This window comes from Henckelia pumila, unplaced genomic scaffold (assembly GCF_033568475.1).
Source record: "Henckelia pumila isolate YLH828 unplaced genomic scaffold, ASM3356847v2 CTG_525:::fragment_3, whole genome shotgun sequence".
Taxonomy (NCBI): domain Eukaryota; kingdom Viridiplantae; phylum Streptophyta; class Magnoliopsida; order Lamiales; family Gesneriaceae; genus Henckelia; species Henckelia pumila.
Window position 1 is genome coordinate 4,816,807 of NW_027331857.1, and position 113,321 is coordinate 4,930,127.

Below are 113,321 nucleotides of genomic sequence, written 5' to 3' on the forward strand. Positions count from 1 at the left end.
TATTGGAATTCAATCATATTTTATCACAAGTGTTTTTTCTTTTTTCTTTTTTTAAAAAAAAAGGTTTTGAATTTTTTATAATTTCATTTTCAGAATTTTTTTAATGCATTCATCAAATTGTAGTTTATTTGTTTTAAATAAATACATTACTGATATGTGTTTTTGAGTTTAGGGATGAGATTGTGGTAATTGCAGGGTCGGATCTAGCATGGCCACGGCCCAACCAAAAAATTAATTTTTTTTACTATATATAATTTGAATATGTTATAGGACAACTTGTAGATAACTCCTTAAATCAAACATAACTTTCAATTTACTCCCTATATTTGTCTTTCCAAAAATGTCCTTGTCGTTATTTTAATCATTATTATTTCTTGAATTATCAAATGTGAAATCGGATTCAAAATCTGATTCACTTGATTCATCAAGATAATAAATATTTTCATCATCGGATGAAAATTCAATTGTTTCTACGGGATAGAATCCAATAGTATATATTTCTTCAAGAAGTTTAATTTTATTTTTCTTTTCGTTTCGTTTTGGACATTCATTCGCATAATGTCCTTCTTCGTTGCACAACCAACATGTGCAATTCTTTTCTTTACCCTTTGGGCAAGGTGATTTTTTGTTATCAAAATTTTTATAAAATTTTATTTTATAAGGTTTTCTGAAGAAATTCTTTTTAAATTTTTTTTTTCTTATAGGGAATAAATTTCTTATTAAAAGATTTATAAGGTTTATTAAATTTATTCTGTTTCTGTCGTTTTAAATATTTGTGTGACATGTTTGTTTTGCAACCGTATTCTTTTACTGTGAATTCCATTTTGTCACAACAAAGTTTATTGTTTTGTTTGTAGGATTTAGAGATTCTTTTATTTAGTGTTACTTCATGACATTTCTTTGTTATTATGTCTTTGATGAATTTAATAGCTCCTCCTAAAGTTTTAGCATAAGGACTAGTTAAAAATTCATCTTGACTGTGTATAGATATATTAGGTATCTTATTAAAGATATTTAGTTTATAATGTTCCTTTTTATCAGCATCTATTAATTGATAATAGTTTGTTTCATAATCACAAATAAATTCTTCTAAGTAACATAAATTGCATAATTTAATATTATCTAATATAAAGATTGCTCTCTTTTGTTCTATATTCTTAGCTACCAAATTAGCATCATTATTAGAAACTCCTAAAAATTCTTGGTACAAGGCATCAACAAATAGTTCGAAATATCGATGTCCTGTCATTCCTTGTGGTAGATTAGTAATTACTAGGTTTTCAGCCCAAGTTCTTACTGCTCCTACCAGTGTCATTTTTATCATCCCATGAGTTAAAACTTGAATATTCTCACTTTTGTCTAATAATGGTGTTAATTGAATTTGTACTGATAGTTCATTTGCCCAATGATCTATCTTTGATTTTCTTTCTTTGGCTGTTGAACATCCTAAATCTAAGATATTTTGTTTCACAAATCCTGATGTTTTTGATTTTCTAAGAATATCTCTAACATCTTTATAAGATCCAGAGTATTGGTCTATGTTATATTTAAATTCTTCATCATCTCTTCCACCACTACCTTCTACATTCGTTCGTAGATTTAATCGTGATCTAGAATCATCTTCAGATTATGATTTTGAAATATCCATATCTCTGTATTGTTTTGAGTCATGATGTGAATGATATAATTCTTCTGTATTTACTCCTATTTGTTCAAAATCAGATGAGTCGGTTTCACTAAACATCTCCATACTTATGTTTGTCATAACTAAGGGGATTTCTATACCATGATTCAATTTTGAATGGTGGTTCTTCTTCCATTTTTCTTTTTTCTTTATCTATTGAAAGAACTTCCTTAAGATAGTTTAATATTTCATTACTATGTCTTTCTTGTTCAATTATTAATCTAGTCGTTGCTAAATCAATATATTCTTTGAAATTCTTCTCTAATTCTTGTAAAAATCTAGTTTTGTTCAATTTATTGATCTTTTTCTAATTTTATTAAGGACGTCATTGCGATGAGGTTGACTCATTAACAATAGCTTGTTTAATTTTAAGAATATTTTGATTCATGGTTCCAATCTTATCAAGAATATCTTCATCATTTCTAGCAAATGATAATGATCTTCTTGGTACAGACTGTTTTGTGATTTGGAGGTCATCTGAACTCCATCTTTTATAGGGATTTATTTCTTCAATAAATGCTTTTCAAGGATGTTCAATTCTTGTAATATTTTCAAACATTATTTCAACAGAAATAGTTGGTTTTGTTGAAATTATTCATGTTTGAGAATTATTACTTATTGCTAAATCGACAACATAGTTTATATTGATCGAATGGTTTTCTGTTAACATAAGATTATTTCTATAAAAGTAATAATCTAATGTTAAAACGTCATTTATGTTTTTATCAAAAAGAGATATATTGTATTGTGGATAAATATAAAATTTTATCTTTTTGTAACATAAATTTCCTTCAATTTTTCCAAGGATAGAATCCTCGAAATTACGTATTCTTTTGTCACGAACTGTTATTTCAATTGGTGTATCTATTCCTTCTCGGTAGTGAGCTGATATTATTATTTCAATTCCTTCGATATGAACATATTTCAGTTCAGATCGTTCATTTTCACTGGCTTTTGCCATGATGGTATTAATATCTTGAGTTGTTAATAACTTCAGAGTATTAGACCTTGATTCGTTATTTATTTTACAATATCATTTTTTTGTACGAATCGAATAATAAATTAAATTTTTCCTGGGATTAATAAAATTTGAAATCTTACTTAGTATTCCTGGTTGGTCTATTAGATTTGTTTTTGAATTAGAAAACTTTGTTTTCTGTATTTCAGCAAACTTGCTTTGATTGAATATAATATTCAAATTATACTCTTGATTTTCTTCAGATTCTTCAGATTCATCGACCAGGTTGTTTTGATTTGGAATTGTTACTTCTGTCATTTTAACAGATGATAGAACTTCTTAATTTTCTTAAGGCTATTAAAATCTTTTTTGTCGAATCTATCTGTTCTAATAAATTCTGAAAATCTTCGAAACTATCAATTGAAGATTGACAATTTTTAAGATGTTTCAAATTGTTTTTACAATTTTCTATATCAAAATTTATATTTTGAGAATATAAATTAAAGATATTCATTTTTGTATTTTCATACATTTTCCATTTAGTAAAAATTGTTACTTTTATTATTTTGTTTTTGTTGATCGGATTTCGATAACAAAGTTTGTTCTTATTCATAACATATTGTTATGTCTTCAATTTCATCGTTTTCAGAAATTTGAATTATCAATTTCCAGTTGCTTGAAAAATGTTTTTTTTTATGATTTTTGAAATAAAAGGTTTGGAGATCTTTTATTTTATTCCATAATTGATCTATTTGACGTAAATCTTTTAGTAATATTATTTTATCAAATAAATTTTTAATCTCAATATCTAAAGTTAATCCAGGCATTAATAATTTGCTTTATTTAAGCTCTGATATCAGGTTGCGGAATTCTTCAAATTCTTATGAATTTTCTTATTCATGAATTTACAGACCTGATTCATGGATTTTCAGATCTGATTCATTTATAACAGATAAATGTTTTCATATTAGTTTTGTTCCATTCATGGATTATTAATACAAATTTTAGTTGATAAATTGATTCAAATATGGTTAAATCAGAAGTATTTAAACGATATTCACGAAATGTATCATATTCATGATCATCTTCTATTTCGAACCAGTTTTTTATTATTAATCTTCCATTTCTTATAAAGGATGATGACATGATTAATGTATTTTGACTATTTCTTTGAATTAAGGGCTGCAGGAGGTTTAGGAAGGTTACCTTGTTTGAATGAATCTTGATTTTGAGCAGAGGCCAAATCCTTGCTTTCCCTTAACGATCACTTGATCAACTGGTACTTGCTCTATGGATCTCCAGGTTTACTCTTAACCATGAATATTCAATGATTGGTTTCCAACCTTATCCTCCTTACGCCCTGCTTGTTTAGTTATTAGCCACAAGGCTTATTTGTTTCTGATTTTATGTTTTTTAGTTTCTGATAGTTTTCATACGTCTTGTATGAACCAGATTGTAAGAAACTTTAAGAAGAGAGAGATACTCAAACTTCACTTACTTTTTTTTACAGCACAAAACATATCCTTTTATAGGCGTGGAGAAACGCATACATAATTAAAAAAAAAAAAAGAGGGGGACCACCCGACACTACATAATGGAAACAGCTCATTTTACATCTGAGTGGATGCCTTTAACATGTGGTGTGGTCCACGATTTCATTTGTTTTTACATTGTGTCACTCTCTGAATCACTAGTGCATTCGGACCATTTTTTTATTGGTTTGTCTTCTTTGACAGCTGGTTTGTCCTCTTTGACATCTGCTTCTTCTGTCTGAATGGGTTGGCAATGTCCACATTTGTGAGTGGATATCATTGTTCTTAGTCTTTGACATAACATTTGTTGGGTTTCTCGGGTCATGTCAACTCTTGCTTCATAGATTGGAGCTTCGAATTGAGCTAACATGGCTTGTTCTTTCTTTTGGATTGTCTCATTGTGTCCAGTGGTTAATAAAATTTTACTGGTTGCAAAATTTATTTTAACCTTTGAGTTTCCATCAATCTTTCCTGTCTTTGAGATCATATCAATCAATGTCTTTATTCTTATATCAGGAAGTGTTGAGATATTCATTACTGCTTTCTCTTCATTTGATCCTTCGAATAAGAACTTGTCTTTTTGTTTTCGACATTGAATATATACCATTGGTTGATAGAATTTGTTATCATCCCAATCTAGAAGGGTTGAGTGAATACTCAATGTTAATACTGGATCGTCCTTAAATATTGCTTTCTTGAACTGGATGATACTATTTCTCAACTGATATGGAAATAGTTCTATTTCTTGATTGTTGGGACTGACTTCCAATCCACTTAATAATCCATTTGAAAAGAATCTTGCGACTTCATGCGCTGGAGCACCTTGCAGTGTTCTTGCTCTTGATATGCTCTGTGTGTCACAAGTTTGTAGCCAAGATTCTGTAGATGGTTTGGCTATTCTCAAATAGTTTAGTGTTTCAAAGAATTCAGTCTTGAGTTTTTCTGAAAAATTTGTTTTCTCAAAAATTGGTTTTTGTGGTCGTAGATTGACCATCTTTCTTTCTTTCTTTCTTTTCAAGGGCACTTTTAAACGTCCTTTCTTCTTTTTTATTTTTTTCGGTGCTGACTGTGTCCACCGGTTCTTTTTTCTTTTCTTTTTCTTTGTCAGTGTTGGCTGTGACCACTGACTGTTTCTCTTTTATCTCCATTATTTTGTCAAATGGAGTTGCCATTTTGATTGGTGTTCTTGGTGAGGATGATGATGATGAAGTTATCATCTTTTCTTTTGTCCTTTGAATTTTTCTACTCAAATTCCTTTCTTTTAGTTGAAGAATTTGAATTTCTTCCTGTAATTCAATCAATTGTTCTTTTAATTGACTTAGTTGCTCCATCTTGATTATACTCTGCACAAGAAAACATATTTATATATATAATGGTTAGTAAAATAACTCTTTTCGTGAGTAATTCGGATAGTTTTATTATGCGTATCATTGCATTTATAAATTTTTTTGCAAGAATTGAATCAATCTTAAATTGATTATTTTACTCAAAGAGTAATTTATGTTTCTGAATATAAATCTCATTTCATCAATTTATATTCCTCATGCTTTCTTAGGCATGTTCGGATGACTCACAGTCATTTTCTGGATCACTTAGGATCTCCTTTATTATTCCGTTACTACGGATAGTATAGTTTGGGTGAAGTTCTCTGGTTAATGCGTCGGGTAATGAATTATCCGTTCCTTTGACATGTTGGATCTCGAACTGATAATAGTTCAATTTCAATTGCCATCTAATTAGACTTGTTGCATTTCTCTCTGCATTTCTTGATATTTTCCTTGTTTTGAAATATGTTAAATTCATATTATCTGTTCTTACTAAAAACGGTTTAGAAATAAGATAAATTTCATAAGTTCTAATTGTGAATATTAAAGCTAATAATTCTTTTTCATTCGAATGATAATTTAATTGTGCACCTTGAAAAGTTCCTGATGTATAGTTGCATAATTCTTCATTATTTCTAGTAGCTGTTTTAGTAAATTCTTCTAAATTTCTTTCTCCAGTATAAGCTTTTAAACATGCTCCCCAGTATTCATCTGAAGCGTCTGTTTCAATTATTATTATATCTTTATTTGAAGGAAAATATAATTCAGGAAGATTACTAATTATTTTCTTTTTAATAGTGTCTATGTAATTAGTATCTTCTTTCGACCATTTCCACTTATAGTCCTGTTTAAGTTTTACCTGAAGAGGTTTTCTGATTTCTGCAAGTTTCTTAATGTAATTTCCAGAATAAGTTAATAATCCTAAAAATCTTCTTAATTGATCTTTATCCTTGATTTCACTAGGAAAATCATGAATTTTCTTAAGTATATGCGGTTGTAAATAATGTTTTTCATCTTCTATTTGTAATCCTAAATAATTTATTTTTGTTTTGAATAATTGTGCTTTCTTTTCAGAAAGTATAATTCCATCTTTATGACAAATATCTAAAACTGTCATGAGATCTTTATAATGTTGATTTAGTGTTTTTGAATAAATTAATATGTCATCTATATAAACACAACAAAAATATATATATGATTTAAAAGATTCATCCATATATCTTTGAAAGATACCTGGTGCTTGTTTAAGTCCGAAAGGTAATACAGTCCATTGATACTGTCATTTTGGACAACTGAATGCTGTAAGTAATTGTGTTTGTGGTTCTAGTTGAATTTGCCAGAATCCTGATTTACAATCTAAACTGAAAAAATATTTCATTTCTCCTATATAAGATAGTAAATCATTCTTATTTGGGATATAATATCCATCCATAATTGTTGTTTTATTCATCTTTTGATAATCAATTACCATTCTTTTTTTATCAGTATCTTTCTTACTGACAAAAAAGGCTGGTGAAGAGTGTGAACTTTTACTAGGGATGATTATCTTAAGTTTTAATAATTCTTGAACTTTTTTTTTCAAATATTTTTGCATCATCCATGTTACATCTTCTTGGTGCTTCACGGATTGTGATATTAGAGTCTTTGAGTTTTATTGAAGCAATGAATTGTTTTCTTTTCTTAATTTTGTCCTGAGGATTTTCAGAACATATATCATGAAATTTCCTCATGATTTCTTTTTCAGGATTAATCGTTAAAATATTTTCTATTTTTAGTTCTATTGGATTTGTATTTCGTTTATGAAAATTCTTTGTAAATCCTTCATTTCCTATGCGAAATGCTGTTTGTATTTTGGGAATGTAAATCATTGATGATCCTTTGTTTAAAGTTTTGTGATCTTCAAATTGTGTAAAGGAAAGATATTCTCTTAAAAAGTTATTTCCTATTATAATGTCCATTCCTGATTCTATTTGATATATAATGGGTGTTACAAATTTTGTTTCTTCTATTTCTATTTTTAATTTTTTTGCTACTGTATTAAGCATGATTATTGATCCATCTCCTATTCGAACTTTTAATCCTTTATCATATTTCTTCCAATAATGATTTGGAAGTATATGCTTGCTTTCTAAACACATACTTGCTCCTGTATCAACATAAGCATGTATATGATATGGTTTATGTTCTTTGATTTTAATTTGAATTTTTATATATATACTATTTGGATTAGTTTTGTTTTTATTATCCATTCTCTCATTTTTTTTAAGAGATAAGGGTAAAATTGATATTTAGAAACAAAAGTTTCTCTCTCCAGGGAGTTGAAAGTAAGTTTTATTTATGTAGGGATTTATAAATAAGTTATAAAGTGTTTTAGGGAGTGATTGACAATTAACCCTATGTTATATATGGTATATATATAAGAAAAATGGCCCCTGTTAAATTTAATGAAACAATGATATATTTTAACTTGGTGGTAGGAGGAGCACTGACACATTAGATGGGAGTTGGGACTTGTGAGGGCATGTTTCAATGGAACTCATTAATTTTAATCAATCATGGAGTTACACGTATCCTGCGGGCGGCATGAACAAAACCATGGAAGTGGGCTTCTTCGCGAGAAAATCGTACGAGGAGTCTTCTTCGTGCGATAAAGTAGGTGGGGCTTGTGCGGAAAGACTCTGCGCGATGAGTTATTCTTTTTTTATTTTTTTACATTTTTTTAAATTTTTTTTAATGGCCAGATTAAATCTGGCCGTTTTAATATTTAAAAAATAATATAAAAAATAATGGTGGTGAATTATGAAGATGAACAATTAGTTTGTGTGTTTTGTAATTTTTATGTGTGTTATTTTTTATAATATGTTTTAAATTTTAATTATGACTAATTTTACTTTTTTTCAATCATATGCAATTTTATTTTTAAATATTCATTTATTTTATTAAATAAAAATTAATATTTTAATATAAAAAATTAATATTTCACCATCATCTCTTCAATATTATCTAACAACCATGAGATAAAGTTATCATCGCTGATTTCAGTATGCTGTGAATTTACCAACTTCATCTCACCAACGTAATCCTCACACCCTTAATTGAACATGCTATGAGGTCTAGGTTCGATTCCCGCAACTTCTTTCTCCCATCAATATTTTTCTTCTTCTTAAATTTTTTCCTGCTCCTTTTTTCCTAATACTACCAGATATCTAAATTATTATAATTTTTATTAATGATAAATTATTTATTTATTTACTCAAAATTTTAAAATTTATTGTCTTAAATTATATAAAACAAAATGACATTATAATAACAATAAAACAGAATATGATAATCAATTAATTGAAAAAGATGACTTCAAATATTTAAATTATTTATGTATTTACTAAGATCTTTGAAATTTATCCTCTAAAATTATACTCCTTCCATTTCATATATAGTAATCACATTTTCATTTTTATTTGTCCCAAATATATAAAATTGTATTATAATTAGTAATATTTTTCTATTTCTTTACTGATGCGCTCTTATTTAGTTAGACTTGATATTAAAAATATTAGTTACTTTCAATAATTTTTAACATCATATAAGTATTCATTAAATTGGGTAAACTTTTTCAATAATTCATTAACATCATATAATTTTTAACATCTATTATTAATTTTTGTAGAACAATTTGGTTGCGTTCCAAAGGAAAGAAAATGGCAGCACCGGACTTACTGTAAAGAGAGCACTGGTCCACACGTTTTTCTGACCATGAAAATGAAATGCATGCCCATGTGAGACGTACTTCATTGTTAGCTGTTGATGCCAAAATAATTTCTTCTAATTTTCAAATATTTCGTTGATTTTGAAGTTTTTAAAAATATATCTAAAATAAGTTTTTGCAAATACTATAATATTTTATTCACATATTTACGACTGTTCACAGTTGTATTTGCTTCAAAGAAAGTTGATGTTGTGCCATAAATCCGACTTAAAACCAAAAAAAAAAAAAAACATTGAAAACATAGGTTTGTTCATACCTAAAAGAATTTAATGCTAATTTCCCAAATCGAGGTGGCTGGAAACACAATAAATGGATGGTATTCATTATCATCCAAAACCACATTCTCAGTATTAATTTTAGTAAAAATTTGTTTGTTATTTGCGTGATATATGTATGTCTAGTGATTCTACTTTCTTCTTTACAAAAAATAAACCATTTGATATTTTACAACACGATTCCTACATAAAAAATATCCCAAATATATAATAATTATTTATTTATATCTATGCATTAACATACATAATTATCATTTATCAATTAACATGATATACAGAATATATATAAACAAAATATAAAATCAAAATGACCATAAATTTGTTATTATTTGTTAGCCAAAGTCAAGGGAAGAAAACAAGGCCAAGTCAAGGCACCGATTTTGCCCAAGTCAAACCTCTAGAAAGTAAGCTGCTGGTATTCGTAACTGAACACAGAGACCAAAATTTTGGAATCTATCTGGAATTTTGCAGTAATTATTGCCATTTCCTTTGTTAAATTCCAATAGTTTTGTCCAAAAAGACAACTCTAAACTTTTACTCCAAATACTAACAAATCTTTTGCCACTTCAGACTTGGCAAATTCCACCCGATTCACACATCCCCTGTTTCTTGAATCTGCAAAAAAAAAAAAAAAAAATTGTCCGTCCAGTAGTTTGCTTTGGATATTATCTACTAGGCTATTGGATTGTGATCTGCAGAAATATAAGTAATCTGGGGAGGATTTGATTGCAGTTGACTCCTCGGATTCTTTTGTTGATTTTTGTTTTCCCCGAGATTTTGGCAGAAAACAGAGGAGGTGGGCTTGAACGAGGAGCAGTTAATTCTGAAATCAGTGATCAATCATACTTGATTTTGAAATCCCAGTTCGATTTTTTTTTTGTTTTTTTGGGTTTGTTCGATCCGTTTCAGTGATATTAATCAGAAGTGGCCGAAGGTAGATTCAATGGAGTCTTCTGATTCATCGCCGCATTATATGAAGGCCACAAGCAGTTCTCACGCGAAGAAAGAAAACTCTCCGGTGAGTTTCCGACTATTGAATCATGAATGTCATTTTTCGACATTATAATTTATTTATTAAACTATATTTTCCCCATCTTTTTTTTTTCCTGGATTTATTGACTGGTACGGACTGAATGAAAGTAACTTATTAGATTCATATTTAGGGAAGCTGATGTTGTGTGATATAGGTATTGTTTGTTTTTCTGTTCTTCTCATATTGCTCCAGTGAATTGCAAATCCTGAGAAATTATATGGGTAGTTTTAACTTTTAAGGAGAAGCTCAAAGGTTTGGAACTTCCTGTCCTATTTATTGCAGGGAGAAAGTGAATTTGAGGATACCATTTCATTTAGTTCTTCTACTGTTGGATCAGCTATTAATGGACAATATGCTGCACGAAGTAAATCTGGAATCCCGTTCAGAACTAACAATAAGAAGACACTGAAAAATTTAGGCAATGTGAAGTCATTCCGGAGAAGGGCGAAATCAAGAATTCTTCAGCCTATTGAAATGCCTGACTATTGCCACGAATCTTTAGTTGATGTATCTGGAGATTCAGCTCATTATTTGAAATCAACAAGCTGTTCCCAAGGGAACAAAATGAACAATCAATCAAGTAGTGATGGAAGCGGTTCGACTTTTTCGGGAACAAAGTTGCCTTCTTCTCGTCGTAGATCGTTTAAAACTATGTCGAGAGCATCAAGCATGAAAAATGTGAGGATTTTGATAAAGAAAACTAGCTTTAAACCGAGGAGGCCTTTGCTCGACCACTCTCTTTCTGAGGATGCTGCGGTTGATAGAGCGACGTATTCTTCAACTGTTAAGGACTTGAAGTTTCCCCAGCCAGTTGAGATTTCTTTTGGAGAAACACAATCTGGAAAGAAATCGGGGATGAAAGGTTGCCGGTACCATCACTGTTCTCTCCATGGCCACTGTCGGGAGGATCATGACTCTGTCTCGCCTCCAAAACGATTCATACACAAAAAGAGGCAGCCATCTATAAAGCCAAAGAACGAGATAGTGAAATCTGATCAGTGTAGCTGTGAAACGAAAGATTATACTGACAAAATGAAGAATCACCAGAAACCCCAAATGGTTTCTATCGCGAAATCATCAGTTCAAGAGGGGGAAATTGGTAAGGGGATGGATATTTATCTGCCATTCAATGATGAACAGAATTCTGAGGCATATGTAGAGGGATATGTTGGGATTCAAGATTTCGATTTTCTTGAAATTGCTTTTGGTGAAACCTCATTTCCCGAGAGAAGTTATGAGGAGAATCTGATCATAATGAGGAAATATTCTCCTCAGTACCAACAAATCGGGTATTGTTTGAAGTGCTCTGGTAACAATACCGAACAAAGTTCATCAATTTCCAGAAGTTCTGATCATGCTACAAATTCAAGTCTTGACAAGGACAATGCTTATGAGACCCCTCTGAACGGAGACGCTAATGTTTTGGATACACACTCAGGCCACTTCGAGAATTCTGGAGTACTCAAAATTCACATTGAGGATCATGCAAGTTTCAGTACAGATGAATGCGAAAATGGAACATCCAGCAATGATTGCCCAGAAACTCCAGTTGTATTTGATGAAGTAACCAAAGACAGAAGTGTGTCCTCATCACTTTCAGATAGCCAAAATTTGAGTGATAACAATTCAGAGGTCGAAGGAGAGCTTACAACTATATCTTCTGTCACCGAAGATTCTGTTACCAGTGAAGTAGTGCAAATTCCAGAATCAGGGATTGATGCATCTGCAAGTGAAGGCAGCAAACTTCAATTCAGCAAGCCGAGGCACATGAGCATGTGGCACTTGATACACCAGCATATGGCCTCAGAGTTGGCTACAGATGCTGTAAACATGCCACTTCCATCTGCTGAAGATCAAGATTTTGCTGATAATAAAAGTTCGTTTCTTGCTAAGGAAAGTTTGGTTGCAAGCAGGGATTTTTCTGATCAGAATATAGGTGCGGAAAATGACTCAGAAACTCAGGATATTGAAATCCGAAAACTTTTTGCTATCAAGCTAGTTCGAGAGGCAATTGAGAAGATTCTTCTTCCAGAGGTTCAAGATGACCTGTCGGTTACAAGTGAAAACATCTCTCCAAAAGAACACGCTGAAAAGAAGCAAAATGAAGGTAAGTATATGAGCGTGTTTGTGTGTGCGCGTCTGTACATGTGTTAATGTGTATTTATGTGTATATTTTATACCATATCTTGTTTTCTACAGATTGCTCTGAAGAAAGTTATGGAGATCAAGATGCTGACAAGGGGAAAGACTGCGTGCCCCCGACCCCAGAAAAGACGGGCCCTACCATTGAAGATTCATTTAGTGTGAAGATGGTGAAAACTGGAGAATCGGCTATAAAAAAATCTGATAAGAAAGCACCCAAGCACTGGAGTAATCTCAAGAAGTGGATTCTACTTCAAAGATTCATCAGAGAATTGGAGAAAGTGAAAAAATTTAACCCCAGGAAGCTTCAGCAGCTGCCATTGAGTCCTGATCCGGAAGCAGAAAAGGTCAACCTGAGGCCTCTAGCATTAGATGAGAAGAAAAGAGGAGAAGAATGGATGCTCGATTATGCACTTCGTCAGGCAGTGAATGAGCTAGCCCCAACCCAAAAAAGAAAAGTCGCATTGCTTGTAAAAGCATTTGAAAATGTTGTTCCACCCCAGGAAGACAATCAATCTCCCCTCCGACGAGGCAAAAGTGGAGTGCCATTTGAAAGAAAAGGAACGCTACTTGGTATTTCAGGCCTAGTTTCTGCGAGACAAGAAAGAAGCCATCCACTGATCAAGACTTATAGTAATCCTTTAACTTCAAATCAAAATGACAGCAAATCAGAATGTGATGATCACGATCAATCTGTCGTCGCTAAAAGCTTGATTATCAATGATAGGGGAAAATCAATCGTAACCGAGGCTGAGCCAGATGTCAAAATTCCTCAAGAAGAGAAAACACCAGAACACGAAGACACAAATTGTGCAGTAGATGACCAAGTAGACAGGATAGATCATATAAAAATGTGGCATATGATATATCAGCATGTGGTGTCTGGTATTGCCGAAAAAATGGGAAGCCGAATTCTTGATGGATCAGATGATGAAGGTGATAAATCACCGGGCACAAGCAAAGAAAATCACGTATCTGACGATCCAGGAAGTGGGTTCACTAAATCAGATGCTCTCAAACTTGTAAAAGAGGCGGTCGATGAGATTCTTCTTCCTGATACTCAAGGCAATACCTTGGATTCTCTATCTGTTTCTACAGAGCAAGATATCTCTGAGGAAAATACCAGGGAAGATGGAGAAGAAGAAAAATCAAAACCTAAGAATTGGAAGAAGCTGAAAAAGCTATTACTCCTCAGGAAATCAATCAAGGCATTGGAGAAAGCTAGAAAACTCACACAAACTCCAGAACTCCTCACTCTGGAGCCAGAGCGAGTTGACTTAAAGCGTCAAATAATGGATGAGAAGCAAAAGGCTAAACAATGGATGCTGGATTATGCTGTTCAACACATTGTCACCAAGCTCAATCCAGCTAGGAAAAGAAGGGTGTACATGCTAGTCGAAGCCTTCGAAGCAGTGGTTCCATTTCCAGAAATTTGAATACTATGAAGATCCAAAGGCACAGAAGTCCTTCCAAATCATTAGTTTCTGTTAATGAAGGTAAAGTTCTTGTGATCTGATTATGAAGTTAGTTAGTCATTTAAAACTTGCTTACATTTGGAAAGAGAACTTTAAGCTATTATTTGACAATCCCAGATAAATAATTGCAGATGGTATTCGAAGGATGAGGTCTCGCCCCACGGTTAACACGCATGTTGATGCAGGTCATCCTTTCATGCGATTAAATATTTTTGTAGCAAATATATAGCATGTTTGTTTGAATCTTTCTGGTATATATGGAGTTCTTTGTGTTGTTCTTATTGAAGGAAGATTTTGAATCTCTATGCAATGAACACGTTTGTATATGTATGTGAAATATATATCATTATAGGTTTGATGTAATTGTGACAAGGGTATATCCATATTGTTTATTTGTTTTACTTCTTGCTCATTATTTTACTGAACAGAGTACTTAATATTGTTCCTTTTGGGACAAAAAAAAAAATTAGTTTTACGTTGTGAAGTCTACACATCTATTTATTTACATAGCTTTATTTGATAACCTAATTCTCCTTCCCTTTTGAGATCATTTTTAAACTAAAAAAAACAATTAGTATATTTGCTTATAACTTATATGTACATTAATTTTGGGTTATACACATTACACACACAAGAATTCTCATTTATTAGATTTTCTCTGCCAACACTCTCATACTGTTTTGTCACACGAGGTTTACATAGTGCAGTTTATGACTAATGTAGATTGCCAAAACATACCGTTGTACGAGAAAATAACATGGTAATTGATAAGTATCAGTTGAAAACTCAACGAGAACCATCTTATATAATTCAACAGTATATTCTTATAATATTCCTGACGATGAATATGCATTAATAAAAGAGACATCAAAGAAGAAAATATAGAAATACAATAACATTATTAATTAATGTGTTGTGATCGTGATATTTTATTAATTTAAAGAGATATTAATTAATCGATAAATTGATAAATTATTATTAAATTTGATCCAACGAAAATAGATTTGATTACATAAGAAAAATAATAATGTGTTTCTTTAATTAATGTCTATATCATATTTCTTTAATTAATATAATAGAATCTGATTCATCGTACATATATATTATAAAAACAAGTAAATGATGTAATTTTTTTAATACTTAAATTTTTTTTGTCTTATTGACTATTCGAATAAAAATTATTGATCAATTGAATTAATTTTATTGTATAATTTTCAATATATAAGAAAAGACAGAAAAGAAATTTAATTTTTTTTAACAAAAAACCAACAACAATATGATCATATTTTATTAATTAATAATATATTATAATTATTTTTTTAATTTTAGATAATTATTAATTTATGTATGGAGTGGACAATAAATTAATATAAGAGTCTCTAAAAAATTATAATCTTATTAATTTATCGAAATTATTAAATTAGCACATTGGTTCAAGTCTAGATTGAGAAAAATCATTATTTTATAGAAGTTATTAATTTATCGAATATTAATTTATAGATGCTTTGCTTTATTTTTATTTCATTCAATTATCACAATTAGTATATTGTCAAAATTCATAGTGTTAAAAATGTGTATATATATATATTTGGGATTTCGATTCTGTTTGTTTCCTTCCAGAACTAAAAACAAGTCACCAATTAACAAAGTCCTAGTCCAATTATACGTGCCTGCGTACATACTTGCATTTGAATTCTTGCACAACAAGGCGCGGATTCCTCTGTGAACCCAAAAATACATACTATCTCCTATATATATATATATATATTCATGCATAAATAAAAAATATATATTCACAAGAAAACATTGACAAATTATTAATCTTCTCCTCTTGAACTTCTTCAAATAATTAATTAAATCCCTTAACAAAATCTCTCCGGACATGGCCAACCTTCTTCAGTATTACTTCTTCCCGACAGATTTCTATTACCCTAGGCCGTCGAACAAGACGCAGACCAATGACGATCGACGGCAGGTGAATCTTCCGGCCAAGAATTCAAACACTGCCGAGGCCAATATCGAAAACGAACACGGTAATCATGAGATGAAGGATGCAGGGGTTAAAAACTCGAGGGTCGGTAAGGCGACGTCGTTCGGGGTTAGCTTTGCTCCTGAGGATAACAGACAGATATCGGGACTGCGTTGGAGGAGTCATGATCGCACGTTGCTGAGGATGAACGCCAAACTTTCAAGACAAATGCGGCCACATGAACAATATGGCCACAATATTATTCCATTTTCCAATAATGCTAGCTAGCTCTTTTAATTTCTTTAATTAGTAAATTGTAATACACTTTTTTTCATTCGTTTCTCTTAAGATCGTGAGCAAAACTATATATATGTTTTTTTTTTAAAATCAAATTACGATGTACGTAAAGATATTTGGAATATATATATGGTATCCATTTACACGTTTGTTGATATCTAGATTTTGCTACGTTAAGAAATATCAAATCTATTTTTGTACGTTTTCTTGAAAATTATTCGGGTGAATTGAGTTTTTTTTTTTTTTTTTGGACCTTTGAATCTCTTATGTTTTTTTAATCAAAGGTGTTTGCAGGGATGGATTTAGTTTTTGCGAGAGAATTTCAAATCAACGCAATATTTGAAATCATTGGATTTGGAAATATTAGGTTGAGAATGAATTTGAAATTGAAATATAAAAATGTATGTACTTAGTTAACATAAGATATTTCGTTCTTATTTTGAATCAACTGGATATAACAGATTTGAGTCGTGGATTTGAAATCAAATACACTCAAATCCTTTAATTCAAACGCGACCAAAGGGTGTTAATTAAATCAACAAATGCATAGCAAGAACCTTGAAAGTGTACGATAACTTAATGTATTCGGTAAATCGATTAGATATTTGAATATAATAATATAAAAGTTCGTGAAACATTAATAATTAATATTCGAGAGAATTTCTCCTATAAAGGGTCAAACCCGGCTCGAACGTGGACTAATTCGGAGAAATATAGTTTCAGCCTTTCAGGAACCGAAGGATTAAAAAAAATATAATATAAAAAATGTCTTCATTATGAGACATCTTTAGTTTTTCACACGAACTAACAAAATCATTAAAAAAATAAATTATATGAACGTATATCCTATTTTACGTTTGGATAAATAATAATTGTATAAAAAATAAGTATAAATACAATTTTGATCCAAATTATAACTATATAAAGTATATTTCCGCACTACAACTTGGTTGTATTTGAATTAAAAGATTTGAGTATATCTTGGGTGGTCAATTAATTTTTTAAAATATGATTTGTTATTTTTTATATTAACTTTAGCCTGATTTGTAAATAGTTATGTGATCTAATTTTAAAAATGATGTCTTAGTCCAATGATTAAAGTTGAGGCCTTAAGATCAGCTAGTTTTAGGTTGGATTCTCTCTTATTGTGGGAAGTTTTCTTAATTTATTATTATTTAGGTAGATTCAAAAATTTTTTTGTAATTTTTTTGCTCGAAATAAGCTTGTCTCAAGTTCATGCTTAAGTTTCGACAATAGATAATGAAAAATAGAAAATATGGGTTGAAAATGGTCTTACATTTTGAAACTACAATGAATATATATCTTACACATAATTTTAATTGTTATATATTATTCGTCTTTCATTAAAAAAATTTAGTTCGAATAGATATTTAACATCATGGCTACACCCGTACGATTCTAGGTTCAATTTTAACATGTTTTATTTTTTTTTAAAAAAAACACTAACTCGTTTATTTTTAAGTAATAACAACGAGTATTCAGTTTTTCGCGTGACTTGTGATTCATTAGTGCATCATTTGATTTAGTTTGAGAATTAAGATCTATATGGATTGATCTCAGAATTAGAAGTCTCTTTGAAAAAAAATATATATATATTAGAAGTCATGTGTTAAATGAGCCATGAAAAGACGTCATGATTCATGCTCCCAGAAATTCAATAAATAAGCTGACTAATTTTTGCTTAGGAATCACGCTGTTGTATATACTAAATTTTAAATACAGTCCAATGACCATTTTATTTATCGCCGCCTAACAAGTTGCATACAGGCCACAAAAACCGAATATTCTCTTGCACATAAAAATAGCAGCGACAAATTAAGAAAAAAACAAATAAAATAAAAAGAGGAGGAAGGAAAAATTAAAATTTGACCAATTGATTTTTGTTTGGTTGGTTCACACCTCGCCAAATTATAACCTAACATACTACCATTTCCTCTATAAATATGAGAAGCTAGTGCACTTATAATCACACCAAAGTATCTTTCAAAGTTGAATTCCAATGGCAGGGATGCAGTACAAATTCTTTCCCACCGACTTCTTGTTCCCTCTCCAACAATCCGCGGCGGCCACCGGCGGAGGAGATGTCTCGGCCCAGCCCGTTTTGCCTCCCAGATCAACACGAGTCGTGACAGAAGGGTCGAAGCAGTCGAATTCCATAGCCGTGACCAACGGCAAGATTGTGAAACCAATCCCATCATCGCCAACAACAACAAGAAGCCTGCGGTCTCCCGTCATTCACAAGGAAAATCAAACATACTGAGTTACATAGTTAGATATATTATTAATTACTTGAATCTTGTATATATATATATATTACATAGATCGATGCTCAATAAATCAACTCGAACCGATTGATGTTATATGGCCACAACGTCATAATCTCATAGACACAGATCGATTGAATTCTCATTTTTTGTTTTTTTTTTTTGGAAGTCTGAAAGTTACGTTTTATAGAGGCTTCGTAATAAACAAAGAGTTGTATATGTTTTATCATAATCAATTTTGGAATTTCATGGTCTCAAAATTAAATATACTATTAATTAATTAGAAAGGATTCCTTTTGCGTTAATTTGACAAGAAATTTATTTATTTATTTACTTATTAGGATAGGATATGTAGTTATCTTTGTTGTCTGTTGAATGTCTTGAGTTCCTTAAGCTGTCAATATTGACTTGTCCAAGGCCTTCTTCGAAATCGGCTTCCTTCTCTCCTCCGTGTAAATTTTTTTAAAAAAAATTAATTTCAATCATTTTAAAATAATGTTAATGATGAATCTGAATTGTTTTAATTAATCGCTATATTTATAGTAACAGTTCTTATATGATATATATATATATTTCATTGATGATCATTTGTACGTAGAATAAAAATAGTAATTCAAATAATTAAAATGACACATACATCATGATGTTATTGAATTGAAGTTTTTTTTTCATGATGTTATTGAATTGAAGTTTTTTTTTTAAAAAAAAAATTCTGTTATTAATTACTTAGTTGTTTTAGTTGGTAGTGTGTGAAAAGGAAATTATGTTATTGATTTAACAATTTCTCTATTCTATTTAATGCTTTATAATGCGTTAAACCAATATTACGCAATTAAATAAATTATTGAATTAATTAAATGTACAATTAATTTTAAAATATAATAATAAAATTATAAATATTACTCCTTTGGATTAAACAAAATAATGATAAATATGCGTCACAAAAATTTTTGTTAGACCCATCTCACATGGTTAATTATGTGAGACGAACTTTCTACTCAATCCGATTAATAAAAAAATATTTATTTTTATGCTAAAAATATTACTTCTCACTATATATATAGATCCGTCGACCCATCGTAGATATATAGATTCATATGATCGTCTTACAAGAAACATATATTGTATATTCAGCATTTTTAAAAAATTCAATTATTTATTTTTTTTAAAGGAGATTCTAGAAGCTGGGTTGAGCTGAGAAAATATTAAATACTCTACCACTTATCGATAATTATTTAGAACAAGGAGACTCTATATACCTTCGCCCAAAGCGAGATGGAAATTTGAGGACTGGAAACAATTTAAACTTATATTATTAATTATACTTTTAAATAATAATTTAAATCCGATATTTCCAATTTTTCGAGGGTAGATATATAGTAATCGTTCGTTCTAGTGGGTGATTTTATGTTAAATCAGGAGAAAAAATTCGGATGTAATTTTTGTACGAGATGTTCACTCTAATATTTTACTTCATGAAAACAAACATGTAAACGGTGAACTCATCACTATTTTTTTGTTTTCAAATGACATGTTCACATGAACATGTCGTATAAATATACATGAGAGTGTTTCTAGATCTCTTTGTATCATATGATCAACCGAAGAATCACTCTGGTGGTGATATAGGTAGTGTAATTGAGAGAGCTTCTAAGGAGAATTTCTCTATTTTTCGTTAACAAATTTTAAAATTTTATTAAGAAAAAACTGAGAAGTGTTTTTTAGAAATTTTCTCAAACACTGTCAAAATGCTGGACCTCAAGCGAGTTGACTTAAGGCGTGGAATAATGGATGAGAATTAAGAGCTTCAGGCAGGACGATTGACGCTGGAATATGTTGCATATGTTCAACACATTGTCAGGAAACTCAAACGGTGTCCATGCTAGTGGAAGCCTCTTCGAAGTAGTGGTTACATAATTTCCAGAAATTTGAATATTATCAACTATCAAGGTTCAAAGTTAGATAAATAAATCAGTCAAAATCATTAGATTCTGTTCATGAAAGTTAAGTTATTGCATGTGATTATGTAGTTAGTCATTAATTTGAGACTTGCTTTACATTTGGAAAGAAATTTAATTTAAGCTATGATTTGACACAATATATCCCAGGTAAATAATTGCAGATCATATTGGAAGGATGAGGTCTCGATCGTCCCACGGCGAACATGCATGTTGATGAAATATTTTTGTAGCAAATACATAGCATGCTTGTTTGAATCTTGCTGGTATGGAGTGCTTTGTGAAGTTCTTACTGAATGGAGATTTTGAATCTCTATATATGCATTAAGGAACATATTAATTTATATATGTTTGTTAAATAGGATATCATAAAGTCTGAGATTTGAGATTTGATGAGAGTCTTAATTAAGACGTTTAATTTGATGTAACTTGAAATGAGGATATATATATCGATATTCTATGTTCTTGACTTCTTGCTCTATTGATCATTAAGAAATTCCTTCAATTGGTTACTTCTGCCAACATTTTTTCGGACTATATACCCTGTTACACCGAAGTTTATATATAAAGTGCGATTTACATGACTTGTGTAGATTGCCAAAATATATATTATCGTACAAGAAATGACATGCTAATTAATTTGTATCAGCTGGTACTCTTAAAGGCATTGTTTGGTTTGATGTATTATTAATATATGTATAACTTATCCCAATTAATTTGGCCTTATTTTCGTCATATTATTTATCTATTTATTAATTAATATTTTTACATCAATTAAATCAAATGAATTATAATTTATTCATCAAATCAAATAATGTATTAACTATTTTTTCTTATTTATTTTTAATTTACATTATATTACTTATCTATGGATTACTTATCCTATCACTCAAACCAAACGGTAAGAGAAACATATTAATTATATACTTCAACAGTATATTAATTACTAGAACATTTGCGACAATGAACATGCATATTAATAAAACGAGCAATGCTACATGTACAACAAATTTTGTACAACAAATCTTACAACACAATGTAAAAATTATATATATTAAAATCTCACGATAAATTGAATACAAAATCTCACGATAAAATAGCAAATCTCACGATATAATTGCTGTAAATATCGTACAATTAATTTTAATCATTCTATTTTTAGGTGATAAACCATCGCTTTATTTTAAGGTGCACAGTTTACATTAATTTTATATAGGGAAAAATTGCGTTTTTGGTCATGTTTGTTTGTCACTTTGCGATTTCAATTCTTTATATTTTTAGATTTCAGTTTTAGTCTTTATTTTTTTGGAAATTTTAGTCATTTTTCCGACGTGGCGCTGACGTGGCACCAATGTGGAGCTGACGTGTACAGTGTCACGTAAGCATTTTCGAATAAAAAGGACCGGAATTGCCAAAAATAAGAACATGCAGGATAAAACTGAAATGTGAAAACATAGAGGACCAAAATCACAAAATGTCAAACATACATAAAGGACTAAATTTGCAATTTTCCAATTTTATATATATGTACAATCCATTTTCATGCACGTACAATTGTCTTTGTCATTAATTGGATATTTGGTCCATGATCAGTTTCTTGATAATAAAATGAACGATGCTCTTGTAATTTGTTCTCAATTTTGAATCAAATCAATATAAAATTTATATATCATGAAATTCTCCAAAAACATCTAAAAACCCTGCTTGAACCCCAATTTTTTTTATTTTTTATTAAAAAAAAAATCAGGTTTCCATATATCAGTGGATGCGATAATGATCAAATTACATATATATGAACAACTTTCACATGCATCGATCAAATCTTGAATCTGAGATTTAAGAATTATTATTATAGACAGAAATCTTGAATCAAGAACACCATATATATGGATGAATCTCAAGATGTTAACTTCATCGTCATAATATGTCATCTGATATACTAGCTAGCTAGCAACCCAAAAAAGAACATCGATCGTAAGAACAATTAAATTCATGCAATTCGTAATATTGTACGTTTCAGATTAATTCCAACAAAATTAAACATGTACACAAATATATGTACGCACTGAATCAATGCAACAAATTACTAAAGATTCTTGAAATTAATTACATGATCGATCATCAGAATTAATTAAAGTACTACATATATATATCAACATTAATATTCTAGTGGCGGCCGGGGATAACGTAGGCCACAACCACCGTAACATCATCGTATTTGCTTACCTCTATGTTCTTGACTTCTTGCTCCTGACCCAAGCTGGAGGCGATGGTCGATATATCCATATTGTTTATTTGCTTACCTCTATGTTCTTGACTTCTTGCTCTATTCATTAAGAAATTCCTTCAATTGGTTACTTCTGCCAACATTTTCTCGAGCTATATACCCTGTTACACCGGAGTTTATATATATAGTGCGATTTACATAACTTGTGTAGATTGCCAAAATATATATTATCGTACAAGAAATTAAATGACATGCTAATTAATTTGTATCAGCTGGTACTCTAAGAAAAACATATTAATTATATACTTCAACAGTATATTAATTACTAGAACATTTCCGGCAATGAACATGCATATTAATAAAACAAGCATCAAACAAGGACATATAAAAACACCCCAATTTTTTTTTATTTTTTATAAAAAAAAAAATCAGGTTTTCATATATCAGTGGATGCGATAATGATCAAATTACATATATATGAACAACTTTCACATGCATCGATCAAATCTTGAATCTGAGATTTAAGAATTATTATTATAGACAGAAATCTGCTGACAAATATATATGGATGAATCTCAAGATGTTAACTTCATCGTCATAATATGTCATCTGATATACTAGCTAGCTAGCAACCCAAGTAAGAACAATTAAATTCATGCAATTCGTAATATTGTACGTTTCAGATTAATTCCAACAAAATTAAACATGTACACAAATATACGTACGCACTGAATCAATGCAACAAATTACTAAAGATTCTTGAAATTAATTACATGATCGATCATCAGAATTAATTAATTAAAGTACTACATATATATATCAACATTAATATTCTAGTGGCGGCCGGCCGGGGATAACGTAGGCCACAACCACCGTAACATCATCGTATTTGCCCCCGAAGTGCTTCAATCCGGCCTCGTGGGCGGCGACCGTAAACGGCGTGCATTTGTTTCCATCAAAAGAGATCTGTCGGGCAATCTTAGCCAAACTCCAAGCCACAGACTCCGGCTCGTTCTGTTCCTCCGCCTCCACGCACACCCGCACCACTTCCTCTATTTCCCCCGGAAACATGTTGTCGAAAAGCCCGTCGGTCCCGGCGACTATGAGGTCGTCGCTCTCCACTTCCACCGCCATCTCCTCCGCCACGTCCGGCGTGTCGCACCGAGAAGCCTTCCCCAACTGATACGGATGGTTGAATTTGCGCTGCTGCGTGGCCGAGCGGTAGACTATCTTTCCTCCTCTTATGACGACGAATCCACTGTCTCCAACGTTCACCGCGCGGAGGGTTCTGCCTGAGAGTGTGAGGATGCAGGCGGTGGAGGAACCCTTCGCCTCCGTGTTCGAGAAAGCTTCCGTGAGAACGGACTTGAGGTCTTCGACGGGTCCCTTGCGGCGGCGGTTCTTGATGGCTGCCACCACGTTGCGCATGAGCTCTCTGGAGTAATCTCCGGCGTCGATTCCTCTCCTGGACCATCCGCCGACGCCGTCCGCCACTCCGATGGCGTTGGCCGACTCCAAGATGAAATGGGAATCTTCGCCGAGGGGTTTTGAATCGTCTTCTTTGGGTAAGCAGAAAGATCCGGCCACCATCGACATCACGGGATCGTGTTTGCAGACGAACCTCTTGATTTTGCGTTCTTTCATCATCTTCATGCTGTTTTGTTTTCTCTCCTGAAATTTGTAGGTTTATTTACGTATGATTTATTTATTGATTATAAGAGTTAATGTATATATGTGGATATATATTGTATTTTACATGCTTGCATATCAAGATTTCCCCGAAAATTTCCATATTTAGATTACAAGCAGTTATATCTAATATCTATACATATCATTATAGCAAGATTCCATATTTATTTATATCAGTATTAGTTTCAAAAACATTCTATCCTATTTCCTCTTTTAATTTTTGAATTTCCTTTTGGATTTTATCCGTTATCAATTTTTGTTAAAGTATACGTGAAAATGTTAGTTTTAATTAATTTTCACATATAGTTATAATTAGATGAAATAACATATGTTTCATGAAATAAAAAAATTTAATAATATCATTTTACTTATATAAATTACGATAATTATTTTTAATCACGCAATGTGTATGCTTATTATTTCACTTGTTTGTTTAATTGATGCGCCAACTCAATTAATTCAAAAAACTAAAATAACTTTTTTCAAATATTAGTGTTCAGCTAGGACAACAGATTTAATTTTATGGTTTTGATGTAGTCGATAAATTGGCCAACAAATTTAAATCATGATTTAAGTGTACTATACAAAAAAATAAATAAATGAACCGAATATTAGAATATATACGTAAGGTTCAAGCGCCGGTTTTTAAATATATTAATAATAAATATATATAAAATCTTAAAATCAATCGATCAGTCTACATGCATACTTAGTTCGTCAACTGAAAATTCGTCGAAATACGTGAATTAAAAAAAAACAGCCGAAAATCAATCAATATCAGTCTATATGTGATTTATTTAAAAATATTCAACAAAAACTTAAAAGATGCACACACAATAGCACAGAATGATTGTAAATATTTACGTTCTGCTTAATATTAAATGACTTGAAGAGTGGAGCTTATATACCCGATTTTTCCAAGATTTTACTAGTGTTTATTAAATTTTTGAAAACCAAAGATTTTTTTTATTATCTATATATATATAATGGAGCCGAGCACGGTAATTATTAAATTAACAAGTCATATTGCCGGGGACCATGATAAAACAAGTCTTTCTTGAGGTCAATTAATTATTAATCCGTGGCTAGGTTCGGTCAATTCCCAAGCCTAAGGTTCGGATCAATCATGTCCTTCGGCTCGGACGCCTACTCAACTACCGTCTACTGCTGCTTCTGCTCTGAATAAGATCCAACGCTCCATTGCTATAAACTGAGAATTCGATCCCATTGAACGGTATAGTGTCTGCAAGGTGATGTTTTTGGTCTCGAATCCACTCAATTTCCTGTTCAATTTCAGATCTGTGTCCCTCTAATTTTCGTTTTTCAGTATGTTCATTGCGATCCGAGTTTGTAAATTTACTTCTTCTTTTTTTTTTTTCTTTTTAGATTCAGAATCTGGATTTTGAAGTGCGATCCAAGGTCTTCGAGCTAAAGATTGCACTTCAATTTTCATTACCTCAACTCAACCCAAATTAATGTTTTCTTTTTATAATTGTATTCTGCTTGATTTAACCTGTTTGCCAAGCGGCTTGATTTTTTTTAGTGTTTTTAAATTGTGTTTGCTTGATTCAGGTGGTTTTAATTCGAACTGCTGAACAACATGGCTCTAGTGTCTGGAAGAGGTTCCGTGCTCAATCCGAATGCGCCACTGTTCGTACCGGCGGCGATGCGGGAGGTGGAGGACTTCTCTCCGGAGTGGTGGAACCTGGTGAACTCCTCCGCTTGGTTCCGAGATTATTGGCTCAGCCAGCAACAGGGGGATGATGTTCTTGGTGAAGTGATGGATGGATTCGATGGAAACGAGGTCGTTGAATTCTTGCCGGAGAACATTGATGTCGGTGTCGATGAAGATATCTTGACCATGGAAGCCCAGTTTGAGGAATTTCTCCAGTCATCTAAGACTCAGATTGAGAGCAAGGAAATGCCTGAAAATGGTATAATACGCCCTCAAAATCCCATTTTTGTTCTTCGAAAAGATCCACCCATTCATTAATTTGATCTTATAAATGCATTATATGAACCGATAAATATTGCATCATCTTCTTGCAGGATACACAAACAAAACTGTCAAAATTTTCTGGTTGTACATGAGTTGGAATTTTCATTTTCCTTCCTGTAGTTAAATTTTGGCACATGGATCATGTAATGTATATTTTATGAATGATATTATTTACCAGGTTTTAGCAAGAATGCTGGAGCACTCATCAAAAACACGAGCATGACAATACAGAGAAGCCTGAGGGAGCCTGTGAAGCAATGGGATAAGCCAGCCAAACATGTCGTTAGCCCCAAGTTCAGCCCCCGTTTCATTCAGCAGCCACGCTGAACTGAACGGTGTGTTTGTGTGGGTTTCAGTCCATATTTGGCTCAGCAGCGGTCTCTGTTTCTTGTAATCTTATGTATAGAACAAGGTTCCAAACCCTTGTACTTGGTCTTGTTCACAGTTTGATGTCCTTTACGTAGTGTTGTTCACAGTTTGACTTCCGTTTGTTTAGCTTTAAAAAGAAGGAATTCTCTACGTGGAGAAGATATTGTAGATATGAAAAGGAATAACTTAAAACGATTACAAGTCATTCTGTATTTCGAGTGTTTTTCTTATTATTATTTCAAATTACTCGAACAATTTGATTGGTTGTCGATGTCTGCATTTAAAGTCCTCATTTACGAAAGCAATCTTGGTATATAAGATTGATAAAATGGTATGTCATGGTCCATGTTCATAGACGGATTGAGAGGCGAAACCAGACACAAAATAGCTACTTCAACGAATAGATTTTAAGTTTACTATAAGAACAAAAGAAAACCAAGTGTGATATCGTGATTTGAAAATTATTACGCTAAATGTTCTCGACTGGTGTTAACTCTGGTTCAATATAAAGCAAGACTTCTGGACTGGTAAAGCCTTCTCAAAATAACGGATCAAACTTGACCGGTTTTCTTTTCAACTTGGAATATCTAAATGCAACTCTGCTCTCTCCTCTTCTTCAATTTTCCTTGATTTAGCTTCAAGTTTACTCTGATTGGCTATTGCATCAGATATCGCCTTTGGAAGCCAAAATCCAGGGCGTTCAAGAAATGGAGCTCGATCAAGTACCAAAGGTTCACGCAAAGTGATCTGGATGCCATCGTATGTCCACAAACTCAGGTTTGCTTCGCCTTTCAATCCCAAAGAGAACCAACCTAAGCCTGCTACTGCTATATCAATGCTGTTCACATCCCAGCTGGTTCCAGATGCATTGATGTCTCTACGTTCCCAAGCTCCCAATTCAGAAACTCGGTCTGTACCAATGGGTGGCTGAAACAAAAAACAAACCCGAAAAGGTCAAATTATTTGGTAGGCACAGTTCGATGTATCGAGTGGAAGTACCATTCATATTAAAGGTCAAAGTGAATAACACATTTAAATTTTAAACTAAGAACTTTTTATTATCATTCAATTTGATGAAAAGGAGCAAGGACAAAGACAGCAAGCAGCTGGATAAATAAATTTTAAGTACGACTGATGATTAATAAGGAAGGCGTAGCGTTAAAGGAGAATCAGTTCAGATTGCCAAGGGATTTCACAGGTCCTTTTGGTCTTGAAGAGCACGCTAGGCAAACCAATTGACTGAAAATACAAATCATTAGGACCACGGGAAGCTGAGCTGTAGAATTTGATAGAGAATTATGTTAATGAATTTGGATACATTTGAATATTGAGGATGAATAATTTTTATACAGAAAGAAAGAATAATTTGTCCAATCTTTGTTCAAGCATTAAGGTTTTGCATATTTCTGTTGGGCAGTTTCTTGTTTCGGTGTAAGTTTCATGGAGCTGATGCAGTAAAAGCTTCTATTTATGTGGGTCAGAGTCATTACCTGCAGCCTAATTCCAGCATGGTTGCTCTTGGTCTCTTCAGCATTTTCTGTCTTTCCCAGATGAAGAGAAATACTTGGCGACAAAAATACTGTCACGTAGATTGTATCCACAGAAGCTTTATCAAGATCGAGTCTAACTAAGCCTCCAACATGTATTGCTTGACCTGCCTGCATATGTTACAATGATTTATTATATCTAATCGTTGGGTTTACCCATCCATTTTTGAGAAGGGCGGATAATATTAAAAATGCTTTAAAAGAGTGAAGACGATATGATTGAAATGCTAGAAGAAATAAAACAAGGTCGTTAATAACTTGCCTTTATCCTAAATGTTCGAGGTTGAAGTTCTTTACGTATCTCAGCCATTTTCTGCTCATCCCTGTTCAACCTCACGGACATTAAATATGGATGTAAAAGACCAGGAGTATCGTACATCTTTGCTTTAGCTGATAGTATTCCTCCAATCCTCAGAATCCCGAGGGTTGTTCCTGGAACAGCAGCTTCTGTAAGTTTTGTAATCTTCACCCCTTCTTTCTTCGCAAAAGAATTTATCAATGTTGACTTTCCAGCATTCTGAGCCCCAATCACCCAAACATTACCTCTAGGCCCAGCTAAGTCCTTCACAAAAGCCAGCAAATTTCGCACGCCCAAATCCTTTCGTGAACTAACCAGATAAACTCCACTAAGTTTAGGTGCTCCATTAGCCTTAGCACGGTGTCGAACCCATCTATCCAACCGTGTAGGCGAAATTTGAGATGGGAGAAGATCAACCTTCGTTGCCACAAGAACAAGCTTAGGCAAATTTTTCCTTAGCTTAAAACCATCTTTCCCACCTTCAAATGCTTTGAACAAGGACCTAGCCGCACGTTTAGGAAATGACCCATCAAAATCAACACAATCAACAACCATAACCAATACGGTAGCATCTGCGGTCCCTGTAGGTTTCATCAACCTCTTACTAATCAACTGATCAAAGTCAAAATCAGGTATCAAATTTTCTGCCACTTGATTCTTCACCTGCCCATAGTTTCTAAGCGAATGGCACCTTGCACAAACCGTCACTTCCTCCTTCTCTTTTTGAGCATCCCTAGCCATTCTTTTCCTCTCGGCCTTCGAAACCCTTTTCCTTTTTCCCTTTTCTATTGTCTCCTCAGTAATGTTACCATAACCAACACCAGGTGGAGTAAAACCATCTAGTTCTTTCAAATAATCATCTTCCACATCTTCCAACTCCGATCCAAATTCTCCTGATTCCCAATCAACTTCTTCCTCTTCACTATCATCCAATTCCCCCACAATATCATCCTCAAAATCCTCATCATCTTCTTCAAACTCGTCAAAATTCTCAATCTCCTCCTCGTCATCAGCTAGCTCTGAAACTTCTACTCTTTTCTGATAATATCCAGGAAGATTTTGGTCTTTATCTTGCATGAACACTCCACAACCAGGGCATAAAGGCCCATAATTCTCATCTTCATCTCTCCCTTCACTCAAAATTAAGCCTTTATCGCCTTTCCTAAAAGTCCTCACATTCTTTTTCTCTGTTTTCTCAACAATTGCTTTACTGTCTTTTACTGCTAAAACAACAAGCAAATCTTTCTTCTTATATCTGTCTTTCTTTGTTACTATGTGCAGGTCTGAAAGAAAATGATTTTGGATGATGGATTCTATCAACTTAGCAAAATGCAATAAACAAAATAGATTCCAGGGAAAGTAGATTTACCATATAAAGCCTTAAATCTTGACAGACATCTTGATTCAAACTTGTTGATCAAAGGTTGGTTGATGTTGAGATTGGTGATACTTGAAGATAAAGAATTCATCGATAGCAAACATGCCATTTTTGTTGCTTTATCCCTTTGTTTCTCCTTAAATCATGTTCTATTTGGCATAACAGGGATCAACGAGAAGACACGGATAAACAGAGTTCTGAAGGAACAATCAAACAAATATATTAATGAAATGGGTAAAACCCGAAGTATTGGAGAAATCTAGTTTGGTGGAGCAGTTAAAAATTTTGAATCATTTTCTTCACGTCGTGTGGGAAGCTAAAAGTATCTACGTAGAAAGTTCAGACTTCAAACGGAGTCAAGCGCATAAATAATTCAACAAACAATGTTATTATATTCCATAAAAGCTATCCAGTTACGAGTCTACGACTGTATCATTGTTCACACAAAGGTAAACGGCATTGTAATTGGCAGAAGTAAAGAATTTCATGAAGTATGCGGTACTCGACTCAACGATAAGGAAGGAAAAACAAAAAATGTTTACATAAATATATTATACCAATTTACTTGATGATGTTCAAATAATCCACCCATTTTACAATTGAGATAAGAATAGTTAAAAGTTCACTTTCTATTAAGGCATATACATAAACATATACTATGCATACACAAGTGTCATGCGCGGCATCATACCAATAATAATTCCATCCTCCCATTTAAACTTGTCACACTTCTTCATTGAATTAAAAGTGTAGGAAACCCATTAATTCAACGATGCAAACAAGAAACCTCCTGAATTCACGCCACTCAAAGGACTAACCTTTTAAAGAACAGCAAAAATTGAAAGGGAGATTAGCTTGTTACTCCATTGAATGGAACTCTATTCCATCAAAGCCCCTGTCGCACAACCCTGGTTCACTGAAAGTTGAGAGCTTGGTCGATGAATGGTGCAGAAATGGGTGGATTATCAAATGTTTGAAGCATACAAACTCAAAGAAAAAAAGTGGTCTTGAAGGTGCAACTGACAGCAGGTGACCCGAATCTGAAGAAAAGGTTCTATCGGAGAAGAGGATACACACACACACATATATATATATAAATATATAGATTGGAGAACGTATACGTTGTGAAGAAGAGGAGAAGACTGGAGAGAAGACCGAAGAGTGTGCTTCCCTTCCCTTCCCTTCCCTTCTGTCGCGAAAAGATAATGAATTACCTGATTGATATTAATATAATAAATATAAAAATATATTAAAAGAATTAATAAAATTGAGGAAATTGAAAAAATTTATTTTTGTCGGATTGATTAAACCAATTTACTTGGTTGGGTTTTTGGATATTTTGTAAAATGAAAAAAATTATAAATCTATGTACAAAAAAAACTTTTATAAATTAATAATGTTGGGTTCATGAAATTTTATTATTATAGAGGTATTGATTAATTTAAATTAATAATATAATTTTTTAAATACTATATTTTTATATTTAACTAATATATAGTAATTAAATTGATGTATGACTAGAATTTTTCGTATTGTTTAGTAACAAAATATTTTCCATGTTATCCATGTGAAAATAAATATGTTCACAATAGCAAAGTTTAGAAGAAATTATAGTTAATGCAACTGAAAATATTAGTGATGATCAAGTTAAAGATGATACATTTTTTTTAGAATTAGTTAAGTAAAAGGAAATATTAGAGAAAACAATCATTCATAATTTGTTGTCATAGTTCCAGAATGTAAATTTTGGATGCAATGAGAAAATATCAGTGTTCTAAAAAGCGCGAAAAAACGTCGATTAAGTGCGATTAAACGTGAAGCGTGAGCAAAAAGCTTCGCTTTGGACAATAGCGTGAAAAAAGCAGTCAACCTCTTGGTTGACCATATTAAGCGAAAAAAAACGTGAAAAAGCTCGAAAAAAACGTGAAAAAACTCGAAAAAAGCGTTAAAAGCTATAATTTTTAAAAAATAATATTTAATTAAACTTTTAATTTTAATTTAATATTTTTAAATTTGAATTTTATTTTAAATGATAAATATTTAATAATATATATATTTTTAAAAAAACATTTAAATACATCAAAATTAAATTTGTATCGTATATTTCCAATTTCTTTGCGACTAAAAGATGAAATATGATCTGACATAGACATTTTACTCTAGATAATATTTTGAGACTTACGTTTTTTTATAACTTCAAAATTTGTGTATTTATTCTTAAAATCTTTAAATTTATATGTTATTTATTCTATTAATTAATTTAATATAATTAAAGTTATAAAAAAATGAAAAACGTTTTTTCACGCTTAAACTTGTTCTAAATTCGCTTAAGCTTTTAAAGCATGAAGCTTGATCATGACGTTTCGTCACGCTTCACGTTTTTTAGAACCTTGAAAAATATAGAGATAGAATTATATTTCAATCAGATTTGATTTAAAAAAACAAATAAATAGTTTTAGTTATATACGATATTGATGAGACCTTATATTTGTAAAACAAAGATCTTTAGGAAATTTCTTCTATTATCAATATTTAATCGATTTAATAAACTTACGCGAGTTGGAACTGGAAAAAAAATATTATTTTAAATAAATTATTAATGCGGAGAGGTTTTACTGTAAACCTAAACTTCAACTTTTTCGATTAATTTGGATACAAAGTAAAAAATAATCGATTTTTATTGTCTAAAATAAATTTACAAGTTGTAATGTCAAAAAAAAATTTATAACTATAATTTTTATCAATATATTTAATATGATTTAGTATTATTTTATCATCAATTTTTTATTTAATAAATAATAAAAATTAAAAAATAGTGATATTTAAAAAAAATAAAAAAAAGTTTATAATAAAAAATTTTTTTTTTTGATCGAGAGTTTATAATAATAAATCTTAAGAACCTAGGTTTATTACAAAATCTAATTGTTTTTGTCTTACACGTGTCGTATGCTGGATTTCACACTTCTGCAGAGCTTCTACGTGGTGTCCAAGTACAAGAACAATGATCAGTACAAAAAGCCCACAAATTATATATAATTTCAATCCAACGAAGCAGATGACTATGGAGCCCAAATGTAGATCCTTGGAAATGAAATCTTCACTTCCATGGCAAATTCTTGATTTGGTAGCTCACTTTCTCGACCCCAAAAGCCTGGCAACCGCCGTCTGTGTATGCAAATCATGGGCCATTTCCATGTCCTCCGACCATCTCTGGCAACCTTTCTTCTCCAGCCGCTACCCCTCGCTCGCCAACCTCACCAACGCCGCCATTTCCTCCGCCGTATCATACCACAAACTATACTCCCTTGGCCACGCCTCCGAGAAGCGCCGCCACCAGCCACCCCCCAAACCCGGCCTCTCTCTCCGGCATCTCATATTCTCCATCGACATCCGGAACCCCAAAGAATCCATCCTCACCGTGGTGAAGCCCGGCGGAGAGGTCAAGCTGGACAGAAACGGCAGCATTTTCCGGTTCGACATCGACGTGGAGACAAGTACATCGGTGGGATTCGAGGCATTGAATGGCTTGAAAATCACGTGGAATGTGGTGTTGGAGGGGTTTAGAAGCGTGTTTACGATGATGGATTGCGAGGGAAAGGGTAGCAGCTTCGTGATGGGTTTGGAAGGGTGGTTTTCCAAGGAGCTTCCGTCAGCAGGGTGTTGCTCCGGCGGCGGCGCCAGCGGGTTGGTGGTGGATTTGAGGGTGGGGCTCCGGGACTGCGGCGGGAAGGTGGCGGTGGAGAAGATGAGTTTGGGGGTCTTGAGTATAGTGAGTTGGAGATATGTGAGTGTTGATGAGGTTCTTAGGTACTTGCAACATTTTCTTTTGCCATCTAACATGTAACTTGGCTTATGTGCAAGAAACCCAAGTAAATGTTAATTAATAAATAGTTCTTGTACTAAAAGTCATAACGATCTTATATATTAGTCCAATAAAGAAGCGAGATTGAATTAAATTAAAGCGTATAAAAAGATCAGAAGATATTGCTTCTGCTAGAAAATATGTAGGGATGACATAATCTCCGGTGGCAAAAATGTATATATAATGCAAATAGCAAGTTCATGAATTATACAAATCGATGTATCTTTCTTGAGACAGCTCAAGGTTTACTTAATCCGGGCAAAGTTCCTTCCTTTCTTGCTCAAGAACAGAAATCAAACTCTTCAAGCAAGTTTCCACATTTCCGCCAACGCCTTTCGGCATCAGATTCTCAGCAATATCAGCAGGAGTAATCTCGATTTCTGCTAACAGAGCCTCAATCCTCCCAAACAAATCATGATCCTCCAAGCGAAGATAATTCTTGGCCAAAATCTTGAACCCTTCAAAGCTACAATATGATAGCTCGATGTGTTTGTCCATTCGCCCTCTTCTAATCAAAGCTGGATCCAATTTATCCACATGATTTGTCGTGAATACTATAAGTCTTTCACCTCCACAAGCTGACCATATCCCATCTATGAAATTCAAAAGCCCCGAAAGAGTAACATTGCTAACGTTCTTTACGTTATCATGAGGTTCCTCTTGCTCATGTTCTAATTTCTTGTCCCTTTTCTTGCCTCTCTGCCCTGTTAAATCTACGGAACAATCGATGTCTTCGATCACGATAATCGACTTATTAGAAGTAGAAATCAATAGCTTCTTAAGCTCTGTGTTATCTTTCACTGAAGTTAACTCAAGATCATACACATCGTACTTTAAAAGATTAGCCATTGCAGCAATCATGGTGGATTTTCCAGTCCCCGGGGGACCATAAAGAAGATAGCCCCTTTTCCAGGCCCTTCCGATCCTTGAATAGAAACTTTCACCATTACTGAATGCCAATAAATCATCTATGATGTCCCTTTTCTTATCCGAATCCATTGCTAATGTTTGAAAAGTCGCAGGATGCTCGAATAAAACATGGCTCCAAGAAGCTCCATTGTTGGTGTAAAGCTTTCTCTGCCTGTTTTTCACCCTTATAGCCTTGCCCTCTTTCATCACATGATCCAAGTAAAAATTTACGATAAAGTCCCTATCTTTTTTGTGAAACTTCAACTTGTAATACCTCTTTTCATCGTTAATGTGTTGGAAAGACAAAGTCTGGACCTTGGAAATGTTTTTACCCGAAGCCCACCAAATCTTGACTCCCCTGTAGGCATCAGCCACTTCTTCATTATCGTCCATGGTGAGCACCAGTGGGTGGCTGCTGTTTTTCAAGACATCCGCCTTCATCCGCCGGGCCTGGGCGGAGGAGATGGAGCTCAGGTAGGTCTCGATGGCGGAGTAAGCGTCGCTGCGCATCAGGCGTTCGCCGGTGAACTCGTTGAAGGTTACTTGGATGTACGGAGAAAGGAAATTGAAGGCTTTTGCGAAGTGTTTTTCAAGAAAAGCTCTGAGTTGGGAAGGGACATATCGTTCAAGAATTGCTCTTGCAAACATTAGAGTTGCAATTAAAGATCCCAATTGTGTAAAGATTTCTCCCATCTTCATTTTCTTGGTAATTAATTATTCATTCGAAACATTTGAGAAACAAATTGTAAATATATGATATATGTATAGTCCGTGTTTGGCTTTATGAAATGTGGATAACAAATTCTCAGGACAAATGTACGTATGCGTTTTGTTGTGTGTTTTTCTGAAAATATATATTGTTAAAAGAAAATTATTAAGGACGATGTAACTTAATTGATTATATTTATTTATTTTTGAATAAGATATTTTATTGTAGATATAGAATTATTTAAGAATGTATCATGTTTTATAGCTTTTTATTTGAAAACTTTTATTGGAGAATGTAATGTTTTTGCTTGATTATATTTTCTGAGAAAAAAAAAGAGATCTTTTAACGTATATTATTGTATTATTTAGTATAATCTATTTTGCTAAAACGTGAAATGATTATAAAGTATTATTGGGATGGATGGAAATCACGTATCAATTGGTATAATCATAAAATATTTATGAGATGAATTAGGTCCTGGTTTTATGTCTATTGTATAAATTCATGTTATTCTAAAAAAAAAAAAAAAAAAGGAAGATATTCATGAGCTCGATCTGTTTTCTATTTTCATGGTAATAATATAATGAACTGAAAAATAACCTAAAAAATAATTATGCAATTCGACCTAACGAAATGCCAAGCAATCCCGTAGAATTCAACTCTTCTGTCTCAATTTGTTATAATTTTCAACCTCTTTTTCATGTTTTGCGTTTGGACGAAATGAATAGCACTATACGTTTTAAAATCATTAATTTCAATTATATTTGATTTGAATAAATTTATGTTGGGTGAACTTTCAAATTCATCCATTGCTAATTCATATTTGATGAAACAATCATAATAATGATTGATAGATATGGAATACACTCAATATCATTTTAGATTAATTCTTCAAAAATCTTCTCAAATCAAATACTCGTCGAAACGTAGTATTATATACCAAACAACATTTTAATGATAAACCATGTTATAAAGTTTAAAATTTCCAAAATTAATTATAAAAGTTGTGTCATAATTATAAGAATATCAAATTTTTTAATGGAGATTATCATATATATATATATATATATTTATTAATATCTTCTACATAGTAGAGAAGGTAATATTTAATTATCATTATTAATCAACATATAATATGATTAATTAATGATAGAGATAATAAAATAGAAATTGAGGGTACATAAAGTGTGATTTATAAGTATAATCTATGAAAAAGTAAAAAAGTATGTTATATTATATTTATATATATATGACGCGTGTATGCGTATATGATATATAAATTGCGTCAGATTATTATTATATTATCATAGATTATACAAAGAGATGACGTATACGATTTGTATGTGCATGAGGCGGTGGATCAAACTAAAAAATATACGTTATATCACTTGTTTGTTGATACTTGTCATCATCTCAACCAAACAAGTCACAAACGTGAGACACTATATTAGCATATTTCTTGATTCGTGTTGGATCCACGTTTCATTTGCCGTTGTATTCTGAATTACATTGTATTCCATTGATTTTCCATTATAAACATATTATTCAAATAAAATCATTTGTCATATATATACTTATTAAATAACACACAATATCTCGATTAAAGATAACATGAAATTTTTCCACAACATGAAATCTCGAATAGTTTAAGCTACTAAATTTTCGCACTCAAACAGCAAATAACATATATTCCGTAGATTTCAAAATAGCATATTGATAATATTCTAAATGATAGATCTAATGTCACATGATTTGTCACGTTAACAATATATAATTAATTACGCTTATGTGTAAAAATACGAACCGTTGAATGTATAATTTGGATATTACGGATATACTAGGATCTCATTAACCATTTATTCAACAACCCAAAAAATATATGATAAGAAACTAATGATCTTTTAAAACACTACTATATTTTGAAATGGGAGTTGATATTTACACTCCATTTTTGTTATTTGCACCCCACTTCTGAGTAAATTAAACACATATTTTACACATGAAGTGTAGTGTAAATAACACAAAATGGAGTATAATATATCAACTTCCTTTTGAAATTTATAAATTAACATCCGACAAATGAAGCAAATGTGTTAGATTTTCAAAATATTGAATTACAGCATACTTTTAGTTTAAAATGAAGAATTTTATTGTTTTCCCCGATATTTTACACGATTTTCCCCTGGAAAGCTTGGAGACGAATGGAACTCTGACCGTGAACGAGAGAAGAGCCAAGAATCATTAAATGGCATGTATGAGTTTCAGCACAAAGATAATTCTATACCACAAAAAATTTACTGATATAAATACAAGAGACATGCCACACTGGAAAACAATACCTACACATACATAGAACCTCCGACAAAATTCGAAAGGACAAACAAAACCGATGCTAAGCTAGCTTATATATAACACAACCACCCCAATATCAGAACTTGTCGTAAAATTTTGGGGGAAACTAGATACTATAATGCGGAAACTCCACAAATATGATACTCATTCCCAAGTTCTATGTAAAGAACAAATGAAATAGAATGAAATAAATTGCACCTTTCCATTCTGAGTTCAGGAGACATGTTTTCCCTTGTTCCATGTTCGCTCCAAACCGATTCCAGCATGATGGGTAACCGGCACACACGAATTATGCGAATTCAGCTTTCTTGTATTGGATCTTCTCACCATTGCAGATTGCTCTCCCCATTGGGCAGCTTTATGCCAACCTTTCCCGTCTTTTGGGAAATCATTCATGCATAGGTCGTTCTTTGTAGCCACACACGTCTTGTAGCTCGATGAGTTTCGACCAGGATTTACACTGGGAAAATAGTGGTCGTGCTGTTCTTTATAAGCTTTATTGTCTGGCAAGATTTCATGCCCCACTTCATAATTGCCAAGATTATTGTCATAATTCCATCCCCATGAGTTATCCCAACCACTTGCCCATGGAATGTATCCTGTTTGCCCGATTCCATTACTGAAATGCCACTCATTCTCCCAGAAACCCGACCATGCAACCGCAGCGTTGTTATTGAATGAATTGTCCCAGTTATGCTCCCAAGAGTGACCATTATCACCGGAATATAAGTTATCCGGTACTTTAACATTCTCTTCCTCGTCTCCCCAGCCAGGGGGCGAGAATTCTTGGGTGGAAACGAGAGAATCACCAAAAAATACAACAGTATCAATGTTTTCCTCAGCATATGGAATTGTAGGTTTGGTATCAAGGTCTAATGGCAGCTCGGGATCAGCTTCCATATCCCATTTTATGTCGTCAATATAAAGGTCAGGATTGGGTAATTCAACTTCACAGGGAAAGCCATTTATTTGAGCCCAGAATCGTTTTTTAGCATTACAAAACGCCTCTTCCCCTGCTGAGTCGTTCCACTTGGCCACATTATCATACAGGTGCGTAAATTTCTTCATTTGCAGTAATGTTTCCCAATCCAGGGAACCGACGACTTTGCAAAATTCTTTCTCCCATGAAGGCACAGTCGGCTGCCAACTGCCTGTAGAAAATAACCAAATGCATCTGTGCAAATTAAATTAAAAAAAATCGCAAACATGACACCTAGAATTGAAAGAATTGTTTATGTGTGAGTAGATGATCCTTCAACGATGGAATATTTTCTTCAATGCATGTCCTAGTAATGATTGGATTCATGGACCAAAAAAATAAAAGACCAATTAAAGACAGGAACAAAGAGTTGGAGAGACAGTGACAACAAAATACAATATCAAATTACAGACGTTGAAACAGGAACATAACAAATACAATCAACTTGCCAAATAGATCAACAACAAATGATCATTGTAATTCTTCGAAACGACAATTTTAACTGAAACGAACCCGTCGTTTTGAGTTTTAAGCATTAATTGCAAAAATGATAGAATCCAAGTATGCATTTCCACCTTCATGCCCTATGCACCAATGCTTACAACAACACGTATTCGAATAAAGACAAATTTACCAGGTATCTGATCTGTTTAACCTCATAATCTTCACTCTAAACATTTGAATGTAAGGAAGAAAATGTACGTAGCTGAGACATTTCGAATATAGGCCACCTACCAAATCAGATATCAGTTAAAAGAAAACGTCTACAATTTTTTTTAAAGTGAAAAAGTGAAAATTAATGTTCTTCTCCTAACAAGAGCTATACATAAATCGCATTCAAAGTTGAAGGGCCTTTCATTTAATAATTGAACCATCAAGAGCATAAAACAATTAAAGATCAGTACTTTCACACTCAACTCAGAAAAAAATTCACATCATTTCAAGATAGAAAATTTACATCAAGACACCCACTTCAATTAAAGTACCAGCAAGGAAAAAAAACGAGAAATCAACAAATAAATCAGAAATCAAAAACGTACCGCGAGGTGGCCTTTTACCCTGCGATCTTCTCCTCGGCACTTCCTGTCTACAGTTATCCCACTTTTGCCTCCTTCGATTCTCCATGATGACAACACCTAAAAATACTACAAAACCAGACATACAGAAATCAAAAAAGTTCAAGCAAGTCAACCGAAAAAAGAAAATTAAAAATTAAAAAAAAAAATAAACTTTTTTCTTGAAAAAAAATGAACCCAAAACCCCAAGAATCAAACAAGGAAAATTCGGTGCCGAAACCGAGAGAAGCAGAAAAATGGGCACCTGAGATTTCGCGTAAAATCCCTAAAAAGAGCCGCACGGAGGTTTTTCACTACTTGTTGTAGAAGACACAGTACAGAGACAGAAGGCGAATAGAGAGTTTCCAAGCAGGGAAAAGATCAAAGAAAAGGGCAGCAAAATAGTTGTCAGAGGATGTGACGGTGTGTGGCAAATTTATTAGGAGCGGAAGGGGTGGGGATCTCCAAAGAGTCTTCTTTCAACCGTTCAAACTTGAAATCATAAATAAAAAAATGTTAAAACTTTACTGTTAAATTCCATTTTTCTCTTTTTGGGAAAAATTTCATTCTGTTAGTTTCAGCCTCGAGTTACTTTTGGCCATAAACTTTAGGCTTTTTTAGGAAAATGGATTTGTTGATTCTTTTTTAACACATGTAAAGAGTAAAACTCTTGGTTTAGTGTAAGTAACAATATTGTATAATAATGAAGTAAGAAAAAGATATCGGATAATCGATATCCATAAATAATTTTTTTTAAGGTTCGAACACACTCGTCTAACATCCAGACTTGAGTAGTTAGCTACATCCCTCATGGTTAAACATCCAGAGAAAAGTAGTGCAGTTATATCGAGAGGTCTGGGTGGAATGTACTAATGACTAAACACTTAATAGACCACTACAGAGGTTTCCAATATCACATGATTAGATACGATCATAAACACTTGTTAATGGATTGAAAAAAGCTAGGAAAATGACGGAGAACAATACGTATATAATCTGCAATAAAAAAAAATTCGCTAAAAAATATAAATCTACAGTAAAAAAGAAGAAGAAGCATGAATTGATTATCGATTGCAAAATGGGCATAAAATTTTAAAATGGTTGAATGATTGACGAATATTGAAGGAAAAAACGAAGCTAAAATTTGGTAAAATTTTGAATTTAAAAAATATTAAAAAATGAGAAGATAAGTAATATGAATTGAAGTGGTTGTTGATCAAATCATATGTCATCAATTAATCACGGAAAAAACACTATACACAAGATAATTAATTATATACCGTCTATCTGAAGGTCTAAAAAATATAATGAAAAAAAGCTTTTGTTTGGGTTCAATATGGGCAACTAGGCCGAAATAATGACAAATAAAAATTTAAAATTTTGATTCTAAAAATTATAATATATAATATTTTTTTGGTTTTTTGAAGGTCCACATTGGGTCATACTAGCTCCGCCCATGTTTTTATAACGATTTTGATATGATATTTGATATTGATTATTATTATTTTGGGTGTTACTATTATGCATAATAATCACTAAAATATACATAATGATTCTTACTATATCGTCTCATAAGTCAAATCTATGTATATCAGACTTTATTCATAAAAAATATCATGTTTTATATTAAAGTATTATTTTTTTACTATAAATATAGATTGAATAAATCTGTTACCACCATTCCACTAAAGACATGCTAAAAGATACATGAAATAATGTGACAAATTGATTACTATTGAAATTATCGAGCAAATTATAATTGTGTGAACCATGAAACTGGGAAGGTAATCAAAGATTCTAGGCAGATATAATTGAAAGAATCTTTAGTGGAATGGTAAAGAATGTGACAAATTGATTACTAGTGAAATTTCGAGCAAATTATATATAATTGTGCAAGCCATGAAACTGAGAAGATAATCAGAGATTCGAGGCAGATATAATTGAAACAATTTGTCCAAAAAATCATTAATGGCAAAATCTTCTCAAAAGATGTTCAGAATCATCATAAAATCTAATATTGGCGCAATCAATATTTAAATAATTGCACAAAATTTTAAAATATTATGTCGAGCCACATTACCTTGGGTTGTGGTTTTGCATTATCACCCTTGCTTGTGGTATTGATACACTAAGCAGCTTTTTCTTCTTTTGTTGATTTGTTGGAAGGGTTGATTAGTTAAAAAGTCAAATAAAGAATTTCAAATGATTAGGCCAACTTCCGTTCTAAATACACATAAACTGCGGAACAAGTGACGAAATGAATAACATCTCTCTTAACAGGGAAAATTGCAGTTTAATCCTGTAAATTAACCTATTTTTTGTTTTAGTTTTATAATTTTTCAAAGTTTGGTCTTACTTCAATAACTTAGATTTTTTTGAGGTTTTAGTTATCGAAAATTACTAAATCAATCAAATATTACTTATTTGACACCGATACTCTCTTATATGCATATTTGAAAAGAATGAACCATATGTTACACAAATTAAAATTCATTACGCAAAACTTAATGAAAACAATAAAGAAAAAACGACACTCAATATTCACAAATCCGAAGAAAAAAACTTGTCGTTTTGTTTTATTTTTATTAGGTATATTATAATATATATGTGTAATACAAGCTTAATTCTAATTATACGAGTTTTATAGAAGAACGACGCCAAATAAGTAATATTCAATTGATTTAGTGTCATTCGATTAAAAAGGACCAAGATTTAAAACCAAATCCAAGTTACTGGACTAAGACCAAACTTTGAAAAATTATAAGACTAAAACAAAAAAAACTACATACTAAAATTGCAAATTTTCCATTTCAATAATTTTTTTAATTATATTTTCACGGATATGTTATATTGAGTACTTTAATATCAATTGTAAACTTAAAAAAAAAACTATAAATAATGGAAACAATATATATTTTGAAAATATTATTATTATTTTTTGGTGAATGCCATCGACGATCGAACACTATAAGGAATATTACATTATTCTTACTTGCAAGTTGGATCTATCTAAACATTTACATGGTCCACATGGGAAAATTCGTATTCGGCAATATGCCATCATACACCTTTTGCCCAATTTCCAACGAAAATTTTGGCCTTCTTGATTTTCTAGTGATGCTGTATCATGCATGTTTATACCAATAGTTTTTGTAACCCCATCAATAGATGACTAGTGATTCTACGGTAAAATAACATAAATTAAATATCTCATTTATTCACGTAAAAATCAGCTTTCATGCTCGTGATCAGTTGCGAAGCTAGGCCATTAATGAGCGGACTTTATAGTACATCAACATTGTTACTTTGCTTCGACTTCATACTTATTATTCATTCATGCCTACTTCTTCAACCAGAAACCAATATCCAATCCAATGGACAGCAATCATCTGTTTACCAATATTGATAATCTCAGCCGTACGTGCAGATGATCCGCGGCTGATCCTCCCCCTGGGGGTGCGAGAGGGTTCGCCGTTCAAGATTGCTCTTTTCGCCGACCTTCACTTCGGCGAGGACGCGTGGACCGAGTGGGGCCCGCGCCAAGATGTTGATTCGACCAGAGTCATGTCCACCGTGCTGGACCAAGAGGAGCCGGGTGTGTCTATCTGGTCATGATTAATATTTGTTATCCAAAACAATTTTGTTTGTACTCGACTCGAATTAACGTACAAAGTGTTTTTAGGTTGCATTTCGATCAATTTATAAGAAGAAAATATTTGTAATGTTTTACTGTAAGAAAAAATAGTTGCAAATTAAATATGACAACATTTTAATTAATTGCATGATGGTTGATCAGTATAATATATTGGAAATTTTGTTGCAGATTTTGTGGTTTATCTGGGGGATATCATCACGGCCAACAACATAATGATTGAAAATGCAAGCTTGTATTGGGATGAGGCAGTGTCACCAACAAGAGCACGGGGAATACCGTGGGCCAGTGTTTTCGGGAACCACGATGATGCTCCATTTGAATGGCCGATGGACTGGTTTACAACAACCGGGATTCCGAAGATTCGTTGTCCTGATGCAGGTGACTCCTGTGATTATAATGATCTTAGTAGTGTATAACTATTGGATAGTTATATATTAAGGTCACGTGTTTGATTCTCATGACCTTGGGAGGAAGGACTATCGTACACTACTTATCATGTGTGGCCATCAATTCAACACAATATTTGAGTTTCTATAAGGCTGAAAAAATCAGAGTTTTCACTATTATGAGCTGCTATGACTTCGAAGTAGATGGCATTTCTTCCCTTTGTTTTGAGTCCATTATAATGCGTATCTCTCGCTTGACACATCTTATATATATGTGTCCAATTCTAATCTTGAACTTGAATTCAGCAACTGTCACTCATTACTAATTTTCTGTAATTTTCAGAGTCTCCAAAGTCAAGATTCAGCATGGTGATCATGTTGATGGTTTAGTCTAGTTCAATTTCATTTTCAAGACTTATGGAGGCGTGATTTAGAAAAATAAAAAAGCAGCAACTTAATTTCATTCCATAATACTTTTCCAGGACCTTTTGCATCATATGGTACTGAAGAATGCAGCTTCAAAGGGACGTCGCGGTTGCAGTTGATGAGGAATGAGATCAAGCAAAACATATGGTCGTATTCTAAGAAAGGTCCCAAGGGTCTATGGCCTAGTGTTTCCAACTATGTCCTTAAACTTGCTTCATCAAGTGATTCCGAAGAAGCCTTAGCTTTCATGTACTTCTTCGACTCGGGTGGAGGATCATACCCCCAAGTTATATCTGATGCTCAAGTGAAGTGGTTTAAGCAGAAGTCCGAAGAGATAAATCCAGACTCGAGGTAATTAGAACTTCGTGATTTTTTTATTTTTTTTTGTAATTTTTTTCTTTAAGATCGAAGACAGCAATTGAATGAAGAACTAGTTTTGTTTTTGTTCTGCCTAGGGTGCCTGAAATAATTTTTTGGCACATTCCAACCAAAGCATACAAGAAAGTGGCTCCTAGTTTTTTGGTACGTGAGCGTTGCGTTGGCTCGATTTTCTTGGAGGATGTTGCTGCACAAGAAGCTGAAATGGGTATCATGAAAGTTCTTGAAGAAAGACCTTCTGTCAAGGTTAGTGCTAAAGGGTGTATTAGGTACCAGTTGTGGCTGTGTAGTGCTTAATTATATATATTAATGTTTCTGAAATGTTTTGTTGGGGAAAAGCAGGCTGTGTTTGTAGGGCACAACCATGGATTGGACTGGTGCTGCCCTCACAAGAATCTCTGGCTGTGCTTCGCTCGACATACCGGTTATGGTGGATATGGAAACTGGCCAAGGGGAGCTCGGATTCTTGAGATCAATCACCAGCCATTCTCTCTAAAATCATGGATTAGAATGGAAGATGGGCACATGCACAGTGAAGTGATCTTGTGCCCTTAGACTTCTTTATTCTCTCATTTTGTGCCGTTAATACAACGAACCTCAACGAGTTGAACATACGAAGAGGAGGACTGACCATGAAACAACCGTGTTCTTGTTCTATATACAGTCGATAACGATGAAACTCAAAATTTAAAATAAAGTTATTGGATCTCAATAAAAAAGATCGCGTGCGTTTTTTAATTTTAATCGTTAATGTATCAATTTAGCAAGTTGATGTACTTTTATTTATTTCACTCAACTTTCTGATGCATTGACGGACCATGCAGTAGTGCAGCAGTCCGACCCAAAATTATACAAAGAAAGATCAGAATTTTTTTAATCAATCTTGTCTAGTTAATGAAATGTGATGTTGTATTTAGGCTGTTTATTGGGATGAAAAAGGCTCCAATTCTTCTCCATTCCAGGGCTCTTCATATCAGTAAAGAAAATTATTTAGGAAAATATTATATGTACAATGTGGTTTACAAATTAGGTTACAAATGCATTTGAAATTACAAAATTATCCATATATTTTATATAGAATTTTTTTTTCAAAATTACATTTAGGATAAATTTGTAATTTAAATATATTTTATAACCCAAGGTGTAATCTAATTTATAAATGTAGCATGATCCAATTATTTATGAAGATACAAGATAGAATTGAATGAGGCGTAAATTGAGATGCACAGCACTGTCTTGGACTAAAAGTTAACAAAAAATATCTCGGATGCAATCAAAACCTCGGTTCCATCCCCGTGAGGCGTGAAATGAATGCATATTGAGCTATATTTAAGTAGTGTTTGGGAGAACTTTTAGAAAATAATTCTCAACTTTTCATTAATTAAATTTTGAAATTTCTTCCAAAGGGCCAAACACTGCATTAAAATCTAGAAATAAAACCTATTTAAAAATTATTATTATTTTGATGAAGAGTAAAAATAATTTATGCATTAATCCGAAGAAGAAATTAAAAAAAATAATCATTGATTAAAACAATGAGTAGGTCTATTATGGACGGTCTTACCGATCATTATCTGTCATACGGATTAATCATACCTATATTTACAATAAAAAATAATACTGCTAGCATAAAAATAATATTTTTTTATGAATAAAAGTTTTTGTCAAAAAATAATGGAGTTTCAACAAACTGCTCTCATTAAATTTTCCAATATAGTAAAAAAATATTTCTTAAAGTTAATTCTGAAAAAAAATAAAAAAATAAAAAATTGGCATAAAAATAAAATATTAATTTTATTATTTAGGAAAAGATGGATCATAGATGAACAAAACGTTCACCACTTTCACCCTAGCCATCTTCGTCGTTGTTCTAGCTTGCGGGTTTAGCGTCTGCTGCCATCATAATTGAGGTTAGTTCTAGCAAGGATCTGAACATGATTTGAATGTTTAAACCTAAATCTTTGTTGTTGAAACAGTGGGCTATTGTTTCTTTTCAATACGATAAATTTTATTGGAGCACCTTTAAGTTATTCGTATCAATTAATTTGATTAGTTTTGAAGACCACACTATTCTACATGCAAGAACGGGTGATGTAGGTAAATGTTACTTCTCACAACTCACAAATTTGTTGTGTTTTTTCAGAAAAAAATTTGACGAAAGGCGATTGATTGGGGATTTTTTTAGGCGTGATTTGGTGAGAAAATGCCTAAATACAAAGATGAGGTTCCTGCAGTTCGAGTGTATACAGTTTGTGATGAATCCAAGTTTGTGACTAACTTTTTATTCCCCTCAAATTCCATTCTGTTTTAGTTTTGGATTTACTCAAGGAATGATTGGGTATCAAAATACTTTACTGCAGATATTTGATTGTGAGGAACGTTCCGGAGCTTGGCTGCGGTGATGAGTTATTAAATTTATTCTCTACCTATGGCAAAGTTGAAGAGTGAGTGCTTGTTAATCATCCTATATTCGACGTTGATGCATGTTTCACTATTAATAACTGGAAATTGGGCAGTTTCTGAATCAGGTTTTCTTTTTATTCTTTATTTCCCCACAGAATTCATCTTGTTGTGCTTGGGGATTTATTGGTGTCAGTTATCGCCTAAAAAACATAGGTTTATTCTGTGGAAGCAGAATTTTAGTATCAGTAATTGATTAATATTTTGATTGTTTTGGTGTGTTTTGTTCAGATGTAAGCCAATGGATGATGAAGAGTGCGAGCCATTTACTGATGTTTACTGGATTAAGTTTCATCAGGTCAACAATGCCAGGTGATTTTAGTTACTAAATACTTCTATTCCATTCTCGAATACTTATTTATATTCCTGTCAATCCTTGGGAGAAAATATAGCATATGGCATCATTATGAATAAAGTTTGTGGATTTATAAGCAGATGAATTTTCCTATTAAGCTTTTTCTCTGCATAGATGCATCCATAAATGCCCATATGCATTTCATGCACGTGTCCTGGTGTTATACGAAGTAGCACATCTTTTTTGTATAGTCGTTGATATACGTGATTTTGAAATAGGTTTGCCAAAAGGAAGTTGGATGAGTATGTTTTTCTCGGTAATAGACTGCAAGTATCATATGCACATCAATATGAGAGCCTCCTTGACACGCGAGAGAAGTTAGAAGGAAGGAGAAATGAAGTGCTAGCACGGCTAAACCGTAAGTCTGTTTGTATAGATTTTAAGATTTCTTATTGTGGTGGACTTTTTCATTGTTATTTGATTGGTGAGATACTCCTCTGAATCAGCTGGAAAATTTAAAGGCTCTTCAGATTTTATGAGTAAGCCATCGTCAGTTTCTAATTCAGTGCCGAAGGATTCATTACGAACATCCTCCTCAGCTCAGAGGTAGTTGTAGCCATCACCGGTGAATATCTTTGGAAAGTCTATATGGTTTTACTATATGATACATGTATCCTTTTTCTAGGGAAATAAGGGACTCACAAAGTGTTCTTAACAAGCGACAAACATCTACCATGTCGGTTCCCTTTGATAAGGTTGGTATTTAAATATGTTTGAATTCATCCATGATTAGTTGTGTTTTTTGATCTGAGAACATTTTGTTGCCTTCTTTAATCAGTTCGTAAAGATATCACTTACACTGTTACCCTCTCAATATCAAGATCTTGATGGAAATATGATTCAATCTTGTCAGTTGATAGATTCCTTCTGCTTGAATGATAGGAATATTTCCCATCGGAATCTATGAATCGAACAGTTCATTTGGTGAGGGAGAAACTAAATAAGGTATATGCAAAACTGTAATATACTATCTTTTTGTGATGTTTTAGCATTTCAGTGTGTAAATCCACGTTTCTTGTCTTCTTTCTTTAGATACAACAGTCAAGTGTTGGGCATGGAGAACCTAGTTCATCCAAAAAGATGCGTGTTGATAATAGAAGGAGAATCTAAGAACATAATGAATGGAAGTAATGTAAGCTTTGGTTTATGCTACTTCACCATGCCTTTATGGAAAACTTGAACCAAGATCTTATGCTTTTGCAATGTATATTCTGTTGGATTGCTTTTGGATTGATGGATTTCAAGTGAATTTCGAATCCATCTATATAAATTTAAGTACTTAAAATAGTAATTGTGATAAATGGCATTTGAAATTCATTCAAACTCTTCCCCAAATCAAATCCTTCCATCTAAATTAACCTTGAAGCTTTTGCATTTGTCAATATTATTCTTATTTTATGTGTTTTTATTCTATTTGTGGGCCCCAGGTCCGATTCCTTTTGGAGAGCGTTGAGAATGGGTGATTGTCTGAGCGGTGTGCACAAAGGCTCGTTTGAGCAGGGTCACTTCCTCCAACTTAAGATTCAGGCCTCAAACATCGTTGAGGTGTATTCAAGTGATGGTCCGAGGTTATGTATCCCCAAATAATTCTCAGGCTCAGCTGCTATCCCCAGCAAGTGGTCGGTAATGTTTTCTCAATTAATTTTCAACTTCTAGAGCCAGAAGGCAGCAAAGGCAGAATGCTTGGTCCTGGTGACCTTGCATGCACTGAATCTGAATTCCAAGTGCTTGGCTGTGAAAAGTCGCACAGAAACTGGTTGCCACTTCTTCAGCCCTTTCTTGTCGATGGGCATTGCTTGCCCATAGTGGAGTCCAGCAGTCTACCTGAAATAGTGATATTTTCGAAAAATTCCAGGACTGAAGTCATAGTAGGCTGATGTCTATCTAAGAAGAAAACTTCAAGGCGGAGTACTTGATTTGCAAGAAAAAGGGTGGAGTTAGGGTTGTTACCCGAAGCTAAAATAGAGTCAAAACCCGAATACAATACCATTGTGTTGTTGCGCAAAGCTTGGATACAATACATTTGGTATGGCTGCAGAAGGAAAGTGTGAAGAATGATAACTGTGCGATTTATTTATAGGTATGTGAATGCATGAGATGTTGCCCATTCGTCCAAGTATTTTGAAAATTAATGTTCTAGAAGTAAAACGAATAATTGATTGTCATTTCAGGCATCATTTGTGCACATGATTGAATAGCTATGTCTAAACCCTTCCTTTTTCTTTCTTTCTTTGTTTTTTTTTTCTTCTTGTAAGAAAGGAAAAAACTCACTGTTGGTAAAGGTACAGTTTGAATATGTTAGAAAATCACAGCCGCACTAACATTTTTAATGCTTTATTTGTCATGCCTAATAACTTACATTGGAATCACATCAAATGCCCATAAACGAGAAAAAGAGAAATAACGGAACAGCATATTTTGGGGTAATTATTATTATTATTATTTTTTCAATACATGTAAGAAAACAATGAAACTAATGTAGCTGATTAATGCCATAGATCCAATTTCCACCAAAGAAATCAAACGACCCTTTAATTTCCAAAAATGGGTTTATAAAAAAGATTGATTTTTGCGGGTTTCAATAATACTTACAAAAAGTTTGTGAAACAGGGCAAGAGTAACAATTACTATCATCTTGCTGTTGATTTCAATATTAACAGCCCCGTTTGGTTTCAAAAGTCAGACAAAAAAAGCATTTTTTTAAGTGCTTTTCAGTTAACAAGGTATTTGGTCGAACAAAAAAGTGTTTAAATAAGAACTTTTTAAAGTCAAAATTAGAGCTTTTTTAAAAGCAAAAAATTATAGCTTTTAAAAGCACTTACTTTAAAAAATATTTACAAAATCCAAACGGGCTCAAACATTGCCTTCTCATTACTGGAATTAGGAGATGAGAAAAACAAATAAATAAACGAATCAGAAGGTAAAAAAGGAAAATCAGAGAATGATAACAACAATAATATAAAGTATGTTGCTGAGTACAATCATAGATAATATATTAGGAAAAAACTTCCACAAACCAGTGGCAGTGACATAACAAATTAAAGGAGTCTCCCATTCCATTTTGTACACATGAATCAAGTTCTCCCCAGGCCCCCTACACCGAAAATAAATGTAGGACTTCCCCTTGCTTTTCTATTTTCTCAACACAATACATTGCACCGATAATAGAATCCCACCATTTATCCAAAAAGACCCACAAATATGTCCAGCTAGGGCCATACAACACACGTATATATGTGTATTCTAACAAGTAACATCCTTATCAGACATAAGTCGAAGCACTATCTAACAAAAAAAGGTACACGTTAATTGTAGGTACTTGTGAAAACATAGATAGTGTGTCATCACCTGACAAGATAACTTTTCTTTCAGGATTATTCTATGCTACACTTGGAGTACTTCTCCTTCTATGATGTGATCAAATATCAACCATTTGATCATCAAGACATATGTCAATTTCCATAAAAATATATGGATACCACGTGATCTAATGGTATTAAATAAGGGAAAAACTCTTCCGGTATAGCATAGACTAACCCCTTCCTTCGGTACTTGGATTGGTGTCATATTGTGCTTAAACTTGCATTGCATGGATTCTATCAGTCAAAAAAGTAGTTGGCCCATGCTAATATTATCCTCATCACCAGACATAATCTTCTGAGGTCCAGCATCCCTCAACCCGTCACCATCGTGCTTAATAATTCTCGTAGATTATTCGAGTTAGTTCGTGAGATATAAAATATTAATTATTGTATCTTTTCTTACGTGCGAATGCTGACATGACAATGCACATATTATCGTCCAATCACATTGCCGTATTAATTACTCCACTTTGGAGCGATCGGAGATCGATACGTACGTGATTTGAAGGATTTGTTTTTTCGTTCAATTTGAAAATCCCATATCGATCGATTGAAGCCTAATGTTAAGCACATGCATCACACATATGATCAAAATGGTCAACATATATGGATATAGATTTTTATAGCATAATAATTTCAGCAAAGATATTTCAGCTCGAAAAAAAAAAAACACAGAGATTCTACACCAATATTTTGGTCAGCATAGAATGACAATAGAAAATCATCAGCTAGAATCTTAGGGGTGCAATCGAATCAAATCGAGCCGAATAATGATAAAATTTTAAGGCTCGAATTCGGCTCGATAAGAGTATATTCGAGTTCGAGCTCGATTCGAAGTTTGATAATTTCAAATATTTTGGCTCGAGCTCGGCTCGAAATGAAGTTCGAGTTCGAAATATTCGAACCTATTCGTAAACTATTCGGATATTATGGTTCGAAAAACTCGAAATGTTCGAAAAAGTTCGAAATATATATATTTATTATATAATTATATTATATTAATTAAATATTAAGGCTCGCGAACTATTCGCGAACTATCGAACAGAGTAATTTCGGCTCGAGCTCGGCTCGAAAAAAAGTTCGAACATGTTCGAATTCGACTCGAGATCGATAAGCTCGAATACGAATCAAATATTTATCGAGCGGACTCGTAAAGCTCACGAACATGTTCGATTCGTTTGCACTCCTAAGCTAGATTAACATGGTTAAATGGCTTCCTCTTGTAGTTTGGCTCTCGAAAGATGGAAGCCAAGTAATGTGTTGGTTAATGGTCCAAAGGGCACAAAGTTACTTGTCCAAAATAGCTACAAGTAGTGAAATCAACGGGGCAGCGACAAAGATCAGAGTAAATATTCTCATTTCTCTGTACATATCTCGATCCACTCATAAATTTATGTAAATGGTTGGCCAAGAAAATCTTCTCAAACTCTATCCACTTCCTTCCCTATAAATTGTTTTGTCGCTCGAACTCGTTGCATGCACTAACAAAATCCATCTTAATCTTCGGGGGGGGCATTAGAGATATGATCACTGCACAACCTCAAAGATTCTTGCCACCAGTGAGGTTTCTTTTAGCCCTTGTACTTTGTCTTGCGAACCTCCCTACGGCGTCTCCTCACTCAGTTCATTCAATCATACATTCATCCTTAGCAAAGATGACATTTGATGGGAACCTAAGCTTTGACAACATTCGACATGTAGCAAAGGATTTTGGCAATATATACCACCTCATGCCTTGTGCAGTACTACACCCAAAATCAGTTTTCGATATTTCGTCCACTGTAAAGTACATTTTTGACATGGGCTCGACTTCAGAACTCACGGTTGCTGCGCGAGGCCATGGTCACTCCCTAAAAGGTCAAGCACAGGCATATAAGGGTGTTGTTATCGATATGGAATCACTAAGTGTGCCGGAAATGAATATTCAGACTGGAACATTGCCATACATTGATGTGTCAGCTGGTGAACTTTGGATAAATATGCTGCATGAGAGTCTGAAACATGGGCTAGCACCGAAATCCTGGACTGATTATCTCCATCTCACAGTTGGGGGAACGTTGTCAAATGCTGGAATCAGTGGCCAAGCATTTCGACATGGACCGCAGATAAACAACGTCCACCGACTCAAAGTGATCACAGGTTGGTTAATGTCAAAGGTTCCGACACTATCGAGCTGATTTGAGCTTGAGTAGAACCTTACTGCAGGAGCTAGACTCGCAAAGCATTTTGATCCTTGAGCTAATTGACTTCAGACTATTCTCCCTTTATCCCGCAATCTAATGGAAATCATGTAACAATACATGCCTAGGGACATCATGAGTTAAAAAGAAAAGAATAATTGGCCTTTACATAATAAAACAAAGAGGTTATATTTGCCAGAGATTATTTGGAAAAATTAAATGCCTCAAAACAATCAAACAAAAGATGGCCTTAATCTATGTCTTTCTATGCAGGTAGAGGAGAAATTGTCACTTGCTCAGAAGAGCACAACGCTGATATCTTCCATGCAGTTCTTGGAGGATTAGGGCAGTTCGGGATCATTACCGAGGCTAGAATCGCCCTGGAGCCAGCCCCCAAAAAGGTCATTACATTTTTAACATGTTACTAAAGCTAATGTCGCAAAACCAGACATCAGTTTGTGTGTCGTAACGGCTACTGGTTTTTACAGGTTAAATGGATCAGAGCACTTTATTCAGACATTTATGCATTCACCAAAGATCAGGAGAATCTAATATCTTCAAGAGATTCTTTTGATTACATAGAAGGATTCGTCATTATCAATAGAACAGGTTTACTAAATTCTTGGAGATCATCTTTTAAACCGAAAGACCCTGTTGGAGCAAACCACTTCATCTCTGAAGGAAGGATTCTGTTTTGTCTGGAGGTCGCAAAATACTTCGATCCAGCAGAATCATCCAAACACATTGATGAAGTGAGACTTCGAAATCTATGTTATGTCCTCAACTGCTGCGCTTACAAACAATTTCACTTTGGTTTCTGGTCATGCAGGACATCGATACCCTCTTGTCGAAATTGAGTTACATTGAGTCCACCGTGTTCATTTCAGAAGTCGCTTATCCGGATTTTTTGGACCGAGTGCATCAATCTGAAATGAAGCTTAGAGAAAAAGGGCTGTGGGAGGTGCCTCACCCCTGGCTGAATCTTTTTATTCCAAGAAGCAGGATTCATGAGTTCTCAGAGGAAGTCTTTGGGAACATTGTTAGAGATACCAGCAATGGTCCTGTCCTGATCTATCCGGTGAACAAGTCGAGGTACCGAATCTCCGGAAGCACGACTCAGTTTAATTTCCTACAACAATCTGATTCAATCTCTTTCTTTTGTCCCAGATGGAAGAACATAACGTCCCTGATCACGCCCGCAGAGGACGTTTTCTACGTAGTCTCCTTCCTATTTTCAGCTACGCCATCATCCAAAGGAAAGGATGGCCTCGAACACATTTTAGCACAGAATAACAGAATACTACAATTTTGTGAAAGGCGTCGCCTTGGGATCAAACATTACTTGCCCCATTATAGCACTCAAGAAGATTGGAAGACTCACTTTGGGACTCACTGGGAAGTCTTCTGCAGGAGGAAACGAACCTATGATCCCCTGGCGATTCTAGCCCCTGGACAGAATATCTTCCAAAGGGCAAGTTCTCACGGAAGACACACGTATTCAAGTCGAAACGTCGCTTAGCATATAGAACTCTAATGTACAAGGATAAAGCCTAGCTCTTGAATGCACATAGTTGAAGATGTTTGAACTTAAAAGTTTCAGATATATATATATATATATATAGCAACCAGTTTTTTTGTTTTTGTTTGGGGACAGTAAATAAAATCTTAAGATGGCAGATATAGAATAATAGAGCACATTCAGACGAACACCTTGGGAGAGGTCGTCTCTTGTTCTTACTTCTTTCGAAACCTTGTTTTAGTTGTTCATGACACTGCATCAGTGCATGGGGAAAAGTTGCAATATTATTTAGAAAATTAATGTTTTACAAATCTACCGACGCACTCTTCTTGTTTTTTATTTAGAAAATTAATGTTTTAAATTTGGGTTTTTAAGTAATTAATTATAATATTGGTTTTTTTTAAAGTAATTATAATATTATATTATCTTATATTTGGATAGAATATTACAATATATATATATTTTAAAAAAAGTCAATAGAACTTTCTCAAAAAAAAAAAGTCAATAGAAGATTGAGATAAAAATCTAAAAAGATCATATTTTTCTAATAGATTTTTAAATTTTTTTTAAAACAAAAGTCAATCAAGTTTTTTTTTTTTTTTTTTTTTCCGTTTGTCTTGCAAAATAGCTTCACTTTAATCATATGCAATCAAGCGGTATGTAGTGAATAAATTTGGGTAAATTGCCCTTAAATCCCAAAATCAAACTTGTTTTGAGGTCCGTCTCTCTCAAAAGGGAAAACATAAAATTTCTGCACATGTATTCGTGGGTCTACATGTCTTTTGGTGAAAAATAGGTACAAATAATTAAATATATGTTGTAAGCGCGTTGTATGTGTAAATTTTAATACGTAAATTTTAATATAACATGTGAATATTTTATAATTATATTAATGCTACATGTACATTTAATAATTGGAATGGAGGTTTTTCTCGCTAAAAAATGAATGAAATGTTAAATTTCCAATAAGTGATGTGAGGGTATAATTGAAAAATTATTTTGGAATCATCGACGGATAAAAGACATGTATTCGATGTATAAAAATCCTTGATCTCTGTGTTTTACATTTCATCTTGCCCCTTTACTTTGATATTTTTGCACCTAAATTTTCTTAAATTTGCACCAAAATTGCTAATTGTTTGGGCGCCCAAAATACTAACCTATTCACTCAAATTAATTAAGTTGTTACACCTAAATGAGTCGGTTAATGCTAATAATTTATGAACAAACGCTTTAATATAAATATTGTATACCCAAACATGTATAATAAGTATCAATAAATTCGTTTCAATTCTATTCACAAAACCTTATTTTTGGTATCAAATTTGAAACAATTAGTACTTAAATATCATATTTATAATGTTTTGTACCGATTTTTACTCGTTAAAAGATATATAAGCTTACGAAGTACATAAATTTTTTTGTGAATAAGTGAGTGAGAATATATTTTTTTGGGTTTGAGAATTGAAGAACCATTCACCCAAAAAAATTTCCTTGGTTATTTTTTTAAAATATAATAATAATAATAATAATTATAATTAATTAACTGAATTTAATTTCCATTTGTATTGTACCCTCCCAAAACCTGTCACCATACGACACACCTGAAACAAGAAAAGAAAAATGAATTTAAAAAAAGAAAAAGAAAAATCAGAGTAGAAGCAGACTGTAGCAGTTGGCGCACGTTAAAATACAGGCACCCCACTGGCTCATTTTAGCACGCGCCCATGAACAACTGTACCTGTGTCCACGCTCCCCTCCACTTCTCCTTTTCTCTCAAGTCTCGCTCTATCTCTATTTTCCCAATAGGGTTAGGGTTGTCTTCGTATTCTCTCCATAATCCGCCGTATAAGTATTCTCTCCGCATCAAAAATTTGTCTTGGTTTAATTTTTCTCCCCCAATGCTTATCACCGGCCTGGGGTTTTCGCGACGTCTTGCGAGGACCAGAGCACATGGACTCAAAGACCAAGTATACATATGCGAATCTCTTTAATCTTGAGGTATATTTTCATGTGAAAAGATTATTATTTTCCCTCAATTGTGAGTCCTGCCGGGTGAATGCAGATGGGCTTCAGATTAATTTATCTGAATTTTGTTACTTTTGTGTTTTTTACTTTGATGCTGTTCGTTTTCATATGGACTATTGTATCTTAATGTGTTGTATATTATTGTTCGAAATTTGAGTATTGTGCGAATTTTGTGTTTGGTAGCCTTTGATGAACTTTCAACTGCCAAAGCAAGACGAGGATTCTGATTGTTTTGAAAGCAGTAGTCAGGATGAGAGCCAAGGTAACCAAGGTAACAACTTTCCTGTACTTAGAGATATTCTTTTGTTGGTTTATATATTATTTTGTTATCTCCAACTCTGTTACCCTTTGTGAGTTGAAAGAGAGCTTTTACGTATCTCTTCCACGATTTAGTGACGCATGTGAACTTGCATGAAGAATGATGGTTCTTCGGTTATTTTGAAGAACATGGGAATTTGAATTCATGGATTGGGCAAATAAGTGGCATTCAGTGATTGTCATTTTCTTTCTCTATATCCACAGGCGAAGCAATAGGGGGGCATTCTAATGGTATAATGTCAGATAGGAGATCGAGGAAGAAAAAGAGGCTGAGTGTGTATGGTAGTGAAGAGGAAGAGGCTGGTAATTATAGTCCCTATATCTCAGAGGAACGGTATCGAACAATGCTAGGAGATCATATTCAAAAGTACAGAAGGAGAGTGAACAACTCTTCTCAAAGTCCAGCGTCTGCTAAAACTGGGACACCAGTGATGAAAAGTGGTATTGGGCTAAAAGAGCAGAAAACAACTGGTGATAACAGAGTAGGGCCACACAAGCTTGAACCAGCTTCGGATTTTCTCAATATCGGTTCCCAAAAGTTGGGAAATTATTTAGAATCTGATATTGGGCTGCAATATGGTGCTGCCAGGTTTGCTTGTGTCCTTTTATTTAATTATTCTCATTTGATTATCTTCTATCAATGCGTTTTATATTTGATTGAATTGTTTTTGTTTATGAAGATACACTAACATTTGAATTTTATTGTCTCCGTTGACAATGTTAGTGTGAACTGATAGTCTGATATGATTTAAATATGTGCTATATCTATTTGTATAAGTTCCAGGTACAATGTACTGAGATGATTGGTTGGTCATTCAGTGAGATGTTTAGACCTTTTGACTTTGATTGGGCTGTTAAGTCAATCTTTGACCATGTTGACAAAGTAGCATTATACTATTTAAGTGCATAGTGAGGCTGTGTCATGTGGGTCAGAATTACACTATAAATGTACTGCATATCTCACTCCCAGGCCCATTAAATCAAAGGCATATGCTAGCAAAATTCTACACAATGACCACCATTAATAATTTCTCCTACATCCTGTTCAATCCTTATGGCTATCCAAAATCGAGAGGAGTCCATAGTACTTTCTACAAACTTTAGAAAATCTCACATGGACCGGAAAATCTTTGTAGGAGAGATTTAGTACAAGAATGGTCATGCTATTACTCCTGAGGTGTCTAGGTGGCTCCCCCTCTTATAGTGCTCTGTTCTGAATAACTCCTAAAACTTTCACAGTATTGGCGCCCAAGTGCTGATCTTTTTTTACACCTGTAACTGAAATTTGCATAATGGTTTCTATTGGTAACTGTTTCATATTCCCTCCGACTTGGAAAAGGTTGGTGGAAGAGTTCATTTCATTATATCGTATTCGATTTCAAACAGGCATCAATGATCAATCTGCCCCACAGTGTTATAGGATATGTTTCCAGCAATACTGGAAAAAACAAAGAGCAGAGAAGCTTCAAATCACTCCATGATAGCATTATAAGATGTTAGAAGATATGTGTAGGCTACTAGGCTTCTTAATCACATAAAGAATTGTAAAAATAAGTTAACTTTGTTCTTTTACCTTTTTTGGAAACCGGTATTTGCATGAAGAAGATGAAAACATAATTCATATCAGGAGGTGGAAATGCATGATAGGTATAATCATTTATCTGAGTGTTGATAGATTGCAATAACGAGAAGTTCTATTTGAACAAAAGAAGTTTAAAATAAATGATTTATCTTGATGTAATATTTTTCAGTACCTGCAAGGTAGAAGTCAAGTAGTATATTTGAAATGTTGTAACCACTAACCATTGATTAAAGAGTCGACAGCATGTGTTATGAGATTTTTTGAGTAATTTTTATTGAACCTGAACTTGGGTAGAATCTTATTCGTTGGTATAAATTACAGAACAAATCTTGAACCTTCTTTCTTGGATATCGGGGATGGAATCACTTACAGAATCCCTCTACCATATGAAAAGCTTTCGTCATCATTGAACTTGCCAAGCATGTCAGACATCCAAGTTGAGGAGTTTTACCTGAAGGGGACTCTTGATTTGGGATCATTGGCTGCAATGATGGCTTCGGATAACAGGTTTCGGCAAAGAAGTAGGGCAGGGATGGGCGACTGCAAGCCCCAGTATGAATCTCTTCAGGCAAAATTGAAAGCCCAGTTAGGTCATAACTCAGCTGAAAATTTTTGTCTAACAATAAGTGAAGCAGCATTGCAGTCAAATGGTATCCCAGAGGGGGCTGCTGGAGGAATCCGAAGGTCAATTTTGTCTGATGGTGGTGTGTTGCAGGTTTTTTATGTGAAGGTTTTGGAAAGAGGAGATACATACGAGGTCAGAAAATTTTCTATTTCTAGCCTTATGGCACAGTGAATGTATGTGAATGATGTTAACAATATTGGTGTGATGATCTCCAGATCATTGAACGTAGTTTACCCAGAAGGCCTAAGATGAAGAAAGACCCTTCTGTTATAGAGAGGGAGGAGATTGAGAAGACTGTAAAATATTGGGTTAGCATGGTGAGGAAAGACATTCCCAAACATCATAGGAATTTCACTAGCTTCCACCGAAAGCAACTGACGGATGCAAAACGATTCTCAGAATCCTGTCAGAGAGAGGTACATGCTGCTAGATAGCTTTCTGCGTGTATTTTTTCATTATTATTTATATTCCTTGTCATTTTGCTGTGGCAAATGTTTATGCCACTTTTTAGTGCTCCAGTTTTGCTCCACAGCTTCAGTATTTTTTCTTTTCAGGTTAAAATGAAGGTCAGCAGATCCTTGAAATTGATGAGGGGTGCCGCACTCAGAACTCGAAAACTGGCAAGAGACATGCTATTGTTCTGGAAGAGAGTTGACAAGGAGATGGTAAGTATCTTAGTGGTTTTGTTCACCTTTTGGAATCATGGTCCACAGGTTTCCTTACACATATGACTCTCGCAGATGATAGATCTACCACCTGTTAAGTTCTATCAATGGCAGTAACTTTTCAAAAATTTCTTATCTGTGGTTTGTTAGTCTCGTGATACCTACTTAATCAGAAAAATGCTTATCTTTGTGATATTCTTTATTGAGGTGGAAGTGAGGAAACGAGAGGAAAGAGAAGCTGCAGAAGCATTGAAGCGAGAACAGGAACTTCGAGAAGCAAAGAGGCAACAACAGAGGCTCAATTTTCTACTGTCACAAACTGAACTTTACAGCCATTTCATGCAGAATAAGACTTCTCAAACCTCTGAAGCATTTACAGCAGGTGATGAAAATTCTAATGATCAAGAAATGCTGTTGGGTTCTTCTGGAGCTCTGCCTGGGGATGAAGATGATCTTGAAGATGCTAAACTGAGAAATGAAGCTCTGAAAGCAGCTCATGATGCAGTTTCAAAGCAGAAACAGATGACAAATGCATTTGATACCGAATGCTTGAAGCTACGGCAGGCCATAGAAATAGACGCCTCTATGCAAGATGCGTCAGTTGCTGAATCGAGCAACATTGATTTATTGAACCCGTGAGTCGCTTTTTTCCTCTCTACAAATTCTCTGGACCTGCTCTCCCACCTTTAACATGTGTCGATATTGAAGACTATGTACTGATGGTCTTTTGATTACAAATCTACTCATTTGTGATGCTTTCAGATCAACCATGCCTGTGGCATCGACAGTGCAGACACCTGAGTTATTCAAGGGTTCTCTTAAAGAGTATCAGCTGAAAGGCCTTCAGTGGCTTGTAAATTGCTATGAGCAGGTAACTAGAGACTCCTAATTTTGCCCCCTTTTAAGAAGTCTGCCCAATTTTTGCTCCAAGGTCGACTAAGGTGACCATTTTTCCAGGGCTTAAATGGTATTCTTGCTGATGAAATGGGCCTGGGGAAGACAATTCAAGCCATGGCATTCTTGGCTCATTTAGCTGAGGTAATTAATCAATGTTCTTTTTTTTCCTTTTTCCTTTTGGTTCTGGCTGTTGGTCCTGGTTTCGAATTTATCAGTTTTTGGAGCAGGAAAAAAATATATGGGGGCCTTTTCTGGTTGTTGCTCCTGCTTCAGTTCTGAATAACTGGGCTGATGAAATCAGCCGCTTCTGCCCTGATCTGAAGACTCTTCCATATTGGGGTGGCCTTCAAGACCGTACAGTACTTAGGAAGAACATTAACCCAAAACGTCTTTACCGAAGGTGATTTTTCATTCTAAGCCTTTCTATTTTATCCAGTTGCTATTCTCGTTCACTATGTATCAGATGATACTTTAGCTATTCACAGTATCTGTGACGTTGATTTAACATGTTTTGATCAAATTTATTTTGTATCCCGTATACTTTATATGTGACCATGATTGAGATGGGTATTTGGTATACCGACTTGAAATGTGTGTTAAGTGATGGAATTCCAAAATAATTTTTGAAGTGGGAGAGATCAGTTGATTTAATGGTAATTACTGGACTTAAAATTTTCCATGAATGTCTAATTATAATGCCTAGATCCACATGCGACCACATTTTTTTTTAATAAGAAACACAAATATTATTAAAATAATAAAGGAGTTACAAATATAGGTGGACCAGTGGTCCACAAAAACTCTCAGGACTCTCTAGTATTAAGCTAACTCAAAATCAATCTCCAATCCCTATACAAATCTAAGATTGAGAAGGATTGGAAATCTGTTAAGATGTGTAACCAAGCTGCAACTCTCAGCTTTAGCTTATCCCAAATTTCCCCAGTTGAAACTTCCTCGTCTTCAAATATCCTTCTGTTTCTTTCCAACCAAACAATCCAGCAAACGCAATGAATTATGACTGCCCAGATATAAATGAAGATGATTTCTGGGGTACTAGCATCTTCACTAAGTGCATGGTACAGTAGATAGTGCTCAACCTGTATATTCTCATGAACTCTGGAGTGGGGGATAATTTGTCGAATTGCACAGCAAATTAATCAAAGACATGCAGTGTCTGCGAAACTAGGTAGAAGTAATTAACTCTGGAAAGGGCTAAAAGACTGGAATGGTGATATGCCAGATATTCATATGTACTATGATGTAGCTTCTCTAGGGACGGGTGCCTTCCAATGATGCTTTCTTTTACATATTTCGACAGTGCACTGTTTACTGCATATATTGCCCCATTAAATGCAAATGTCTTCACGTTGATCTAGTAATTGTAGAATGTTGCACATCCACTCTTCAGATATTTCAAATACATGGAATTAATTTTGTTTTAAGAATAAAATTATTATCATCTCAAATAAGTTGTCAAAATTAAGCTAATTTAGTGTAGCATCTGATGCGGAAAAGGAGGAGTTCTGTAGTTTCATGTTTTTTCGGTCTTCACAATTGCTTTGATCTTTATACATTTTTGAACTCTCGCCCTTCGTCTGTATGAGGCAATTCCTCGAATTTCTGTAATGTTGTAGTATGCAGAATGCAGTACATGAACTTTTTTTAATGAAATTTTCATTAACTTCTTAGGAATGCTGGATTTCACATTCTAATTACCAGTTACCAACTGCTAGTTTCTGATGAGAAATACTTTCGGCGTGTCAAGTGGCAATATATGGTGTTGGATGAAGCCCAGGCAATAAAAAGTTCAAACAGGTTTGACCATTTACATTTATGAATTTCTTTGGGCACAGATAAATATAACTTGAAGTACATAAATATCAAATGTTATTGATTTTTTGCCCAGTGGATTTCTACTTTTTTTGTGCTGGCTTGTAGAAGAATGTATTCTGATGTGAAACAAAATTCTTCATTTTTATGTGGGGTGTGGTTAAATTTTCAATTAATTTTTTGTTGAAATGATGCTTGGTTTTGAAAGCAGAATTGATGTGCTTGAAATGACATCGGGTTTACTATAACCATAATGTGTATGCAAAAATAGAATGATTGGAGTGTAGTAATGGGGTTCAAATGGTTAAATTATATTGAATTGGTTTTGTTTTTTTTGAATTGTTTCAAAATAAAACTTGCATTTCATTTTTGCCTTCATTATTGCTCGTCGCTCAAGGCCCAGAACCTTATCCGCAATGCAGAGTACTCAGCCCTGCCCTAAAACTTGTTAGATATGTTCATTAGAAAGCTTATATGCAAGCTTCGAATCCTCAAAAATCATTTGCTAACCGGAACTTTTGTTGATTGAAATTCGAATCAACACCAGGTCCTGGCTATCCAAAAATGGCAGACTTGACCAGGGTATCTCCAGTTTGGGGATATGGAAAATCAGGGAATAACTTTACAATGCAGTGGTGTTATTTCTTTTTTAACTTGTCTACCCTATTGTTGCGGTAACCATGATCCGCTCTTTAAAACGCTAATTTGATGGCTTCTTGAGCTACTTTTGTTCCTTCCTTAACCTGATTAATGATGATTGGTTTTATGAATCTTGTTTGTGAAAGCATCATCAATTGTTTGCATAGATATATTTAATTGATTATATTGTCTCTTATATTTTATAACAGCATAAGATGGAAGACATTGCTGAGTTTCAATTGTCGTAATCGACTGCTTCTAACTGGCACTCCAATACAAAACAATATGGCTGAACTGTGGGCTCTGCTACATTTTATTATGCCAACCCTATTTGATAGCCATGAACAATTCAATGAGTGGTTCTCAAAAGGGTATGTTTCTCTGTTTAGGTGCCAATATCTTTGAACATTAAATATTATTTAAACACTATTTTCATTACAAACAGAATTGAGAGTCATGCAGAGCATGGAGGTACATTAAATGAGCACCAGCTCAATCGTTTGGTGAGTACTTCAAATCTCTTGTTGTAGCTCATCAAATGTAATCTTTGAGCAATTGCTGGATTTTTAACTTTTTACTTTAGTGTATTTATGTTGCATCAACTACAAATTGTTGACCATGCTCAACTTCGGGTGGATAATGTAATTACCACTTAATGCAACTATACTTGATGCTACTAAGCTTTACTTGATTAATGCAACTATACTTGATGCTACTAAGCTTTACTTGACATCAAGCTCAACTTTCTCCTCAGCTTATTATCTCACTTATTTCCATGTAAAGCTCTGGTTTGTAAAAGAGGGTTGTTTTGTTACTTGAGGTGATCTAAATTGGAAAAAGTTGAGGTGTTTTGGACTCATGTGTTCTTGCATTCTGAATTTTGTTGGCCTCCCCTTCGCCTCACCCAAAATTTTTTGAAAACAGCATGCAATTCTGAAGCCTTTCATGCTGCGGAGGGTTAAGAAAGATGTGATCTCTGAGTTGTCTGGGAAAACGGAAATCACAGTGCACTGTAAATTAAGTTCTCGTCAGCAAGCTTTTTATCAGGCTATAAAGAATAAGATATCCCTGGCTGAGTTGTTTGATGGAAATCGTGGACATCTCAATGAGAAAAAGCTTATGAATTTGATGAATATTGTTATCCAGCTGAGGAAGGTAAACTTTTGTTTATCCTGTTGTATAATGTTACTTTTGAGGACTTGAGGCACACTCTTATTAAATACATGGTACTCATTTGAACTAAAGTTAGCTTGCCTTGTTTGTACCCTCAAATAAATACTCACGCACCTTCTATATTTATTCATTATATTTATATTGATGAAAAAATTGAAAGTCAATTACCTTTTCTAGAAATGGGGATGTCACTTGTGTACTTCCTGAAAATGGAATCAGAGAATTTAAACATGGATGAGGGGAATAACATTTGAGTCCTTTTGGATATTTATTAATATTACCTATTTGAGTTCAGAGTGTTGCTTTTGATAATGGTACTGTCCAGGTATGCAATCATCCGGAGTTGTTTGAGAGAAACGAGGGAAGCATATATTTCCATTTTGGAGAGATACCAAATTTTCTTCTTCCTCCTCCCTTTGGAGAATTGGAAGACATTTGTTATTCCGGTGGTAGAAATCCCATTGTATATGAGGTAATTTTAGAAGTTTGTTGTATGTTACTAATTTTCATTGTAAGGAACACCATTGTGCTGTACCCATTTTCCAAGTTTTCTCCCATTTTCTATGAGCATGTTTTTTTATGATTGGAAAAGCACACATATAGATCCATGATCAGGTTTAGCCAATAGGGCTAATTTTAATGAAGCAGCCCCTAGGCCCTACGTGATATAACTCGTACGCTCTCTCATTTATCGACTTCGGATTTCAAACATCAATTACTTGATCATATTATAAACATATTTTATTTTAGATGCCGAAGCTCGTGTACCAAGAAGTTGTCCGTGATTCCAAAGGGTTGAGCAGAGTGCTAGTTGATAAACTTTTTAACATATTTTCTCCAGAAAATATATGTCGATCAACACTGCAGCCGGATTACAGTTCGGACGATACCTCTTTACAAAGTGGAACTTTTGGATTTTCCCATCTCATTGATTTGTCGCCAGCGGAAGTTTCATTCTTGGCAATGGGGTCATTTATGGAGAGATTACTGTTTTCTGTCATGAGATCGGATCGTGAATGTTTGAATGGATTATTGGACATGTTGATGGAAGATGAAGATTATAGTGACTATACTCACATTGGCAAGGAAAAGGTGAGAGCTGTCACACGGATGTTGCTGGTTCCATCTAAATCAGAGACGAATTCTCTAAGAAGGAAATTTTCAACCGGTGCTGGGGATACTCCTTTCGAGGCTCTAATAACATCTCATGAGGACAGGCTTCTATATGATATTAAACTTTTGCATTCAGTATACTCTTTCATTCCCAGGACTAGAGCACCTCCAGTAAGAACTAATGCGCATTTGACCCATTTGTATCGTTCTTAACTAATGATGAATCTGTGAGTGTTGAAGTTTAACTTGAAATTTAACGTTTACTATCAGATAAATGCCCACTGTTCCGATCGAAACTTTGCATATATGATGGCTGAAGAGTGGCATCATCCGTGGCTTAAAAGATTGTTGACTGGGTTTGCTCGAACATCCGACTTTAATGGTCCAAGAAAGCCAGGAAGTTCTCACCAATTAATACAAGAGATTGATGCTGAATTACCTGTTTCACAACCTGCTCTTCAGCTTACTTACAAGATATTTGGGTCTTGTCCGCCCATGCAACCGTTTGACCCCGCAAAGATGCTTACAGTTTGTGCTCCTCAATGCACTCGTGTCCTTATTCATGGTTCTATAACCTTTGATTGTCTTTAAAGTTTCATTGCCATGTCTTCAGGACTCTGGGAAGCTTCAAACACTTGATGTGCTGCTGAAACGCTTGCGTGCTGAAAACCATCGTGTGCTCCTCTTTGCTCAAATGACGAAAATGTTGAACATACTTGAGGTAAGTGGAACTAATTCTCACTGAGGATGATTTCACTTGTTATAAAAATTGTCGGTTTTTTATTTTTATTTTTTATGATGTTTCCATATGACAAAGGTACATCACTAAATTGTGGTTTTTTGTTCTCTATAAATGTGTCGTAGGAATACTCTTTCCTGTCTTATTGGCCTGGTAAGATTGTCCCCTCATTAGTCAACCTTTTTTACACAATTAAACAATACCCCGGTTGATTAGATCTGTGAATGTACAAAGTTACAAACTTAGCCCAGAACTTTATGAATAACCATAATTACCCTTGAATGAGGTAGGCATTCAGCATGTTATCGCTGTTATCATTATTGATTTAAAAAACTGTTCTAAAAGCTATTATTATATCTAAATTAAGTGTATGGAAATTAGAAAATTCGTAGGAAGTGTGTATGTTACAAATGCCCCACGTCAAATATTAAAACTAATAAAGAGTAGCCCATATGTCCATGAGGTTATACTACTCATTAGGCAAGCTTTTTGGGATGGAATATCTTTTGGGTTTATAAGTAAATGGGAAAAAGTTTGAATTCACAGAATCAAGAGAATGTGGTTGGAATAATTATCTGCATATATAATTAGCAAAATACCTACAAATATTTTCCAAACATTTAGTTTTTATCTATTGAAATTTATGCTTTAATTTACGTCTTTTGGGAGGAACTAATATTGTCATTTTCTTTAAAAAATACGAGTAAAGTTACCATAAAATCTTGTCTTCCAGAACGTGGGCTTGCATTTTAGTATAAAAATTTGAACCATGATTGCGTCTGACTGTCTGATTTCAGTTAGTATTAGCCTTTGAATAACCAATCAGTTTTAGAAAAGGACCACTCACCACTTGTTGGAAAAACTTTTGAATGATCAAGATGACTTACTGGCCATTGTGAATATTCTTTTGGCAGTTGATTTTCAAATTAATTTTAATTTATCTGTAGAATTCTCTTACTTACACATGGTGCCTGCTTTGCAGGATTACATGAACTATAGAAAATATAGGTACCTTAGACTTGATGGATCTTCCACAATAATGGATCGTCGAGACATGGTCAACGACTTCCAGCATCGGTATTTTCTCAGTTGTCCTGGTTTTATTTCATCCGTAAATATTTTTTTTTTCTGAAATTACCACAATACACGATCTGTACGCTGCAGGAACGACATATTTGTGTTCTTGCTGAGCACAAGGGCTGGTGGGCTTGGAATCAATTTGACCGCTGCTGATACTGTCATATTTTATGAAAGTGATTGGAATCCAACGTTGGATTTACAAGCAATGGACAGAGCTCACCGTCTGGGTCAAACTAAGGATGTCAGTTCATTTTTTATTTTACTTACCGTTTGAAATAATTAGAATCAATCATTCTAAAAAAAACCATAGAATTCTAATCTTATTTTTGGTCAGCTTTTTATCTTTCTTGCATCATTTGTTTTCTTGGAATGATCTTTCATTAAAGCAATCGGATATCTTCATTTTAAAGTATTATGGTTTTAGTTTATTTTATGGTTGTGTTTTCCTAAGCATTGAATATAAGCACACATTAATATTATGGCAGCTGGCATCCATCTCCAAGGAAGCATGATTTATTCGCATTTGATGAAATCATGTATATTTTCCTGACAAATGTTTAGAAGTATGAGATGAGTTTTAATTTCTCAAAATCTTCACAATTATGTATTACTCTTTTCACCTCTCTTCATGTATCACTGTTCTCAAAATTGGCCTTTTGATTTTTCTATCAATGTTTCTAAATTTTCATCATTTGTTTTCATCATGTAGGTCTCTGTTTATCGCTTAATATGTAAAGAAACAGTTGAGGAAAAAATTTTGCAGAGAGCTAGTCAGAAAAGCACCGTGCAGCAGCTTGTCATGACGGGTGGCCATGTTCAGGGTGATCTTTTGGCTCCTGAAGATGTTGTATCATTGTTAATAGATGATGCTCAACTCGAACAAAAATTAAAAGAAGTTTCGCAACAGGTGGGAAATAACTCCTTGAAATAGCTCAAGCTTAAATTCAGAAGCACTTGCGATGATATTGAATTACTAATGCTTTATTCTGTTACCAGGCTAAAGATAGGCAAAAAAAGAAAGGTGGAACAAAGGGGATACGAGTTGATGCCGAAGGAGGTGGTGCATCTATTGAGGATTTTACAAACCCTGGATATGGTAGTGAATCTGAGCTTCCTGAACCCGATAAACCAAAACCTACCAACAAAAAGGTGACATTCGACATCATTTTGAATCTTTGATTGCAATTTGTAAATTTCCAGTTTTCTAAGTTACCGTTTATGTGGGTAAGTTTCGTTACTGGTTTTCTTGATCTCTTAAGATATGCAAGAATGGGTCAGATTTGATTAATTTCAGCTTGTGTTCTGTATATTTGCTTAATTCCTAGTTGTATATGCAGAGAAAAGCTGCAACGGGCAAGCAGGTGGAGCAAAAATCAAGGCCACAAAAGAGTTCTAAGATTGTGACCTCATCGTCTCCGAACTCAATGATAATGGACTATGAACACGATGTTCTGATGCAAAACAGCGACAGCCTGCAGCAGGAAAGACCAAAGAGGTTGAAAAGACCGACTAAGAGCTTAAATGAAACCATTGAGCCTGCATTTACAGCTATCCCTCCTGTATTTCAAGACCAGAATCAAATCGCACCAGTTCCCTGAACCTGTACAGCAGATACTCCGATCTAAACTTCCTAGTTTTGTATATTGAACACTGGCTGCTGAAGAAGGTTACCGGACCAATGTACAGTAGACAAGAGTCGAAGTTGAGCTTCCCCCTTGCATTTTTGGTGGTAGGAATGAAGGTAATTGAGGGAAATTGAATGTATTAATTGTGTTATTTTGTTAGGATGTTACAAGCAGATATCTGGAGATAATGTAGAAATATAGTTCTAGTGTATAGAAGGAAAATAGTTACTATTTACCAACTCATATTTGACGTGTAAAAAAAAAATTTCATGGGATGAATCGAATGGAGCATTCTGCTCAAATTTGAGCATGACATGAAATCTACAAGGTTAAATTTTCTTTCGCCTCGACATGGTAGACTTAGCGACCGGTAATTGAATTATGAGTATACGGAAATATTATCTTCCTTGGTCTCCACAAGTCAACTCCGAAAATGATCATTTATCTTGTGATGAATACTTTGCGATGTACTTCATCTTCAAAAAACTAGTCGTCGTGCAACTAAATACGTATTATAATCTAATTATACCAAATGTAATTTCTAGCCTCCTAACATATCATTTATCAATCCAACAGTAGAGACTAGTAGCAGTAAGTGGTCATAATTTTTTTTTTCTTTTCTTTTGCATATAAGATGATAAAGATTACTTGCGTCTACAGATAGTTTGATTCTTTTTATTACAGATGACAATAATACTTCTTTCCTATTCGCAATAATTACTTTCCGTTGTTGATATGAATGATGAATGATTCGAGCTCGAGTCGAGAAACACCGCCTTCCTCGGTCGACTGTCGCATGGCAGCACCCAACTTCTCAGCTCTCTTCCTTATCTCATCCCCGTCTTCTGATGCCATCAACGTCTTCACGACATTCGCAATAGCCTGAGCCCTCACCACTTCTCCACTTGGATCCCATTCCTTCACAACAATCCCCAGTTTCAGTATCTCAGTTACGAGGAAGGCATTTCTTGGTTGGTCTGAGTGCATAGGCCATGCTGCTATCGGCACACCCATTGTAACACTTTCAATGCACGAATTCCAGCCGCAATGGCTCATGAATCCACCTGTTGCCTGATGAGCAAGAATTTCCGGCTGTGGCGCCCAATCTCGCACCACAATTCCAACCCCTTCCACCCTCTCTTCGAACCCTTTTGGCAACTCTGCTCGCCTCGCTTCTCCAGCAAATATGTCTGCTTTATCCGCATCTCTTAGAACCCAGATAAACTTCTGTCTGCTTTGTTCTAATCCCAAAGCTAGCTCTTTTATCTCTTCATCCGTAAGAGAAGTTGTAGTCCCGAATGATACATAGATGACAGAATTCGGCTCCTGTTGATCCAGCCACTGCAAACATTTTGGTGGGCTGTCACTTGAAGCTAATTTGGGTGGGATTATTGGTCCAATGGCCCAGCTTTTTCGATCACCAACAATCTCTTTATTCGCCAAAAGATCCAAATACGGCCCTTCCATCAATCTTGAGGAGTTGTATATATCTCCAGCTCTATACTTCAAATACTCAGATTGTAGAGCTAAAAATTCAACGACCTCATTCGATGCACACCCTTCAAAAGGTGGCATCTCTTTCGGAAGCTCCAACGGGAACCGTTTCCCTATTCTTTCAAAGGTATGAGTTGCCTTAGTAAAGACAGAGAAACAGTTAAAAACAAAGGACTCTGCATTTGGTATGGAGGCAACATCCTGGACTACTGAAGCCATCATAGGGTCGTGTATGATAACAATCTTCTTATATTTCTTGGCGAGTTCTTGCAGGAACTCGAAAACCGGCTGTCGTTGGCTCAGCGACGCGTCCCAGGCCGGTTGGAGCTGCCCGGGGAACTTGCGGGAAGAATCAGGATTCGGAGAAGGAGATTCAAAACTTGGAATTGGGATGTCATGGAAATGGATCTTGGATAAATCTTGGGGACTTAATCCATTGGCACGAACTCTGGCCTGGCGATTGTGTACGGATGATCCGATGTAGTGTACTTGAAGCCCATTTCTGGACAGCAAGCAAGAGAGTTGCATGAGTTGATTGAGATGCCCTTGAGCTGGAAATGGCACCATTACCACTGCAACTTCATGAGCTGCTGCATCGTTTTGATCGAGCAAGCTTCCCATTTTCGATTGATTCGATGAAGTTAGTTTCTTGCCTGGAAATGAAATGTTTTCTGTGAGTTGTGTGGGATATTGGCTGGGAACTCATATTATATAGAACTCATATTGCGGGTCCATAATTAATGTTTCTATCTAACTTATTTTATACAAAAAAAAAAAAAAAAATTTGGCAGCATTTTTGAAATATTTGTACGTGATATTAATCCAATGTCATAAACTTCACATTAAACTAAATATATAGAAGGAAAAAAATGGAATTTTGCTATACTTTGGTACCATATATGCAATTAATTGTTTGTTTCTTTGATACACATACGCATACATGTGTCTCGTGCACCTTCCATTGAAATAATCAATGACAAGTTACTGCACACCTTGGATTTTTCTTTAAATTCCTGGCGAAGCTGATTATGATCACGTGACCACAATGCATGGTTTCAGACTATTATCAGTATTTCTTGTTGATATATATATATACTGTAATTGAACATGAAAATATAGTGGAATCTCGAATTCGAAAAGTGGTTGAGCGAAAAGTGTTTAATTTAATGAGCAATATTCATTAGTAATTTAGTATAAGCCCCACGGGACCAAAATAAAATTGAACCCTTGAAGATAATGCAAACGTATTACTGTTGTGCCAGTATCTCACCAACCTCCAATTACATGCATAAATTTGACATTTTGCGACTTAATTAAAAGATGAAAAGCAAGTGATATTCCACTACTGTAACTAAAACATCTTTTCACGGATGATTAGAATAGCAAAACATGTTAAAGAAATTACGTAAAGTATAAGCATAAGCAGACAAATATTGGTATCTATATATGGCCAGCAAGAACCCCATTTTTCCACGTGCTAACCTTAGTTGTCGAGCCCAAGCTAAGTAAGAGTGTCCTTTGTAAATAAATATGGACTTATTAATTTCGGACTTTGGGGTCATGTGGCACGTAAGGGGACTCTAGCCTAGTCTAGACTTGAAACTCAGAAATTTTGAATTTGATAATTTTTTTTTATGTAACACAATTAATATAGGATCATATATGACGAAATAATCATGACTCAATTACAATTCTTGGGAGAAGACTCAATATACTATTCAATATGGGAGCCTTTTTGTCAAAAAAATAAAATAAAATTTGGGAGCATCGACCAACCCACAATTCCATATATATTACCTAATGTTTTGATTGTATCGGTAATTAAACCGGTCTATCTTAAAATAATTATCCAATTGGTCGTATCGTTTTAACCGGAAGGTCGGACAGAAAAACAATTTATATAATTTAATATGATGAATAATATATTTTAAATTTTTTAAAACCTAAAAAATGTATAAAAATATATTTATCATAGTTTGGACACTAAATAAATATATAAATATATTAAAAATATCAATTAATTATATATATTTTTAAAAATAAAATTAATTAATTAAAAAATATAAGATTATTAAATAAAATTTTAACAAAATGCAAATTCCAAATAATCATATATATAATAAAATTTTAAATTTTAAATTTTAAAAATAAAAAATTATTTTTCCAAAAAATTAAAAAATTTAGCCGGTTCAGGTTCTTGATAGGTTTTGATCGATTCTAACCGATGTGATCGTTAAAATAATTTTTTTGCATGTTTCATATCGGATATGTGACCAGTTCTCGGTCGAATCAACCGGTCCAGTTTAGTTTTGAAAATATTGATATTACCATTCTCAATCATATCTAGTTTACTATCCATATTTTTCCCCCTTTTTATAATCTATGCATCTTCTGTACATAAAAGAGTGAGTTGATTTATGAGTTTACAAATGTTCCCATACTGTTAATTTTTGGGTTTAATTTATATGGACATGACATGATTATATTTTCCAATACTCGAATTATTTCAGTCATTTTGTATGCGCGCGCTACCTAGCTTAAATTCCTTGGAAATTGAAATTATTAATACAATTAATTATTTTTTTTTCAAGATATATAAAAATTAATCTATATTAACTTTTTCTCGAGAAAAAAAAAATCTATCCAAACATTATTGTTGCACGAGGAACTAAAACAAATATTGACAAGAGAACATACTGTCAAATAAATAATAATCGGTCATTCGAGTAGCTTTTGGTCAAAAAAGTAACAAAACTATTACATGACTAAAACTCGAAACATGTCAATTTGCAAGACTCAAATTGCAATTTTCCTGTGAAATAAACAATTGTCATTTTCATTTATTGAATTAACTTATTTTATTTCAAATTGAATTTTTGCGACCTTCGACACGTATATATATATTTTTGGAGAAGTACATTTTTTGTTCTGTTAAAAGTAAATTTACAATTTTAGTTCTGTAACTTGCATTCTTTTTTTTTTATTTTTTTGTCATATTAACATTGAATTCGCATTTTTAGTCTTGTAACTTACATGATTTTTTTATGTTAAGTCCTGTTAACACTGAATTTACATTTTTAGTATTGTAACTTGTATTTTTTTTTATATATTTAGTCTCGTTAACACTGAATTTTTATTTTTTTGTCCTGCAACTTCCGTATATTTTTTAATTTTATTTTTAGTCATATTAAAGGTGAATTTCATTTTTAATAGTATTATTTATAGTTTTATTTATATTATGTATTTTATAAGATGATATTTAGTGTAAAAATATTTTGAATAATTTTTAGTTGATTGTTTTTTTAATTTAATTCATTTAAATTTTAAAAGTTTTAAAATATGTAAATCATAATATATTATGATTAAAAATATAAAAAAGTATGCAATTTATGGAATTAAAAATGTAAATTCTCGATAATATGACTAAAAATAAAAATATATGAAATTTACATGACAAAAAAATGAAAAATCAGTGTTAACTGGACTAAAAGTGAAAAAGAGTGCAATTTACAGGACTACAAATGTAAATTCAGTGTTAACAAGACTTAAAATGAAAATACTCATGTAAGTTAAAGGATTAAAAATGCGAATTCAATGTTAATAGGAATAAAAATAAAAAAAAAAATGAAAATTACATGACTAAAATTGCAAATTTACTTTTAACATGACCAAAAATAGAAAATGTGTAAATTAAAGGACCAAAATATAATTCTCTTTTTTTTTTTTTTTTTAGTAAACTTATAAACCATAGATTGACAACTACTTCTTAATTAAATTAGTTTTTGTGGTATTCGTCATTGCCTTCGGCCGTTACAAGATGTATTTAATTCATATATTCATTGTGAAGAAATCATAATTGTTAATATGCAACTAAAAAAAATCCCAATCACTGAACAATACAAAGCAGACACAATAGGAACGCCAATCGGCTGTGAGGTACAAACTACAAAATTTCACCAAAATATATAGAAAACCCATTATTTGGTTTAGTGATTCATATGGTCCAAAGTAAACATAAAAAACACCACATTCATTCATTCATTTTCCGGAGACCACAATTATTCAATTACTCGCAAGTATTCCTTACATGACCATCCGACACCATGCATAATATTATAACTCGAACCAGATTCATAAGCGTAACACCCGACACCTAATTACTCGATCGCTGGCTAGGCTACAAATTAATGCTTTACATGGTGATATGAGCCACAAACGAGTCGAGCTCGAGCCGAGAAGCACCGCCTTCCTCGGTCGACCGTCGCAAGGCAGCACCCAACTTCTCGGCCCTCTTCCTTATGGTTTCTCCATCTTCAGATGCCATCAATTTCTTCACAACGTTGGCGATGGTCGAAGCCTTCACCACTTCTCCACTTGGATCCCATTCCCTCACAACAATCCCCACTTTCATGATCTCAGCTATAAGGAAACCATTTCTTGGTTGGTCTGAGTGCATTGGCCATGCTGCTATTGGCACACCCATTGTAACACTTTCAATGCACGAATTCCATCCGCAATGGCTCATGAACCCACCTGTCGCCGGATGCGCGAGAATTTCCGGCTGCGGCGCCCAATCTCGCACCACAATTCCAACCCCTTCCACCCTCTCTTCGAACCCTTTTGGCAACTCTGCTCGCCTCGTTTCGCCAGTACTAAAAATGTCGCCTTTATCCGCATCTCTTAGAACCCAGATAAACTTCTGTCCGCTTTGTTCTAATCCCATTGCCAGCTCTTTTATCTCTTCATCGGAGAGAGAAGTTGTTGTTCCAAATGATACATAAATGACAGAACTTGGCCCCTGTTGATCGAGCCACTGTAAACATTTCGGTGGGATGTCATTGTCACGAGAAGGAAAATTGGTTGGTATTATGGGTCCGATGGCCCAAATTTTTCTATCACCTGCAATCTCTCTATTCGCCATAATGTCCAAGTAAGGGCTTTCAATCAATCTGGAGGAGTTGTATATATCTCCAGCTCTATACTGCAAAGACTCAGATTGCAGTGCTGCAAAATTCATGATATCATCTGATGAACATCTTTCAAAAGGTGGAAATTCTTTTGGAACCTCGAACGGGAACCGTTTCCCCATTTTTCCCAATGTATAAGCTGCAAGAGCAAAGGCTGATAAACAGTTGAAAACGTAGGATTTTGCATTGGGTATGGAGACAACATCCTGGACTACAGCAGCCATTAGAGGGTCATGTATCACTACCACCCTCTTAGATTTCTTGGCAATTCCTCGCAGGAATTCGAAAACCGGCTGTCTCTGGCTCAACGTAGCATCACAGGCCGGTTGGAGCTGCACCGGGAACTTGCTGGAAGAATCAGGATTTGGAGGAGGAGATTCAAAATATGGAATTGGGATGTCATGAAAATGGATCTTAGATAAATCCTGGGGATTTAATCCATTGACACGAACTCGGGCCTGGCGAATGTGGATGGAAGATCCGATGTAGTGTACTTGAAGCCCATAATTGGATATCAAACAAGAGAGTTGCATGAGCTGATTGAGATGCCCTTGAGATGGAAATGGCACCATTATCACTGCAACTTCATGAGCTGCTTCGTCATTTTGATCGAGCAAGCTTCCCATTTGTATGTTATCCGGAGAAAAAATTATATCTTCTGAGTTGCAGGGGATGGATACCACAGCACAGTTGACTAGAACTCAGCGTTTCAAATAAACTGACAAATACTACAAAGTTGTCTTAAAATCTTGGAAAATATCTTCAAATTATTAATTAAGATGGAAAATGTGTGAAAATGGGTGACTTGTACATTATGTTGCATGCAAAAGGTGCGGGGCATTATATATGCATTATTGTTTGTTTCTGTGGTCCTAGCGAAGCATGACCCAGCGTGCATGCCACCATTTATGGTTTAGGAATGACTCGTACGGTACTCGGTTTTTCTGATCACTCTATAATAAAACGAACATTTTTTTTAAATGTATATATTTAATTATTTATTAATTTTCCATTTTCTCAATAAAATAGTTATAAATTTACATTAAATTTCTAAACCCAAACTTAATTTTACCTTCAGTTTCTGTCAGAAAAAATATGTGTTTACACCCTCTGATTCACAAAAAATGTTTATGCATTCCCTCAACTCATATATTTTTTTTTCGGATGAAAGTCGGTACGTACAAAACATTAAAAATATGATACACATATACATATGATATTTGAGCAGCAATTGATTCAAATCTAGTACTAATATATGATTTTTGAATACTTAAACATTATACATGTATTGATATTAATGAGACGTTTTGTCTTTTTTGGACGAACATCGGTAAAAAATATTAAAAATATGATACTAATATACGATATTTGAGTATTAAATCTTTTAGATTTGATACAAATATATGATTTTTATTTGACTAAGTGTTTGTTTGATTTGGCATATTACTAATCTAGGTATAAATTATTTTATTCAGTCTCATGTTTTTTTTTTTTGCAATATGATTTATCCATCTTTCAATTATTTATCTCACATCAATCAAATCATTAATTACTTATCTTAAATCAATCAAATCATTGAATTTAAATTATTATATTACCCTTTATAAATAATATTATTCATATTTTATTAATTATTAAGAGGATAACATGGTAATTTACTATTTTTATATAAAATATAATTAATCTAATCAAACAAACTATAATCTATCAATCAAATCAAATCTTATATTAACTATCATTTCTTATTTATTTTTTATTACAATATATTACTTATCTATATATTATTTATCTTATCACTCACTCCAAACTAGGGGTGGCAAAAATCCCTGAAATCCCGACCCTTCCCGAATCCCATCTCATTCTCGTCCCGAAAAAATCTCAACCCGAAATTTTCCCGACCCGAACTTTCGGGATTTTTCCCATCCCGATTAATATCGAGAGCGGGATCGGGAATAAAACCTTATCCCGACGGGATTCCCGACACGTCCCAAAATAATATAATAATATATTTTATTAATAACTTTATTAATATAATAAGCTAAATATTATTAGTTTTCAACTCATATAACACTTAATTTTGGACTTAATTCACATAATTTTTATTGTTAAGACGATCAAAATGTAAAATCACGAAATATCATTTTACTTTTTGTGTATTTTTTTTTAAAATTAAATTAATAATTTAATTAATTAATATTTATAATTATCTAATTAGAACAAATATGTAGAACAAGACTCAAGAGATTAATTTGACAATCTATTTAACAAAATTTATTTAGTAATTGTATCCGAACATTTTATTAATAATTATCGGATACATTTTTTCTCTTAACAAAACTTTGAAACATTATCTGGAATATTTTAATATTATATGTTTTAAGTTGAATATTTATTTTTATTTATAAATATAAGTTTCTAAATAGTATATTTAATAAAATTATCACAATTTTTTTTTTATTTTTTGAACGAAATCTTGAACATGAAAAAATATTCGTGATTTTCTCTCCCTATCCGACGGGATCCCGAACATTCGGGATCCCGAATAGTCGGGTCCTGAAATGTTTCGGGTACGGGATCAGGAGAAAAAAAAAGTTTTCCGATTTTTTTCGGGACGGGAGTTGGGTAGGGGGTTTACGGGACGGGTCCGACCCTATTCCACCCCTACTCCAAACGAACCCTAAATGTTTTAGATTTGATAAAAATATATGATTTTTGATTACTCAAACATATGTTGTAAGAATGTTCAGATTTTATACTCAAAATTTTATATGTTGTATCAGATCTAAATCAGTTAGTGTTCGAATATTATATATTAATATCATATTTTCATTGTTTTGTAGTGATTTTCACTCGTGAAATGACATGTGGGTCTATGGAGTGCAAAAATATTTCTTTTAGAGCAGGGAGTGTAAATACATATTTTCTCTTACGTGAACTGAACACAATTTTGAGTTTAGGTGTAGAGATTTAAAATAAATTTAGCCAATATATAGTTATTAGATTTAATTGAATTCTAGAATTCCAAAAACAATGCATGTTAGGCCAAACCTAGTTAAATGATTTCAAAATAAGCCATATTTCTCCTCGAGCCGTTTTGTCCATCCCATAAATGAGTTTAATTTATTCATCACCTCGACGACTTGATTTTGCCATCTAAAGAACTCAAAAGATTGACTATCCTTTTCAATAATTAATTGCACAACATAAATAACTTAATTATGGCATTTTAGAGGTTTTGAACAGAACCGTACTTTATGTCAGGCCAAGGAGGTCACCGGCTCAAGGTCCCGTCCTGGAGGGTCCAAATTTTATTATTATTATTATTATTATTATTATTATTATTATTATTATTATATTATGTTGTGTTGTTGGCATATTGAGGAAAATATATATATAGCCGAATGTTAAATGAAAAATGTGATACTCGTGACCAAATTCACGATATAATAAGAAAAATATATTTATAAATTTCTTGTACCTATTAAAAAAATAAAAAATAAATATTTTTAATTCCAATGTTTTGCTAAATCTCGGTTCTGATATTATACTTATATTAAGGCTTTTCAAATAAATTTTACATTTAAAGAAACTTATTATTTTTTTGAGTAGTATTATTTTAAAAATAATGATTCATCTTAATCATCATATTAATGTGGAGTTATTAGTGTTTAAAATTTGTAACCGATTTTGTAAATTTATGTTCATTATGATATTAATTTCTTATTTTTAATTGAAAGATTTTATGTTTGTCTTGGGTATAAATTCTTGCACAAAATAAAGTCTAAACCTCATGCTTCTATTCTATAGATTTATTTATTTTTATTTACAAGAAAATAAATTAACTTGTGGGAATATATACATATATATATATATATATATATATATATAGACACACACACACACACACACATATATATATATATATATATTATTAGCCTATTTATATATATAGTTAAATTCACATTTATTAGAATTATTAGTTAGTCTTCAAGTCATAATTTAATTATATCCTAAATAGTCATTAAATTTTCCTAACTTTTCCTCTACCCACTACCTTACGTTTTTAATATTATTTAATATTGTTTGCCCTATAAAATCACCAAAACTTTCGTCCATTTTTCTACATATATTTTCGAAATTAAGGTTGCAGTTAGGGAAGATAATTGGCTAAGGAATTGGCTCGAGAATCAAGCCTAGGAATTTGGGAAGAAAGGTGCTTAAAGAAAAGTTCATTGATCTGCCAATTTTGGGAAAACAAGAGGGTGAATTTTCGAGATTTGCTTCTAACATTTTTGGTACAAGCTTCGATTATTCGTGATATTAATTTTCGCATGCAACAAATCGGTAAGTGGATTTTTGTTTCTTTAAGCCATCTTTGTTTCAATTCGATGAAAATCATTGAGTCTTGTTTCTATTGGACTCTTTTTGTTCATTTTGATTCTCTAAACATTATTCTAAGAAACCATCGAAATTTTTGTTTGGTCTTATTCTTGTTTGAAATCACCAAGTATCCGTTTCAAGTTTTGATCGTACACTGTTTGTTTCATTTCCTTTGATTCCGTATATGTTTCGTTCCACATGAATCCCTTGTTATGCTTCATTTTGAAGTACCTTATGATTCGTTATGCATTCATTTGCTAAGCCTTTGTTCAGATTCATTCTGTCCTTTTCGTTCCAATTGATACCCATGTGATATGTTCGTTTGTGATGATTCTGATTTGAATAATGACGCATTGAGAAAATCCTGTGAGGGAAAAGGCCCCAGAGGAAGCCTGTCTACGGGAAAAGGCCCCAGAGGGAGCCCATGCGTGGGAAAAGGCCCCAGAGGGAGCCCGTTTACAGTAAAAGGCCCCAGAGGAAGCCCAAAACCAGTAAAAGCCCATGGTCATTATGATAAGATATGAATAACAGTACATTGTATACGTTTATGCTCAATTTATGATATGTTTTTATGCCTTGTTTCGGATTCTGTTTGTTCATTGTCGTGACCCATGTTGCGACATTCTTTGAGACATGTCACCTTTGAACTCTTGTTATATTTTTATTTTGATATTATGGTGTACGATTGGCCCCCACAAGCTGAGTGTTTCCCAAAACACTCACACCCCTTACTTCCTTTCCCAGATAACAATGATGAAGAATTTGAAGAGGAAGAGCTTAGCTAATATTGGACTGATGAAAAAGAATAAATTTAGAAGTGCTGCTATTATTTGAGTTTTTATCCCTGTGATGATAAGTTTTAGTTTCCGCTGATGTATTTGGTTTATGATTTTCTTTATTGGATGTAAGAACAAATTTGTCATGAAATAATATACTGGTTTTTGGTTAAAGTCTATACTATGAGGCTTGTTGTTTTTAAATGTTATTTGAAAACAACGCCGATGTCAACCAACCCCGTTTTCGGGGCGTGACAAAAAAGACCAATTTGAATAATTTTTGTTAATAATTGATCAAATTCGATTATCTTTTCAAACTCGGTTTGAACAATTTGAACAATATCAATAAACTTTTTGGTTTTTAATTTGTTGAATTTTGAGAGATTAAAAAGTGAGTCTTTAACTAACTTGATTAAGTCTTCTACGGAGCTTCAATGTAATAATTTGAGGGAAAAACTGTAAATTTGGTCCTGTATATTTGTCACTTTGCGATTTTGGTCATCTATGTTTTCATATTTCAGTTTTAGTTCTGCATATTTCAATTTTTGGCAATTTTGATCCTTTTTATTCGAAAATGCTTACGTGGCACTGTACACGTCATCTCCACATCAGTACTGAATCGGTGCACGTCAGCGCCACGTTGGAAAAAAGGACTAAAATTGCCAAAAAAATAAAGATAGCGGACTAAAACTGAAATCTAAAAATATAAATAACTGAAATCGCAAAGTGACAAACATACAAGACCAAAAGAGTAATTTTCTCATATAATAATGTAGGAGAACTACATTTTTCATGTTATTTGCACTTTTTTATTTTTGGTTATGTTAATAATAAATTTATATTTTCGGTCCTATTACTTGCATGTTTTTTTAATTTTTATTAATTTTTTTGAGTCATTCATTTTAATTTTTATTTCAGTGAATTTTCATTTGTAGCTCCGTAACTTGTATATTATTTTCATTTTATAATTCTGTAATTTGTATTTGCTTTCATTTTTTGTCTTTTGTCCAGTTTCAACTTTTCTCTTTATTTAACATAGAATAGATATTTATAGGTTAGATGTAGACAGAAAAACGAAAGGAGATAAATTCTATTTGGGAAAACAAATTAATTGTTTTTTTTTTTAAAAAAAAACTTTGTTTATGGTGTAGCTTGCATCCAATACAACAACTAGTAGTTATCCATTACGATATATTGTAATTGAACATGAAAGCATAGCGTTGAATCTCGAATTCTAAGTGGTTGAGCGAAAAGTGTCTTAATTAATATTAAGCAATTAATGAGTATGAATCTCACGTAACAAAAATAAAATTAGACCTTTTGACTTTTGATATATTATGAGCCTATTATCAGAGTATTAATATTACCTTATGCTAGCATTTCATGAACCTCCCATTGCTTGTATACGTTTTACTTGTTGCAACGTAAAAAATATAAAAACCCAAGTGATATTCCACATTTCCACTATTGTAACTAAAACATCTTTTAACGGATTATCAGTAGAATATCAAAATATATTTAAACAGCGTAAAGTATAAGCATACAAATATATATTAGTGTATATGTCCGGCAAGAACCCCCTTGAGCCTTAGTTATCGTGCCCAAATTAATTCATAAGATTGTGTCATTAATTTCGGACTTTCGGGTCATGTGGCACATCATGCCTATTAATGGGACTCTTCTAGCCTAGAATAAAATTCAAACTTGGATATTTTGAATTTGATAAAGGATCACATTTGTCTTTTTTATGACCCAATTAATCATTATTACCCTTTAATGGAGAATTGATATATACGATCCTAAATGGGAGCATCGACGACCAAGGCGCCACTAGCTATTTTGCATGACACACATATAATTCCACTTTCAATCTTTATCGCATTTACCATAAAACTACTTGAAAACCATACATATACAACTAATTTTAATTAGTTTTTGTGGAATCGATCCCCTGGAGGCCTTAGCTACCATGGGCATCCTCACACGGGATGCGGTGGGAGTAAAAGGGCTTTCATCACAATTTACATTTTTAATTCTTTCTTTTTATTTTTCATTTTTTTATTTTTTTATTTCCCTCTTTTGACCTTTTTTTTAACACATTTTAACTCGTTATTTTCTTTTCTTTTTTACAAAAACTATGTTCTATTTATTTGGGGGTCAATTTTTCTTGTTATAATTTATACTTCTATACAATATAATAGTGCACCAACCAATTAAATATGTCAATACGAAAAAAAAACAATTACATGTTTTACTCCCAAAATAAATAAATTCAACGGCCAAACGATTAAAAGAAAAATTGGACATTACAAAATCATGAAGAACATCGCATATATATTCAATTTTTCCCCTCTCCTGGTGTATTTTTTTTTTAAATAAAATGAAATTATATGATTAATTAACATCTAATCGGATTGATTTGCATATTAAATGTCATAAAAGATAGTAATCTATAATAATGTCTTTTTCAGCTAAACCGTAATGCTATAACAATTAAGTTCGAATTTTTAGAAAATATATATCTGAAATTGGAATATTCTTTTGAAGGCTAGCGTAAGGGTAGTACCCTTACACTACATCCAATGGTTCAATTTTAATTTCAACATGTGAGATCCACATATTTTTATGGACCCTACATTTCTTAATCAATTTTGGGTCATTGGATCTTATATTAGGATATTATCCTTATGCTAGCATGAAATTAACCCTTTTGAAGGTTGGCTAGGTTGGCTGGCCATGCCTTAGAATTGCGTCTCCATCGGCAATCAGGGTTAATAAGATTTTACCATGCGAGAAATACGTACCCTCACTACATATCCAAGGGTGAGACTATGCTGCACTTGGAGATCTTCTCCAGGTGCAGCATAGCCCTTGGATCAATAGGGCCCACATTAAAATATGTGGGACCCACATGTTATCATGTGGGCCCTCTCTTGATCCAAGGGCTTAACTCCACCAGGTGCATGCCACCATTTATGGTTTAGGAATGACTCGTACGGTACTCCGTTTTTCTGATCACTCTATAATAAAACGAACATTTTTTTTAAATGTATATATTTAATTATTTATTAATTTTCCATTTTCTCAATAAAATAGTTATAAATTTACATTAAATTTCTAAACCCAAACTTAATTTTACCTTCAGTTTCTGTCAGAAAAAATATGTGTTTACACCCTCTGATTCACAAAAAATGTTTATGCATTCCCTCAACTCATATATTTTTTTTTTCGGATGAAAGTCGGTACGTACAAAACATTAAAAATATGATACACGTATACATATGATATTTGAGCAGCAATTGATTCAAATCTAGTACTAATATATGATTTTTGAATACTTAAACATTTATACATGTATTGATATTAATGAGACGTTTTGTCTTTTTTGGACGAACATCGGTAAAAAATATTAAAAATATGATACTAATATACGATATTTGAGTATTAAATATTTTAGATTTGATACAAATATATGATTTTTATTTGACTAAGTGTTTGTTTGATTTGGCATATTACTAATCTAGGTATAAATTATTTTATTCAGTCTCATGTTTTTTTTTTTTGCAATATGATTTATCCATCTTTCAATTATTTATCTCACATCAATCAAATCATTAATTACTTATCTTAAATCAATCAAATCATTGAATTTAAATTATTATATTACCCTTTATAAATAATATTATTCATATTTTATTAATTATTAAGAGGATAACATGGTAATTTACTATTTTTATATAAAATATAATTAATCTAATCAAACAAACTATAATCTATCAATCAAATCAAATCTTATATTAACTATCATTTCTTATTTATTTTTTATTACAATATATTACTTATCTATATATTATTTATCTTATCACTCACTCCAAACTAGGGGTGGCAAAAATCCCTGAAATCCCGACCCTTCCCGAATCCCATCTCATTCTCGTCCCGAAAAAATCTCAACCCAAAATTTTCCCGACCCGAACTTTCGGGATTTTTCCCATCCCGATTAATATCGAGAGCGAGATCGGGAATAAAACCTTATCCCGACGGGATTCCCGACACGTCCCAAAATAATATAATAATATATTTTATTAATAACTTTATTAATATAATAAGCTAAATATTATTAGTTTTCAACCCATATAACACTTAATTTTGGACTTAATTCACATAATTTTTATTGTTAAGACGATCAAAATGTAAAATCACGTAATATCATTTTACTTTTTGTGTATTTTTTTTAAAAATTAAATTAATAATTTAATTAATTAATATTTATAATTATCTAATTAGAACAAATATGTAGAACAAGACTCAAGAGATTAATTTGACAATCTATTTAACAAAATTTATTTAGTAATTGTATCCGAACATTTTATTAATATTTATCGGATACATTTTTTCTCTTAACAAAACTTTGAAACATTATCTGGAATATTTTAATATTATATGTTTTAAGTTGAATATTTATTTTTATTTATAAATATAAGTTTCTAAATAGTATATTTAATAAAATTATCACAATTTTTTTTTATTTTTTGAACGAAATCTTGAACATGAAAAAATATTCGTGATTTTCTCTCCCTATCCGACGGGATCCCGAACATTCGGGATCCCGAATAGTCAGGTCCCGAAATGTTTCGGGTACTGGATCAGGAGAAAAAAAAAGTTTTCCGATTTTTTTCGGGACGGGAGTTGGGTAGGGGGTTTACGGGACGGGTCCGACCCTATTCCACCCCTACTCCAAACGAACCCTAAATGTTTTAGATTTGATAAAAATATATGATTTTTGATTACTCAAACATATGTTGTAAGAATGTTCAGATTTTATACTCAAAATCTTATATGTTGTATCAGATCTAAATCAGTTAGTGTTCGAATATTACATATTAATATCATATTTTCATTGTTTTGTAGTGATTTTCACTCGTGAAATGACATGTGGGTCTATGGAGTGCAAAAATATTTCTTTTAGAGCAGGGAGTGTAAATACATATTTTCTCTTACGTGAACTGAACACAATTTTGAGTTTAGGTGTAGAGATTTAAAATAAATTTAGCCAATATATAGTTATTAGATTTAATTGAATTCTAGAATTCCAAAAACAATGCATGTTAGGCCAAACCTAGTTAAATGATTTCAAAATAAGCCATATTTCTCCTCGAGCCGTTTTGTCCATCCCATAAATGAGTTTAATTTATTCATCACCTCGACGACTTGATTTTGCCATCTAAAGAACTCAAAAGATTGACTATCCTTTTCAATAATTAATTGCACAACATAAATAACTTAATTATGGCATTTTAGAGGTTTTGAACAGAACCGTACTTTATGTCAGGCCAAGGAGGTCACCGGCTCAAGGTCCCGTCCTGGAGGGTCCAAATTTTATTATTATTATTATTATTATTATTATTATTATTATTATTATTATTATTATTATTATTATATTATGTTGTGTTGTTGGCATATTGAGGAAAATATATATATAGCCGAATGTTAAATGAAAAATGTGATACTCGTGACCAAATTCACGATATAATAAGAAAAATATATTTATAAATTTCTTGTACCTATTAAAAAAATAAAAAATAAATATTTTTAATTCCAATGTTTTGCTAAATCTCGGTTCTGATATTATACTTATATTAAGGCTTTTCAAATAAATTTTACATTTAAAGAAACTTATTATTTTTTTGAGTAGTATTATTTTAAAAATAATGATTCATCTTAATCATCATATTAATGTGGAGTTATTAGTGTTTAAAATTTGTAACCGATTTTGTAAATTTATGTTCATTATGATATTAATTTCTTATTTTTAATTGAAAGATTTTATGTTTGTCTTGGGTATAAATTCTTGCACAAAATAAAGTATAAACCTCATGCTTCTATTCTATAGATTTATTTATTTTTATTTACAAGAAAATAAATTAACTTGTGGGAATATATACATATATATATATATATATATATATATATAGACACACACACACACACACATATATATATATATATATATATATATATATATTATTAGCCTATTTATATATATAGTTAAATTCACATTTATTAGAATTATTAGTTAGTCTTCAAGTCATAATTTAATTATATCCTAAATAGTCATTAAATTTTCCTAACTTTTCCTCTACCCACTACCTTACGTTTTTAATATTATTTAATATTGTTTGCCCTATAAAATCACCAAAACTTTCGTCCATTTTTCTACATATATTTTCGAAATTAAGGTTGCAGTTAGGGAAGATAATTGGCTAAGGAATTGGCTCGAGAATCAAGCCTAGGAATTTGGGAAGAAAGGTGCTTAAAGAAAAGTTCATTGATCTGCCAATTTTGGGAAAACAAGAGGGTGAATTTTCGAGATTTGCTTCTAACATTTTTGGTACAAGCTTCGATTATTCGTGATATTAATTTTCGCATGCAACAAATCGGTAAGTGGATTTTTGTTTCTTTAAGCCATCTTTGTTTCAATTCGATGAAAATCATTGAGTCTTGTTTCTATTGGACTCTTTTTGTTCATTTTGATTCTCTAAACATTATTCTAAGAAACCATCGAAATCTTTGTTTGGTCTTATTCTTGTTTGAAATCACCAAGTATCCGTTTCAAGTTTTGATCGTACACTGTTTGTTTCATTTCCTTTGATTCCGTATATGTTTCGTTCCACATGAATCCCTTGTTATGCTTCATTTTGAAGTACCTTATGATTCGTTATGCATTCATTTGCTAAGCCTTTGTTCAGATTCATTCTGTCCTTTTCGTTCCAATTGATACCCATGTGATATGTTCGTTTGTGATGATTTTGATTTGAATAATGACGCATTGAGAAAATCTTGTGAGGGAAAAGGCCCAGAGGAAGCCTGTCTACGGGAAAAGGCCCCAGAGGGAGCCCATGCGTGGGAAAAGGCCCCAGAGGAAGCCTGTCTACGGGAAAAGGCCCCAGAGGGAGCCCATGCGTGGGAAAAGGCCCCAGAGGGAGCCCGTTTACAGTAAAAGGCCCCAGAGGAAGCCCAAAACCAGTAAAAGCCTATGGTCATTATGATAAGATATGAATAACAGTATTTTGTATACGTTTATGCTCAATTTATGATATGTTTTTATGCCTTGTTTCGGATTCTGTTTGTTCATTGTCGTGACCCATGTTGCGACATTCTTTGAGACATGTCACCTTTGAACTCTTGTTATATTTTTATTTTGATATTATGGTGTACGATTGGCCCCCACAAGCTGAGTGTTTCCCAAAACACTCACGCTCCTTACTTCCTTTCCCAGATAACAATGATGAAGAATTTGAAGAGGAAGAGCTTAGCTAATATTGGACTGATGAAAAAGAATAAATTTAGAAGTGCTGCTATTATTTGAGTTTTTATCCCTGTGATGATAAGTTTTAGTTTTCGCTGATGTATTTGGTTTATGATTTTATTTATTGGATGTAAGAACAAATTTTTCATGAAATAATATACTGGTTTTTGGTTAAAGTATACTATGAGGCTTGTTGTTTTTAAATGTTATTTGAAAACAACGCCGATGTCAACCAACCTCGTTTTCGGGGCGTGACAAAAAAGACCAATTTGAATAATTTCTGTTAATAATTGATCAAATTCGATTATCTTTTCAAACTCGGTTTGAACAATTTGAACAATATCAATAAACTTTTTGGTTTTTAATTTGTTGAATTTTGAGAGATTAAAAAGTGAGTCTTTAATTAACTTGATTAAGTCTTCTACGGAGCTTCAATATAATAATTTGAGGGAAAAACTGTAAATTTGGTCCTGTATATTTGTCACTTTGCGATTTTGGTCATCTATGTTTTCATATTTCAGTTTTAGTTCTGCATATTTCAATTTTTGGCAATTTTGATCCTTTTTATTCGAAAATGCTTACGTGGCACTGTACACGTCATCTCCACATCAGCACTGAATCGGTGCACGTCAGCGCCACGTTGGAAAAAAGGACTAAAATTGCCAAAAAAATAAAGATAGCGGACTAAAACTGAAATCTAAAAATATAAATAACTGAAATCGCAAAGTGACAAACATAAAAGACCAAAAAAGCAATTTTTTTCTCATATAATAATGTAGGAGAACTACATTTTTCATGTTATTTGCACTTTTTTATTTTTGGTTATGTTAATAATAAATTTATATTTTCGGTCCTATTACTTGCATGTTTTTTTAATTTTTATTAATTTTTTTGAGTCATTCATTTTAATTTTTATTTCGGTGAATTTTCATTTGTAGCTCCGTAACTTGTATATTATTTTCATTTTATAATTCTGTAATTTGTATTTGCTTTCATTTTTGGTCTTTTGTCCAGTTTCAACTTTTCTCTTTATTTAACATAGAATAGATATTTATAGGTTAGATGTAGACAGAAAAACGAAAGGAGATAAATTCTATTTGGGAAAACAAATTAATTGTTTTTTTTTTTTTTTAAAAAAAACTTTGTTTATGGTGTAGCTTGCATCCAATACAACAACTAGTAGTTATCCATTACGATATATTGTAATTGAACATGAAAGCATAGCGTTGAATCTCGAATTCTAAGTGGTTGAGCGAAAAGTGTCTTAATTAATATTAAGCAATTTATGAGTATGAATCTCACGTAACAAAAATAAAATTAGACCTTTTGGCTTTTGATATATTATGAGCCTATTATCAGAGTATTAATATTACCTTATGCTAGCATTTCATGAACCTCCCATTGCTTGTATACGTTTTACTTGTTGCAACGTAAAAAATATAAAAACCCAAGTGATATTCCACATTTCCACTATTGTAACTAAAACATCTTTTAACGGATTATCAGTAGAATATCAAAATATATTTAAACAACATAAAGTATAAGCATACAAATATATATTAGTGTATATGTCCGGCAAGAACCCCCTTGAACCTTAGTTATCGTGCCCAAATTAATTCATAAGATTGTGTCATTAATTTCGGACTTTCGGGTCATGTGGCACATCATGCCTATTAATGGGACTCTTCTAGCCTAGAATAAAATTCAAACTTGGATATTTTGAATTTGATAAAGGATCACATTTGTCTTTTTTATTACCCCATTAATCATTATTACCCTTTAATGGAGAATTGATATATACGATCCTAAATGGGAGCATCGACGACCAAGGCGCCACTAGCTATTTTGCATGCCACACATATAATTCCACTTTCAATCTTTATCGCATTTACCATAAAACTACTTGAAAACCATACATATACAACTAATTTTAATTAGTTTTTGTGGAATCGATCCCCTGGAGGCCTTAGCTACCGTGGGCATCCTCACACGGGATGCGGTGGGAGTAAAAGGGCTTACATCACAATTTACATTTTTAATTCTTTCTTTTTATTTTTCATTTTTTTATTTTTTTATTTCCCTCTTTTGACCTTTTTTTTAACACATTTTAACTCGTTATTTTCTTTTCTTTTTTACAAAAACTATGTTCTATTTATTTGGGGGTCAATTTTTCTTGTTATAATTTATAGTTCTATACAATATAATAGTGCACCAACCAATTAAATATGTCAATACGAAAAAAAACAATTACATGTTTTACTCCCAAAATAAATAAATTCAACGGCCAAACGATTAAAAGAAAAATTGGACATTAAAAAATCATGAAGAACATCGCATATATATTCAATTTTTCCCCTCTCCTGGTGTATTTTTTTTTAAATAAAATAAAATTATATGATTAATTAACATCTAATCGGATTGATTTGCATATTAAATGTCATAAAAGATAGTAATCTATAATAATGTCTTTTTCAGCTAAACCCTAATGCTATAACAATTAAGTTCGAATTTTTAGAAAATATATATCTAAAATTGGAATATTCTTTTGAAGGCTAGCGTAAGGGTAGTACCCTTACACTACATCCAATGGTTCAATTTTAATTTCAACATGTGAGGTCCACATATTTTTATGGACCCTACATTTCTTAATCAATTTTGGGTCATTGGATCTTATATTAGGATACTATCCTTATGCTAGCATGAAATTAACCCTTTTGAAGGTTGGCTAGGTTGGCTGGCCATGCCTTAGAATTGCGTCCCCATCGGCAATCAGGGTTAATAAGACTTTATCATGCGGGAAATACGTACCCTCACTACATATCCAAGGGTGAGACTATGCTGCACTTGGAGATCTTCTCCAGGTGCAGCATAGCCCTTGGATCAATAGGGCCCGCATGAAAATATGTGGGACCCACATGTTATCATGTGGGCCCTCTCTTGATCCAAGGGCTTAACTCCACCAGGTGTAGTGGAGCATAGTCTCACACCATATCCAATGACCATCATTGGTTTAAACATTTAAGGTCATGGCATTTTACTACACATAAAAATGTTTTTTAATCAAATAATAGAATATTAGATGTACCATGAGGTAATATCATTTAGATAAAGTTGAGGAAACCCGCTGTCAGTTGCAAAATTTTACCAAAATATATAGAAAACCATTATTGGGTTTCGTGATTCATATGTTGTTGAGAAAACAAAAAACACCATCTTCATTCATTTTCCGGAGACTAAAACTATTCAATTACACAACTCGCAAATATTCCTTACATGACCACCCAACAGTAGAGACACAAAATATTACTCAAACCAAATTCCTAATCGCAACACCCGACACTGATCATTCGCTGGTTAGGCTACAAATTAATGCTTTACATGGTGATATGAGCCACAAACGAGTCGAGCTCGAGCCGAGAAGCACCGCCTTCCTCGGTCGACCGTCGCAAGGCAGCACCCAACTTCTCGGCCCTCTTCCTTATGGTTTCTCCATCTTCAGATGCCATCAATTTCTTCACAACGTTGGCGATGGTCGAAGCCTTCACCACTTCTCCACTTGGATCCCATTCCCTCACAACAATCCCCACTTTCATGATCTCAGCTATAAGGAAACCATTTCTTGGTTGGTCTGAGTGCATTGGCCATGCTGCTATTGGCACACCCATTGTAACACTTTCAATGCACGAATTCCATCCGCAATGGCTCATGAACCCACCTGTCGCCGGATGCGCGAGAATTTCCGGCTGCGGCGCCCAATCTCGCACCACAATTCCAACCCCTTCCACCCTCTCTTCGAACCCTTTTGGCAACTCTGCTCGCCTCGTTTCGCCAGTACTAAAAATGTCGCCTTTATCCGCATCTCTTAGAACCCAGATAAACTTCTGTCCGCTTTGTTCTAATCCCATTGCCAGCTCTTTTATCTCTTCATCGGAGAGAGAAGTTGTTGTTCCAAATGATACATAAATGACAGAACTTGGCCCCTGTTGATCGAGCCACTGTAAACATTTCGGTGGGATGTCATTGTCACGAGAAGGAAAATTGGTTGGTATTATGGGTCCGATGGCCCAAATTTTTCTATCACCTGCAATCTCTCTATTCGCCATAATGTCCAAGTAAGGGCTTTCAATCAATCTGGAGGAGTTGTATATATCTCCAGCTCTATACTGCAAAGACTCAGATTGCAGTGCTGCAAAATTCATGATATCATCTGATGAACATCTTTCAAAAGGTGGAAATTCTTTTGGAACCTCGAACGGGAACCGTTTCCCCATTTTTCCCAATGTATAAGCTGCAAGAGCAAAGGCTGATAAACAGTTGAAAACGTAGGATTTTGCATTGGGTATGGAGACAACATCCTGGACTACAGCAGCCATTAGAGGGTCATGTATCACTACCACCCTCTTAGATTTCTTGGCAATTCCTCGCAGGAATTCGAAAACCGGCTGTCTCTGGCTCAACGTAGCATCACAGGCCGGTTGGAGCTGCACCGGGAACTTGCTGGAAGAATCAGGATTTGGAGGAGGAGATTCAAAATATGGAATTGGGATGTCATGAAAATGGATCTTAGATAAATCCTGGGGATTTAATCCATTGACACGAACTCGGGCCTGGCGAATGTGGATGGAAGATCCGATGTAGTGTACTTGAAGCCCATAATTGGATATCAAACAAGAGAGTTGCATGAGCTGATTGAGATGCCCTTGAGATGGAAATGGCACCATTATCACTGCAACTTCATGAGCTGCTTCGTCATTTTGATCGAGCAAGCTTCCCATTTGTATGTTATCCGGAGAAAAAATTATATCTTCTGAGTTGCAGGGGATGGATACCACAGCACAGTTGACTAGAACTCAGCGTTTCAAATAAACTGACAAATACTACAAAGTTGTCTTAAAATCTTGGAAAATATCTTCAAATTATTAATTAAGATGGAAAATGTGTGAAAATGGGTGACTTGTACATTATGTTGCATGCAAAAGGTGCGGGGCATTATATATGCATTATTGTTTGTTTCTGTGGTCCTAGCGAAGCATGACCCAGCGTGCATGCCACCATTTATGGTTTAGGAATGACTCGTACGGTACTCGGTTTTTCTGATCACTCTATAATAAAACGAACATTTTTTTTAAATGTATATATTTAATTATTTATTAATTTTCCATTTTCTCAATAAAATAGTTATAAATTTACATTAAATTTCTAAACCCAAACTTAATTTTACCTTCAGTTTCTGTCAGAAAAAATATGTGTTTACACCCTCTGATTCACAAAAAATGTTTATGCATTCCCTCAACTCATATATTTTTTTTTCGGATGAAAGTCGGTACGTACAAAACATTAAAAATATGATACACATATACATATGATATTTGAGCAGCAATTGATTCAAATCTAGTACTAATATATGATTTTTGAATACTTAAACACTTATACATGTATTGATATTAATGAGACGTTTTGTCTTTTTTGGACGAACATCGGTAAAAAATATTAAAAATATGATACTAATATACGATATTTGAGTATTAAATCTTTTAGATTTGATACAAATATATGATTTTTATTTGACTAAGTGTTTGTTTGATTTGGCATATTACTAATCTAGGTATAAATTATTTTATTCAGTCTCATGTTTTTTTTTTTTGCAATATGATTTATCCATCTTTCAATTATTTATCTCACATCAATCAAATCATTAATTACTTATCTTAAATCAATCAAATCATTGAATTTAAATTATTATATTACCCTTTATAAATAATATTATTCATATTTTATTAATTATTAAGAGGATAACATGGTAATTTACTATTTTTATATAAAATATAATTAATCTAATCAAACAAACTATAATCTATCAATCAAATCAAATCTTATATTAACTATCATTTCTTATTTATTTTTTATTACAATATATTACTTATCTATATATTATTTATCTTATCACTCACTCCAAACTAGGGGTGGCAAAATCCCTGAAATCCCGACCCTTCCCGAATCCCATCTCATTCTCGTCCCGAAAAAATCTCAACCCGAAATTTTTCCGACCCGAACATTCGAGATTTTTCCCATCCCGATTAATATCGAGAGCGGGATCGGGAATAAAACCTTATCCCGACGGGATTCCCGACACGTCCCAAAATAATATAATAATATATTTTATTAATAACTTTATTAATATAATAAGCTAAATATTATTAGTTTTCAACTCATATAACACTTAATTTTGGACTTAATTCACATAATTTTTATTGTTAAGACGATCAAAATGTAAAATCACGAAATATCATTTTACTTTTTGTGTATTTTTTTTAAAAATTAAATTAATAATTTAATTAATTAATATTTATAATAATCTAATTAGAAAAAATATGTAGAACAAGACTCAAGAGATTAATTTGACAATCTATTTAAAAAATTTATTTAGTAATTGTATCCGAACATTTTATTAATAATTATCGGATACATTTTTTCTCTTAACAAAACTTTGAAACATTATCTGGAATATTTTAATATTATATGTTTTAAGTTGAATATTTATTTTTATTTATAAATATAAGTTTCTAAATAGTATATTTAATAAAATTATCACAATTTTTTTTTTATTTTTTGAACGAAATCTTGAACATGAAAAAATATTCGTGATTTTCTCTCCCTATCCGACGGGATCCCGAACATTCGGGATCCCGAATAGTCGGGTCCTGAAATGTTTCAGGTACGGGATCAGGAGAAAAAAAAAGTTTTCCGATTTTTTTCGGGACGGGAGTTGGGTAGGGGGTTTACGGGACGGGTCCGACCCTATTCCACCCCTACTCCAAACGAACCCTAAATGTTTTAGATTTGATAAAAATATATGATTTTTGATTACTCAAACATATGTTGTAAGAATGTTCAGATTTTATACTCAAAATTTTATATGTTGTATCAGATCTAAATCAGTTAGTGTTCGAATATTATATATTAATATCATATTTTCATTGTTTTGTAGTGATTTTCACTCGTGAAATGACATGTGGGTCTATGGAGTGCAAAAATATTTCTTTTAGAGCAGGGAGTGTAAATACATATTTTCTCTTACGTGAACTGAACACAATTTTGAGTTTAGGTGTAGAGATTTAAAATAAATTTAGCCAATATATAGTTATTAGATTTAATTGAATTCTAGAATTCCAAAAACAATGCATGTTAGGCCAAACCTAGTTAAATGATTTCAAAATAAGCCATATTTCTCCTCGAGCCGTTTTGTCCATCCCATAAATGAGTTTAATTTATTCATCACCTCGACGACTTGATTTTGCCATCTAAAGAACTCAAAAGATTGACTATCCTTTTCAATAATTAATTGCACAACATAAATAACTTAATTATGGCATTTTAGAGGTTTTGAACAGAACCGTACTTTATGTCAGGCCAAGGAGGTCACCGGCTCAAGGTCCCGTCCTGGAGGGTCCAAATTTTATTATTATTATTATTATTATTATTATTATTATTATTATTATTATTATTATTATATTATGTTGTGTTGTTGGCATATTGAGGAAAATATATATATAGCCGAATGTTAAATGAAAAATGTGATACTCGTGACCAAATTCACGATATAATAAGAAAAATATATTTATAAATTTCTTGTACCTATTAAAAAAATAAAAAATAAATATTTTTAATTCCAATGTTTTGCTAAATCTCGGTTCTGATATTATACTTATATTAAGGCTTTTCAAATAAATTTTACATTTAAAGAAACTTATTATTTTTTTGAGTAGTATTATTTTAAAAATAATGATTCATCTTAATCATCATATTAATGTGGAGTTATTAGTGTTTAAAATTTGTAACCGATTTTGTAAATTTATGTTCATTATGATATTAATTTCTTATTTTTAATTGAAAGATTTTATGTTTGTCTTGGGTATAAATTCTTGCACAAAATAAAGTATAAACCTCATGCTTCTATTCTATAGATTTATTTATTTTTATTTACAAGAAAATAAATTAACTTGTGGGAATATATACATATATATATATATATATATATAAATATATATATATATATATATTATTAGCCTATTTATATATATAGTTAAATTCACATTTATTAGAATTATTAGTTAGTCTTCAAGTCATAATTTAATTATATCCTAAATAGTCATTAAATTTTCCTAACTTTTCCTCTACCCACTACCTTACGTTTTTAATATTATTTAATATTGTTTGCCCTATAAAATCACCAAAACTTTCGTCCATTTTTTTACATATATTTTTGAAATTAAGGTTGCAGTTAGGGAAGATAATTGGCTAAGGAATTGGCTCGAGAATCAAGCCTAGGAATTTGGGAAGAAAGGTGCTTAAAGAAAAGTTTATTGATCTGCCAATTTTGGAAAAACAAGAGGGTGAATTTTCGAGATTTGCTTCTAACATTTTTGGTCCAAGCTTCGATTATTCGTGACATTAATTTTCGCATGCAACAAATCGGTAAGTGTGTTTTTGTTTTTTTAAGCCGTCTTTGTTTCAATTCGATGAAAATCATTGAGTCTTGTTTCTATTGGACTTTTTTTGTTTATTTTGATTCTCTAAGCATTATTCTAAGAAACCATCGAAATCTTTGTTTGAACTTATTCTTGTTTGAAATCACCAAGTATCCGTTTCAAGTTTTGATCGTACACTGTTTGTTTCATGTCCTTTGATTCCGTATATGTTTCGTTCCACATGAATCCCTTGTTATGCTTCATTTTGAAGTACCTTATGATTCGTTATGCATTCATTTGCTAAGCCTTTATTCAGATTAATTCTGTCCTTTTCGTTCCAATGGATACCCATGTGATATGTTCGTTTGTGATTATTCTGATTTGAATAATGACGCATTGGGAAAATCCTGTGAGGGAAAAGGCCCCAGAAGGAGCCTGTCTACGGGAAAAGGCCCCAGAGGGAGCCCATGCGTGGGAAAAGGCCCCAGAGGGAGCCCGTTTACAGTAAAAGGCCCCAGAGGGAGCCCAAAACCAGTAAAAACCCATGGTCATTATGATAAGATATGAATAACAGTACTTTGTATACGTTTATGCTCAATTTATGATATGTTTTTATGCCTTGTTTCGGATTCTGTTTGTTCATTGTCGTGACCCATGTTGCGACATTCTTTGAGACATGTCACCTTTGAACTCTTGTTATATTTTTATTTTGATATTATGGTGTACGATTGGCCTCCACAAGCTGAGTGTTTCCCAAAACACTCACACCCCTTACTTCCTTTCCCAGATAACAATGATGAAGAATTTGAAGAGGAAGAGCTTAGCTAATATTGGACTGATGAAAAAGAATAAATTTAGAAGTGCTGCTATTATTTGAGTTTTTATCCCTGTGATGATAAGTTTTAGTTTCCGCTGATGTATTTGGTTTATGATTTTCTTTATTGGATGTAAGAACAAATTTGTCATGAAATAATATACTGGTTTTTGGTTAAAGTCTATACTATGAGGCTTGTTGTTTTTAAATGTTATTTGAAAACAACGCCGATGTCAACCAACCCCGTTTTTTGGGCGTGACAAAAAAGACCAATTTGAATAATTTCTGTTAATAATTGATCAAATTCGATTATCTTTTCAAACTCGGTTTGAACAATTTGAACAATATCAATAAACTTTTTGGTTTTTAATTTGTTGAATTTTGAGAGATTAAAAAGTGAGTCTTTAATTAACTTGATTAAGTCTTCTACGGAGCTTCAATATAATAATTTGAGGGAAAAACTGTAAATTTGGTCCTGTATATTTGTCCCTTTGCGATTTTGGTCATCTATGTTTTCATATTTCAGTTTTAGTTCTGCATATTTCAATTTTTGGCAATTTTGATCCTTTTTATTCGAAAATGCTTACGTGGCACTGTACACGTCATCTTCACATCAGCACTGAATCGGTGCACGTCAGCGCCACGTTGGAAAAAGGACTAAAATTGCCAAAAAATAAAGATAGCGGACTAAAACTGAAATCTAAAAATATAAATGACTGAAATCGCAAAGTGACAAAATACAAGACCAAAAAAGCAATTTTCTCATATAATAATGTAGGAGAACTACATTTTTCATGTTATTTGCACTTTTTTATTTTTGGTTATGTTAATAATAAATTTATATTTTCGGTCCTATTACTTGCATGTTTTTTTAATTTTTATTAATTTTTTTGAGTCATTCATTTTAATTTTTATTACGGTGAATTTTCATTTGTAGCTCCGTAACTTGTATATTATTTTCATTTTATAATTCTGTAATTTGTATTTGCTTTCATTTTTGGTCTTTTGTCCAGTTTCAACTTTTCTCTTTATTTAACATAGAATAGATATTTATAGGTTAGATGTAGACAGAAAAACGAAAGGAGATAAATTCTATTTGGGAAAACAAATTAATTGTTTTTTTAAAAAAAAAAAAAAACTTTGTTTATGGTGTAGCTTGCATCCAATACAACAACTAGTAGTTATCCATTACGATATATTGTAATTGAACATGAAAGCATAGCGTTGAATCTCGAATTCTAAGTGGTTGAGCGAAAAGTGTCTTAATTAATATTAAGCAATTTATGAGTATGAATCTCACGTAACAAAAATAAAATTAGACCTTTTGTCTTTTGATATATTATGAGCCTATTATCAGAGTATTAATATTACCTTATACTAGCATTTTATGAACCTCCCATTGCTTGTATACGTTTTACTTGTTGCAACGTAAAAAATATAAAAACCCAAGTGATATACCACATTTCCACTATTGTAACTAAAACATCTTTTAACGGATTATCAGTAGAATAGCAAAATATATTTAAACAACGTAAAGTATAAGCATACAAATATATATTAGTGTATATGGCCGGCAAGAACCCCCTTGAGCCTTAGTTATCGTGCCCAAATTAATTCATAAGATTGTCTCATTAATTTCGAACTTTCGGGTCATGTGGCACATCATGCCTATTAATGGGACTCTTCTAGCCTAGAATAAAATTCAAACTTGGATATTTTGAATTTGATAAAGGATCACATTTGTCTTTTTTATGACCCCATTAATCATTATTACCCTTTAATGGAGAATTGATATATACGATCCTAAATGGGAGCATCGACGACCAAGGCGCCACTAGCTATTTTGCATGCCACACATATAATTCCACTTTCAATCTTTATCGCATTTACATAAAACTACTTGAAAAGCATACATATACAACTAATTTTAATTAGTTTTTGTGGAATCGATCCCCTGGAGGCCCTAGCTACCGTGGGCATCCTCACACGGGATGTGGTGGGAGTAAAAGGGCTTACATCACAATTTACATTTTTAATTCTTTCTTTTTATTTTTCATTTTTTTATTTCCCTCTTTTGACCTTTTTTTTAACACATTTTAACTCTTTATTTTCTTTTCTTTTTTACAAAAACTATGTTCTATTTATTTGGGGGTCAATTTTTCTTGTTATAATTTATACTTCTATACAATATAATAGTGCACCAACCAATTAAATATGTCAATACGAAAAAAAAACAATTACATGTTTTACTCCCAAAATAAATAAATTCAACGGCCAAACGATTAAAAGAAAAATTGGACATTAAAAAATCATGAAGAAAATCGCATATATATTCAATTTTTCCCCTCTCCTGGTGTATTTTTTTTAATAAAATAAAATTATATGATTAATTAACTTCTAATCGGATTGATTTTCATATTAAATGTCATAAAAGATAGTAATCTATAATAATGTCTTTTTCAGCTAAACCCTAATGCTATAACAATTAAGTTTGAATTTTTAGAAAATATATATCTGAAATTGGAATATTCTTTTGAAGGCTAGCGTAAGGGTAGTACCCTTACACTACATCCAATGATTCAATTTTAATTTCAACATGTGAGGTCCACATATTTTCATGGACCCTACATTTCTTAATCAATTTTGGGTCATTGGATCTTATATTAGGATACTATCCTTATGCTAGCATGAAATTAACCCTTTTGAAGGTTGGCTAGGTTGGCTGGCCATGCCTTAGAATTGCGTCCCCATCGACAATCAGGGTTAATAAGATTTTACCGTGCGGGAAATACGTACCCTCACTACATATCCAAGGGTGAGACTATGCTGCACCTGGAGTTCTTCTCCAGGTGCAGCATAGCCCTTGGATCAATAGGGCCCACATGAAAATATGTGAGACCCACATGTTATCATGTGGGCCCTCCCTTGATCCAAGGGCTTAGCTCCATCTGGTGTAGCACACCTGGTGGAGCATAGTCTTACCCCATATCCAATGACCATCATTGGTTTAAACATTTAAGGTCATGGCATTTGACTACACATAAAAATGTTTTTTAATCAAATAATAGAATATTAGATGTACCATGAGGTAATACCATTTAGAAAAGTTGAGGTAAACCCGGTGTCAGTTGCAAAATTTTACCAAAATATATAGAAAACCATTATTGGGTTTCGTGATTCATATGTTGTTGAGAAAACAAAAAAAACCATCTTCATTCATTTTCCGGAGACTAAAACTATTCAATTACACAACTCGCAAATATTCCTTACAAGACCACCCAACAGTAGAGACACAAAATATTATTCAAACCTGTTGGGCTTTGGCCCAACTTACCCTTTTTTCTTAGCCAGCCAATCTTAAAGCCCCTTTTATTAAACCCACCAAGTGCCCTATCAGAGGGGGTGTGCCTCGTCTTTTTTTTTTTTCTGGGCGCCTCCATCTCGATCGGCAGAGTGCGTGAAGAGCTGGAAGAACGAAGGCTGCTCGGTGCTCCTTCTTTGGTGACTTTGAACAAGTCCAAGACTGAAGATGGTGGATGGAATGAGGTGTGAGAATACCTAATAGTGGTATCAGAGCCTCTGGTCCATTTCCGAGTCGCCGCCGCCGTCTGGAATAGCTTGGATAGCAACTGCCGTTGCTGCTGTTCTTCAGCCGAGCTGCCTGGACTTCCGACGTCGCTGGACAGTAGCTGTGTTCGTTGGACAGCCCGCTTCCCTTCGTCGTCGTTGCGTGTCGTACTGGTTCGTGGGATCGAAACTCTTACTTAGAGTTTCGCTCTGGTAAATTGTCTTGATCCTCTTTTATCGCTTTAGTAGTAGCCGCTGGCCGCGGTTTAGGTATTGCGATTACGTGCTGGTAGAAACCTAGGATTTTTCGTGCTTACTAGTTGCTTTCGCTGTGCTTGCTGAAATCTGTGGTTTACTGCCGTGTGAAAATTTGCTTGTCCTTTTTTTCTGTGTGAAAAATGGCATTCACTGGTTTCAATCTTGAACCTTTTAATGAGAAAACGGATTTCTCGATTTGGCAGCAGAAAATGAAGGGAATTTTAATACAACAAAAAGTTTTCAAAGCAATAGATTTGTCGTATCCTGCTGCTGAAACGGCTGAGAAAAAAAGCTGAAATGGATGAATTTGCTTACTCCTCTATTATCTTGAATTTATCTGATTCTGTGCTAAGAAAAGTGGGTAAACTGAAATCGGCCAAAGAACTTTGGAAAAAATTAGAAGAGCTCTATACGGAGACTTCACTGCCGAGTAAATTGTTTTTACTTGAAAAATTTTTCCGTTTCAAACTCGATTTGAACAAGGACATTGATGAAAATATTGATGTGTTTACCAAACTAATTCAAGATATTAAGCAAACAGGAGATAAACACATTGATGATTACACACCTATTGTTCTCTTGAATGCTATTCCTGATTCTTACAGTGATGTTAAATCTGCTATTAAGTATGGTAGAGACAATATAACGTTAGAAACTGTTGTGAATGGTCTGAAAAGCAAAGAGATTGATTTGAAAACCAATAGGGGTGGTTATAATTCTGGTGAGGCTATGTTTGTTAGGGGAAGGTCTAAAAATCGTTTTCAAAGACACTCAAACAACCTTAATCAATCTTCTGTGAAAAATAGAGGTAAGAGTAAGCAAAGATCTCAGTCAAGGCCTAAAAACAGAAAGTGTTTTAATTGTGGTGAAACAGGTCATTACATTAAAGATTGTTCAAGGCCTAAACAAAAACAAAACCAGAATTACGAAAATCAGAATGATGATATTGCTAATATGGCTTCTTCTAGTGAAAACATGGGTGATGTTTTTATGGTGACTGAAGTATGTGATGTGCCTACTGTGAATTCTGTGCATTCAAGTGCTTTTTGTGGAAATGAATGGCTTGTAGATTCTGCGTGCACTTTTCACATGTCTCCATTCAAAAACCTGTTTTCTACTTATAAAGAAGTGAAGCATGGGTCTGTTTCTATGGCTAATAAAAAAATGTGCCAAGTTGCTGGTCTTGGTGATGTATGCTTAAAATTTGATTCAGGTTATGTGTTGACTTTGAAAAATGTTAGACATGTCCCTGATTTATGTCAAAATTTGATTTCCTGTGCCGCTTTGGAAGATGACGGTCTACAGGGTAGATGGGGTAATGGGGTAATGAAAATCTTGAAAGGTTCTTTGGTGATTTTCAAAGCTGAAAAATTGAGAAACTTGTATGTTTGCCATGCTGAACCTGAATCTTGTATGCAAAACTTTGTGAACATTTTCTTGAGTGATAAAACTGATTTGTGGCACAAAAGACTAGGTCACATGAGTTCTAAAGGTTTAGAAATTTTGCATAAAGATGGTTACTTTGGTACTGAAAAATTGTCTTGTGTGCCATTTTGTGATGCATGTATTCTAGGCAAACAATCTAGAGTCAAGTTTCCTTATTCCCCAAGTCCCAAACAACACGTCACTTCTGAAATTCTTGAATATTTGCATGCTGATGTTTGGGGTCCTGCTAGTGTGCCCACGCATGGTGGAAATCAATATTTCTTATCTGTGATTGATGATTTTTCAAGGAAAGTTTGGGTGTTTTTATTAAAAAAACAAATCTGATGTGTTTGAAAAGTTTAAAAACTGGAAAAACTTGATTGAAAATCAAACTGGTAAGAAAATTAAAATTCTAAGAACCGATAATGGTCTTGAATTTTGTAACAAATTGTTTGACAACTTGTGTGCTGAATCTGGTATTCAAAGACACAAGACTGTCCCTTATACGCCTCAGCAAAATGGTGTTGCTGAACGTATGAATAGAACTTTACTTGAAAGGGTGAGGTGTATGCTTGCATGTTCTGGACTTTCAAAAAAGTTCTGGGGTGAAGCTGTTTGTACAGCAGCTTATTTGATAAATAGATCCCCTTCTGTGCCTTTGAATGGTAAGTGTCCAGAATTTGTATGGTCTGGTACGCAAACTGATTTCTCAAACTTGAAAGTTTTTGGATGTTCTGCTTTTGTGCATCAGAAACAAGATAAACTTGAACCTAGATCAGTAAAATGTGTTTTTCTTGGCTATCCTGATGGGGTTAAGGGTTATAGATTGTGGGTAAGGGATCAAGCTGGTTTTAAAGTGTTAATCAGTAGGGATGTTGTTTTTAATGAATCTGATTTTCCATGTTTATCTGCTCCCTTACCCATTCCCCAAGCTGCCACTGCTCCAAACAAGGTGGAGCATTTACCTGGTCCAAGTCTTGTTCCTGAAAATGTGCAGAATGTGCCTGTTGTGGATGAAGTGTCTGATAATCTGTCTGATAATGCTAATGATGATTCTGATATGCATGAGGAAATTAGTGAAAATGTGCATGAAAATGACTTGAATGATTATCAATTAGCTAAAGATAGATCTAGAAGGAATATTAGGCCTCCACAACACTTTGATAACTTTCTCATGACTTCTTATGCATTCACTGTATTTGAATCTATTGATAATGTTGAACCTAAGTCGTATGACGAAGCTTTAAAATCTGAAAATTCTGAAAAATGGTTAAATGCGATGAAAGAAGAAGTTAATTCTTTGCATGTTAACAATACTTGGATTCTTGTGCCTAAACCTGAAAATTGTTCTGTTGTGGACTGTAAGTGGTTGTTCAAGGTCAAGAATGAGTGTGAATCTGTCAGATTTAAAGCTAGGTTAGTAGCTAAGGGTTTTACTCAAAAAGAAGGGATAGACTATACCAAAATATTTGCTCCTGTTGTGAAATTTACTACTGTTAGAATTATGCTTGCTCTTGTTGCTCAGTTTGATTGGGAGTTAAAACAGTTAGATGTTAAAACTGCTTTTTTACATGGTGAACTAAATGAGAAAATTTTTATGAGGCAACTTGAAGGCTTTGTGAACTCTAAGTATCCTGATCATGTTTGTTTGCTCAAGAAATCTTTGTATGGCTTGAAGCAATCTCCTAGTCAATGGAATAAAAAGTTTGATGAATGCATGATCTCTTTGGGTTTTACTAGAAGTAATTATGATCATTGTTTGTATTTCAAACTAAATGCTAAAGTTTCAGTTTTCTTGCTTATCTATGTGGATGATATGCTATTGATTAGTTCTTGTGTGAAAACTGTTGAGCATGTCAAAAATTGCTTGAGTGCTAAATTTGATATGAAATTCCTAGGAGATGCTAAACGGATTCTTGGCATGAATATTTATAGGGATAGAAAGCGGTCTATCATTTTATTGAATCAAGATACTTATGTTAAGAAAGTTTTGAGTAAATTTTCCATGTCAAATGCCAAACCTGTCAATGTGCCTCTAGCTGGTCATTTTGTTCTAAGTAAAGAGCAATCTCCTAAAACTGAACATGATATTAAATGCATGAAGAATGTGCCTTATTCTAATGCTATTGGTTCTGTCATGTATTTAATGGTTAGCACAAGGCCTGACATTGCATATTCCGTTAGTTGCTTGAGTCGGTACATGTCTGATCCTGGAGTTTCTCATTGGGAAGCTCTCAAATTTCTGTTGAGATATTTGAATGGTTCTGTGAAACATGGTTTAAAATTTTCCAGATCTGAAAATGGTGTTAAATTGGTTGGATATGTGGATTCTAACTATGCCAATGATAGGGACAATAGAAAATCTACAACTTCTTATGTGTTTACATTGTGTGGTGCTTGTATTAGCTGGAAATCTCAATTACAACACATTGTTGCCCTTTCAACCACCGAATCTGAGTATGTAGCTGTCACTGAAGTGTTAAAAGAAGCTATTTGGTTGAAAGGACTCATTTCTGAAATTGGTTTTCTTGAAGGTGAAGTTGTTGTATTTTCTGATAGTCAATCTGGCATCCAACTGTGTAAGAATCCTGTTTTTCATGATAGAACTAAACATATTGATGTTAGGTTCCACTACATTCGTGATGTGGTTGCAAAATGTATAGTTTATCTTGAAAAGATTCCTTCTGAATTTAATCCTGCTGATATGGGAACTAAGTGCTTATCTGTTGAAAATTTTAGATCGTGTTTGAAAATTTTAAACTTTGATACACGTGATTGATTGGCTATGTATATGTGTGATGTTGTAGCTTAATTTGTGTTTGCTACATGTTTTTTGATGTGAGTACTAACTTTGTGTTGTGTTGTGGGACGATGATGATGCTTTAGGTGACTCTCCATTGCCAGTGAACCGACGTTGGGCCAAAAAGGTGGAGATTTGTTGGGCTTTGGCCCAACTTACCCTTTTTTCTTAGCCAGCCCATCTTAAAGCCCCTTTTATTAAACCCACTAAGTGCCCTATCAGAGGGGGTGTGCCTCGTCTCTTTTTTCTGGGCGCCTCCATCTCGATCGGCAGAGTGCGTGAAGAGCTGAAAGAACGAAGGCTGCTCGGTGCTCCTTCTTTGGTGACTTTGAACAGGTCCAAGACTGAAGATGGTGGATGGAATGAGGTGTGAGAATACCTAACAAAACCAAATTCCTAATCGCAACACCCGACATTGATCATTCGCTGGTTAGGCTACAAATTAATGCTTTACATGGTGATACGAGCCACAAACGAGTCGAGCTCGAGTCGAGAAGCACCGCCTTCCTCGGTCGACTGTCGCAAGGCAGCACCCAACTTCTCAGCCCTCTTCCTTATCGTTTCTCCATCTTCTGATGCCATCAATGTCTTCACAACGTTGGCAATGGTCGAAGCCTTCACTACTTCTCCACTTGGATCCCATTCCCTCACAACAATGCCCACTTTCAATGCACGAATTCCATCCGCAATGGCTCATGAACCCACCTGTCGTCGGATGCGCGAGAATTTCCGGCTGCGGCGCCCAATCTCGTACCACAATTCCAACCCCTTCCACCCTCTCTTCGAACCCTTTTGGCAACTCTGCTCGCCTCGTTTCGCCAGTACTAAAAATGTCGCCTTTATCTGCATCTCTTAGAACCCAGATAAACTTCTGTCCGCTTTGTTCTAATCCCATTGCCAGCTCTTTTATCTCTTCATCGGAGAGAGAAGTTGTTGTCCCAAATGATACATAAATGACAGAACTTGGCTCCTGTTGATCGAGCCACAGGAAACATTTCGGTGGGCTGTCACGGGAAGGAAAGTTGGTGGTTGGGATTATTGGTCCAATGGCCCAAATTTTTCTATCACCTGCAATCTGTCTATTCGTCATAATGTCCAAGTAAGGTCCTTCTATCACTCTGGAGGTGTTGTATAAATCTCCAGCTCTATTCTGCAAAAACTCAGATTGCAGAGCAACAAAATTCAGGAGATCATCAGATGCACACCTTTCAAAAGGTGGGATTTATTTTGGAAGCTCGAACGGGAACCCTTTCCCCTTGTTTTCCAAGGTATAAGTTGCATGAGTAAAGGCATATATACAGTTGAAAATGTAGGATTCTGCATTAGGCACCGAGACAACATCCTGGACTACTGAATCCATCATAGGGTCGTGTATCACTACCACTCTTTTAAATTTCTTGGTGATTTCCCGCAGGAATTCGCAAATAGGTTATCGTTGGCTCAACGAGGCGTCCCAGGCCGGTTGGAGCTGCACGGGAAACTTGGTGGAAAAATCAGGATTTGGAGAAGGAGATTCAAAACTTGGAATTGGGATGTCATGAGAAAGAATCTTAGATAAATCCTGGGAATTTAGACCCGTTTGGATTTGGTAGACATTTTTTAAAAAAAGTTTTTTAAGCTATAATTTTTGGCTTTTGAAAAAGCTCTAGTTTTGACTTAAAAAAGTGCTTATTTAAGCACTTTTTTGGTCAACCAAACACTTTATTAAATGAAAAGCATTTAAAAAAGTGCTTTTTTGGCTTAGTTTTTGAAACCAAACGGGACCTTAATCCATTGGCACGAACTCGGGCCTGGCGAATGTGGATGGAAGATCCGATGTAGTGTACTTGAAGGCCATATTTGGACAGCAAGCAAGAGAGTTGCATGAGCTGATTGAGATGCCCTTGAGCTGGAAATGGTACCATTACCACTGCAACTTCACGAGCTGCTTCGTCATCGTCTTGATGGAGCAAGCTTCCCATTTGCATTAATGGAAAGATGAAGTTACTTTTCGTGTCCGGAGAACAATATTTTCAATTCGGGGTTGCAAGGAGGTACATGACTTATGACTACATATGTATGTGGCTCAGCTTCCATTGAAATTAGGACAAAGGGCAAGGAATCATCATTTCCTAGCACGTGAATTTGGCATGACTGGTTTTGGCATGTCTCGTACAATAATTTTTTTTTTTTTTTTGTCTTAAAAAAACTTTTTTTTATATATATATCTGTATTTTAAGTTTTCACCTTCTGAATAAATACTGATACATATTTATTAGAATTTTCAAATTTATATATTTAATTTGTTATTAGATTTAATTGAATTTTAGAATTCTGAAAACAATGCATGTGAGGCCAAATCTAACTGAATGATTTGCAAATAAAACGAAATACGTCCCTTTCACCTCGAGCCTTTTTGTTATTTGGATATCCCAAAAAGAGAAAATTGCTTTGCTTTTTTGTTCTTGCATATATCTTAATTAGCCACTTTGTTGCACGCATTGCGTGCTAAATAGTCTATTTTTATAATAAAATTATATTTTAATTAAAAGTATCAAATAAAATTATTGTATTATATATTATATATAAAATTGGTGAGAAAATTAAAAAATAGTTAGATGAAAAAAAGAAGAAAAAAAAAGAAATCATAATTGAGGGAAAAAATGAGATAGTGAAAGAAAGCGGTTGTGTTTTATTTTTAAATTTATGTATTATTTTAATGAGCACACCAAGAGACCACTAAAAGACTCTTACATAATATATAGGAATAGATTTACGATTTTCGTCTTTTGTATTTTTAAATTTCAGTTTTAGTATGTTATATTTTTAGTGTTGCAAGGACAGTGTCTTTACACCCAGCATCGAATTTTTCGTTTTTTTTTTTTGCAATTTTAGTACTTTTTTCGATGTGACGCTAACGTGACAAAAATGCATTGTTGATGTGAAGCTGACAAAATTAAAAATGACGAATAGAAGATCGAAATCGTAAAATAACGAATATATAAGACTAAAATTGCATTTTTTTCTCTAAAAAAATAAGTTTAATTTATTCATCATTACACTCGACGAGTTTGGCCATCTAAAAAAAATTAATTTAATAGCTTTAAATATCATTTTCATTAATTAATTACATTACATTCTGTCCCAGATTGTAATAAATTTTATTTTTATTAATTTTTTATTTTTTAATTATTTTTTAAAAAAAACCTAGCGATGCATGACCCATCGTGCATGTGAATTGTGACCACTATGGTCTTGGCATGATTCGTACAGTCATTTTTTTTCTCTCTTAACAAAAAGGAAACCTTTTTTAATTTACTTCGAGCAGTGGAAGAAAGCGGTTGTGTTTTATTTTTTAAAATATTTTTTAATTTTAATTATTTTGTTTGAAAATAAAAAATAAAAAAAATCTGATTGATTCGGGTTAGTCAGGTTAGTTGGGTTCGGATTCAGGTTAACTATTTTCGGGTTAGTTTAGGTTTGGATCGGGTTCAAGTTGAGAATTTTTTAAATATTTTTTTCGTCAACCCAACACGAACCTACTCGACCCACCCGAATTGACACCCCTACCAGCAACAAGCCTTGGAACATGGGAGGCTGGGCGGCAAACCGATAGAAATTCTATGATGGGTTTTGTATATGGAAATTTTGTGTTTATATAATAACATATAGCTTATATCGAAGTTTTACGATATATCAAGATTTTAATATGGCATCGATATATTTTGTTTTATACCGCAAAAAAAAGCCTTATATTTTTTAAATTTTATATTATCGTTTAAAAATATTTATGAGTTGTTTTTATGGTTTATTTTTTCACTTGTTGTTGATAAATTTTTTTTTGAAATAAACACTAGTTTTAGGGTTTGAAAAACTCTTTGATCGTTTTTTAGTGAAAGTTTTGCCCTGAGGGAATGCAAGAGTATTTTATAATTTTATTTAAATATCTGAGTTTATTTATTTGGTTGCTAGTTTATTTTATTCACGCTTTAATTATTTTTCGCTGCATATTATTCAAAATATTTTTGGAGGTGTTGTGTCAACACCTAAATCTGTTTATGTACAACCCTCATTCCCTTACAATTACCACTGCAACTTCATGGGCTGCTTCATCATCGTTTTGATGGAGCAAGCTTTCCGCCATTTTCAATTGATCGAGGACCAAGCGACTTTTCGCATCCAGAAACTAAATATTTTCTGCGGGTTATAATATATAGGTGTTGATCATTGGGAGTTTATATAGTTATATCATTAAAAAATATCTAACCGGATCCATAAAAGATTTGCTTCTAATTTTTTAATAATACAAATCGATATTAATTATACGTACGCACATAATTTTTTTTTGAGGCATATTAATTATATATTTGGATGATTTATATGTAGATTTCTTACATATACATTCAGGGGCGGACCCAAGTAGGGACCCCATGCCCCCCTCAAATTTTTTTAAAAATTATTAGTGTATATTTATATTAATTTTTTAATAAAATAAAATATGGTACATGTTAATTTTAAATAATATTGATGTATTATATTCCAAAAAAATATGTTTAATAACTCATCAAATGATTGTATAATGAATTATTATGAATTGATTATAATGTTTTAACTTTTTTTAGCCGTCTTTTAGTTGATATAAAATGCACATTCATGATTGTTTTATAAATTGTATTCAATAACGGAGCCATATTTTATCTCTATACAAACTAAAATTTCTAAGCTCTCTATTTTTTAATGTTTTGAGCTTTTATATTTTTATTTTTAAAATTTTTCACGGGATATTGACAAAGTTAACTAAATTTAATGTATAAAAAATAGAAAAAAAAAATTAGGTCGTCCAAGCGACCACCCGGACGAAACAACACATAGCTCCGTCTGTAAATGTGCCCCCGACCAAATTTTTTGGGTCCGTCCCTGTATACATTATTATCATCATCATCATCATCATCATCATCATCATCATCATCATAGAAATTTAATTTTTTGGTCTCGTATATAATTTGTATAACTTTGCGATTTTGGTCTTCTATATTTTCAGATTTCAGTTTTAGTTCACTATCTTTAATTTGTTTTTTTTTAGAATTTTAGTCTTTTTTTCGATGTTGCGCTGACGTTCGTGACAACAAGATAGGTTACTTTATTATTATTATTATTATTATTATTATTATTATAGGTTGCCTTTTATATATATGGATGGGTAATAATATTTTAAAATAAATTCCTTTAAATTAAGTTGACATTTATAATGTTCTTTTGGTGACATGAGTGAATACACTAAGGTTCGCAGGACCGATATTTATGTAATTTCAAGTGTAACATGTAACCCAATATGTAATCCTCCGTGTACATGTAGTCAGGGACGGAGCCTGGAAAATTAGATAGAGGGGGGCGAGATCATGGTTCGCAGTTGCGGTCGCGGAGAGTGTAGCGGAAACTGTCGTTCCAATTTCATTGGAATTTCACGGAACGGTCGCGGTTATCATCACGAGATCTTTTTATAATAAAAATAGAAATAATTATATAATTTGCTAAAATTTTAATTAAAAAATTTACCTAAAACGTTCTGCGACGGCCGCGAAATCCGTGAAATCTTCGTTTCGTTTCGCGACGTTCGCGATGATATTTTAAATAAAAACAGTGTTATATTAATCAATCGTTTTCACCCGAAACTTTGTCGCGACAACTATCGTTCCCGTTCCGGAAGGACAGTTCCCCCCGTTCCGTGACCGTTTTTTCGAACCATGAGCAAGATGAACAAACACATATATTTCGAGAAAAAGATAATTATTGAGCAAAATATTACTTCAACACAATAAAAATCGTCAAACAAAAAATAAATAATTTAGATAAAAATAAAAAACTTCAATGTACAATTTTATTTTTATTTCTTTTAACTTTTTAATCTTTATTTAATAAATATATTTTAATTTTAAATGGAAAAATAAATCAAAAAATTTGGGCAATTTCCCCCACGCCACCATACTCCACCGACTCCCTCTACCCCTACGACCCTATTCCTTGTTCACCTTAAAAATTGAGAGAGAGGAGGGGGGGGGGGGGGGGCGGGGCATGCCCCCACTGCATGCCCCCACTGCCCCCCTTTGGTTCCGTCTCTGCATGTAGTATTATCCTTTTTATTATGCATTAATACTTGTCGTGAACAATTTGTTGAGCTGATCTTAAGTTTTTTCATGCACGTACGTAATGAGAACTGAGTTGATGTCTGCCAACGAAGATCTCGCTTTAAACGGGCTAGGGGCAAATTATGATGAATAAATTGGCTTGATTGCCCATTTTTGAATAAATTAAATGAACTTGATATATCTTATAACCTTTCATGCACTGATATGGTATTATGCAGGGACGTAACCAGGATTTTGCGGTAGGGGGCTAATTTTACAAGAAAAAAATATGAATAAAACTCATAGGGTCAATATACATATTAGATTTATGTTAATATTTTATTATTCATATATCTTTCAACTTGTTTATGAATTTAAAAAAAATTTGAATATCAATCATGCTAGTAATGATACAAAATTTTAATATATCAATATCCTTATAAATATTTTCTATATTCAACAGTGAATGTATTTCAATAATTAAATTATATTTTATAAAAAAATTTGAAAATTTGATGGGTTAATGAATCAAAAAAATTTCTCTTTAAAATAAAATGAATAATTATTTTATATTTTATAAAGTATAATTTTTTAAATGTGATAATGTACATAATTATAGATTTACTTTGAATTTATGATGTTATTTTGTACTCAATAGCATATAATGTTCAATATATTGAATGTTCCATGAAATGGTCTATATAAACACAAAATATAGAAGCCTAAATAACTTAAATAAAACTCATATATATCAATAAATTAAAAAATCCAATCAATTGCAAATAATAATTAATATATATAATTAACTCAATAAATAAATAAATATATATATATATATATATGCACTAACTATATGTGCTGGCCCAGCCTAGCCCTCCATATAGTTCCGTACCTGGTATTATGCATTAATTATATATGTGGCTCGATCACCTTCCATTGAAATTTCAAATTAGTAGACACTTCGATCTTGTTCAGCGCAAAAGGCAAGGAATTCTCTTTTCCTAGCGAAGCATGAGCTGATGAGCATATGACTATATATAGTTATTAGATTTTAATTAACTTCTAGAATTCCAAAACAATGCATGTTATAAGGCCAAACCTAATTAAATGATTTGTTAACAAATTAATTGAATTCTAGATTCCAAAAACAGCGCATGTTAAACCTAATTAAACGATTTCTTAACAAATTAGATTTTAATTGAATTCCAGAATTCCAAAAGCAATGCATGTTAAACCTAATTAAACGATTTCTTAACAAATTAGATTTTAATTGAATTCCAGAATTCCAAAAGCAATGCATCTAATAATTAGGAAAAACCTAGCTAATTAAATTCTTTCTTAACAAATTAGGTTTTAGTTTAATTCTAGAATTCCAAAAACAATGCATGTTAACAAATTAGATTTTACTTGAAACTAAAATTCCAAAACAATGCATGTAATTAGGCCTAATCATTTAATTAGGTTTGGCCTTATTTTTTATTTTTTATGCTAAAAAAAAATTGGGCCAAACCTAATTAAATTATTTAACAAACAAAATAAGCATTTCTCCTCGAGCTTTTTTGTACATCCAAAAAATAAGTTCAATTTATTCATCACCCTTGACGACCGACTTTCGCCATCTTAAATAACTAAATAAATTGATTATCATTTTCAATAATTAATATAATTACACCACATATAAAAATATATATATGTGGCCCCCGGGTGGTTTGCAACGCTAAGAGAAAAATAAAATTCTATGAAGGGTTTTGAAGGAGGGGTGGGGGAATCCCCCTCAACTTCTTGAAAAATATTTTTCACCCATTTTAATTAATAACATCCTCAAACGAAACTGATAATGAATTACAAATTTTAA

General features: G+C 33.2%; 14 protein-coding genes and 1 pseudogene across 22 annotated transcripts; 7 read left to right on the plus strand and 8 right to left on the minus strand.

Annotated features, from left to right (window-relative positions):
* Positions 1 to 10,003: 10,003 nt before the first annotated feature.
* Positions 10,004 to 14,591, plus strand: LOC140873197 (uncharacterized). 4 transcript variants are annotated; one of them, XR_012147983.1, is made up of 4 exons: positions 10,004 to 10,558; positions 10,856 to 12,680; positions 12,773 to 14,211; positions 14,308 to 14,591. XR_012147983.1 is itself a non-coding variant. In XM_073276218.1 (4 exons), exons 1-3 carry the CDS (start codon positions 10,484 to 10,486, stop codon positions 14,149 to 14,151), a joined length of 3,279 nt encoding a protein of 1,092 aa, XP_073132319.1. In that variant the 5' UTR covers positions 10,004 to 10,483; the 3' UTR covers positions 14,152 to 14,170; positions 14,322 to 14,591. The 4 variants fall into 4 exon arrangements, 2 of the variants coding, with proteins under 2 accessions (XP_073132319.1, XP_073132318.1); XR_012147982.1 differs by having other exon boundaries at positions 14,322 to 14,591; XM_073276218.1 differs by having other exon boundaries at positions 12,773 to 14,170; positions 14,322 to 14,591.
* A 9,160-nt stretch (positions 14,592 to 23,751) lies between these two features.
* Positions 23,752 to 24,579, minus strand: LOC140873134 (probable protein phosphatase 2C 55). Its single transcript, XM_073276115.1, has one exon. It carries the CDS (start codon positions 24,577 to 24,579, stop codon positions 23,752 to 23,754), a length of 828 nt encoding a protein of 275 aa, XP_073132216.1.
* Positions 24,580 to 25,728: 1,149 nt separating this feature from the next.
* On the plus strand, positions 25,729 to 27,206 carry LOC140873028 (protein EARLY RESPONSIVE TO DEHYDRATION 15-like). Of its 3 annotated transcripts, none has more exons than XM_073275993.1 (3): positions 25,729 to 25,865; positions 26,188 to 26,549; positions 26,793 to 27,206. In XM_073275993.1, the coding sequence occupies exons 2-3, from the start codon at positions 26,216 to 26,218 to the stop codon at positions 26,939 to 26,941; spliced, it is 483 nt and encodes a 160-aa protein (XP_073132094.1). In that variant the 5' UTR covers positions 25,729 to 25,865; positions 26,188 to 26,215; the 3' UTR covers positions 26,942 to 27,206. The 3 variants fall into 3 exon arrangements, with proteins under 3 accessions (XP_073132094.1, XP_073132095.1, XP_073132096.1); XM_073275994.1 differs by having other exon boundaries at positions 25,820 to 25,941; XM_073275995.1 differs by lacking the exon at positions 25,729 to 25,865 and adding an exon at positions 25,996 to 26,034.
* Positions 27,207 to 27,392: 186 nt separating this feature from the next.
* LOC140873026 (GTP-binding protein BRASSINAZOLE INSENSITIVE PALE GREEN 2, chloroplastic) lies at positions 27,393 to 31,381 on the minus strand. Its single transcript, XM_073275991.1, has 5 exons — positions 31,025 to 31,381; positions 30,198 to 30,403; positions 28,789 to 30,111; positions 28,474 to 28,637; positions 27,393 to 27,910 (listed from the first exon to the last, which is right to left on the minus strand). Exons 2-5 carry the CDS (start codon positions 30,313 to 30,315, stop codon positions 27,557 to 27,559), a joined length of 1,959 nt encoding a protein of 652 aa, XP_073132092.1. The 5' UTR covers positions 30,316 to 30,403; positions 31,025 to 31,381; the 3' UTR covers positions 27,393 to 27,556.
* A 1,886-nt stretch (positions 31,382 to 33,267) lies between these two features.
* Positions 33,268 to 34,050, plus strand: LOC140873135 (probable F-box protein At5g04010). Its single transcript, XM_073276116.1, has one exon. It carries the CDS (start codon positions 33,268 to 33,270, stop codon positions 34,048 to 34,050), a length of 783 nt encoding a protein of 260 aa, XP_073132217.1.
* Positions 34,051 to 34,239: 189 nt separating this feature from the next.
* Positions 34,240 to 35,676, minus strand: LOC140873027 (AAA-ATPase ASD, mitochondrial-like). The gene has a single exon (XM_073275992.1). The coding sequence runs from the start codon at positions 35,674 to 35,676 to the stop codon at positions 34,318 to 34,320; it is 1,359 nt and encodes a 452-aa protein (XP_073132093.1). The 3' UTR covers positions 34,240 to 34,317.
* Positions 35,677 to 37,937: 2,261 nt separating this feature from the next.
* LOC140873267 (uncharacterized) lies at positions 37,938 to 40,533 on the minus strand. Its single transcript, XM_073276348.1, has 3 exons — positions 40,338 to 40,533; positions 40,058 to 40,162; positions 37,938 to 39,189 (listed from the first exon to the last, which is right to left on the minus strand). The coding sequence occupies exons 2-3, from the start codon at positions 40,140 to 40,142 to the stop codon at positions 38,252 to 38,254; spliced, it is 1,023 nt and encodes a 340-aa protein (XP_073132449.1). The 5' UTR covers positions 40,143 to 40,162; positions 40,338 to 40,533; the 3' UTR covers positions 37,938 to 38,251.
* Positions 40,534 to 43,377: 2,844 nt separating this feature from the next.
* On the plus strand, positions 43,378 to 45,750 carry LOC140873337 (probable inactive purple acid phosphatase 16). Of its 2 annotated transcripts, none has more exons than XM_073276432.1 (5): positions 43,378 to 43,667; positions 43,896 to 44,105; positions 44,596 to 44,890; positions 44,995 to 45,163; positions 45,260 to 45,750. In XM_073276432.1, the coding sequence occupies exons 1-5, from the start codon at positions 43,409 to 43,411 to the stop codon at positions 45,470 to 45,472; spliced, it is 1,146 nt and encodes a 381-aa protein (XP_073132533.1). In that variant the 5' UTR covers positions 43,378 to 43,408; the 3' UTR covers positions 45,473 to 45,750. The 2 variants fall into 2 exon arrangements, with proteins under 2 accessions (XP_073132533.1, XP_073132534.1); XM_073276433.1 differs by having other exon boundaries at positions 43,475 to 43,680.
* Positions 45,751 to 46,724: 974 nt separating this feature from the next.
* On the plus strand, positions 46,725 to 50,021 carry LOC140873160 (uncharacterized). Of its 2 annotated transcripts, XM_073276163.1 has the most exons (10): positions 46,725 to 46,827; positions 47,061 to 47,182; positions 47,278 to 47,361; positions 47,609 to 47,689; positions 47,951 to 48,090; positions 48,179 to 48,278; positions 48,358 to 48,427; positions 48,615 to 48,677; positions 48,765 to 48,864; positions 49,160 to 50,021. In XM_073276163.1, exons 2-9 carry the CDS (start codon positions 47,121 to 47,123, stop codon positions 48,840 to 48,842), a joined length of 678 nt encoding a protein of 225 aa, XP_073132264.1. In that variant the 5' UTR covers positions 46,725 to 46,827; positions 47,061 to 47,120; the 3' UTR covers positions 48,843 to 48,864; positions 49,160 to 50,021. The 2 variants fall into 2 exon arrangements, with proteins under 2 accessions (XP_073132264.1, XP_073132265.1); XM_073276164.1 differs by lacking the exon at positions 48,765 to 48,864.
* A 2,640-nt stretch (positions 50,022 to 52,661) lies between these two features.
* Positions 52,662 to 54,822, plus strand: LOC140873162 (cytokinin dehydrogenase 1-like). The gene is made up of 5 exons (XM_073276165.1): positions 52,662 to 53,233; positions 53,548 to 53,675; positions 53,763 to 54,026; positions 54,104 to 54,366; positions 54,442 to 54,822. Exons 1-5 carry the CDS (start codon positions 52,750 to 52,752, stop codon positions 54,791 to 54,793), a joined length of 1,491 nt encoding a protein of 496 aa, XP_073132266.1. The 5' UTR covers positions 52,662 to 52,749; the 3' UTR covers positions 54,794 to 54,822.
* Positions 54,823 to 56,512: 1,690 nt separating this feature from the next.
* LOC140873024 (chromatin-remodeling ATPase INO80) lies at positions 56,513 to 69,443 on the plus strand. 2 transcript variants are annotated; one of them, XM_073275987.1, is made up of 23 exons: positions 56,513 to 56,794; positions 57,005 to 57,092; positions 57,344 to 57,728; positions 59,043 to 59,478; positions 59,562 to 59,762; positions 59,901 to 60,011; positions 60,219 to 60,646; positions 60,774 to 60,882; positions 60,969 to 61,049; positions 61,136 to 61,308; positions 62,598 to 62,723; positions 63,587 to 63,748; positions 63,823 to 63,880; positions 64,302 to 64,532; positions 64,876 to 65,022; positions 65,301 to 65,834; positions 65,934 to 66,191; positions 66,277 to 66,384; positions 67,385 to 67,479; positions 67,567 to 67,723; positions 68,192 to 68,389; positions 68,479 to 68,631; positions 68,820 to 69,443. In XM_073275987.1, the coding sequence occupies exons 1-23, from the start codon at positions 56,747 to 56,749 to the stop codon at positions 69,078 to 69,080; spliced, it is 4,548 nt and encodes a 1,515-aa protein (XP_073132088.1). In that variant the 5' UTR covers positions 56,513 to 56,746; the 3' UTR covers positions 69,081 to 69,443. The 2 variants fall into 2 exon arrangements, with proteins under 2 accessions (XP_073132088.1, XP_073132089.1); XM_073275988.1 differs by having other exon boundaries at positions 57,005 to 57,083.
* A 311-nt stretch (positions 69,444 to 69,754) lies between these two features.
* Positions 69,755 to 71,257, minus strand: LOC140873342 (zeatin O-xylosyltransferase-like). The gene has a single exon (XM_073276437.1). The coding sequence runs from the start codon at positions 71,220 to 71,222 to the stop codon at positions 69,825 to 69,827; it is 1,398 nt and encodes a 465-aa protein (XP_073132538.1). The 5' UTR covers positions 71,223 to 71,257; the 3' UTR covers positions 69,755 to 69,824.
* A 3,275-nt stretch (positions 71,258 to 74,532) lies between these two features.
* Positions 74,533 to 76,359, minus strand: LOC140873303 (zeatin O-glucosyltransferase-like). The gene has a single exon (XM_073276396.1). The coding sequence runs from the start codon at positions 76,192 to 76,194 to the stop codon at positions 74,794 to 74,796; it is 1,401 nt and encodes a 466-aa protein (XP_073132497.1). The 5' UTR covers positions 76,195 to 76,359; the 3' UTR covers positions 74,533 to 74,793.
* Positions 76,360 to 91,230: 14,871 nt separating this feature from the next.
* On the minus strand, positions 91,231 to 92,970 carry LOC140873308 (zeatin O-glucosyltransferase-like). Its single transcript, XM_073276401.1, has one exon. The coding sequence runs from the start codon at positions 92,803 to 92,805 to the stop codon at positions 91,405 to 91,407; it is 1,401 nt and encodes a 466-aa protein (XP_073132502.1). The 5' UTR covers positions 92,806 to 92,970; the 3' UTR covers positions 91,231 to 91,404.
* A 7,621-nt stretch (positions 92,971 to 100,591) lies between these two features.
* On the minus strand, positions 100,592 to 107,378 carry LOC140873346 (zeatin O-xylosyltransferase-like; annotated as a pseudogene).
* Positions 107,379 to 113,321: the final 5,943 nt, after the last annotated feature.

Excerpts from the sequence above, each read along its gene's own strand:
- LOC140873197 (XM_073276217.1), top strand. The coding sequence starts at position 10,484 with ATGGAGTCTTCTGATTCATCGCCGCATTATATGAAGGCCACAAGCAGT. Across the intron at positions 10,559-10,855 it reads CGAAGAAAGAAAACTCTCCG|GGAGAAAGTGAATTTGAGGA; the intron begins GTGAGTTTCCGA and ends TATTTATTGCAG. Across the intron at positions 12,681-12,772 it reads TGAAAAGAAGCAAAATGAAG|ATTGCTCTGAAGAAAGTTAT; the intron begins GTAAGTATATGA and ends TGTTTTCTACAG.
- LOC140873027 (XM_073275992.1), bottom strand. The coding sequence starts at position 35,676 with ATGAAGATGGGAGAAATCTTTACACAATTGGGATCTTTAATTGCAACT.
- LOC140873342 (XM_073276437.1), bottom strand. The coding sequence starts at position 71,222 with ATGGGAAGCTTGCTCGATCAAAACGATGCAGCAGCTCATGAAGTTGCA.
- LOC140873026 (XM_073275991.1), bottom strand. The coding sequence starts at position 30,315 with ATGGCATGTTTGCTATCGATGAATTCTTTATCTTCAAGTATCACCAAT. Across the intron at positions 30,112-30,197 it reads AAGATTTAAGGCTTTATATG|ACCTGCACATAGTAACAAAG; the intron begins GTAAATCTACTT and ends ATTTTCTTTCAG. Across the intron at positions 27,911-28,473 it reads ATGCTGGAATTAGGCTGCAG|CCACCCATTGGTACAGACCG; the intron begins GTAATGACTCTG and ends TTTTTGTTTCAG.
- LOC140873162 (XM_073276165.1), top strand. The coding sequence starts at position 52,750 with ATGACATTTGATGGGAACCTAAGCTTTGACAACATTCGACATGTAGCA. Across the intron at positions 53,234-53,547 it reads CCGACTCAAAGTGATCACAG|GTAGAGGAGAAATTGTCACT; the intron begins GTTGGTTAATGT and ends CTTTCTATGCAG. Across the intron at positions 53,676-53,762 it reads TGGAGCCAGCCCCCAAAAAG|GTTAAATGGATCAGAGCACT; the intron begins GTCATTACATTT and ends TGGTTTTTACAG.
- LOC140873024 (XM_073275987.1), top strand. The coding sequence starts at position 56,747 with ATGGACTCAAAGACCAAGTATACATATGCGAATCTCTTTAATCTTGAG. Across the intron at positions 66,192-66,276 it reads ACCCCGCAAAGATGCTTACA|GACTCTGGGAAGCTTCAAAC; the intron begins GTTTGTGCTCCT and ends CCATGTCTTCAG. Across the intron at positions 68,390-68,478 it reads TAAAAGAAGTTTCGCAACAG|GCTAAAGATAGGCAAAAAAA; the intron begins GTGGGAAATAAC and ends TTCTGTTACCAG.
- LOC140873303 (XM_073276396.1), bottom strand. The coding sequence starts at position 76,194 with ATGGGAAGCTTGCTCGATCAAAATGACGAAGCAGCTCATGAAGTTGCA.
- LOC140873337 (XM_073276432.1), top strand. The coding sequence starts at position 43,409 with ATGCCTACTTCTTCAACCAGAAACCAATATCCAATCCAATGGACAGCA. Across the intron at positions 44,106-44,595 it reads GATTCGTTGTCCTGATGCAG|GACCTTTTGCATCATATGGT; the intron begins GTGACTCCTGTG and ends ATACTTTTCCAG. Across the intron at positions 45,164-45,259 it reads AAGAAAGACCTTCTGTCAAG|GCTGTGTTTGTAGGGCACAA; the intron begins GTTAGTGCTAAA and ends GGGGAAAAGCAG.
- LOC140873134 (XM_073276115.1), bottom strand. The coding sequence starts at position 24,579 with ATGAAGATGATGAAAGAACGCAAAATCAAGAGGTTCGTCTGCAAACAC.
- LOC140873267 (XM_073276348.1), bottom strand. The coding sequence starts at position 40,142 with ATGGAGAATCGAAGGAGGCAAAAGTGGGATAACTGTAGACAGGAAGTG. Across the intron at positions 39,190-40,057 it reads GGGTAAAAGGCCACCTCGCG|GCAGTTGGCAGCCGACTGTG; the intron begins GTACGTTTTTGA and ends TATTTTCTACAG.
- LOC140873308 (XM_073276401.1), bottom strand. The coding sequence starts at position 92,805 with ATGGGAAGCTTGCTCGATCAAAATGACGAAGCAGCTCATGAAGTTGCA.
- LOC140873135 (XM_073276116.1), top strand. The coding sequence starts at position 33,268 with ATGGAGCCCAAATGTAGATCCTTGGAAATGAAATCTTCACTTCCATGG.
- LOC140873028 (XM_073275993.1), top strand. The coding sequence starts at position 26,216 with ATGGCTCTAGTGTCTGGAAGAGGTTCCGTGCTCAATCCGAATGCGCCA. Across the intron at positions 26,550-26,792 it reads CAAGGAAATGCCTGAAAATG|GTTTTAGCAAGAATGCTGGA; the intron begins GTATAATACGCC and ends ATTATTTACCAG.
- LOC140873160 (XM_073276163.1), top strand. The coding sequence starts at position 47,121 with ATGCCTAAATACAAAGATGAGGTTCCTGCAGTTCGAGTGTATACAGTT. Across the intron at positions 47,690-47,950 it reads CATCAGGTCAACAATGCCAG|GTTTGCCAAAAGGAAGTTGG; the intron begins GTGATTTTAGTT and ends ATTTTGAAATAG. Across the intron at positions 48,279-48,357 it reads ACATCCTCCTCAGCTCAGAG|GGAAATAAGGGACTCACAAA; the intron begins GTAGTTGTAGCC and ends TCCTTTTTCTAG.